Raw genomic sequence first — 144,179 nt, 5'->3', positions numbered from 1 at the left:
AACTTCTTCTACATACAACAGCTGGCAAAGAGTTTAGAATAAATAGAAAAGTAAGAAAATATTGATAAAAACCCACCTAGACAATTATAAAGTCCAGGAAATGTAAAATGTTATGCAGGAAATTAATGTTCACTTTGAGTCATGAAGTGACAACATATGTTTATTTTGTAAAGTTCTAGAGGTAAATGCCAAAAGAATTAGCTAATAAAATTAAAAATGATTGGAGATGGGAAATGAGGAGGAAGATGTGAGGATCCCGTGTGTGTGTGTGTGTGTGTGTGTGTGTGTGTATGCTGAAAGCCTTGTATGTAGAACTCTGGCTATTTGATTCATGTAGAATTTATGCATACATATATAACGTTGGGGGAAATAAAAACAGCAACAGTAGTTTGTTGTTATTGAAATACCAACTGTTTGGCTATTGAAATAACCCAAAAAGGAGATCCTGGTGGCTTGGACTAGGATAGTGATAGCGGAGATGGAAGAGAATGGATGGATTTGATAAGGAGAATGAGGAATATTAAATTGTCAAGTTTAGCTTTTATGTTTTTTCATGACCAACAGTGTGATAAACATCATCAGGAGAAAAAGAGCTAAAGAAGCATACATTTTTTCCTAAAACCCTAGCTGGAGGTGACATGAATCTTGAGTAATGACTCAGTATAAGGTTCTGAAACTCAAAGGAAAAATCTAGGCTGGAGATAAGCAGGAGTCTCGGGCACCGATGTAACTCATTATGTCTTTAACATCTGGAATGGTGCACGTGTAGTCAGTCACCAGAAAAAAACAGAAAATAAAGAACAGCCTTTCCATTAGCTATTCATGAACACATATGGTCTCTCTCCATTTTCTCCTCTCCCTCACATTTCACCTGGTCTTTCTAAATCTCTGGCCTCTTCTCCAGTTGTCTGTGGTCCTTGAAGTTAAAGAAAGAAAGAAAAGAAAGAAGGTGAATCCTGGCAACAATATCATAATGGCATGATCTTTCTGTCTTATCTATAAGAGAACATTTAGGTCTTTATGTTTCTTCAGCCCCATGCCATTATGGATCTAATAAGTTCTCTTGTCTCTTTTACTCAATTTTTCTATACTCTAGTCTCACCAAAATGTTTGCAGGAAGGGATGGTAGGGACTATCCTTCCATGTTAAAATGGAACTGAAGGCTGAAAGTTAACTGGAGATAAGAATTTACAGTGAGAACAAAAGAGGGCATAAAAACGAGTCCTGAGTAACTCCAACATTTAAACGTTGCATAGAGGAGAAGCAGAAAAATTGTGATACAATGGCCAAAGAAAGAAAAGGGAAAAGCCAGGAGGATTTAGTGTCATTTAAGCCAAGGTAAGAGAGTTTCAAGGAAGGAGAACCGACTATATGGGAAGTTCATGGATATTACTTTTAAAGTGAGTCACTAGGAAGGTCCATTAGAATTGACAAAGTTGTAGTTAACTGGTGATTTTTTTTAGCATAAATTCAGTGGAGTGATAGAAGCATTGGTGAAAGAGAAAAGTTGTTTAGAAGGAAACTGTAACTTCAATTCCTCTTTAGAGATTTTAAAGTCTTGAAAAATATTTAGTTGAAACTTAGTATATCCAGGGGTCATGGTGAAGATTTGGTTTAAAATAAGAAATGATAATACTTTCATCTGAATATTTTCCCTTTTGAAATTAAAGATATTTAGTTTTTACTGTGCCTTCATTTTAAATATACAAACATTCACATATGGAAATATGATGGCTAATAACCCAAAAGATTTGCTGATAAGAACAAACAAAAAGCTGCATTTAAAAAGTATTTAACAAAAAAGTTTGCTTCATTTGCATTTTGCTAGTGAAATGTCTGCCTTGCTGGATGCCACTGAATGTACCACAGTAAATACAAATTTAACCTAAAAGTAATAGAATAATGTATTTTAATATAGTAGAAAATATTACTATTAATTAATTCTTTATGCAAGACTCTTTGCCTTTAATTATCTAACTTTATGTAATAATCCAATAAATGGAAAATTATACGTATTTACAAATGGAATTAGAAGAAAAATAAGTGAAATTGTTTTTGCATCTGGAAAGACCATTGCATAACACTTTGATTTGTAAGCCAACAATGGCGGAACCCATCCCTATTAAGGTCTGGAAGCATTCAGGTCACGTTGCTTTCAGGATCATTTGAGATCCTTCTATTTGAATAGTCTTGGCTTGTGTTAAAAGTCTTTATTCTTGCTTTGTGTACATTAGAGGGATGCTTAGCAACCTTGTGGTTGTAATATTTCTGAAACTCTTGGGTCACTTTCAGTGAATATCAATTCAAACAACATTGGTCTTGAAAAGGTTGATTTACAGCTTTGCATTTAGAACAAGAACAACACATGTCCTCCTGGGTTCAGGGAAGTCAGCTTAATCTCTTCTGTCTCTGTTTTTCCTACCATATCTCCTCCTGCACTACCTATCTAGAAACCTGGAGCAAAGGTAAGCGGTCCTAGAGTTCTTGAATATTGTACCCTTCTCAATGGTGGGAAAGAGCTCTGCACCCTATTCTATTTGGAGCATCCCTGGAGACTTTTTAACTAGTCCTTTCAGCTGACTCAGAGAGGTCAAAGAGCCAATCTTTTATTCAGGGTCCTCACTTCCACCACTGCCAACTCAGGGTTTACTGTGACAGCATATGCGTATAACAATCAGAAAGACTTGGGAAAAAGAGAGAGATACTGCCAAAATTGTGTTTGACTCACTCAGAAACTGGAGTGTAAGTAATTTTCTACTCACAGCATGGTTGGGAAAAAAAAAAAAAAAACAAAAAAGTGCTAACAGTATTAGAACAGCTAAAACCATCGTCCAGAAAGCTCTAGATCTCTATTTAGACCCAGGCTAAGGGGAGGGATTGGGGTGGTAGAGTAGAAGAGCAGCAATAAGATAATGAAAGACCAGATTTGTCATGACTTTTGTGTGATCTTGGACAAATCACCTCTCTGTTATGAGATTCCCTAATCAATAAAATGAGAATTTTCTATTAAATGACTCCAAGAGATCCATTTAGCTCTTACATTCAGATATTCATTTCTACCCTCTGGACAAGCCTTAGAGTTGAACTCTGAATATCTACTTGGTGAGAATATTACTCATAATAATTTTAGTGACTCATTGATACAGGCCTAAAGAATAGATTTTCAAAAACAGCTTTCCATGGTATTTCAGTACACCATCATGCTCATGACTCAATATTTCTTTATTGAATATTTGCACAGATAGGCAGAAAGATAGAATAATTTGTTTTACCCTCTGGAATGTAATAGTTTCAGTTACTTGTCACATATCTCATGCTTTTAAAAGGTGAATGACATTTACTTCCCTTCCCCAAATGCCATTTACTTTTCTTTCAAATATCGTTGAATTTTAATAGTAGAAAGTAAAGAAAGATCCCTCCTTTTTTTTTTAATATTAAGGTTTTAGGATTAAACAACAAATAAATGATTAAGTAAAAAATGTTTTAAAAAGCTTTTTAAAGTACCTATATGAAACAAAAGAAAATTTTTTATGAAACACAAGATGGTTGGATTTCTTATTTGCAGTATGCTGCTGTGTAAGACAGAGTAACTTCTATGAGTCTTCTCAATGGGGCTATAGTAAAAATGTGTACAATGGGATTTTTTTAAAAGAAAAGTCTAAATGCATGTGATTAGTTCATGAAATTTACTCAGATATGTATGTGTACAGCCTACATGTTAGTAAAATATTCTTATTTTAGACATTTTAAAAGATGATAGGCTGATAATTTCCCACTTGCAGCAGCATGGATGAATCTTGGGCACATCATGCTGAAAGATAAGTTAGAGGAAAACAAGCACTGTATGACATTACATATATGTGGAATTGAAAAGAGTTAAAACTGTGAAAAGCACAGTAAGGCTGTGGCTACCAGGGGATGTGAGAGGGGCATAAGAGTGATGGTGTTTAAGGATACAAACCTAGAACAAGTAGTAAATAAGCCATAGAAAGCTAACACACAGTATAATAAATATAGACAAGAATATTGTCCTATAATTATATGTTATAAATATCACCACATCAGCAATCATATTACAATATATAAATGCATCAAATCAACATGTACATCTTAAATTCACCCAATGTTAAATGTCAGACCCGTTCAATGAAAAACAATTATGGGCTGTAGCTATTGAAATATGTTACAGTTTCTTCATTACATTTTCTGGTGAAAAGCTGTTGTCTTGAGAGCTCTCCTGCTGTGTTGTTAATAACAGTAGGATCTTAAATGGAACTATTACCTCTACTCTATAAATCACAGTTGTTTTTAATCAAAGAACACTAAAATGAGCTAGTTGCCACTGAGGGATTATTCAGGTTAAAAGGATCTACTTTAAGCAGTCAGATTTAGGTAGACACACACATTTTTTTTTTTTTTTAGGCAAAGATTTGATTCATAAATCATATAAGTGAAAAGTAGTTCCATTAGCAAAGATAAAAGAGAATGATTCTGCTTGTATAGAAAGAGAAGACAATCTTGAGTGAAATATAGGTCCCATCACTGGACTTGTACTAAGGGCATCTGTTTTATGAAGTTCAATTCTGTTGCCCAGAGCCCTGGGAACATGCAAAGGGAAAAGAGTTCTGGGGAGGGAGATATTATGGCCTAATTACCAATTCTACCTTTGAAGATTTCCAGTACTTTCAACTACTTGACTTTTTTTTTTTATCATAAAATATTTCACAAACTTTTGTGGCTAGTAATTGTGTGTAAACACATAAGGCCAAAAATCTATCATGACTTCAGAAACCTTAAAGAAGCCATCTTAAATCAAAACATTATTTACATATTGAAATATTATAAATATTTGTGAGATATATGTGTGAGACATAGTTTATCTAATCTCTAAGCAATTCGTGGTACATTTATGGATTTGTACATATTAGTGAGGCATAGGCCTCAGATTTCCAAAGCCTGTAGTTCTCACACTTTCTGCAGTGTAATAGACATAATGGATAAGATTCCTATTTGATATATGGCATGGAGTATTGGATATATGAAATTGTGCCAGAGTTGTTTTAGGTGAGTCATTCTAAGAGCAGTTACTGATTATGTCAATAATTAACACAGCTATTTAAAATTTCACCAATACTGTGGGTTATGTTTCTGCCTTATAACTATAACACCATCTCTTTCCTCTGGCTAAAGAAAGCCTTTAATAATGCAGCCAATGAAACTGATGCATTTTGTAGCCACTCTTGAATTTGCTATAATTTTTAAGTGTTAATCATAAATTTTGTAATTTTCTATTTTGAGTTGTGACTCAAAATCTATCTCACAACTGTAGCTGTGTCACACTTGACAACCACTAATAGCTAATAGCTTTTGCTTTTGAATCATACATTTGCATGCATGGGGCCTGGGTTGGGCTGAACCAAAAATTTCCTATGACTTCTGTGAATCTCATGAAATTCTGTTAAGCAAAATATAAATCTCTTCTCTATATGACCATGTAGATAAAATTACAGTATTCAGCCAAAGACTTAAAAGATATAGTTATGTCTGAGTGACCTAACTAACAAAATGCTGGCTTGAACTGCAAAGATACGCTCATCGATCAGCTCTTGCTTTAGAAAAAGACATATGCTTATGTAGCAGCAGGTCAATTCTCAACATGCTGCTATAATTACATGCTTTGGTGTGTGTGCTTAATGCAAGTGGCATGAAAGCCAGAACTGCCTAACAGAACTCAAGGCTACTGGGTTAAAGATCTACACTTTCCTAGGTTCTAAAGCCTCAATCATTTTTAGAAGATGATATCTTTCTACAAGATGTTCTCATGAACCAAATCACTATTTCCTCTCTTAAAATAGTCTTTATTTATTGAAAATCTACATTTATTTTCAAGACCTATTTCATTGGGTTATTTTTTGCCGGCGTAATTGTTGGGACTAGAGATGCTAAGTTGACACGCAACTGGGTAACACCATTTTCTTTATGGCACCAAGAATGAAGAGTCCCTAAAAGGAAGGGGGTAAATATAAACTCTGAGTTAGGTGAACTTTGTCATTGATAACACTGCTCCCTCCCCAGTTGCCAGTGTTTTCTGCTTAATGTCTTGTGCCAAAAATCTCATTACTCACAGAAACTCAATTGTTCTGAACCTTGGAGTCTTCTGTCTGTTGTTTCAGAAATGCTCTTTATAAAGAATCTGAGACTCATCCATTTTTTATTACTGAGGTGAATTTACTATTAAGTTCAGGAAGTTTAAGCTTCAGGTCCCTTCTGTTGCATAGCAACCCCAAATCTTGTACCTAATTTTTATTTATAATGGTGCATTATTTTTTTAAGAAGAGACTTTCAGGTCTCAGAAAACCTGAGTCAGCCCCCACTCACGCAGTTTATTCTGGAGACCCTTCCAAAGGCCAGGCATTTACACAGAGCCCGAAATCTTCAAACAGACCCAAAGTTGTCACCAGTGAATTTCAGGTATATGCCAATGAGGAGAAAAAAACCTTCCTAGAAGTAGAAATCAAGTATTTCTGCATTGATACAATGGTACCTCCATGAAGTGAATTTACATGGGTGTTCTCTGAATTGTCCTTTCTTTTTCCCTGTGGCATGGCAAGGTGTTCTTTTTTTGTGAAAAAATTTAAAATAATAATAACAATAAGAATAGTTACCTATTATTGAACACTTAGCAAATCCTTTGCAAAACTGTGGCTTCCACTGTTAAATTTAAGTAAACTTACCAAAGAAGTTTCCAGAATATTAGATATGAATCAGAAGGTAAAGATAATTCAGGCTTTGGAGGTAGCTTTTGGGTTCAGGAAATGTAAGAGCAATGTATTTGTTTGTTTAAGCTCCTGGAAAATATAGTCAATATTTTGAGCTAAATTAGAAAAAGTATCCTTTTAAATATGTAATAAAATCTTTTTTTATCACCTTGAATTACCTACCATATTTCAGGATACAACAAGACAAAAAAATCACAGACTCTTCCAACTCGAAGTCATCTTGGATTACAAATTTCAATCTTGCATCTATTTTGTAAAGATCCTCTCTGTTAACCGAGAGCATTTAGCTTCAGTTCTGTTGTTTATACACATCTCCAGTTTCCAGCCATATCTGTTTCTAGCAAGGGTCAGCAAACTTGTGGCTTGTTTTCCGGTAACACACAAGCTAAGAATAGATACTAGTTTTGTTTTAACTAATTGTTATTTTTTTTAAATTTTAAGCTTTTTATTGGTAATGGCAGTGAGTTTTGTATTTAATGATTTTTAATTTAGGATAACTGTCTTTCTAGGTTTTTTCCCCCTTTTTTTCAGAGTAACTAGATTAGAATTGAATAAAGATTTTTAAAACGTTACTCTTAAACATAGAAAGGATTTCATTAAAATAGAATTTACTACATATAATTTTAAGTTTTCAATGAATGTGATTATTTCTTTGATGTTGATGAATTATCTTTACACACTAAGCACTCATTTCCCACCTTCAACCTCACCTTCCTTCTAACATAATTTAAAATTTTTTTAAATTAAAAGTAGAGTTGACACTCAGTATTATATTAGTTTCAGGTGTACAACATAGTGATTTAACAATTATAAATATTTCAAAATGTTCACCAAGGTAAATGTAGTTACCATCTGTCACCATACAATGGCATTACAGTTTTATTAACTATAGTCTATACCTTTTCATCTCCATGAGTTACTTATTTTATAGCTGTAAGTTTGTATCTCTCACTTCCCTTCACCTATTTTGCCAACCCTGTTTGCACCCTTCTTACCCCTTCCATCTGACAGCAACCGGTTTCTTCTTTGTATTTATGACTCTGTTTCTGTTTTGTTGTTGTTATTTATTTATCTATTTATTATTTATTTTTGATTCCACATGTAAATGAAATTATATGTTGTTTTTTCTCTGACCTATCTCACTTGGCATGATACTTTCTACTTCATTCATGTCACAAAAGGCAAGATTTTATTCTTTTTTATGGCCAAGTAATATTCCCTTGTTTATATATACCACATAATCTTTATCCATTTATCTACTGATGGACACAATTTGCTTTTATATCTTGGCTATTGTAAATAATGCTGCAATAAAGATAGGAGAACATATGTCTCTCCAAATTAGTGTTTTCATTTTCTCTTTGTAAATACTTAGAAGTCGAATTGCTAGGTCATATTGTATTTCTATTTTTAATTTTTGAGGAATCTACATACTGTTTTCTATAATGAATATACCAATTTACATTCCCACCAACAATGCATAAGAATTCTCTTCTCCACATTCTTGCTAATACTTGTTATTTTTTATCTCTTTTGTTTTTGATACTAGCCATTCTGTTGTTGTGAAGTGGTTTTGATTTGCATTTCCCTTATGATTAGTGATGTGGAACATTTTTTCATGTGCCTGTTAGCCTTCTGTATATCTTCTTTAGAAAAATGTCCATTCAGGTCCTCTGTCCATTTTTAAATCAAATTATTTGTGTTTTTGGTGTTAAGTTGTATGAGTTACTTTTCTTGTTTAGATAGCTAGCCCTTTATTGAGTATGTCATTTGCAGATATCTTTTACCATTCAGTAGGTTTTCTTTTTATTTTGTTGATGGTTCCTTTCTTTATGCAGAAAGTTTTTTATTTTGATGTAGTCCCAATTGTTTATTTTTGCTTTTATTTTCCTTACCTGAGGAGACATATCTGGAAAAATGTTGCTATGGCTGATGATGTCCATGAGTTTATTGCTTATGTTTTCTTTTAAGAATTTCATGGCTTAAAGGCTTGCTTTTAGGTTTTTAACACATTGTCAGTTCATCTGTCTATTTATTTATTTGTATGGTGTAAGAATGTGGGGTAGTTTTGTTCCTTTGCAGGTAGGTGTCCAGTTTTCCTAGCACCATTTATTGAAGATACTGTCTCTTCCCCATTGTATATTCTTGCCTCCTTTGTTGTAGATTACTTGACTTGTAAGTGTGGCTTTATTTCTAAACTTTCTTTTCTGGTTCCAGTAATTAGGTCAGTTTTGGGGCCAGTTCCATATTGTTTTGATTGCTGTAGCTTTGTAGTATAGTTTGAAGTTATGGTATTGTGATACCTACGCTTTGTTATTCTTTCTCAAGATTGCTTTGGCTATATAGGGTCTAGGGTCTTTGGTGGTCACACAAATTCTGGGATTTTTTTGTTCTGGTTCTATGAAAAAATACTATCAGTATTTTGATAGACCTTGTGCTGAATCTGTAGATTGTGTTGAGTAGGATGAACAGTTTAACAATATTCATTCTTACAATCCATGAACATGATATATCTTTCTGTTTATTTATTTCATCTTTAATTTCTTTCATTATCATCTTATATTTTTAAGAGTACCAATTATCTTTTTAAATGATTGAGAAAAATCAAAGGAAGAATAATATTTAGTGACTCATGGCAATTAGACAAAATTCAGATTTATGTGTCTATAAGTAAAGTTTTATTGGGATACAGCCATGTTCATTATATTTATTTACTATGGCTACACAAGGCAGGGATGAGTAGTTGCAACAGATAACTTATGGATCACAAAGCCTAAAATATTTATATATTAAAAAAAAAAAAAGCCCTCGGGCATCTGGGTGGCTCAGTGGGTTAAAGCCTCTGCCTTCTCCTCGGGTCATGATCCTAGGGTTCTGGAATTGAGCCCCGCATCAGGCTCTCTGCTCAGCAGGGAGCCTGCTTCCCTCCCCCTCTTTCTGCCTGTCTCTCTGCCTGCTTGTGATCCCTGTCTGTCAAATAAATAAATAAAATCTTTAAAAAAAAAAAAAACCTGATTTTTTAGGAACCACAAAAAATAAACTTATTTTCTTTTAAATTCAGACTCTTTGCCCTGGCTCTCTCTTTCTTTAAAAATTGGGGATATCTTTCTTTTGCTTTCACATTTTTTAAAGTGAGGTAATTATAGATTCACATGAAATTATATGAAATATTATGAGATATCCTTTTTATATTTTTCCCAATGATAATGTTTTATAAAACTATAGCATAATATTACAGTCAAAATATTGGCAGTTGTAACATCTCTTGATTTTATTTAGATTTCCTCAATTTTATTTACTCATTATGCATGTTTAAGTTCTACACAATTTTTCTCATCCATGTATGTTGCAACGTAGGATACTGAAGAGATTTTTTTTTTTAAAGATTTTATTTATTTGAGAGAGAGAAATCACAAGCAGATGGAGAGGCAGGCAGAGAGAGAGAGAGAGAGAGAGGGAGGGAAGCAGGCTCCCCACTGAGCAGAGAGCCCGACACGGGACTCGATCCCAGGACCCTGAGATCATGAACTGAGCGGAAGGCATCGGCTTAACCCACTGAGCCACCCAGGTGCCCGGATACTGAAGAGATTCTTATCTTTTATTCTTAATCTTTCATACTTTTATTCATTTTTATGTGGCATAGTGTGAAACTTCTGTCCATCTTTGCTAATTTCTGAGTTTATCAATATCTCCTTTAAAGTATTTATGTTACATACAAAGAGTTGCAATTTTCAAAAGAATTTAGAAAATATTATGGATGAAGATGAAATTTAAAGCAAGATAGAAAATACATACATTTGACAAATGTCAGAAACTATTATGATATTCCTTAGGGAAAACCAATTGTGATGTGCCCAGCCACAGCTGAAAAGTAACACAGTAGTCAAAATGTAATAGCCAAATTTAAATACACATGGAATGCAGTCAAAGAATCTAAACAATCCAAAGCAACAATAAGGAGAGAAAAATTATGAAAGTATACAAAATTTAGAAAGAAAAGCAAATGGGGGAGGGAGGGAGAGAAGAAAGCACGGAAGGGAGGGAGGGAGGGAGGGAGGAAGAAAAGTAAAAAGGAAAGGGTCATGTATTATTAGATATGAAGGTTAGAGAACATGGTCCAACATATAAATGTTCTTAAGGAATAAGCCAGGGCAAATAAAACATAAGCAACCAAATACTATATGCAATGAAACTTCTCTATGATGAATAAAAGCACATATCTGGAGGGGCACCTGGGTGGCTCAGTCGTAAGCATCCAACTTTTGGTTTCCACTTAGGTCATGATCTTATGCATAGTGGGACAGAACCCTGTGTTGGGCCCCACATTCAGTGTGGGGGGGGGTCTGCATGAAGATTCTCTCCCTCCGCCTCTCCTTCCACTCTAGTGTGAGCATGTGCATGTGCTCTTTCTCTGTCTCTCTTTCAAATAAATAAATAAATAAATAAAATTAAAAAAATGTATCTAGAGATTAAAAGCACCAGTTATTAATATATTTCAAGTTATGTTAGTAATAACAGTAATGAAAATAGTAAGAAGAGACCTATACTTAGATATATACTAGTAATAACACTTTAAATCTCCATGTCATACGAAGAATTCCAAAAGTTTCTTGGCACCAAAAATAAAACATCTAACTAAAAAGGAACCTCAGAAATTTGAGGGAAATGTGGTTTTACTTGAAAATTATAAATTGATGTAGCCATTTACTTAACAAATGCAAGATAATTAATTTTCAGATAATCACAAATTCATAAACATACCATTCACATGTATTTTATTTATTTTTTTAAGATTTTATTTATTTATTTGACAGAGATCACAAGTAGGCAGAGAGGCAGGCAGAGAGAGAGGAAGTGAAGCAGGCTCCATGCTGAGCAGAGTGCTCAATGTGGGGCTGGATCCCAGGACCCTGGGATCATGACCTGAGCAGATGGCAGAGGCTCTAACCCACTGAGCCACCCAGGCACCCCTCACAATTTTTTTCTGACAGAAAAAAATTATGTATCTGCACTAACTGAGCAGTAATTCAAAATATAGAGAAAAACTACAATACTATAAAATTATGTGATGAAAGGGCTGTGTGAAGCAAATCCATGTTACTTTGTTGTCCTTGTTTAATTATTTTTGTTTCAGTGGACCAAACAGTTGGTATGTTTACTAGAGCTACATCTTAAATTAATAAAAAAATGATCATGCTCTACAGGATTTAAAAATATACCCTAGGGGCACCTGGGTGGCTCAGTGGGTTAAGCCGCTGCCTTCGGCTCAGGTCATGATCTCAGGGTCCTGGGATCGAGCCCCGCATCGGGCTCTCTGCTCAGCGGGGAGCCTGCTCTCTCCTCTCTCTCTGCCTGCCTCTCTGCCTGCTTGTGATCTCTCTCTGTCAAATAAATAAATAAAATCTTAAAAAATATATATATACCCTAAATATTTTCATCTCATTTCTTGAGCCTTTTTTTACTTGATAGATATTTTTTTCTAATTTATCATTTACTTCAACTCTATAACATTTATTCTTCAAAACTTTTTAAGTAGTTGTAAATGTACAAAAATTTGCAAAAATAGTAGAATTCCTTCATATTCCTCATCTCCCTTCCATTTATAATTACATCTCACATAACCATGGTACAATGATCAAATTCAGGAAATTGGTATCCCTATGATACTATTAACTGAAGTACAGACATTTAGTTTCAGTAGTTGTTCCACTGTCTTTTTGCCTGTTCTAAGACTGGATCCAGGCTTTCACATTGTATTTAATTGTTATTTAATTTATTCTTAGTTACAGTTAGAACAGTCCCTCAGGTTTTTGTTTTTTTTTTTTCCTTTTCTTTTCTTTCCTTTTTTTTTTTTTTTTTTAAATCATTCAGGATCTTGGCACTTTTGAAGAGTACTGGTTAGGTATTGTTTTTAATTTCAACAGGCAGTTCTCTGAGGTCAACTGGAATGAATACAGAAAAATGGGTTTCTTATTTTGGAAAAATATGAAAGTGAGACCCATCTAGTGGACAAAATATTATATCACACAAGAACCAAATGCTCCTTTATCTTTCTGTATAGATATAGGGATAGAAACATATATAGATACAGATACACATGTAGGTCTAGGAATATAGGCATATACATATGTAAAGTGTAAGCCAATTGAATATTTTCTTCTTGAATTATTTGCCAAAATAAAAATTGCAATAACTAGTTTTATAATCCAATATTAACTATCTTATGAAACCAAGAATACATATAGAAAACTCTAAAGATTGTTTTGAAAAAACTAATCTCAAACCCTAAGAAAATTTGGATCTAGTATTTACTTATCTATGTGTATTCCTAATGTTTTCCAGATAATGGACTTTCACAATTTTGGAAATTACACTGAGTAAGAGCCTAGTACTTACGTGTATTTTGGTAACGTTGCATCACTCTATGGCAAATATGATCACTGCCTGTTGGTCAGTGTCAAACAATGAAGGGAAACTACCAAGAATAAATCAAACTTTTTATTTCAGGTAATTAGACTTTTGAATGAATAGAACTTACTTGTAATTTATTTGGTAAAGGGATTTGAATTCGTCTCTTAAAGGTAGCAAACAGAGCAATTAATACTTTTCTTAAGTGTGGAAGCTCCATGAGAGCTATAATATGTTTCTTTCTTTCGGATTGAGAAGATTTTGGTAGACAAATGATGGGTTGAAGGAAGAGAATATTGTCTTAAGCCATGGAGTTCTGAAAATTTTCAGTAGACATACTACCTTAACCATAAGTTAAGGGAAGGAAATCATAAAGCCTAGACAAAGTAAGCAAATGGAATTGGGAGCCATTCAAGTAAAATCAGATAAGAGTAAAAAAGAATTTTATAACTGGATAAAATATCCCCTTTAGCTAAACACTGAAGTGCACCTTCTGGTTTCCTTTCCTTTTATACTTACCAAAAGTAGTTTTCTGTCATGAAAAACAGTTTTTCCCCTTTCAGTGAAATCTGTAAAATGCAAACTGTTATCTGTAGGCTCCTCTAGAATGCGCAGCTGAAAAAACAAGGATATTTAAACCCTCAAAAGGTTTGGGTCTATTTCAAGGTTTTGTTCTTGGCCTTATGGAGAAACCAAAAAGTTGCCCTTGGCTTCTACATTTGGGAATGACAATTTAAAACTTTCAAATATGTGTTTCATTGGTGCATATTATGTATAGAAATTGTCCATTTAAAAATATTTAATATTTACAGACTTTAATAAAAGACTAGAAATATATTTACACATATATATATTTAATAATAACATTTGGTTTCTTTTCTATGAAAGTGACACTTTTCCCCTAAACACTGTTTTTATGAAAGTTGATAATTTTTTGTTTAATATTCCCAATATAGTTAAAAATTAATGTTTTGATGTATTTAACATGAAGTTAATAAGATAATATTAAAAACCCCTTTTGCGTAAACACTCATATAGGAATAATAATAAAAGAAGATATTATCCTTTGTAACCATGTAAATCAAACCAGGCAGCTGGTGCTTGGCAGTTAGAAAAGACCTACATAGAAAAGAAATCAAATGTTATTATTCTTCCAAATTATGATGAGTAAGTGAACCCAAAGTGACCCCTGGCACAACTAGATAACAAGTTAGTCAAAGAAAGAATTGCTAGCAATTATGTTTTCTGGTTGCCTACAAGCAAACAACAAAATTTGTGGTGGTTGTAATCTGATGTATGTCTGCTTTCTTCCTGGTCTGGCCTCTTGAGCATCATGGGCAAAATAAAAATGTTCTGTTTTTTCCTTCAGGACCGGAGTATATATTCATTAACTATCTCCCTTGCCATGTTAGCTTCTGGATGTAACTTTTGTAATGTGTATGAGATTAACATGCAAAAATCAACTGTTGTGAATTTCCTATTACAGCTTTTATACTTAGTAAGTAACTGCTGATGAGCCATTCCTGGGAGCATATTTTGGTGGATTTGGGAGGAAACAGGCAAACCAAAATGAGAGAAGAGTTGATGTGATGTCCTGAGACTAACTTCTACTTCATGATTTGGCCTGAAACAGCCTTGATAGAAATAAGTGGATTTGGACCCTGTCACTTGTCATTGCTTCCTATTTTTTCTTTTTTTTTTAATTGTGTTATATTAGTCACCATATATTATGTCATTAGATTTTGATGTAGTATTCCAAGATGCTTCATATTTTAGTTGTGATGTGAGGTAGAACAGTATTTTAAAGGCATTAATTATAAAGGCAATAATTATTATTAATTATTTCCTTTTGTTGTTCCCATCTGCATTTATTCTCTCCCTTCCTGTGAATATCAATAGAAAGACTTCGCTGTCTTCATCATTTCCATGAGGGGAGTGTCAAAGTAGAAACACAGTAACCAGAACAGGCATATCAACCAAAACAATAACAATTTTAAAAAGAGAAAGTATTTAAGCTGCTCTCCAGCTTTGGTGTTTAGATGCTTAAGGCCTTGAGGGCCTGGAGAAGATTTGAGATATTGATAAAGATATTTGAAGGGAAAATTATTCCCTTTTCTATGATTTCTCCCATGGGAGAGAAGAGAGATAGGAAAGATGTTATAAGAACAAAGATTGGAAGGGATGTGGAAATGGTGAAAAAGATTGATCATGTACCTCTTGTCTATGGTTAGAGTCTTGAGAAGTTGCCCTCTAGCCCAGAAACCACAGAAGCTGTAGGGGCAATTTCTATGATCCTAAAATGTCATGGAAGCATGATATTAATAGAAAATAACAAACTTAATTGCAGGGGCCACAAGAGTAGGAATTTCAGTGCTGAGCTAAATGGTCTGATCACTAAGGATTATACACAGCAATGCATGAATGGGAGAATTAAAAATGTGACTCACCAACCCCCCAAGTGCTTGGAATTACTTGAGTCTTTCAAGACTTGCACTAGCCCTAGGGAAAGAGACAGGAGCCTAAATTGACTAAAAAAAAAAATTTCTCCTGCATTGATAAAATGAGTGCTGAAAATAAAATTAATTTGTGTTAATAAAAAGTAAGATATGTTTCTAGCACACTGATTTCTTGCATACTTACTAAGATTTATATCAACTATTAACACACATACATATGTAGCAAACATCTTGTAATAAGGGAAGACCTCATACTATTTGCAAAGGTGGCAACATTTAGCCAAGTTTGAAAGATGAATAAGAATGTGTCAGATATATAATGGATGAGGAGCATTTAGGTAAAGGGAGAGTAGATACAATCCTGTGAAAGGATGAGAGAGAATTGTATGTTTGAGTAAGACCAAGAGTAAGACCAAGTCACCTAGGAATTATTAGACAGAGAGCCATGAGGATGCAAAAGTACACAGCTGGAATATCAAAGTCCTTGCTAAGAAGTGTTGGTTTAGTCCTACAGTTGTAAAGATCTATTAAAATATTTTAAGCAGAGAGGCGGTATGAACAAATTTGATTTTTATCAAGATAACTGAGGTAAGAGTGTGTGGGATTCTTTGAAAGGTGTTGAGAATATAGGTAGAGAGACCAGTTGGGAAGTTGATGAGAAACTGTAGTTTAAACTATGGGAGTGGAAATAGAAGGCAGTTGAGATTTACTTGGCATGTGGATTGATGAGACTTGGCAGGTTAGGCATTTGTTATGAGGGAGAGGTTGATGATATCTCCCAGGTTCTGAATGGAATGTTAGTGTAATTAATCAAGCAAGATAAGGAATACAGGGAGGAGATATGTAAAGATGACCAGTTGACTATTGGAAAGAGAGTCTTGGATTTCTGGAAGATTTCTGGACTAAAAGCAGATTAGGAAAATTCCATAACCACAAAACATGGTTTGGGTAAATTTGTATAGGTTTTCCAATATTTGTAGTCTTTACTGTGCCTTCCCTACTTCTCTGTCACTTTTCTTCTTCAACCTTGGTTCAAGCAACAAAAATCTGATATTTTCTTTTCTTTTTTTTAAATATATAAACATTTTCCTATGTTTTATTTTTTAAAGATTTTTTGATCCAGTATCTATTTTTCTTTTCTTTATTATTATGTTCAATTAGCCATCATATAGTATATCATTAGTTTTTGATGTGTAGTGTTCAGTGATTCATTAGGTGCATGTAACACCCAGTGCTCATCACCACACATGCCCTCCTTAATACCCAAGTTATCCCATCTCCCCTTCCCCATTCCTTCTTTAACCCTCAGTTTTGTTCCCGGGGTCCAGAGTCTCTCATGGTTTGTCTCCCTCTCTGATTTCTTCCCATTTAGTTTTCTCAACTGAATGAGAAAATCTGATATTTTCAGTGCTGCTCAAATTTGACATCTCCTGTGTCTCCGATTTTATATTTGATTTCAGTTTGTCTTTTATTGTACTTTTTCTCTATTGATTTAATTTTCAAATCTTGAATATACTACTCTTGCCTCAGGATGATTTGAAAAACTTTGCCCTGTTTTGTCGCAGGAAATAGGTCATGAGCCATTCCAACAAAACAGGAAGATAGTAGACTGGGAGACAATGCATTTCCATACACTATAGACAGGAAATCACCTTGCTGATGGACCAAGTTGGAATTCATTCACCAACAGAACAGGTGACAGCTACATAGTACCAGTTTGCTGCCAGATACACCAATTGATCCAATTCTTATAATAGTTTATATGCATTTACAGTGATTTTTTCATTCTAGGCTCATATTTTAAGTGCTTTACATTTATTAGTTCATTTAATCCCTGCCTTAACACTATGAAGTAGTTACTATAATCATTCCCATTCCACAGACAAAAAAACTGAGACACAGAACAATTTAAATTAAATTAATCAATGTCACACAGTTATGTGGGTTCAAATCAGTATAACTCCAGAAACTGCTATTATTCAATATGCAATGCTCATAGTTTCCTATGATGCTATAGTTATAGTTAATATAATATATATATTATATATATATAATATATATTTTATATATATATATATAACAAATTAATATAGTTAATTTGTTATAGCAAATTAACTACAAACCTAATAGCTTAAAATAACACAATTTTGCTCTCTTCCAGTTCTGGAGTCCAGAAATTCAAAAAAAAAATATAGAAGTGGGTTAAAATCAAGGACTGTGCTCCTTCTGGAGGCTCTAGGGAAGAATCTATTTCTTACCTTTTCCAGCTCCTAGAGGCAACCTGAATTCCTTGACTTGTAGATCTTTCATCTTTGAAGTCAGCAGTATAGCATATTCAAATCTCTTTCTAACTCTACTATCATTGTCACATCTCCATTGATGCTGACCCTCCTGAATCCTCCTTATAAGACTTGTGATCAAACTGGGCTCACCCAATAATCCAGAATAATCTTCCTTCCTTGAGATTCTTATCAATCATGTCTGCACAAAGTTCCCTTTTGCCACAGGAAGTGACCTATTCACAGGTTTCAGGAGTTAGAGTGTGGATCTCTTTGGAGGAACACTATTCGCTCTATCACACTATTCTACCACACGATTCTTCATAGAAAGAGGATATCTTCTCCCTGTTAGACCTCAGTATTAGCCTTCTATGTTTCTAAATTTCCGTAATTATTTTAAATGAAATCAACAGTGCACAATACACACACACACACACACACACACACACGCACACACACGCACACTTGACCACTCCTGATTTTCCAATGTGGAAATCACCTGTGATTTTCCAATATGGAAAAGGAAGGTTGCATTAAACACATGAAATGACATGAATGAGATCTGGTACTATGATGGTTCAGATCTATACTCTTGCTTAGACACTCAAGGAGCACCAACTTCTTCAGCTGTGTATCTGCATACATTCCTTGCACATGTTTTGGATTATTTATTGATTTTTCACCACTCTGTTTTCCAAAGACTTTAAAATAATGAAACCCCATGGAATCTGGGTCAGGATTTTAATTTTCAGTTATTTTGGTGGAATGTATTCTCACCAAGCATGCAGAAAGATACCAAATATGTAATGTTTTGGAGTGGTCTATGCTTCATTCCAGAATTCCTACACTTGACTCAAGAGTAGGTTTAAAAAAAAAAAAAAAGAAAAGTCAGAAATTACTCCATGATCCTTTAAGGTGGCATCACATTATATCCTCTGGAGGGAGAATTGTTGACAAGAGATCAAGGTCAAGGATTCCTTGGCTGCTGTTTTATAATAGATTAGGCATTTAGCTGCCATTTGCTTTAAGAAATCTTTCATAGTTTTATTACATTCCCAGATGAACCACAATATAGAATTATATATTTAAATAACATGAATAAAACAAAGATGTTTCAGTAACATTGTTTTAAATTTTGTCTCTATTTTGGGAATATTTATAGAAGATTCACATGCTAAATCTTTTTATCTTTTTCACATAAAGTGGATGAATCTACCTTTGAGTCCTTGTTCTATTTGGAGACACTCTGGGGTTATGACTGGCTTTCAATGGTCTTTAGTCCTGAGCTTTCTATTTATCAGTCTGTAGGATTTTTATTCCTCCCAAATACATGTTACCTGTAGTCTACAGAAACAAGTAGAAACTGTCTCTTTCCTTACTTCTTATTCCTTGTATTGTTAGAATAATAATAGCAAGTTTTTGTAAGTGAGTTGTATCTTATGTCTATTAAACTGGCAAACTGATACAATTCCACATTATTTTTAACTTCTCTTCCTAAAATCTACTTATCTAGTTTGAAATATTTAGAAAATTATTCTTTTTGTGGATTGATGATTCTCATACATATTCATTTGCTAAAAACAAAAGGTCAGATGTGAAACTTTTGTATTGTTATAGTACGGCCAGTTTTCCACATTCATGAGAATAACAGGTAACACATATAAAATGAAAGACCAACTTCACAAACTTCCATTTGATATAAAACAGTTGGTAAATAAGCAAAACATCTTTCTTCTTTTCCCCAGACTGTTTAAATTTAAAGGTATATCTTAGATACAGCTTAAAAAATCATTTAAGTTATTTTCTTTTGAGTAGAAGAATGTACTGTATTGATGTTTGAAGTCTGGATTTACAGCATAAGGCAAATTGACTATTAAGATTGGCAGAAATGACTCTCAAATTCTTGCTCCTCTTCCAAGAGGTAACAAAACCTAATCCTAGAAATACAACATACTTGTTTTAGTTGAAAGCGTGGCCTAGAGTGTCCCGGCCTTTTATAAACTTCCTCATTCAGTTTGCCCAAACTCAAATGTGTGAACAGGAAGGGTTGTGAGCACTGCAAATTAGTGCACATGTGACCAGATGCTCATTAAATGTTTGTTGACTGAGTTACTAGCTGGAGTAAGAACTGGCATTGAAAATGTGGCCTGGGAAAGGACCAGGGGGAGGGTGGCTACGGGGGAAACACAGGGAACTATTGGAAAGTATGCTGCTTAGAGCAGAAGGAAACCTCAGATTTGTTCTGGATTTGTGGTCTAAGTTCAAAGATCAGGAGAGAATTGTGAGATATGATAGTCTCCCCCTTTTCCATCATTTTGCTTTCCATGATTTCAGTTACGCAAGGTCAGCCACAGTCTAGAAGCAGATGATCCTCCTTCTGACTTACTGTCAGAACGTCAGTAGTAGCCTAATGCTGTCACAACGCTTCTGTCATTCACCTTGTTTCATGTCATCATGCAGGCATTTTATCATCACACATCACTGCAAGAAAAAGGGTGAATATAGTATGATAAGGTATTCTGGGAGAGAGAGAGAAACCACATTTTTATAACTTTTATTAGTTACTCTTTAATTACTCTATTTCATTATTGGTTATTGTTGTTAATATTTGACTGTGCCTAATTTATAAATTAAATTTTATCATAGATATGTATTTATAGGAAAGAACATAGATATACAGTATAGTCCTATCTACTGTTTTAGGTATTCACTGGGAGTCTTGGAATGTGTCCCCCACAGATAAAGGGGGGAATACTGGGTGTTTTTGTTTTTATTTTTGTTTTTTTTACATGAGGTGTTTCTTTTTGCAAAATTGGACCACAGTTGGCACTAAAAGAATAACTGGACATGAGTATCAAGAGAACTGGATTTTAACAACTCAAAGTTATGATGTGGGCTGGAGTAAAATTCCTCACCAGTGTTTTGTCTTGCTCTTACTTTGTACCATTCTGCATGTAGGTCAGTTTTTCTGGAAGAACATCCCCAAATCCCTCGAGACCATGTCGATGCCAGGCCCTTTGAGGATAGGTAGCTGACACTGCAATTCTCTGCACATCATATTCTCCATAATTAAAAGGGTAAAGCTGATGTGTCTAAACTTGTTCACAAACTGTTTGTTAGGAAATTGAATAACTATAAATTAATCCTAATATCCTGTTTCATCAACTTACCAGATAATAATTTACTTCATAAATATTCATGAAGCAACTGTTATGCAACAGACAGTTCAGCAGGCAGTGGAAAATATCTATGGGCCAAAAACAAAGAGATTCTCTCATTTGTTATAAAAATCAAAATGTTGCATGAACATGTTTTGGTATGACTCTGAGAGAATTTTAGCAAACATGTGTGTAACATCCCTGCTTGATTGCTTCAGGCAGCCAGACTCCAGACACTGTCCCTATCCTGAAGAGCAACTTTATTACTTTTGGGCCAGGTAACCAAGAACAATAAAGTTTGTAATAATTTAGAAGTATGGACCTGTTAAAACAATTTATACACTTTTCCCTAAAGAAAATTCTGGACTAGAATGAACTGAGATCCTTTATTCTTCTTACCTGTAATTCTTCAGTATGTTGCTGTGGATTTTTGCTAATTAATTTACAAGGGGTAAATGTGTTTCTTCACAGAACTTGTAAAAATCCTTTATAGGTCTAATTTCAAAGTAACTGTTGCATCCCAGCTGAGCCTTAGCTCTATTTTAAAGGAAGATGAGAGTTTCTCTCTTTAGTAGTGAAACAAAGATACCTAGGTACTGCCACACTGGCAAATACTCTTGGAATAGCATAAAATGACAAAATAATAGTGTGCAAATGTGACTGTTAAGAGAAAATACCTATGTGACAATATGTATGTTGTCTGATTTCTTTCTCCTTTCCTTCAAGATCTGTGAGCATAGTTCTAGTAATCGCTTGGATTTAGGAGGGATTTTACCATAGCCATGGGTTTCTGGATCTGCCTTGCATCCCAAAGAGTTGCCTTTGCTCTGCTAGCCTCATTTAGCATGATCTAGGAGGGGTTTCAAGGTTCTGCTCCTTACTTGTTTGGCCCATCACAGAGCTCCATAGGGATAGCAAAATTCCTGAGCCAGGAAGCCTAGCCTACTGAAGAGCTCAGCTCCAGGAAGAGTGTGGTGTTCAGTAGTGTTTAGTCTTTATAGTCCACAAGTGAAATGGTCAACATCGTGAGGCAAAGAGCTATGTGGTTATATGCTGATGCATTTTCCATAGTGCGATCTTGTCAGACTCTTCCCTAGTCTCTAGAAAGATGGTTTTAAGAAGAGATAGAGAGATAGTGTATGTGTTCATGTGCTGAGTGTTTGGAGATGTATTTGGGGAGCATTTAATAAAGTGTTAGGAAAGTGAAAGAAGAAAAGAAATCTGGATAATATGTGTCTTAAAACATCTTACACAAAATAAATTCTAATTACCAGACTTTCTGTTTTCATTAAAGACAGTTCATTAAAGATAGTAGAATAGAGAAGACCCTTCCCCAAAGAAGACATACAAATGGCTAATGGACACATGAAAAAATGTTTAACATCATTAGCCATCAGGGAAATACAAATCATCAGTATTTACATCAGTTAGAATGGCAAAAATTAACAAGACAGGAAACAATTGCTGGTGAGGATAAGGAGAAAGGGGAACCCTCTTACACTGCTGGTGGGAATACATGCTGGTACAACCACTCTGGAAAACAATATGGCAGTTCCTCAAGACATTAAAAATAGAGCTACCCTACAAGCCAGCAATTGCATTACTAGGTATTTACCCCAAAGATACAGATGTAGTGAAAAGCAGGGGCACATGCAGCACCCCAGTGTTCATATCAGCAATGCTCACAGACGAGATCAGGCGCATTCAGGGTGGTATGGCCGTAGACATACCAGCAATGCTCACAATAGCCAAATTAGGGAGGGAGACAAGATGTCCTTTAATGGATGAGTGGATAAAGAAGATGTGGTTCATATATACAATGGAATATTACTCAGCCATCAGAAAGGATGAATACCTACCATTTGCATTGAGATGGACTTAACTGGAAGGGATTATGCTAAGTGAAATACGTCAAGCTGAGAAAGAAAATTATCATACAGTTTCACTCCTATGTGGAACGTAAGGAATAGTATGGAGAACCACAGTGGAAGGGAGGGAAAACTGAATGGGAAGAAAGCAGAGAGGGAGACAAACCATGAGAGACTCTGGACAGAAAACAAACTGAGGGTTATAGAAGGGAGGGAGACATGGGAATGGAGTAACCAGGTGATGGGTATTAAGGAGGGCACGTGTTGTGATGAGCACTGGGTGTTATATGCAACTAATGAATCATTGAACACTATATCAAAAACTAATGGTGTACTATATGTTGGCTAATTGAAAGAAAAAAAAAAGCCAAGGCTATTGGAAAAAAAAAAAAAAGCAGTAGAAAGAACATATCTTAAGTGAATTAAATCCTGAGAATAAAAATGATTATAATCTTTGTGGACTAACATCAGATATTGAAAAGAATAAAATGAATGACTATTCATTGAATAGTCAAATGAATGACTATGTAAGGATTTTCTTTATAGTGGGCCAGGATCTTAGGCCATAACATTTGGTTTATCAAAATTATGAAAATTGATAAAAATATTTTCTTAAGAGAACCAAACCACAAAATCTTGGGTGAGTATAAAGGTAAAAGTAGATAGCATTTCATGCAATAGTAATAATCTATAAGTGGTAGGTATCGCTTATAGAACTTACCCAGTATACTGTGTATTATGTAGAGTTCTGTATTCAGTCACTGATCCATCATATTCATGAAGTATTTATTCAGTCACAGACTTTGCAAACATTATACAAGCCTCCTCTTTGTAAGACATGGTGGGTACTGGAACTACAGAATGAGCAACACAAAATGGCTTTATGAAAATTGTATTTCTTGGGGTGCCTGGGTGGCTCAGTGGGTTAAAGCCACTGCCTTCAGCTCAGGTCATGATTCCAGGGTTCTGGGATCGAGTCCTGCATTGGGCTCTCTGCTTAGCGGGGAGCCTGCTCCCCCCTCTCTCTGCCTGCCTCCTTTGCCTACTTGTGATCTCTCTCTGTCGAATAAATAAATAAAATCTTTTTTTAAAAAAAAGAAAGAAAATTGTAGTTCTAGAATTAAATGTCACATCCCATTTACCTCTCCTTACAAATGTGTGAAGGAAATAATCATCAGTACCCACATTTATAAATATGGAATCAGAGGCTTCTAGGCGGTAAGTAATTCTTCAAGGATATCAGTTGGTAGGCTGATCACTAGGAGTTTGAATTCAGTTCGTCAAATCACAAATCTGTTCTTAATTGTCTCATGGTCTTTAAAATTGAGGTGTATCATTAAGGAATATGATTCAGATTTCAGTATGAAAATAGGACTGCTTTATTATTAGCATGAAGAAAAGTGGAGATCTGAAGTGTTTTGGATAAGTATTATAAATCAAAAACTAATAGTCACTTCCTTCTCGGCCAACAGAGTCTAGTTAGAAAAAACAAAAGCTTAAAAACCAATGGTGAGTGAAGATGTGACTTACTGATAAACAACTAAAGGATTTTCCCATAGAAAAAAAATTTTTTTCAAATAAAATTTGAAATAAATGTTAAATCAGTTTGTTATTTTAACTTTCTGAATAAAATTGAAAAATATCAGCCATCTTTTGATTGTTCAGTCTATTCAAATGACTGGTCTCTCTAATTAGAAACATGTGGATGCCTGAAGTTTTAAAATATTTATTTGTATTGTTTTGACATTGGTCTAACTTTCTGGTGATAGCTTTAATGTTAGAAAAATATATTTAAAATTTTTCTCTAATATTAAAAAACATTACCATGTAACTCATGAAATTGTGAAAATGTATTATAGCAGAAAGGGAGAAATTAGCCACATTTCATGGAAAGAGGAATGACTTGGAAAATGATATATACAAACACTGCATTTTTAGTAAAATTAAGTCCATGTGCAATACTGTTTTCCAAAATATAGAAACTAAACCATCTTTTCTGAATATAAATTAAATGCAGAAGAGGAAAATAGTTCCCATTTTATCCCATTTCTCTTTATGGTTTATATAAAACTAATTTTGAAGTCTTTTTATTTTATTGTAATTGCTTACTGACATGAAATAGAAGCCCATTTTAATGCTTCAAGTATTGTTGATAGTTTTAAAATAATCCTTATTTAGTACATATTAATGTAATAGATTTTTGGAAAACATAACTTTTATGACCTGAGATTAAATTTGTATTCAAAGTGTGTACCTTCTCTTAAATAAAATAGAATCATGAAATGTAAGGGTTGAACTTAGGAAGGGCTATGTTATACTGTGGTACAACTCTGAAATCTGAGAAAGAAGTTTTTCTCACTCATGTTATTTATCCAACACAGGCCAGCATAGTGCACAGTCTTATTTCAAGCCCTGCTTCCAGTTATTATAAGGAAGGGAGGGAGAAGAAAGAAGTAGGTGGTGCAGTGTCTCACATTGGCAAGGAGCATGTGTCATTTCCACTAAAGTCACCCAACCATGCTATACTTCATCTAACACAGGCCTGATGAGTGAAGGATGAGAATATTCATGAACATCCCTAATGACTCTAATGACTACTATAGAAGGAATCTTTGAGATCATCTAGGTTTTACCCATTTTACAGATGTAGAATCTTACTCCTAGCAAAAGAATGAAATGTGCTCAAAACCACAACCTAATTAATTAAAAGCAATGGTTATAATCAAAGGTTTCTTATATTCATTATAAAGATATTTATGAAATAGTTTCTGTGTGCAACTCTGAGCAAGAATATTGGAATTAAAAGAGAATAAGGATGAGTTACTGAAACAATTTTCACAGAAGAAACTTCAGAAGAACATCTTGGAGGAAAAGTGAAGATTCAGAACATAAACAGGAGATAAAAAGACCTTTTAGGTGGACGGAAGAGAAGCATGAAATAATATTGTGTTTTCATTGATCCACAGATAGGTTAGTATGGATAGATTGTAAGGCACAAATGAGGATCTGGTCTACTATAAAATAAGAAGGAACCTGACAAGAGAGAAGTACAGAGTTTGAATGTATTTAGTAATCTACTAGGAGGGAGGATGGTCTTCTGACTTCCAATCCAACATTTTTTCATTCTTCCCAGAGGAGAAGTCTGTCTCAGGAGCTGTGTTCTGGGGTCATCCGCATCTGTTTGAGACAAGAGAGGTGAGGCTAAATCACCATCTTCCACAATTATATTTGCTGATGTTTCATAGCCTGGAAGAATTAATAAGTGATTCAGGTCAACAAGGATAAACCCAATACCCAGTCCCCAAGTAGGATTTAACAACATAGGAATAAACATCCTTGAGATTATTCTACAGGCTTTGCAGGCTCTACTGCATTCCAGAGCCAGAGGAATCCATGCATGCACTTAATGTGTGCTTAGAAGGTTTCTGCTCCCAATGGCAGCCAGTGCTTGATGACAGAAGAATGGGTCTTGATTTTCCTCAGCTGGACTGACCCAGCTATATGAAAGAATTTGGAAGCACACTAAATGGAGACCCTCTTCATTTTACCTTGTATCCCACCCAATTTCCATGCCTGGAAAGATTATCATTGATTTACTTGACAAACAAGAGAAATTAGCACACAGAAAAATGTTAAAGTCAGAGAAGCAGGAATATTGGTTCAAAGGATAGCATGAGTGAAAAAGTCCTTGCTCATGTCTTTGCTTTTTTTCAGACCTCTAACTTTTTCTTAAGGTAGGCAATTTTATGCATTTGATGATAAGCTACCAATAGGCATGGTTGAAAACTTAAAAAAAGAAAGAAAGAAAGAAAAGAAACCTTTCTGCAGCAGCCAAAACACCCTGGACTACAACAAACTTTAACTCTGACCACATGCAGAGTATGTTGCTTAGAAACCCAAAGCAGAGAGTTTGCCCAGCAACTGTTGATTCTACCAGCTGCCCCTCTGAAGAAACTGACATTGGTGACTACAGCTTAAAGAAATATGGAAATGCAAGTCATCTGTAAAGGATAAGAACAGGAATATAAATAGGCCTAAACATTCTAGCTTTCGTTTGATGTCTGAAAAACTATGTAAAATCTAAAGCCTGATTTACTTTGTGGATGTCAGATCAAAATTCATACTGGTTATGAGGGTTGTGTCCCATGAGCTAGGGCTCCCTGCTTCTCTGGTCAGAAACTGTTCACTCATGATGTTAACCTATAGTAATCAGGTTGGTACTATGATTAGTATTATTGGTCTGAAATAATCTTACAATCCTGTATGTGCTAAACTTCTTTGTTATTTCCCATTAGGAATAACTATCACAGATATAATAATTCCAGATTTTGGATAGTGTCTAGTATCATCTCTCAGCCAGATTATTGCTCTGGTCATCTGTCTGTCTCACTGTGGTCTGCCCAATCTTCATATCGTAGGTCACACTGACAACAAAGAAAACTTTCTGAAAAGTAAATCTGATCTTGTCATTCTGTTGCTTGAAAAGCACTGCTGCTTCACCACTGAAAACAATAAAATCCAAACTCTTTAGTAGGGCGTACAAAAATGCAACTATTTTTTCCTAATAATCTATTCTATTTTTTCCTGTACTCTGAACATGCAGTGCCCTTTAAAACCTCTATGGCTTTATCCCATTTGTTCCATAGTCCTGGAACATTCATTCTCCTCCTCTTAATCTGATGAATATCTATTCACACTTAAAAAGCCAGTAAAGAAACATTCTTTTGAGGAAGTCCTCCCGATTTCCCCAGGCGAAGACAGTTACTATTATGACAAACCCAAACCCAAAGTCCTAGATCTGGCCAAAATGAAGAACTTAAAAACAATTTGTTGAGTTATGAATTAGAGTTATTTTCCATTTATCATTTGACTTTCTGATACAGCTAGTCTTCTGGTCATAATTTCAGCTTCATTACACCTGAGTTATAGTCCTAAAGCAGTGGTATTCAAAGAAACAATATGGTATCACTATATAAAAATTATATCTGTTCATTAATGCACATTTAGATTTTGGAGCTCCGAACCTTCCAAAGTGATATCCTACCCCTCAATTGATGAAAAGAGTAGATTTCAGAATACAGACTTTTCCTTCAAGGAGAATTCTGGTTTAATCCTGGCACAATATAGATAACTACAAACCTCTATAATTATATATGAAAGGTTAATCTAGTAAACATACATGGGAAATCCACTTTAGGTTAAAAAAATAGCAGACCAAATGATTATTAGTAATTTTTACTTTATTTGAAGTGATCATTCTAGGTCTTCAGATTTTTAAAAAAATTCATCCTCATTCCCCATTCAGTCTAATGAACACTTTCACAGAACCAACTAAATCTTCTTCACAGAATTGTATAAATGAAAGTATTAGTTATTTTCTTGATACGTGTTTTCTTTAGAATGCAAACTACATGAATCTGGATATGACATCTTGTTCACCCCTCTATCCTTAGTGTTTTGACCAAGGTTTGAAATAGAGCCGTTTCTTAGCGAATATTTATCAAAGGAATGAAATTAAGAAATGAATGTTTAATGTACACTTTAATTATTCCATTTTTTCAAGTACTCAACACAGAGTTTTTGCATAAGAGGACTTATGGGTATTTATTTTAATAAGAAAAGATTTAACAGTAACCTGTGCCAACCTCTCAAGCACTATTTTCCTGAAAAAGAGGTACACTTATTTTTTAAAATATATTTTTTAATTTTTTTATTATTATGTTCAATTAGCCAGCATATAGTACATCATATAGTTTTTGATGTAGTGTTCAACAATTCATTAGTTGCATGTAACACTTATTATTTGTTAAGAACAACACTTAGTAAGGAGTGTACTAACATGGAGATGTTATTGCAGTCAACCATAAGCAGCTACTTGTGGATCTATAATCAGTTTTGCAGACCATAAAGATTCCCAAAGTTTATTTTGTAGCAAAATATCTGCTACTTTAAGCACTGACAAATTTTTAAGATGTAGATATATGAAATTCTACCTAATGAGTATGTAGATAGGAACTTTCACAAGTCTCCTTGGTATGGAGGAGCATGAATATCTACCATGTCTCCACACACACACACACACACACACACACACACACACACTACTAGGAAAGGAAAGTTAGGTTTTTGTGTCCAAAGAAAATAATGCATTACATATAATGAAGTCTGAAGATAGAGAGAGAAAAAGAGAGAGACATTCTTTTGATTTGAATAAGTAATTATACCCCTGATTTGATGGAATTTCTTTTTTTTTTTGATGGAATATCTACTGAGGTATGAATGAATGGACAATATTTCCAACAGGTTGAAAAAATTAATGGCAGGGATAGTAAGAGTGGCATTCAGTGTGGAAGAAAGAGAATTAATATATTTCTTACTGGAGGGTACTGAAGTTCTACCATATTTTGCAAAACCCAAGGAAAATATTTTGAACAAAATGAGAAATATTTGTTCCAAAGCTCTCTTCTACATCAGGAGGGAATTTCATTCTGGAAGAATATACTTTTGATAATTTATGCAAATGAATCCACGTATTTTATTTTTCAGAGGCTGTGCTCAAGTACAAGTCCAGTCTAGTGGTTAAGAGTACTTATATGTGGGGAATGGGGAGAAGTGAGCAAAGTCAACAATATGTCCTGCTCTGTATTTTTCACTGATATTATCAAATTTAATAGCTTTCCTGTGGTGCATTTTGAAATCCAAAATAACAAGTACCTGCATTAGAGGCAGCTTATTAATAGGAAAATTGAGAGGAGAGATTAGAGTGTAGTCTAACAGACAAGTAAAAACTGGGACTTTTTTTCTTGTTTACAAAGGTATGTTATTCACATTTTGCTGCCATGAAATGACAATAATAATGATTGGTTAACATTTTGACTGCTTACTCTTTATCTGTGATCTTCATGCATTATCCACTTAGTATTTACAACAACCCTAAGAGGTTGGTGCTACTACTATTGTGATTCTTCAAGTGAATAAATTGAGGGAGAGAATGATTAAATACTTAGCTCTAGTCACACAGCTAGTAGGTAGATCCTAGGAGTTAAACTCAAGTCTGTCTGACTCAAGAGCCTGTACTGTTGTCTTTGTATTATTGTTACCACCTCAGAGAAGGGGGCAGTTTATCCCTGGGTGTGCTGAGGGTAACTTTGACAAGATCTCATGTGCGCAGTGTGAAGAGGGTGAGAAAGAATGAGGCAGCTCTGTTAAATGAACCAGGGAGAGAACATGTATGGGCTCAGTGTGGGACATAACCATTTTAAATCTGTGTCTAAGACCCACCGCTTAGTGAAAGTTGCTTTGTGATGAAGGAGCAGAAGTTACTTGGTATGAAACGTAAGAAGTCTCATTTTCCTTGAAAGAAGATTGTAAAAGGATGATTGAATGCACAACACCTTGAGGGCCAACATTCTTGATATATGATATACCTTAAATTTTCTTCCTTACCATCTTTGAAGCTGATATTTAAACTCTGCACAAGAATCACTTAATCCATCAATTTGCTCAGGCTGCCTTTTGGATGGAACTCAGAAACTATTTTAAGTCACCCAACCATTCAGTTTAAAGAGAGGGAAATTGGAACAAATACTTACAAAAGAGATACAAAAGTAATAAGATTCCAAAAAAACCTGGGCCCATTCACATAGTATTTACACAATTATACTGGAAAGTACTGAGTGGTGGTCTGTTAATATTGCAAGTTACTACCAAAAAAAAAAAAAAAAGCAAGTATAGTGCACATCTTTATAATGACTCAGAGAAGACTTGATCTTGGAGATGCTTTTGTTACCAGGAGAGGTATGCATTATATTGACCTTAGGGCATGAAAACTATATCTAGGTTTTTCTCTATGTCATAGAAAGTTCTTTAACAGTTAACTCATGGGCAGTAATAGACCCAACATAGTAAGTTACAGAGACAGTGATACTGTAGCACATTCATGCAAATTCATAAACCATGTAGTGGCTAAAGACCTGAAATTCCTTTGGGACTGTCAGAAATTCATTTGCTGTTTCACAAATCCAGTGCTGTGTCTTACATAGGGTTCTTTGGATTACCAAAGTTACCAAATACTCCGAGCACTCAATGGCAAAAGTCTCTCTGTTGTCTCTGAAGTTGCCTGGTATGTGTTCAGTGGTTTAGATAGTGTAAGAAGAGGTGGTATATTACAGTGGCTGTAAGTGTTGGCTTTGAGATCTTAAATACCTTGAAACAGATATAAAACTTGCCACTTAATAGTTGTGTAATTCTGAGCAAGTTCTTTATTCTGTACCTTAGTTTCTCCATGTGGTCAAAGTAGCTGTTCATAGGACCTACTCATTTGGTTGTTAAGATGACATAAAATCATCCATAGGTAGCAATAGATGCTCTGGTGATTAATGATCAGCACTGAGGGAGAGCCGCCATTATCATTTCAAGGAATATCTTTATTAGAGTTGCCAGACTAAGCAAATAAAAATAAGGGATTCCTCACCAAAATTGAGTTTCAGATAAACTACAGGTAAATTTTAAAATAATTCTGTCGTATACAATATTGGGAACATACATACACTAAAAAAATTATTCATGGTTGAAATTTTATCTGGCAACCTTAATCATAGTGCTGCTGGTAGTAGGCATTCAGTGGTTTTATATAAACAGTTTTGTTTGAATATGTAAATAAAACTCTGGACTATCATTTTTGGAAATGGCCAGATATCAATGTCAGTTTTGTTCCATCAACTAACCTTTAGTCTAATAGTATTCATATTTGAGAATAAGTAGAAATTATTCATTTATTCAACTAATAACATACTTACTAGGTCCCTGTGTTTATTGGTACAGGGATGAGATATGCAAACAAGAAAAAGATGCCAATACAGAGTGATGCAGATCTAAATTACAAATCAGTGTAAGACTACAAATCAGTAGGGTACAGATAATGACTGAGTGGAGGCTCCACATATCATGTGCTTTCAGTCTTTGAGAAACAGCCAGCAAATAATGTCCCAGATATTGTTCCTTGGATGGTATGGCTCTACAATGCTGAAGCCCAAACAGGTAGATGATGTAATAATCCCACAAATAAATGTACAGTTATAACTGTGGTAAGTACCTTGAGAAGGGGTAGGTAAATGGTACTATAATTAAAGCATATATTAGGAAGTTCGGACCTCTTGGAGAATTCAGGGAAAGCTTCTCTGAAAAATTAACAACAGAATTGAGATCCGAAGGACAGGAAGGAGTTAACTTGGCGGGGGGGGGGGCAGTAGGGGGAGAGAAAGAGAGAGAGAGAGAGAGAGAGAGAGAAAAGAGTAACATTATAGGCAGAGAGAATAGTAAGCACAAAGATCCCACAGTAGGAGGGAGCAGGATATTCAATGGAACAAAGAGAGAACCAGTGCCCTCAGAATGCTAGAGAGGGAAGGGAAGAGGTAAAAAAGTAGGGAGGGGCCAACCCATCTAGTCCTCAAGATTTCAGTATTTATCCTAGCTGCCAGCGAAACAGTTTAAGTGGGATAGAGAGAAAGGATAGATGATTTTTTTTTTTTAAGATTTTATTTGCTTATTTGACAGAGATCACAAGCAGGCAGAGAGAGGAGGAAGTAGGCTTCCCACTGAGCAGAGAGCCTGATATGGGGCTAGATCCCAAGACCCTGAGATCAGGACCTGAGCCAAAGGCAGAGGCTTTAACCCACTGAACCAGATGTGTTTTTGTTTTTTTTAAAGATTTTTTTTTTTTAATTTATTTGACAGAGACCACAGATAGACAGTGAGGCAGGCAGAGAGAGGAGGAAGCAAGCTTCCTGCTGAGCAGAGAACCCAATGCAGCGCTTGATTCCAGGACCCTGGGATCATGACCTGAGCCAAAAGCAGAGGTTTTCACTCACTGAGCCACCCAGGTGCCCCAATGATGTGTTTTTAAAGATCATTTTGGCTGCTTTGTGGAGCATGGCTTGGAGGACCTAATGGTAACTCTGAGTGGAATCAGTAGAACGTTTTCCCTACAGTAATGGAATTAAAGACATCTTGGAGAATTTTAAATGCTAAGAAAGAATAGGGCACAAAGGGGATAGAAATACCTGCTGCAAATCCTGAACCAAGGGGTATAGCTGTGTGATTGGAAGAGAGGTTCATTCAGTGATGATGTTTGTAATGGGGGAAGTGACAGAGGAAGGAATTCAAGAACCAACAAAAAGTACCTTGTAAATAAAGGTGAGATGGTCAGATTAACTCTGCAATTAATGAGTTGTTACTGAAGATTTTTAGTAGAAACAGAATATTAGGAGAGTCCTGTTTTTTTTTTTTTTTTTTTTCAGGGTTCATATAATACCATGAATATATCATCTAGGCTAGGAGATTACAGATTCAAAGCTGTGAGACCAGTTAAACATCTATAGCACATTAGTATGAAGATGTAAAGGTGTGATTTAAAGACAGTTTTGGAGAGACTGGCAGCAGAAAGACAACCCAGTGAAAATAATAATGAAGTAAAGAGGGAGGTTGGAAATGAAAGGCATATCAAGCTCAAGGGAATGAAGAAAGAAGTTCAAGGAAGTGGACTTCAAATACTATAGGAAGTTAAAGGTAGAAAGAAGCAGTTTCTAAGATTTGTGAGTTAGTTTCTCTCAAATTATACTGAAGTAACAAACTCAAAGCCTCTGTTGCATACAGTAGCAAATGTTCATCTCTGATTACAGGTAGGCGATGGGTTGACTGTGGTTCTCTACTGCATGTGTCTTCTCTCTAGGCCTGGGCCAAAGAGTAGCCCTATTCAGGACATGCAGTTTACATAGCAGAGGGAAAAGCGTGAAGAAGAATCATGCATTGATCCTTAAAGCTTTAACTCAGAAACTGATGAGCATGTTTGCTTGTATTTTGGAGAACCCTGATATCAAAAGGAGAAGAATATAATCATCTTATAGGGAAGGGCAATAAATAAATATTTATTCACAATGATTGTTAAGTATGGAAACAATCCAAATGAGTAACAACTAATGAATGGAAAAACATATTGTGGTATATATCTACAATAGAATAATACTCAGGAATAAAAGAAAATCAGTAAACTACTTACTAATGATACATGCAGCAACATGGATTAATATCAAAGACATTACACTAGGTGAAGGAAACCAGACTTAATGGTTACAGACCACATTATTTCACTTATACGACATTTGGAAAAAGACAAATCTTAGTAAGCAGAGACTGGGAGAGGGAATGTTAACTACAAGTAGAAACAAGGGAATTTTGGAAGGACAACAGGAATATTCTATATTTTAACTGTGATGGTGGTTACACAACTGTACATGTTTGTTAAATATATCTCTAAAAAGAAAATTTTGTTTTACATTAATTAGGCCTTAATATACATGAGTTACTAGGGAACCATAAATTATAACTTATAAATTATAACTTCATACTGAAATTGCTTAATACACACCTAAAAAACTAATCCAGACCTAAAAATATGTAACCAAATTAATAGAGACTAAGCAACTTAACTATTCATTTATACATAGTCTTTGGGAGGGCAGTAATTCATAAATTTAAATACAGCTTCTGATAGTTACAACTAAATATTAACTTTTACAAATAACAGACACAGTTTTTATTGTTATTTTGAGGAAATAACCCTCAATATATAATGCCTGTCTTGGAATTTATGGCTCATATGTTTTACAAGAGAAGTAGGCCTCAATAAAGAATTATAAAATGCTTTTGAGTCATTCCCATTCCCTAAGAAATACTGCATAGTCTAAATAAGGAACATACATTTTAATGGGGATAATATTTTAATTTGTTAGTTGCACAAAACTGTGTTCTGGCAGTTTATAAATTATGTAAACATGTGCAAATTCAACTGAAATGCATTATTCAAGAATGAATAAGTGTCCAGAAAGATGAGTGGAGAAAAGAGAATGAACTATTGTCTCTCTCTCTCTTCTCTCTTTCTCTCTTTGCTTCTCACTTCAGTATAGCATAGTAAATACAGAAAAAGAAGGAAAAGATTATTTTGTTATTTCCACTAAGGACCCAATAAATAGTAAAAAACAAACTATAATATCACGGGGGGAAATAATTCAAAGTTTTGTTTCTTTTCAGAATAGTTTTGCGGGACTAAAGTAATTCAGTTGAAGAACTGGTGAATTAAGATAAATAGCCAGATTAATTTTTGACTAAATATTTTAAAACAAAACCACATCACATTGTTTGCTTATGGGTATTTTCCTGGAGGGTGATGACAGGTTAAATGTATCAAGGACTATTATGTGTTAGACACTTATACTGTGAGGTACTAGACATTCTCATGCAGTCTGATGTACTAAGGATCTTTTTACATAAAGAGCTTATTGCTAATCACATTTCTTAATCTCTCCTTGTGAGCCCCAAGGTAGCAGAATATCATTTCTCTACTATCATTGAGAGCAATGATGCACACATCACTCCCATCTTCCCAGGTAACCCTATTTGATTGCTCTGTGAGGTTGACATCATCAGCTCGACACTCTCGATTGCTAAAGACAGTAGGCAGTCAGACGGGATGCATTTTATGCTCTAGCTTTCTTATCTTGTGTAAAATTTAGTGGGAAGAATCTTGTTCTGTTTGAGAACGGAACTAAACTGGATTTGATATTGCTACAGCATCATGACACATCTGTCTATTAAGCATTCCCGAGGCAGCTTTAATAAAAAATATTGCCAGCCGCTTCTTACCTAATAGTGTGTATATTACGAAGGCACTATAACCTTTTATTTCTCACTTCCTAAATCACAAACCCTTTGAGGACCAAAGGAGTTGGTAAGAAAGACATATAGAGTCATCAAAAATATACTTTTATCCAAGTATTCATCTATCTTCTCAGAAAAATCAATAGCAAGGAAAAAAAAAAGATCAACTTTCACAAAAAGTAAGTAATGAGGTATATTTAAGAGCCTCTAGTTCTGTTTGGTATGTTCCATTCTGTCCCCAAATTCAGACTCACATTTCTTCTCAGTAATAAGTGATTTATAATCATCAGCATACAGATATCCTGGGAATTTGTGGGTAGTCAACCTCATGGAGTAATCAAGGTTACCTAGGAAGACTGGAGTGATGTGTGCATCATTGCTCTCAATCACTCCAAGCTTAAGTTGACAGCAGGCAAGGGAGGAATTTCCATCATGTAATGATGACAGATGGCTGAAGATGGGGTTCTTGTCTAGCACAGCTCCTGAGTATTAGACTAGCCTTCTTGAAAGGTCTTTGTGTCCCTACCTCCTTGCCCCAGGAATTTCTGAAAGCAGATCCTCTTAGAGGACCAGCCTTCTAGGCATTTGACCTCTGGTTTCTGTACTCCTCTAAGGAGTCGTCCCAACTTCCCAGTATCTCCAAGAATTTTTACACACACTCTTTCACTCCCTCATAAATAAATACACAAATTGTTTTTCTGCTCCTTTTTCTCTCATAATAAGACTATCAGACTCTTGGAGAAGGACATAATCATCTGTTAGAACAGATACTAAATCCATTACATTAAAAACAATTATTTAGCTTGCCTTAAGAACAGAGCTTTGCCTTAAGAAACCCAAAGTTCATCCCTGGCTTAATTCCTAACCAGGAAAGGGAGATGCTCCGTCTTTTCCAGGGAAAAAGGACCCCGAAATGAGAGATTAAATGGATTCTCTCAATGTAATGCAATGTTCTCAATTTTCATATCAAAAACTACAAGTTGAAGATTTATATAGTGTTACAAACTAAAGAACAACAACTCAATTCACATTCCTTTAAAATTGTTTCATTCTGCTATTTTCCTTTATTCTTCCTCTTATCCCATCTTGTTGCATATTTCATGAAGCAGTTGAAAAAAAATCTTAAAATCCCTAGTCTAAGGGAAAAAAATTAAAGAAAAGCACTTACTGGTTTCTTCTTTCCTCCAAAAAGATGGAAGCCTGTACAGTTTTTGAACAACCACTATAAAATGTCCAAATGCTCGCCCTGGTACAAAGGCAGCAAGCTTAGAGCTGAAGGGATACTAGATCAGAAATATTGTACTATTTTTATGACTTGACTGAGGTTCTCAGTTTCTTTGTCTTCAGCTCCTTCATCTGAAGATGAAAATGAAATAGCGATACGTAATGTTACGGTTTTAATAATCTATGAACCCACCTCTTCCCCAGCTTTTTTTCCCCCTTAAGCATTATAACAGTCTGACAATATTTAAAAATCACTCCTATTTATTGACTTCAGACAACAAAAATGTTGTGCTAATGAGAGTCACACCTGTTCCCTTTACCCAGCCAACTATTCATGTGCTTACATTTGGACAGAATTCTCTAATGTCAGATAATCCCATGCTAGGTACTTCACAGTAATGATGAAATAAGCAGCAACACACACACACACACACACACACAGAAATTTACTTGCCTGCCTTTTATGCATAGGGTATAGTGTTTGCCATTGGCCTCCTGCCATCTTCTACCTATCAAGGCTACCTTCTTCTTATCTGTTCTTAAAAAGGTGTGGATGATATGTAAGATATTAGTATTATAGTGGTATATGTATTTTAAAAGAGAACAAAGATGGAACCTTAACCTTGAAATGTCAGCTATCACCTATGGATGAAGGAGAGTTCAGAAGCATCACTCTTTGCTACCTCTGAAGTCATTCAATGACAGTTCTGTTGGTAGAAATGTCAATGTGTTAAATATGACTCTTACACAAAATGAGAACAGAACAGTGTCCAAAGGCAGCGTGCACAAGTTGGGGCGAAATAGGTGCTGAAAGAATATATATCCTTTACAAATATAGAGGAAACATTGATCTGTTAAGATGTTAATTATGGAGTTATTTGCTAAAAAAAAAAAAAAAATGGAAATCAGGAAAATATACCAACTTCACAAAACTAGTTTTTCATTAGCTATTCAGGGAAGATAATTCAGTCTTTAAAGATTATGGTTATAAAAACCAAAGAGGAACATTTAAATATTTGCTCATATGTTTAAAAAGTAATTTTCAAACTTTGATGTATATCATCTAAAAAAATCCCTCATTCTAGAGAATGTACAGAAGGAATATTTGTTCCATTTTGTGTACCTGTATATCCCTGGCTTCTTAAGCTGTGTATGGCACATAGTAGGTGCTCAATAAATATTGTGTAAATTTACTGATGAATTACTTAAAACAAATATTGGAAGAAAAATACACAAATTAATGTGACAATGATTCTGTGTTGTGGTGTTGAATTATGAGTACATTTTCCCCAACTTTGTGAACTTTTCCCTCTCTTCTCCCATCTTGTGGTCCACATATATATCCTATTGATATGAAGAAATGCATATTTTCCATCACCTTCTACCCAGGACATGTCCGTTTATGTTTACAACTGGGCAAAAGAGGGAATCCTATAGAGAAGGAGATTAGAGATAAACAGATTGTATTTTTTGAAAAACAAAAATCAAGACATAGTGTGGTGTGTACTTTGTGTAGCTGCAGTCTTGTCTACATCCAGGGATAGCGACAGAGCACAAAAATGACTTTTCTGTGTTTCAGTCATGAGCTAGTTTTTCCATTGTACATTTATTCCACAGCTAATAAAACAGAGCAATTCTACTTGTTTTTTATGTTCTGCCAATGAACATACTGCTAAGAACAATAAGTATGAAATAAATTCTCAAATTTTTTTTCAAAGAGAATTAGTCTTTTACCATGAAGTTTGGCCAAGTCAGGCAAATGAAGCCTAGACAATAAAGTTTCAATTAGACATGCTGTAGTACAGACTTACATGTAGAGTTTCTGAGTAGACTGCAGTTACATAAATCAGCAGATACTGTAACAATATGCATTAACCCCTGATTTTAGTCTGGTTTTAGTAATTTGTGAGGTCTGGAATAGAACTGCCCTGGGTTCAAACTCAAAAATGGAACCTGGTACATAGTTTTATGCATATACTTGCAGACGCTTTTCTGTTCCAGACTTCTTTATCCATCCATTCATGTAATCCACTGCTTTAAGACATGCTTATTTAAGTTCCATCTCTTATCAGTTGAGTTGCTTATTGGCTGAGTTTATTATTATTATTGGAATATCTTAAATGAGTTGCTAAATATTTTTGGCATCAGCTTCCTCATATGTAAAGTACAGATACTATTCATAACTATCATATGGTAGTTGCTGGGATTAAGTTAACACATGCAATATTTGAAAAGTCCTGGCATATGACAAGACTTCAGTAAGTCATAGCTCCTTTTACTGAGTCCCATGCGCTGTGTTAGAAATTGAAGGTATGGTAATGAAAAATTATATTTAGTTCTAGTTCATGGCAGCTTATAATCCAGTGTGTATCATTACAAGACAATTCTATATGGACCTCTAATATTTCTGCATGTTTTGTGAGCTAAAGCAGTGACAGTCTTTTGTTCTAATTATATTTTCAAAGATGTTTATGTACAGAACAACCTTGGAAGACAGAGATATGTCCCCATCCAGAGCAGAGAGAAACATTGTTGTCCATTATAAAAGAATTAATGCCTCTCTCTGGGACAAAGTGTGGGCAGGCTTGCTAGCAGCCAATTCTGAAAGACTGACATTTTCTAAATTTGGGATTCCTTTTCTGTAATGTAACCCACTGCATGCGCATATGTCACCTGGACCTCATCATTCCTCCTTGTAGGAATTGAAACTCAGGCAAATGCTGATATTTTGGCTGCAGCTATTGCTGTGAATAATAAACTGTCCTTTGTTTCTGATCCAGGAGTCTTTTGCCTTCTGCTGGCATCCAAGCTAACTTGTTAACTTGCAAGTTGGATAAAATCTCAAATTCTTCACATTTCCTGACAGTCATTAGATGAATTATCAGAAATGTAAAGTGTATCTGTCTAAACACAAAAATGCTCATATACATATACAAACATATTCTTCTCATGTATGTAGAAAAAAACGAGGATAGCTAGATATTGTAACAACAGGAACATTATACCATAGGATGTGATGATAGCTAGATTCTATTAATTTATTAAATTGACATTAAAAACCTTCGAATGGGGAAGCAAACATGAGAATCACCTAATCAAAACTACTAGCCAATACTGAAAGGTCATGCTGAGCTTGCCTACCAATTTTTCTCCAGTGCATGGTAGAAGAAATGGGGCAGTGTATGCACTCACAGACTATAAAGCTTAATAAATGTATAAATAATTTATGAATACATTTGTTAATATAGGTATACTCTTTACTGCTTGTAAAGAAGTATTTCAATACCGTATTTCCATATACATATACTACCGTATTTCCAAAATATGGTAGTACTTCTGCATTGGAAATTCAGAAGTTCTTTGGAAGTTCTTCCTTTCTTTGGAAGTTCTTCCTTACTGTATTAATCAAGCTAGGTAGGCGAGAGTAGGCTGTGATAACATAAAAACTACAAGATACCAGTGAATGACATTAGTTAATAAAAAGTTTATTTCTTTCTCATGTTATCATTCAGTATGAGTCAGGAAGCTTGTCTTCCTGGTGGCTTTCTCTTCTAAGTAATATCTCAGGAATTGGGGCTTTTCTATACCGTTACTCTATGTAGGAGTAAAATGAAAATGGCAGAATTGCCTCTGGTGTACTTTAACTAAAATTTGATTTTTTTAAACTTAATTCATTGATTCTAAGTTTTCCCTTAGAGCAAAACACAACAATAAGAGTTTACTCTATTCCATATGATATGATAGACATTCAAATGTTTATTTCCCTTTAGTCTTTATTTTTCCTAGGCCAAGTGGTCATAATTCCTATAATTACGACACCATGAAATCATTCTCAGATACCTTACCACGCTGATTGTTTTCTCATGGTCATCCCTTACATTGTCAGTAACATTTAAGGGGAACTACTAAGAACTGAATATAGTACCTTAGATGTTGTCAGACAAACATAGATGGAGTGAACTAATTTCATGTGATTTAAATTCTAGACATCTGACCTTACATATACTCTCATGAGAATTATAGAACACCAGGAAGAACAATAATTTTAAGCATTAACTGATGCTCGAGGCCCTGGGTGGCTTAGCCGGTTAAGCATCTGCCTTCAGCTCTGGTCATGATCCCGGGGTCCTGAGATCGAGTTCCGCATTGAGCTCCCTGCTCCACGGGGAGCCTGCTTCTTCCTCTGCCTGCCGCTCCCCCTGCTTGTGCTCTCTCTCTCTCTCTCTCTGTCAAATAAATAAATAGATACAATCTTAAAAAAGAAAAAGTATTAACTGATGCTCACCATACCTCATTCCATTTTAACCTGTGACCTCTCCTCCATTTAGGCCACTGGACTTTACACAGGCATTGCCTCAAGGGGGAGTGGCAACTATGGAAACTAGAGAACAAATTCCTGGCTTTTAAGCTTAAAAAAAAAAGCCACACAAGAATACCTGAAGATCAAGTTTTTCCTGCCTTTGAGGAGATAATAATTCTCTGGGCTGAAAGAAATAGGGAAAAGTTAAAGAGGAATCTAGAGTTAGACACTGGGGAAGGCATAGGAGAGCAGGTTCCTGTGCCCAGTCCTCTCCCCTTCCACCCTCATCTTTGCAGTTGGTCCTAAAAAGGGAGGAGGAACAATAAAAGTCAGTCATAAATGAAATTTGGAAGGATACAATACCTGAGTCTCTGCCCTTTGTCTGACATGCTGAGGGACAGCAGCCTCCCAAGAATATCACTGTGGCATGGGAAGTGAGGAGAGGCATCTTTGTGGAAGGAAGATCAAGACTAAGAACTGAAGCAACCATGGGCTCCCCTCCACGACAGAGCCCCCTTACCCCGAATAACCTAATACTATTTCAGGAGAAGGGGAAATTCTGAAATGTCCACTTTAACCTGAAATCACAAGTGTACCCAGAAAAAGTTGAGAAAACCTGTCAGTGACTGAATTTGCTGTATTTGACTGAGGTTATCTTTTCTGCCTTTATGAGGACTGAATGCTGTAACGGGGAATAGTGGAGTCTTAGAAAAACACTACCATCAACAAAACAAAGAGGCAACCCGTGGAATGGGAGAAGATATTTGCAAATGACAGTACAGACAAAAAGGTTGATATTCAGGATCTATAAAGAACTTCTCAAACTCAACACACACAAAACAGATAATCATATCAAATAATGGGCAGAAGATATGAACAGACATTTCTCCAATGAAGACATACAAATGGCTATCAGACACATGAAAAAATGTTCATCATCACTAGCCATCAGGGACATTCAAATTAAAACCGCATTGAGATACCACCTTACACCAGTTAGAATGGCCAAAATTAGCAAGACAGGAAACAATGTGTGTTGGAGAGGATGTGGAGAAAGGGGAACCCTCTTACACTGTTGGTGGGAATGCAAGTTGGTGCAGCCACTTTGGAGAACAGTGTGGAGATTCCTTAAGAAATTAAAAATAGAGCTTCCCTATGACCCTGCAATTGCACTACTGGGTATTTACCCCAAAGATACAGATGTACTGAAAAGAAGGGCCATCTATACCCCGATGTTTATAGCAGCAATGGCCACGGTCGCCAAACTGTGGAAAGAACCAAGATGCCCCTCAACGGACGAATGGATAAGGATGTGGTCCATATACACTATGGAGTATTATGCCTACATCAGAAAGGATGAATACCCAACTTTTGTAGCAACATGGACAGGACTGGAAGAGATTATGCTGAGTGAAATAAGTCAAGCAGAGAGAGTCAATTATCATATGGTTTCACATATTTGTGGAGCATAACAAATAACATGGAGGACATGGGGAGATGGAGAGGAGAAGGGAGTTGAAGGAAATTGGAAGGGGAGGTGAACCATGAGAGACTATGGACTCTGAAAAGCAATCTGAGGGTTTTGAAGGGTGGGAGGTTGGGGGAGCCAGGTGGTGGGTATTAAGGAGGGCACGTATTGCATGGAGCACTGGGTGTGGTGGAAAAACAATGAATTCTGTTATGCTGAAAAGAAATTTTAAAAAATTAAAAAAAAAAACCAACTTTTTAGCATTTCCAAGGACAGAACCTAAAAATATTCTGACAACTGCGGATGGTTTGCTTGTGAATGGGAAAGGTACTGGGTTTGGATTTAGAAGATCTAAATCACCTCTATGTGTTTGGCCCCTTTATATAAAGCTTTTCTCTTAGCAACAGTTTCATCATGAAAAACATATATTCTGATTTTCTCATAACAGAATGGGGATATTAAGTGAGCTAAACACCTACAAAATGGTTTTGTAATATTTAAATTTTCAAAAATACATCACCATTTGTCTATTTCTACCAGCTGGTTGTAGGTCTTAAAATTATGCTAAGTTAAATGTAAGTGGTTTGACATTACATGTTGATATTGAGCATAGAGAGATACTGTAGTTCAGTGCTTCTCAAATTTTAATGTGCATGGTAATCACCTGGCAGATCTTATAAAAAATGCAGATTCAGGTTCAGGCCCAGGTTTGGGCTGGGGCCTGAGATTTTCTACTTCTAACAAGCTTGTAGACATTATTCTGCTGGACTATAGAACACACTTCGAGGAACAGTGCTGTAGTTAACGACCAGTTTTTGCACATTTCCTGAGCTCAAAGCAACATTCAATAGTACACCTCACACTGCCTCAGAATAGCTCCCAGATTTCTTTATCTCTCCCATCTGTTCATATCAAGTTCCTCATATTCTCAGCATATCTGAAATTGATGATGTCATGACCTGATTATCAAATACTCTGAAATTTCTTTTAGGGTTTTTTTTTTTTAATATTTGTTATTATCCGTAAAGAACATGATGTGCTTCCAGGGAATGTCTAAACAAATAGTTCAGTCCTTGAGAATTTATGATATTTAATCTCACAAAGTTGGCAGTAGACATACCATTATTTCAGTTATTCACTTTTAAGAAATGAACAAAATTTATGTTTGAATATTGTAAGAAATAAAATGAAACAAGTGTTAAGGCAATAGAGATACTATTTTATTTTGTTTGGTTTTACTGTCTCTATCTTTTTGAGATTCCAGGAAGGTGTTATGTGTGGGGACAGGTTGTTTTCACCCATCTTTCTATCCCTCTGGTGAACACCACTACCGTCTAGAGTACAGAACATCATTGTAAACATTAGGAATGATGTCATTTGTTCAACTACGAAGAAAAAGTTGTAGACAAGAGACTGTGGCTTCCTAGGATAGAATTGGTAAAGTCAACCAGAACTGCCAAAATTCCATTTCTTTTCAACATCCCTTTTGAGATATGGTATGCGTACTTGTGAAGAGCTGGACTGTAGAACCAGATTACCTGGGTGAAGAATGTTGAGCAAGTCACTTAACCACCTGATGCCTTGATTTCCTAATCTGTATAATGGAGATAATTATTGTATTTACCTCATGAAGTTTTTATGAGAATTAAATGAGTTGATATATGTGAAGTGCCAGGCACATAGCAGGTACTATATAAAGGTTAACTATTATTGTTATTATTATTATCATCACTATTATTACTGTTACTTTATTTCCTTACCCTGATCAAATTTCTGTTATGGTTAGATAACTTTAGGGAATCTATCTCTACTTACTACCAGGGTAGGCTTTTTTTTGTAATCTTTTTGGACACATATGAAGGATAAATGACTATAATAAATTGTCATTGGAGATGACGTGAATCTCCTGAAATCTCAATGGATTTTGTATTTTTCAGTTGTACTACAGTTATCTGTATTAAAGAAACTGCTCACATTGATATCCTTAGAAAATGAAAAAAAAGTGTTTTTAAAAGTGTTGAAAATATTCATCACATCCAACATTTTGTCATTATTCTATAGGCAATACAAAAAGAGACATGCATTTAAAGACATTATTGTCAAAGAAGGGACTGAAAACTAGGGTAAACAGTAATTAAAGGTATATTTTCTGGGTAGAGTTCACATAAAATATTCTTAGTGTCTGTGTTCTTCCTGTTTGGTGTTGAAAGAGACAAAAACATTGTAGATTAACAATTTCACAACATTCATAGATCACAGAGTGAGTTGTTCAATTCAAATCAGCTACAGCAGGCTTGTGCTGTACTTACTTTTGGTTCTGTGTGAGTCACCAAAGAAACATCTAACTCTGCCATTTCCTCCATGGAATTTATTATTTTATCTTTTCATAAGGGAGGCAATTATGGTAATTGAAATGATCAGGGCGAAATAAGGAATAACAATAATAATAATTGCATAAAATCAAGCCACAAAATATAAGGTGCAGGCAGAACAAATTATAGTGTCAATTTTAAAATGTTAAGATATGCTTCCTAGAATAGGTGCTACTTATAATGGGCATTGGAAGTAAGTGGAATTTTGAATATACCCCAGGGATCTAAAGCCACTGGGATAATAATGTTGAGATATCTTCTCCAGTCGTTTATTTATATAATAAGAATGAAATAGGCAGTTGAGAGCCAAATAAATCACTTTCAGGATTTGAAGTACCATGCGTACCTCATTTTGGGATCAAACACCATGCAGGAAAATTTGGCAAAACCAAACAAATAACAAATGGTGGAGTAATTTTGTTTGTTTGTTTCACAAAAGTTATGGGCCTTCAAAATGATCCAAAAAGGTTTCCTTAATGCAAAACCTCTTTTGTGTTTATTAAATATAAATTACTTATAAAACTTGTGATTTGCTCTCAAAGTGCCAGGTTGACACCTGTTGTACAAAGTGACAATACAGCCCTTAGTGCCAGTTTGTGCCTGGTGATCATGGAAAGTTGTATGGCATAGCTTTTCCTCTCTGCTTTCTCTCTTCTGATTGACAGCAACATGGGACTTTGGCTTCATGAATCCTAAAATATTTAAATCAAATTATAAAACCAATGTATTAAAAATGAGAAATTCAAACCACATTGTTCTGGCTGCTGTGACTTATTAGTCCAATTGGTCTTTGTCTGTAGGCTAGTTAGTCCAATGGGTTAGAACAGAGTGTTAATGATGCCAAGATCAAGGGTTTAATCCTCCCTCGCTTGCTTGCTTTGTTCCATTCCATGGATAGAACCATACCCACACCCAGGCCAGGCGCCATGTGATTGTATTCTACTTGTCAGAGGCTGACAGAGACAATGTAGTTAAATTAACCCGGATCTACCATGACTACCAGGAAAACCAACAAAGAAATAGACAAGAAACTCAAGGTACACAATGAACTAATGGTCTGTCATTATCTTCCATGAGGACAAATGATTCTATTTTATGATGAAGTATGTACTCTTTGCTGATTTTTTTAATACAGGCTAAGAAGTGTCTTGGTATCTCTTCATCTATTCTGTTTCCTGACTTAGAGTCCTCTATTATTAAATCTCTGTAAAATACACTAGATCAGGAGTACCATTTAATACTACAATTCAAGCCAAAATTAATTAAAAACAAAACAAAACAAAATTTAAAAACTTAGCAAAGAGAACATGTTGACTGTTTACAGAATACATTCTAGGTGGTAGGTAGAGGTACTAAGAGAGGGTCATGACCTCCTCCCATGTCGGATCTTGGGAAGCAGGTAATGCCATTTGCTGTGTGTCTCTGCCGGATCAACCAGAGATATTTAAAATACCACTTTTTGTTAAGCAAACTATAAAGATTAGAAATAGTCTCATTATTAATTGCAAATAGGTGGAACTTTATCCTCAGAATCTTTAGGTGAGGTCTTCAACCTGTAACTGCATGCTCTAACCTAAAGACCTTATTAGACGAGTAACTATGTCAGAGAAGGGACCACTTTACTAGATGTTGAAAACCATCAGGAAAAAAAAGTGCCACCTTGACTCAGATACAAATAATATCTGTAAGGAGCACTAAGAAATTCTTACATGGATGTTGTTAAAATACTCAACAGAGAGAACATGCTATTACAAGCTCAGCAGGCAAATCTTACCAGGCTGAAAGTGAATAAAATAGTGCAAAACATAAAAGGTATGTGCCGTGCATAACTCTCATGTGTCTTCCACTCTAGATTGTCCTTGAATTTACAGGATTGAATTGTTGGCTTGTGTGTGTTTAGATCAGAACTCTTAAAAAGACCACCACATTATGTTTTGTTTTAAAGTTTTTAATTGTTCTGTGATCGGTCTTGTTCTTGATTTTTGTCTGTTCTACTACTTGCCAAAGTGGGTTTGTGACAGGGAAAGTCATTAATATTTTGAAGTTCAGCATGGGTCAGGTTGTACCTTAGGAGCTTTATTTTTTTATGATTTTATTTATTTGAGAGAGAGAAAGCAAGAGAGCGAGCACACACAAGCAGGAGGAGCAGCACCGGGAGAGGAAGAAGCAGGCTCTCTGCCCAGGGATAGGGAGCCAGACACGGGACTTGATCCTAGGACCATGGGATCATGGCCTGAGCCAAAGGCAGATGCTTAAACTGACTGAGCCACACAGGTGCCCCCCTTATGAACCTTATATACATTATTTACTCATCCTCAGAGAAGTCCTATGAATGTGGCTATCTTTGCTTGACATGAGAAAACTGAAGTTCAGTGTTTTTTCAAAAGGCAACATTTACAGTCTTTTCAGTCTTCATGTAGATATCTGAGGGCCCAATTGTGATCCTGAATTTTCTAGTCATTTCACAGCATGGCCAGCCTCTTCCCTCCTGATAAGGAGGTCCTCTGCCTGTGACTTCTCTAATCACCCTCTCCTACACAACTTGTTGTCTTGTCCACCTGCCTTCTCTGGTCACTCTTCTTTGCTCCATCGAAAGTCCTTGTTTCCTGAAACCATGCCATGTTTCTGGTAATATCAAAAGCTATTCAATTTTTAATACATTGTGAAGGAAATGAAGAAAAACTGAGCAGAAAAGTACTTTTGAGATAAAAGTTTTCAGTTCTACCCAAAGAGAAAATTTGGAAGTTGCTCCTATAAGCCCTTATAATTAATTCTTCCATTGAACTTGGGAATTTTCTGGAGCTCCTTATACGCTTCTTTCCAAACCAGTTCTTAAAGCTGGAAACCCACCATCAGCAGAAATTTTAATTAAACTGACCCATTAGACAAATAATTGATCTAGAGAGTCTACTCTGAGGCTTGTTAATTCTTTGGTGAATCTATCTTCTTACCTCCTTCATACACGTATGTGAAATTTGATTAGACTTAGTGTCCATTCATTATTAGGTAGTACGGGTTTTTTTGTTGTTTTGTTTTTGTTTGTTTGTTTGTTTTTGGAGCATTCTGGAATCAAACACTGCAGTCAAATCCTGGCTCAGCAACTCACAAACTAGGTGATATTTAAAATATTTAAATATTTTAAATATTTAAATATTTAATTTTTCTTCTTTTCAGCTCTTCCATATCTAAAATGATGATAATAACTACTGCATAGGATCAATGTGAGAAATTTTAAATGAGTGAGTTAAAAACAATTTTAACATAAATGCCAGACCAACTGCAGAGCCTCATAAGTGTGAGTTCCTTCTGTCACTGTTTTCTCCATGGAAGTACAGAAGTCCTAAATACCTGATCTATATAAACCCCTTCCATTATCCTTCATCCTCTTATAAAAACCCATGCTTTAAATCATCTAACTAGTCTATAACCTACATCTCAAGTGATGAAAATTGTCTTTAAAGCTAAGCCTAGGGCACCTGGGTGGCTCAGTGGGTTAAGCCTCTGCCTTTGGCTCAGGTCATGATCTCAGGGTCCTGGGATGGAGTCCATCATCTGGCTCTCTGCTCAGTAGGGAGTCTGCCTCCCCCCCTCTCTCTGCCTGATGCTCTGCCTGCTTGTGATCTCTCTCTCTGTGTCAAATAAATAAATAAAATCTTAAAAAAAAAAAAAAAGGCTAAGCCCATCGCAACTGTGACTATGTTGAACCCCAAAGGAAATTATCCCTTAATAAAGCATGACATCATTACCTCATCCAATAAATATTTAATGAATATCTATTAGGTACTATGATATAATAGTGAATTAAACATTTGTGTTTTATGCCTGTATGAATCACAATGGAGAGACAAGGGAAAAACGTTGAGGAAAAAAAACCCGTATTTCAAAAGGAAGGTCATAAGCAAGCAGGTATTGGAGAGAATGGTGGGGATGGGATGGGGTGTACATTAACTTGGGAGATATCTTTGACAAAGAAAGCTTAAGCTAAGATCTAGATGGCAACTAGACCAAGTGTGGAGGGAGAGAATTTTCCAAGTAAATAGTGCACGCAAAGACAAAGGGAGAGAGTTCATTGTACTGAAGCGAATGAATGGATGGCATGTGTTACAATGAAGTCTCAAAGTGGACAGGAGGGAGTGGGTAGGAGGTTATGGAGGTAAGTTGGCAGAGGAAGAGAGACAGGAGAAATGAGAGGAGAAATGAGAGAGAGAAACAGAAAGAGAGAGGAAGAGAGATGGAGAGAGAATTTATAATAAAGAAGCACTATATCCATGATTCAACTAAGTGGACATGGATCTAGCCCAGAGTAAGAGCAGATGGGGCACAGGAATCTATTATGCCTTGAGTTGATCTAAATTCTCATATACCGCTCTCACATTATATGTATATCTTATGAATTTGAATATGATTTTAGCCTTTAAAATTAGCATAATTCTGTCTTTTTAAAAAAAATTTATTATTTATTTATTTATTTATTTGACAGAGAGAGATCAAGATCACAAGTAGGCAGAGAGGCAAGCAGAGAAAGAGGGGGAAGCAGGCTCCCCACTGAGCAGGGAGCCCGATGCAGGGCTCAATCGCAGGACTCTGAGATCATGACCTGAGCTGAAGGCAGAGGCTCAACCCACTGAGCCACCCAGGTGCCCTAAAAATTAGCATAATTCTTAAGAGACATTACTCCTTAAACATGGGCCATACTTCATCTGGTGTTCAACCCAAGGAAAGCATTTTCAATGCTGACGCTCAAATGATCTGTGTTGAACTTACTGAGACTCAGTACATGTGTATCCATTTTATTGTGGGATATTGAAGAAATTTTCAGTTAGAATTTGGGCTGCATATGGTTTCATTTGCTTTATTTATTGCCTTTAGAACTCCATATAAGATATGTCTCCACTCCATAAGTCTTGGGTTTTGAGGAATGCCCTGAGTTGGAGGCTAATTTTTGTGAGTTATTTGCTTATATAGGTGATTTGAAGATGGATGTGATCTCTTAAGATGAGAGGATAGAGTAAGATAAGAAAAAGGCCTAGGACAAAGCAACCAAGAAACTCAATATTTAGAGTATAAGTGGAGGAAAACTTGACAGAGGATATTGAGAAAGAATAACCAAAATGTAAGTAGACAGATTAAGACAGGGGGATGTCATGGAAGGATGTCAAGAGAGGAGAGAATTGTAAGGAGCGATTAATCCTTGATGTCAAAATTTATGAAGCATCAATTAGGATGCAGTTTAGAAAGGAACTTTGAGCTTGTTAACATGATCATTACTGGACTTTTAATAAATTTTGGTGGGATTATGAGACAGAAATCTTATTGCAAATAGACTCAATAAGGGAATGGAAAGGGAGAACATGGAGCAAGTGAATTTGAGGGATTTGAGATTGCTGGAGAGAATAGGAAGCAAGAATTATAAGAGGACATGGGTAAGCATGTTAGAGAAACATGTAAAGCTGCTGAGCATTGAGGAAGGCCCATTTAAAGCAGGTGATCCTAAAGGACAACTGAATAAAGTGGCTTATTGCTTTACATGTGAGTTTTGACCTTCTGTTTTTACAACCATTCCATTGGTATTACTGGAACCACACCTAGATCTATGCAACCAGAGCCCCTCTCTGTGCTGTGAGTTTTAGAGGACTTCCCACTGGCCCTCATCTCAATTGTGCCTCTCCTCATAGGAATCTGTAGGGTAAAGGGGGCGTGTTCACCAAAAGCCCTGTCTTCTAGTACCTCCTTCCCCATTAAATTACTGTATTAGTTTCCCACTGCTGCTGTAACCGATTGCCACAAACTCAGTGACTTAAAACTATTCAAATTTATTATCCTACAACTCTGGAGGTCAGAAGTCCAAAATGATGTTAACGGGGCTGTGTTCCTTCTGGCAGTCTTAGGGCCCCTGTCTTGCCTTTTGCAGCTTCTAGAGGCTGCCTGTGTTCCTTGGCTCATTGGTCCCTTTCATTTTCATTATCAATGGCCCATAGGATCTTTCTCACTGAATATCAATGTGAGACTGACTCTTCTGCCCTCTGACTCCTTAAAAAGACGCTTGTGATTATATTGGGCCCATTCACATAATCCAGGATAATTTAAAATCTGTCTTAAAGTCTACTCATTAGTAGCCTTCATTCCATCAGCAATCTTAGCTCCCTTTTGCCATGTAAAATAAGCATGTTCATAAATTCTAGGGATTAAAGTATAACCTCTTTGGGAGCTGGAGAAGCATTATTCTGCCTAGAACCACCCTGTTTCCTAGTAAAGACCTGGGAAACCCCTGTGCAGATGACCCAAGCCTACTTCCTATGAGCCATAATTTCTAGAATGGGCTACATTATTAGGGGGTTGCTATCTATCTCCTATCCTAACCTATCAGGTTAGGCCAGAGGGCGAGTAAAGTCAGCTGTTTGGGGAACTGAGAGGAGGGTTTGGATGCACAGGTTGAGAAAGCCAGGTGTGTGTATTGCAGATTCCGTATGTTTTCTTACACTGATACCCCAAGTTAAAGACCAAGCTGGCTGTCATCATTCGAAAAAATAAAAGCTGCTTTCCTTTTTGCCTTATCTTAGCCCCAAGGGGTATTGGGAAAACCCACTTCACGTTACCCCTCTAAATAAAGCTGGTTTGGGGAGTTCACATCACCAAATTCCAGCTGAAAATGAAACAATCTGGGAAATATGGTGAGTGGGGCCAAAAATACAGTGAGTGTAAACCCCTGACTCAGAAGAACTGGGAACATTTAAGGTAATTTTGGTATTCTTTTGGAACTGCAATGGCTGGAACAGAAAGGAGTGAGAGGTTAAACACCAATGGTTAATGTAAGATCTAGTTCCACATCAGAACTGAACCCAAAAGGAAGTGGGACAATTTGAAAGAAGGGAGAGAAAAGATAAAAGGGTAAAATTTCAGGAACTTTAACTCAAAATATCAAAAACTTTAACTCCAAATTATCAAGTTCCATCTCATTATTATTTTATTCCAAGTAATTTTGACACCTGTACATACTAGACATGACAATGAGTACACCAGTGATCAGATCACATTCTCTGATCTGAGTGACTCACTACTGTTAAATGCAATTGGCCTACATTTTTTCTTCCCCACCCCTTTCTGAAACTCCAAGATGACCAAAGAATGATCTAATCTAAAGCCTCTTCTCTCACGTATATATATATATATAGAGAGAGGCATAAATAAATGTGGCATGTATGCACATAAAATACATATGTGCTTATTTACATAGACAGCATGGGGAGATAGGGAGAGAACTGAATTGGTTTTGGTTTTAGTGTGCCTTCTGTAGGAGACATGGATCAGACCACGTGTTTGTGTATCATTGAAAGATGTTGTAGACTAGATGATCTTTTTAATTCTTTTCCACTCTAAAACCCTAAACATTTACCAGGGAAGTCAGGTACTTTCCTGACAGGAATTATCCTACATTCTGTTAATGAGCAAATAAAGCCTCCAGGCCTTAACAAGTTTTCTTCCCTCTCTGTCCAGTTCATGCTTCTTCTAGATTCTAATTCTGGGCAGAATTTTTCATTAGTCTCTCATTTTTCCCCTATCACTACAATTTAGAAATGAAGGAGGTACTTCATTATAGAAAGATTTTGCCAAATACCTCCAGACTTTTGGGTCTGTGACTTATTAGTATCCAAGTACTACATCTTCATCATATAATAAATATTTGCAACATACTAAAGGCCATATGGGGAACAAGGAAGATACAGAAATTGTGGGTATGGCATTTTGGATTTAGTTTTGTTTTATTTTCTGAGTTAACAGATATATACTGAACATCTTCTTAATGTTAAATATATAAGATATAAATGTTCTCTGCAAGTCTAGTAGAGGAAATATATCGAACACATGATTATATTAAAAACAATAAGCTACAGATAATTAAGTTATTTGAAGATACAGTTGGAACTCTTAAGTGTTTAAAACAGAAGGCTTTCCGTAGAGGAAAGGGTGCTCTTGCAAACTAGCTTTGTGGCCTAATTTAGTCACTTTCCACTCCAGGTCTCATATTAGGAGGATCTTCATATTAGGAGTTTCTCTATTAGGAGGATCTTCTCATTCTAACATACAGTAGAAATCCTGATTGATACAGGATCTGAAACCATGTTCCATGTTCTAACCTTCACTGATATGCTTGGATCCTCCATGAATTTGTAAGCTCCTTGAAGAATTTTTTCTCCTTTTAAAATCTTTTGAAACATAATCCCCTAAGAACAAAAAGGAGTTTGCAAGTGAAGAAAGTTGAGTGTGTTGGTACAGAAGTTCGGGTCATGCATAAAAAGGGAAGGTCATAGGAGATACCATGTTCTTTCCTGGAAAGGGAGGTCTTAATTCACGTGGCTGAATGGATAGTTTATAGAAGATGATGACAAAGGGACCAGAATTTGAATGTTAAAGAGTTGAGGTTGTGGGGGGCTATTATAAATGTTTTTTTAAAGTTAAACAAAACATTATTACTCTGTTGGATTTGCAGTGGCTGGGACAGAAAACAGTAAGAAGATAAATTGTGGGGGTGCCTGGGTGGCTCAGTGGGTTAAAGCCTCTGCCTTAGGCTCAGGTCATGATCCCAGAGTCTTAGGATCAAGCCCCACATCGCTCAGCAGGGAGCCTGCTTCCCTTCCTCTCTCTCTGTCTGCCTCTCTTCCTACTTGTGATCTCAGTCAAATAAATAAAATCTTTAAAAAAAAAAAGAAGAAGATAAATTGTGTGAAGAATGGATCAGAAGACAAGACTATTAGGGCCTGGAAATCAGGTAGAAGCTGCCTTCAGGAGTCTGGGTGAAAGATGCTGCATGAACTAAGGGTTATAGCAGGAGAGATAAATGATGAGGGGAGAGAGTCAGTACAAGTGTAAAGTTGGAATCAAGTGGACTCAGATTGGGACTGTGGGAAAATATCAGTGCTATCATGACTGAGGTTCCTATGGAACATCTGTGTGGAACCATCTAAATAGAAGTCAAATAGTTGAACCTGGAACACAGGAAAGGATGACCAGAGGATGTCATTTTTTGAAAAGGCAGGGACAGCATTTCAAATAAGTTCGTATACGTCTTATTGATAGGAATGCTTCTTCATTACAAAAAGCACAAAATCCGAACTGTGAATGCCCTTCATAAATGTATTTTTAATATTCAGTAGATGAAAGAATGAATGAGTGAATAGGAGCTGTTACGAGTAGCAGAGTTCCTGTCAAATACTATAGTTACGTATTTGAGTGTGTAAATGTGTGTATGTGTGAATATATATGTATTTATGTATGTGTGAATGTATAGTTATGTATACACACATACACATTCATATCAAGTTAGCAATATATTAATGCTGTACATCTCTGATATAGTATATGAGTCTGTTAGGGCTGCCATAAAAACCCCACAAGACTGGGTGCCCTGAACAACAGATATTTACTTTCTGACGTCTTTGGAGGCTAAAATTCCAATATGGGGCTCCTGGGTGGCTCAGTTGGTCTGCCTTAGTCTCTGGTCATGATCCTGGGGTCCTGGGATTGAGCCCCACATGGGGCTCCCTGCTCAGTGGGAAGCCTGCCTCACACTTGTGTGTGCTCTCTCTCTCTCTCTCCTGTATACTATCTCTCTCTGTCAAGGGAATGAATAAAATCTTAAAAAAAAAATCCAATTATCAAGCTGCCCTCAAGATTAGTTTCTAGTGAGAAGACTCTTCCTGGCTTGTAGACTGCACCTTCTACTGACTGTCCCAAAGCCTTTCCTCTGTGCCAGGGCAGACAGGGATCACTAGTGTGACTTCTTCTTCTGTAAGGATACCAGTCCTAGATTAGGACCCCACTCTTAGGACCTCACTTAATCTGAACTCCCTCCTGATACGCTTTGTCTCCAAATACAGTCACATTGGGGGTCAGACTACAACATATGTATCTGGGGCGGGAGGGAGGGAAACACAATTCAGTCCATGACAACATCAGTACATAGGACATTCAGCTAGTCTTTTTCTCAAAGGATAGTCTTTGTGAAAACAAAGAAACTGTTCTGTGTCATAAAAGGATACTTAAATAGAAGGGGAGAGATACACTTGTTAAAGTTCAAAGATTTTGCCTATTTATAAGATAATTACAATTCTTTTGTACTTCACCTGATTTTATCAAAATAGTTATATTCCCACAAAGAGAATTTTTGCTTTTGTTTTTGTTTTTAATTTTGGAGAGGATTATAAGCCACTTGCAAGTAGATAAACCTTTAATAGCTGAATGAGTTTAATCAGTTGTTATTGTCTATTACTCTATGGAAACCAGGCAGGAAGAGCCAGAAAAGGTTGACGTCCCACAAAAATTGCATACCATGAAGGTGTAAACTTAAAGCGAGATCACTTGTAGAAAACTGTGTTGCATTCTTGGCGTGTGCGCGTTCGTAATAAAGTTAACTTTCACTTACGGTTATATTTAACGCAGGGGCTAATCCCAGTTTAATTTGCGCCTGTTCTGTTTAACCTCTTTGTACACTTGGCCTTGGTTTAGCGCTGGCCTATGCGTTGGTGTTCCCCACTAAAAGCTCCTTGGGGTTGCGAAGCCCTTGCCCTGACAGCCAGGTGACACAGGGTGGAAAGCCTGAGCTCTGAGGGCGCGGAGCCTCTCGCATACCGTTCCCCTCCCATCATCATCCCACCGCCGGGAGGCGGAGAGGGCTTCAAACTTCGCTCCAATCCGCAGCCGGCCCTCCCCGGGGTCCCCCGCTGGGCGACCCGCCCGCCGCGGACCGAGTTGGAGGAACTTTGCACAGCTCCGCGCCAGAGCCTGGAGCGGCGAAGTGCTCCCCCTCCTCTCCAGCGCCCCCCTCCCTCTGCCCCCGCCTCCCGGTCCTCGCCCAGGCGCGAGCTCTGGTGATAGGACGAGCCCCGGGCGTGCATTGTGTATATGCAAACCAGAGCCCCGGCTCCCCAGGGCTGCCCAACCCGGCCGGGGCTGCGGCGGCGGCTGGCGCTGCAGTGGGCGCTGCTGTCCTCTCCGGAGCCGGGCACTGTCATGCCCCCGCCGCGCGGCGGGCCCCTGCGTCCCGGAGCCGCTATATAAGCGCAGGGAAGGGGACAATCGGAGGGGCTGAAGATGAAGGTGCCCGCGCATGGGCCCCCACTGATTGCCAACCCCTCCCGAGCCCGCGCCCCGCGCGGAGCCCGCGGCCGCCGAGGACCCGCCTTCGCCGCAGTAGCAGCTGGAGCAGCGACAGAGGAGGCAGCTGCGGCGGTGGCGGTGGCGGCGGCGCCCGTCGCCCGAGCGCGCAGAGCGGCGGCGGCAGCTCGGGGGCCGCCGCTGCCCCGGCTGCCATGAGTTGTGCGGAGGTGATGTATCACCCCCAGCCGTATGGAGCGCCCCAGTATCTGCCCAACCCTGTGGCAGCTGCAACCTGCCCCACAGCCTACTACCACCCGGCGCCCCAACCTGGCCAGCAGGTGAGTCACCGACCGGGCAGCCCGCCGGGGGCGGGGGCGGGGGCGAGGGGCACCGAGAGTATCTGTCTGGGACTCGGGCGACGTCCCGCCGGGACGGGTGGCGCGGAGGATGCTCTGGGACCTGGGGGAGCGCCGTTGAGCTGAACGGAGGAAAGGCTTCGGGAAGGGACCAGCAGCCTGGTGGACGGGTGGGGATTCGATGTGAGGCACTACCTGGCTTCATTGAGCTGGTGTCACTGGAGCTCAGAGCTGCTCCGCATAGCCACCTTAGCTCTTTGGGCTCAGTTCTTTGAAACCCACCAAGGGCATCTGTCTTAGGAGTATGTGAGTAAACTTACTTTAAATCAAATATTTTCTTTTCTTTGGAAAGGTGAAATGTTTTCAGGGTTTTCTTGATTAAGAGGATAAAATTGTGTCACCGACATAGGGGAGGCTACCTGGGCAGTGAGCTCATGGAATGACCTTTCTGGAACTTTAATGGAACAGAAGTCTAGTGTAATGTCTGTCAAATGTTACTAGAACTTCTCTGTAGAGTCTGTCTTCTTATGACTGTGACTGGGAGGGCAGGAATTGATCCCAAACTTCCTCATTCATTTTTTTTAATTCCATCAAAGCGCAGAGATGTTATAGTTCAGCCTAGTAGAAGTGTGTCCCCACTCAAGAGGTAACCTTGGATCACTGGATGTTGGGTCTTCACCATGCTGAGAGTGACGGAGAATGCTGTGGATTAAAAGGGTTCTGGAAGCAGGGAGATGATATAGTTCTTTTAGAAGAGAGAGTAGGGTGTGGGGAATTTGGCACTAGGTACCCCTAGACATTCCTCTGTGGACACCAACAGAATGTGTTTCAAACCTCAGTTAGTGCTATAGAGAACACATATGTGAGTATGTGGCACCAGCTTGTACTGAAGTAGGGTCTTCAGACTCTGGGAATTCGGGAATTCGGGTTGATTTGGGTGAAATTTTTAAAAATACAATTTATGCACTCCGAGGTGGAGACACTTACCAGGGAACCAGATGTGCTTTGGAAATTACCATTCACAGAATTTATTGATTGGGTTTTAAAACATTTCTTAGGAACCATATGTTTTATTATGGTCTTAAGGGTTTGGCTCTTTATTAAAACTTACATAATTAATTTTGATTTCTGTATTCCTTTTACTTGTTTCTTTGCTAGATTTGTAAGGCTACTCTTTGGAAAGAAATCATAACTTCAGTTTAGAATTTAAGGACTGTAAAATTCAGCTGATTCTGGAGCAGGGAACATGCCCCAGAGTTATTTGCTAAACAATATAAGCTTAACTGGACCAAGTAGGGCAAAAGAGGAAGGAACCCCATTTTATTGCTACCATTATTTTTTTTTTAAATATTCAGCAGCCTTAGCATTTGAAAGCAAGATTACTTTTAGGAAAGAGAATAGGAAAACATTTTATAATTTGTGGTCGAAGATAGATTTAAACATTTTGGTTATGCTGTTTGCTTTTATTTTAAACATAAAAGATGTTTGCTTTTAAACATAAAAGATGTTAAGTAATAGAGAAAACCATTTAGGTACAAATTAGGCAAGTGAGGCAAAGAGATGCTGGGTATCATTTTTATGTGTTTTATAAACAGTCAGTCCCAGATGAACCATCCTATTTCCTCCCTTCCCTTCCTTCATCTCAGAGGCTCTCAGTTGTCAACTGGAATGTAGACAAGCAACAGACTCAAAATTACTAAGCATACAGAAAAGTATTTTTCCCCTTAAAAGATAACTTGAACTATGTAAGTTATGAATAGGGTTTTGTTCTATAGAATTGTGAAAATAATTCCATTAATATATGAATCTGTGGTGGAGGTTAGGGATTATAATACTCTTGAACTAGAAAATAAAATTCATATCGGAAAAATTATAAGTTACTATTCATAAAATTCAGTTTTCAGTGAGAAAAACTCCAGTACGCCAACTTTTGTAACAGTGCTACAACTCGATCCCCAAATATCAGTCTTTTGCTGAGACCATCAACTGACTGAAGAATGAACTTTCTTTTTCACCTGAATCGTCCACATTGATAAGTTGCGCATATTAGTAAATGTCAACTTTACTACCCTTTAGGTTCTATAGGTATCCTTCAAATAGGTAATTGGCTGAGGTGACTTTAAGAACTTAGCTGAGAGGTGTGCTTGGAAATTTTCTTGTTACTTTTACAAAAATGGCTTGTTACAGGATACTTTTTCTGTTGTTGTTAAGTAAGGAAATGGACTATAACTGGCTAGTGAAATAAAAAGACTTGATAGTGTAACTACTGTTCTTTTACTGTCAGGAGTTTATTTTGATGACCTATATTTTCTATTGGAAAAAAGAGTAAATCAGGAAATTCTTATCAGGCTGACAACATTTTTAGACTATGCAGTGCGTGGGTGAAGTGGGACTAATATTGACTTGGCCCTAATGCAGTCATCCGAGAATACATATTTTGGTTGTTTTTGCATTCCATAAGGTTTTATCATTATTATCCTTGAAGATTGTTTTCTCCATCCATGGGAAGTGACCCCTAATAGCATCTTGCCTGGGAGACAAAAATAAAGGCTACCACTCCTACAGCATTTGAAAACTTGATTTGCTGAGCAGAAAAAAGAAAAGCAGAAAAAGTGATAAGAGTTATAAAGAAAGTTTCATGGTCACTAATAGAATGTTAGAAAAGAAAGCATTTCAGGTTTGTGTTCCTTCTGTAATCCGTTGTAGTGGTGTATCTTTGAGCTGATTTTTTCCCCTCGAATCCAATAGCTCAGAAGTCCTTGTAAGTTAGTATAGCATAATGGTTTATTTTTTTTCAAATATTTTATTTATTCATTTGACACAGAGAGAGAGTGTGTAGGAAGAGTGGAGAAGGCAGTGGGAGAAGCAGACTCCCTGCTGAGCAGAGAGCCTGACGCAGGGCTCGATCCCAGGACCTGGAGATCATGACCTGAGCTGAAGGCAGGCGCTTAACCATCTGAGCCACCCAGGCACCCTATAATGGTCTATTATGATGGATTTTATCCACAGGTGTGTTTTTCCTCTTCATGTATGATCATATAGCTGATAATTATTTTTGAAATAATAGAATATCATTCCCCAGGCGTGTGTATACTCTGCTTTACCCTTAAAAGCACAAATATGCACTTGAAATTTTAAGTTCAGATTTTTTTTTCATCAAGTATATTATGCATTGTAGGTAGTAATAGGTTGGTGTCTTAAAAACCTAGTGAACTGCATATATCTCAGGCGGCACTGTAATGCGTTACTCAGGCATACAGTAGACTACGTGAATCAAAATAATTTGTAAATATGTCTGCAGAGTAAGTTTTATAGTCCCTGACATTAATTCCTAGAAGTTGTATGACTATGAGTAAATCTTACAGTGTGTTTTATCCAGACAGGGTTTGCTAAGAGATGCTAAGCTTTGTGGTCCTCATGCCCACCATCTCTTTAACATCTCCTCAAGAGAACTCTTGACTCAGTCTCTCAGCCCGTGCTCCGGAGGCATGATGACACTGCAGAACGTGTCCAGAAAGGAATGTGCTTGCATTCTAACAGTGACAGTAGGAACTAAGAGAAACAAATTCCCAAATATGTGTCAGGAAAAATTGAGGGAAATGATATGAAATCATAGATTCCCTTCATACCTGGGGGACTTCTCATCTTAAATGTAGACAGCCTGTTATTGTCTAAATCTGCCCCCCCATTTACTCATAATGTCAACATTAGAAAGATACGTAAAGCTTTCAGAATCCTGTAGTTTGTTCATGAGGTGGTGAAAGCAGAAAAAAAGATCGCCAGTTTTCTAATTGTGCATAGGGGTTTTTAACAATTATGCTCCGGGCTTCATATAAGTTACAGCATATTTACTCTGTCCACAGCTGTGTGAATCTGCTTGCATGCTTTCACTTAAAAGAATTAAATGCTCCTAGGAGACAGAACTCCAGTTATAAATTTGTAAGGAGTGCCCCGCTCCCCAAACTATTTCTCTGGATTTGGATACCTTGGTTAGGTCATAAAACACACACACACACACACACACACACGTAGTCAGAAGAAGACACCCTGAAAAAACACACTACACCCTTCCTTTTGCAAATGGGAAAAATGGATGCTCACATGGCTGAACCACCTAGCCAAAGATTTCAGAGTTAATTGGTGACAAAATTAAGACCACCAGATGCCGTGCTCCCCAATCTAGCATCTTTCTACCATGCCATACAGTCTTCCAAGCTTTTTTATTTTTTAATTTTTTGCAATTGCACAATAGGCTTATTTTTGTCTTTAGTGCTCCAAATCACCTTTTTGATAAAGAAGATTAATATGCAGTAGATTCTTTGGCCTTGGAGCTTGAAATTCTTTCCAAGTCCTTGGTAGTGTACTTTTTTAGTTTAGGCATTCCAAAGTCCTTTTGAAAGCATTTATATTATGCTAATGACTTTTGCTATCCATTCTGCATCCTTTGTTGATGAGGCAGAATATCCACTTAGCAAATGAACATTTATTTATTTTAAAATAATCTTGAGGAAGTGGTATTAACAGTCAGCTTTAAGTGCTTCATATGTTACTGTTATTTCAACCTAAGTTTAGATTCATTAAACAGAAAGAATACAATTATATCCTAAATAGTCTCAATATACAGCCAACTTATTTAAGGTGGAGGATCCAATTTTCTTGCAACTGTAAGCAAGGACTTAAGTGGACTTATAAGAATTCATGCAGGACTTCATTGAGAAAGAACAACCCCCATAATTCCACACTACACAAATTAACTTGACTGCAGAAACTTAGAAGCTTAAAGTACCCAGAGTTTTATGCTCCCAATAACATTACAGCCAGAAAATTCAAAGCTGGAAAAAAAAATTAAACTTTAAAATGACTAAACTAACTGTTGTCTCTGGCAGTCAACCAGAAGAGAGATTACAATAACGATAGAAAGGGAAGGCTTGGAATCCGTACAATCATGCATAGTGGAGATATGTTTAGCAGAAAACCAAATGCCTGGACAAGGTGACAACTCTTTGGAAAGGAAAGGGTATTTTGGGCAAATACAAGGAAGGCCTAATTCACCTTGCACTTTATAAAGTCTCCCATCTCATGAAATTGGGCATGGCAGGGACATGCGCCACGGCAAAGGAAATGAGGGTGTTCAGAGTGAAGAAGCTTGCCATCGGGCACAGAGACTTTTGGGGCTGTTGCAGCAAAGATGCTGAGCTGATCCCTTTGGATAGTGTATGTATTTCTGTCTTGTATCCTTCTGTGCAAAGGGAATGTTCAATGAGACTAAAAATATTATGCTCAGGATACTTAGGGCAGATCCTAAAGCAAACTTGTGTATTAGACTTTCTGTCTATCATTCTAAAAGTTGGGTGCTGAAGTTGGATCCCATTCCCATAGGCCCTACTTCCAGCTAGCATTAAAACACACACACACACACACACACACACACACACCATAAAGAATCCCAAACTAATTAATCCAGTAATAGATAACAATTTAAGGTATTATCTCCAGAAAAATATTTTCATTCTTCATTCAGGAAACAAAAGCTTTCTGATACTTGAATTTCAGGTTCTGGCAGACACAGTGAAGGAAATAATTGTGGGCAAAACTCTGCCCCAAATCTTTCAAAAAGCACCTCTTTAAGCAGCTGGTTTTCTGCTTTAACTATTCATTTAGGAAGACCCAACACTGCCCTGAACCAATAGACCCAAACATCTGCTGCTAAAAACAAGTAGTCATATATGCCATATTTGTAGATATCTCAGTGGATACCAGTTTTATGCCAATAATTTAGAAGTGTGGTCTGAACTGGGGTAACCAAACTATATTTCATTTGTCTTGTGTTTTAGTAGAGAGGAGACAAAGAAAAGAAAGGAAGAATGACCTGAAGTAAACAGGTGTCCTTTTGTCTTAGAACTCTAATGTGGTAGTATGCCAAAACACTTGTCCTTGGCGGATGGAGCGAGGGGCGGGGCAGTTGTGGGATGTATCCTTTCTTCTTACTGTGAAGATAGATGAAGGAGATACCAAAGCTAATTCTTGGGAATTGGGCTAGATGACCCATGTCTAGGAATGAATTAGTCTTCAATGGTCTGTACGGTATTTTTGGCTGGTGTCCTGCAAAATCAGAAGAGGCAGCCAACGTAAGAAACAAAATTAAGTGTGAATTTGTCTAGGGCTCTAGCATGTTGCTTATTAGGATAGAGAGTTGGACGAGACCTCTGAGATAATCGAGTCTCAAAACTCCTCATTTTCAGAGGAGGAAGCTGAAGGCCAGACGGTTTGGTGACTGACCCAGACTCGTGGACTCATTTTGGTCAAATCCTCCTTTCTATTCCCGCTCTCTTTCTATTGCGGTTCCTTCCCATCTGGACTTCTTTGGAAACAAGGAAACAATAATTGACCTAATGTTACCTTCTTACTTTTCTTGTTTAAAAATTTAAAAATATTAGCTACTTGGAGAAATTGGACAATTAACCTTATGGATAAACTGTGAGGTTCTCTTTATTTACCACTGCCCTTACAATGCTCTTCTGACTAACTATGAGCAGCTTGGGTTTAATGATAGGCTATGACTTTCATTTTTGTGATGAATCCATGTCTTTGCACAATTACTGATAGAGAAGAGGAATTAATTGGTGATTCAATGAATAACAGATGAATTTTTAAAGATGAAGTCATACCCTATGTCTAGTAATAGGATTATAAAGACATATCAGAAAATCACATATTGGAAACTTGTTTCATTCAAAGTAGTCAGTTTGAGAGAGAACACATACCCTTGTGATGTGATCATAGCTTAAAATATTTTGGGAATGCAAATTTTGAAATTCTGTCTAAGTATGTGGCATATTTTTTTGGAACATCCTCGAAACTGGAAACTTTTCATCCTTGGAAGGGATGAGTTTGATTTTTGATAATGACCAGAATCATTGAGACTCAAGTGTGCTCAAAAATAGCTGGTCGAGTTAATAGTATTTTTGGTTTGTTACTCCCAACTCTTAAGAAAAATGAAAACAAAACAAAATAAGCAAACAAACACAGAATCTCGAGTTATGACTGTGTCTCACAAAATTGGCTCTGCTCACATTTCCAAAATAGGATTTCCAGAAAAATGGTGGGCAATAACATTATGTATCTGAGTTGCCAAGGGTACAATACCTTTTTTGGATAGAGACTTCAGTTTTATGTGGATGTATATCTATTTTGAAGAGCACTGCATGATTTAATAGCTGTAACTCTGTTATATGTTTACATCTCTATTTTTTTTTTTTAATGTTATAAGTAACTTCGACTCTCCTTAGTTACGGGATGCATCTGATACCCTGCTGATTGTGGGCTTCTGTTTATTTATTTGACTAACCTAAATATATAGACACTCATTTCCTTTAGTCTATTTTCTTGGCTCATGTTTTGTAGTCAGACAGAAATAGGTTCTAATCCTGTCTCTGCCATTTATTAGTTCGATGATCCCAGCCAAGCAAATCAGTTTTTGCATTTGTAAATTGGAAACAATTATTTGGACAAAATATTTGTGTGCTTGTGTTTGAGAGAGGGAAGCAAAATATGGTATGTGAAAGGCCTGTGGCATAGCTCTTCATCCCGACCCACCCTCCCTGAACCTGATTCCTCCTCCTCTTCCAAACAGGCTAAGGATCAAAATTTCAAGTCTCTCTGATATATTTTTAACAATCTGTTACCGAGTAAATTCAGAAAAATATAATCAAGGAGCAGTCAGTTGCTTTTATGGACTTTACAATTTGAAGCATAGGGAATTTGAAACATTTATTTCAGCCTAGCGGTCCTTTCTTAGAGGCATCGACCATGTTTTTTGAACATAAAAGAATCATTGCATTTAGAGAAGAGAGCCAGTAGAAATTGGGAAAAGAAAGAAAAAGAAAAAAGAACGAAAAAAAAAATAAAGGACAAAGCTGTTTCCAAATATCCAATGATTCATTAAAATACTTTTGTTTTTTTAGGAAAAGAAGTTTCCACATATGCACAGTAATCATTTGGCATTTTGTAAGCTTAAGCCTTGGGGAGTTAGTGGTATTTGGCTCCTGACATGGAAGTCTCTCTTGTCAGACAAAATCCTTTCCCCTGCACATTCCTGTGAGAGTTTGTTCCTGTCGTGCCTTGTGGCAGGCTGTGAGGGGGCTCGGTATGGTCTGCATTGCCCAGGCCTTCTCCTTCCTACACTGCTTTAACCTCTTCTCCTGAGTTAGTTTTCACTTTGTGGCTGCTAACTCAGTCATTGTTTCACCTAAGGCAGGGTCATTTTGCCTGGGGGAAAATTGTCATTACTCTGAAATGGGGATGAGCTAGTTCATGTGCCCTAAATAAACCAATTTGTAGGTGTTGAAGTCCCTTTTGATGACGTCTTTGTTTTGGTTAACAATTCTTAAGAGTCTTGTAAGAAAAGCATGAACATTTCTGAGACTTGGGTATTTTTAGGAAGTATTGTGCATCTTGAGGAAAAAAAAAACAACATTAACTAGATTGCCTTTTGACCTCAATTCAGGAAATCTAGATTCTGATGATTTGAGATTTATCCTCAACATTTTGAATGTTATATATTATTCTCAAGAAAGAATGTAACACCAGGCAAGTTTCATGCTAAGAAGCAAATACCAAGTGAATACAGAATATGGCAAAAGTGCACATGGATAATTCACTTAGTTCAAAATAGGCAAGGAATTGATTTACTGTCACCAAAGCACAGATATCGGAAAGTAGCTAAGGCTTAAGGGTCTATGGAGGAGAATATTAAGACAGTATGATTGTCAGCATATGAGTCAGTTACTGTTTAAATTCTGTTCCTGTTTTCTTTGCACTCACACTTAATATTTTTTAAATGTATACAAATTGTTCAACATCATTAGTCATTAGGGAAATGCAAATCAAAACCACAGTGAAATACCACTTCATACCCACTAGGGTGACTATAGCTGTAATAATAATTTTTTCAAAATCCAGAAAATAACAAGTGTTATTTTTCTACCAAGGGATGTGGACAGATTGGACCCAAAGTACATTGCTGGTGGCAATCTAAAGCGGTTCAGCTGCTGTGGAAACAGTTTGGTGGGTCCCTAATAAGTTAAGTGTAGTGTCACCCTATGACCCAACTATCATACATACTTACCCAAGAGAATTGAAAAGAGGTGTGCAACCAAATACGTGTATACTCATAAGAGCACTATCTGCAGTAGGCAGTAGGTAGATATGACTCAAATATCCATTCGTGGATACATGGATAAACAAATTATGCTATATGCATGTAATGGAATACTGCTCAGCTATTAAAAAGAATGAAGTACTGGTTCAGTGTGAATGAACCTTGGAGACATTATGCTGAGAGAAAGAACCTAGAAGCAAAAAAGTCATATATGTATGATTCAGTTTATATGAAATAGCCAAGATAGATTAATTCCTAGAGACAGAATGCGGATCGGTGGTTATCGTGGACTGGTGGGGAGGAGTCAGAAAATAGGGAGTTAATATAACATAGGTACAGAATTCCCCTTTGGTTGATGAAATGTTTTGGAGTAGAGAGAGCTGGTGGTTATACAGCATTCTCGATTTGCTAAATGCCACAGAATCATGGACTTTCAAAAAGGTCAATTTTATGTGAATTACACCTCAAAGAAAAAAAAATTAAAAAAATTGGGATATCTATCAGGAGAGAAAAACTGAAAAAAGAAATACAGTACCAAGGGTAGAGAGAGGGATATGGAACAACAGGAACTCTCATAAACGGGCTGTCCGTGTGTAGGTTGGTGAAAATTACCTGAGAAAACCAGCAATATCTGTCAGGGCTGAGCCACATCCGTACTTTCCCTTTGGCCCAGCAATCTTCCTTTCAGTATATACGCCAAAGAAATACAGACATATGTTCATTAAAAGACATACTCAGATGTTCATAGGGGTACTATTTGTAATAGCCCAAATCTGGAAACTAGCCAAATGCCTGTGAGTGGTAGAGCAGATAAATGGATTACTACGCGGCAATGAGGATGCGCAGTAGATGACTACATGCGACAATATGCAGGAATCTCATGAACACAATATAGAGTGAAAGAAGCCAGACACAAAGGGTACATGCTATATGAGTCCATTTATATCAAGTACAAAAGACAGTTTTGGCAAATCACATTGATAGAAATCTGGATAGTGGTGGCGGTTCAGGAGGTAGTGTCTTGAAGGAAGCAGTGCCTTCTGGGGGTACTGATGACGTTCTAGTTCTTGATCTGTTGCTCGTTTCATTGATGCACTCAGTTTACAAAATGTATGAACTATACATTTATGATATGTAGCCTTTTCTGTTTATATTGTTCTTCAATAAAAACATTAAAAAGTATGCAGATTCATTGCATTCTAGGAAGGTTTCAGGCCATTTGGGTACTTTAGAATTCTTATTTTAACCAGTGGTATTGATGGTGAAGCTAATCGTGTGTTCACGTGTGTGTGTGTGCTTATGCATGAGTGTGTGTGTGTGTGTGTTAAATGTAAGTATTTAAGTTGGTTCACTATGATTTGTGAAAATCGACTCACCTTTATCAGAAAAAAGTACTAGAGAATGATAGGTAATGCCTTATATCCGCCCTATTGGTAGGTGTATCATAGGTTGTATTTTATTTGATAGTCTCCAAGCAAATGTATTTACTTAATAGAAGACCTGTCTCAAAGAGCTGGGAGAGGAAAAAAAAAAACATATCTTATATCCATTCAAAAAATTGTATTTAAATAGAGTCAATACATATATTTTAACAAAATCACCGGTGTTTGCCTATCAAAAGAAATAAGGTATCATTATATATTTATGTAAATGTGTATGTATATATACAGACATATATTACATGTATATAGACAGAATGCGGGTATAGTACAGTAAGGGATATAGGGAATAAATGCAACCATAAACAGAAGAATAACTTTTAGAAAATAGACTCATAAAAGATATTTTGATACAATGGCAGTTCACTTTTTGTTCACTTTTTCCCCATTTCATATTGAATTTTTCATATGTAAATTTAGATTAATTTATTTGAATACAACCATTCAACACTTGGCCAAAAAAGTGTAACATGAAATTTTACAACATTTAGAAAATTGTGTAATCTTAAATAAATTGAAAATCTATAGATTAAATTCAACAGTCATTAATTAATAAATTAAGATATTTTATTACTGCTATTACTGGTCATAATACTATGCTAACTTTATATCAGGATTTGTAGTTGTAAATCTTTTCCATATTTATAAAACTTTAATTTTATTTTATCTAAGAATTATTTGCTAATTGGGATAAAATAAAACATTGCCTTTCTTTGCATAATTAGCACAGCCCAGGCTCCTTCCTTTAAAGAATAAATGTTAAAATTGAACAAATGAAACAATTAGATTCAAAACCTGACTCTCACAAACCAATGCTGAACTAGACATTAACAGGAAAAAAAGATCAGTTTCAGGGATAGTAGTGAACACCAGTGGACACTGAAGTCACTCCCTCTAGATCAGTTTAAGCTCCTTTCCTATATAAAAACAGTGCTTCTTTTTCATATACCAGAGTACTTGGCAGAGAGTGTGTGTATATGCTTAACGGCATAACTTCAGATAAATACACAGGCACACAGAGAAATTGTAGTGTGATTCGACTAATAAATTGTAATATTTGTTTATTTTTAAATGGAATTTAAAGTCAGCAGTAATTTTAGAGGCCATTTGGTTCAACCCCCTTATTTTATACATAATCTTTGTTACCGTGGTGTTTTTGCTCTTGAAGTTAAACATAAACATGTTCAAACCTGTGCGACACAGATTGTAGGAAATATAACCGCACCGTCGTTACAACCGGCTATTCATCAACAAGGCATGTTCCCTCACAGGAATGAATTATCTATTCATCAACAAACGATAACCACATTGACACAGATTTTAAATATAAAGTAATGCATGTATTTAAAAATAACAGCTCCTACATAATAACCAACAGCTCATAATATGCCTGAATATTTCAGGGCCCACCTCCCTCAAGAACAACATATTCATTGCTAGGGGGAAAGGGCTCAATTTATTGAATGATGCATTTATAATTTGGGGCTATAGATTTTTGAAGCTAGTAATTCCATTAGAAACACGAATCTGGGTTACATGTTTTGATAACATTTGCAGAACTATGTGCTTACGGAGTATTCTAGAATGATTTACTTTTTTCGACTCATATTCATTTTCCAGCATGCATTTTTTTTCTGGAATAAAAATAGTATAACAAAGAAACAGGTTTTGCAGGTATACAAATGATAGAGAACTCATTTCATCATTAGGATAGTAAGTTTTATAACCTTTAGCATTATCTTATGTATATAATTCACGTTGAAGTTGTTACTTATAAAAATCATATGTACTCAATGAAAAACATTTGGAAATACTGTAAAGTAGGAATAAGAACTAGAGACCTTACTAGCCAGAAAATGATAACAATAACCATTTTGGTGACTTTTTCTTCCCTGCACTAGATCCCCCTCCCCTGTCCTTATAAACACATATAAGTATACCTGCATATTTTTATTATGCATTCTGGCTCCACCACTTTCATCCTCTGTGACCTTTAGCAAGTGACTTCACTTCTCTGTGCTTTTGTTTCTTCGCCTTTAACATATAGATGGTAGTAATAACCATGATGTAGAATTATAAAAATTAACTGAGGTAATAAGTTCAAAGTTTTTTAAGAGTGCTTGGAGTAATATACACTGATTATTATTACAGCTGTGATCATGTGTTTTAAGAATATTTTAAAATTATCAAAATTTTGGCATTTTTATTTGAAAGCCACCCTAGACATTGGTAATACCTTGTATTATTTTCAGTAAGCCATAATATCATCTTTTTTCCCCTCCATGATAATGGTGGCAAGTGGAACATCTGCAAAATATGTTCCATGCAAAATGGATCTTCACACAGACTTAGCTTTGTCATTTTAGTTTGATTTTTGAGAAATGAGTTTGGCACATCTGCCAAATCCTTTTATAAGACGCTACATTCCTGTTTTTATTTTAGTTTATTTCATTTATGGAAAGCTCTTTTCTTCCCCACCCCTCCCCCCCGGGCACCCCTGCCTGTCCCCCATTCCTCTCTGTCCCAAACTATAATGTTGATGTATGTATATTCAAATTTTAAAATAGAAAATTGATGAAAAACTGGAAAAAAAAACTTTTTTAAAGCCGTTCTACTTTGGTATTTTAGATTATGAAAAAGAGAAACCAAACAAACCTGTTACACTCTGAAAATATATTGTCTGATAATGATAATTTACTCTTTTTTTTTCAAAATTTGAAATAACAGACTTATTTTTTCAGGGTGGGAAGGAGAAGATTGGTTTGGGGAGGGAAAAGATGGAGTAAAGCACACTAAGAAGAATCAGTTTGCAAACATATGTTAATATTTAGATTTTTTTTTAAGTGAAAAGTTAAGTAGTTAATGCTTTTTTACAAACTGTCTTTGATACCGTGTTTTGTTTATTCCATCCCAGAAGAAGTTAGCGGTATACAGCAAGATGCAGGACTCTCTGGAAGTCACCCTTCCCAGCAAACAAGAGGAGGAGGAGGAGGAGGAGGAGGAGGAGGAGGAGGAGGAGAAAGACCAGCCTGCCGAGATGGAGTACCTTAACTCTCGCTGTGTCCTTTTCACTTATTTCCAGGGAGACATTGGGTCAGTAGTGGATGAACACTTCTCAAGAGCTTTGGGCCAAGCCAGCACCCTCCATCCAGAATCTGCCATTTCAAAAAGCAAGATGGGGCTAACCCCCCTATGGCGAGGTAAGAATTCAAAAGCAGATGCTCTCCAGGGCTCTGTCTCTGTTTCGCAACTGCCTGTACCAGGTTCCAGCTGGAGATTTGCCCCTGGAGGACGGATATCCACTTGCTTTTTAATTTTTAAGGACAGCAAGGAATTTCTTTCAGACAAACAGCTGGATCAGTTTTGTCACATGTGGAATGCAGGGTTGGAAAGGATGCAGTCACACCCCTTAAATTCCTCATGGAAAGTAGTGATGCAACCGGCCTGAGTTTATAGTGGCAGGACTGAGCTGTGAAGCGCCATTCCTTAAAGCCCCAATGGCCCAGTTTGGATCTCCAAATGATGGGCGTGCCTGGATCAGTTTTTAAAAATTAGCTCTTGTTCATTCCACTAGGTGATACGTGGTGACATAGCAGAAATCTGAGTCTAACCCAGGAGTCCAAACTTTGAAAGCCTTCTGTGTTCTCTTGATAGTTTTTTCTGTCTTGCTTTGTTGTGGGATGAACTCTTGGAGTTTACAATCCAGACATTATTGACTGTGTCTCTGTGGTTTAGACTATTGTTTCTACCTCGGTAAAAGTAAAGCAGTGGCCTATTTGATAGCATGTGGTAAATACTTTTAATATGTGTTTAAGGTGAAAAGTAGGAAAGCTTCAGTAAATTAACTGGCTTTAATAAATTAGTCTGATATGTCAATAATGAATCATATTAGGATAATGTATCCTAGCAGAGAATTAAATACAATGCCTACTTTTTTTTTTTTTTGGCGTAGTGGCATATGCAACCTACTAATCATTTAATTTGTAATATAGGAACAAGAGGCCCAAATTGTAGTTAGAAGTGAGTGATTTTCTGTAACACTATAACCAGGTTAGTTTCAAGTGAGGTGTTGTGCATATGCAAAAGCTCAACAGTCCAGTGTTTTTCCATTATCTGTGCCACTGCATAGAGACCTTTGGACTGATGTCCAATGTACAAGTAGCAAGGATGTATAATAGTAATGTTGCTGTAACTGTTGTTATAATTTTCTTGGGATTATTGGAAATTTGGCCTTCAGGTTTACCTCCTGTCTCATTCATTGACATGAGCAGCAAATATTAAGGTCCTACTGTGTTCTAGATAGTGGGAATATATCCTCAAACTTGAGAGTCAGAGCCTCTACATTCATGAAACTTTTTGGTGGAAGAGACAGGTAGTAAGTAAATAATGAAATGCCTGGGTGTTGTTTTACATAGGGTGATAATAGATACTCTCTCTGAGTCTGTCACATGTGGGCACAGATGGGAAGTTCAGTGAAAAGCAAGAGTGCTGCCCTGAGCGCGATGAAAAGCAGAGCACTAGCTAGAGACTGGGACTTTTATGACTATCAGTTTAGTGTATCTGGGTAGTGTAAACATGGCAGCCTCTTCGATTTTCATCCCTCCCTCGGAGTCTTAAGACTACATATATTGCATCTAGTTTTCTCACGTCATTTTCCCTAATTCCCTAATTCTCAAGATAATGCATTTCTGCCTGGAAAATCAAGGATACAAATGAATTGGATGATTGTGACTAAATTAGATGAATCAAGTTCATACCATTTATCCCAGATGAGAAAACAAAAAAGTTCTCAACGTAGAATTGATGAGCGTTAACTGTGAAATCTTTGCTTAGAGTTTCGTTATTTATAAAATCAGGGGGTTGAATTAAGTGACTGTTAACATCTCTTCTCCGTAGAGTTCTGTGATTTCAAGCGTATTATTAGAAAGTATTACTTACTTTCCATTATTGATAGAACTTTGCCATAACTATTTGTAGCTGCGAAATAGTCAGATTTTGATAAATACACATTACTTAGATGTGATTGAAAGGAGATTTACCAAAATGTAATTAAAGATTTCGAAAATAATATCCTTAAGAGAGGTCTAATAAATTGAGATTCCCATGTCTGCTGAAGAGAGTTACTGGTAATTTTGTATTAATTGCCGATGTAACACAGGTTTGGATAATGCAGTCTTTGGATTCTGTTCATTTTGGGGTTGCAATATAGACCTCTTACTATGTCTGACTACAACATGATTTTGGATTGAATACTTAAATCTCTCCGAGCTCAACTTCAACTATAGTATGTGTTTATTGATATATATGTTTCCCAGGGTTATTGTAAAGATTCTTTGATAATGTGTATGAATGATTTGTGGCCCAGGGCTTTATGCAAGGTGCTAAATGATGAGAGAGACGCCTTTTCTCTCTGCCTTAAGTAAGTTTCCACTCATTTGGCACATAGAAAACCAACCTTGGGTTTTTTGATCCAGAAACACTTTTCTGGAAGTTTCTCCTTCTAGCAAAAAACAGTGTCTTGCACAAAGTAGCTACTCAATGCTATTGACAATGTTGAAGGCCATGGTGGTGATGCTTTATGCAGGAGCTGCTAACCAGCTGTATTAAATTAAAGGGTCTAATTTATAGCATGAAGTTTTTACTTTGCTGCACAAGTGCTACAGTGCTACAAAGGAATTCAAAACTGAGTTATGTCTGATTGCAGAATGTATTGCCACAGTAAATCTTTAGACAAAGAGTGTCAGCAATAATGGAATAATGGTCATACACTAAGTGTGTGTCTTGACGGAGTTAAGAAAGTCCTCTTTTAGGTGTTTGTAGCTTTTAGGCAAATAATTGATAGGAAGTATTTGTACTTTACTTGGCACAATGTCACATCAATTACCTCTTATCCTAGTATATATTCTTATAGGGATTGAATAGGGCTTCTCAGTTGTGAAAATGTAACAAATCGGATTGCCCTTTTATCTCCATCTAAATAGAAAATATTGGCTCCAAATATGTCTATGTATTGATCTCAGTGCCCAAGTGTTATTACAAAAAGTGTGTGTGTGTGTGTGTGTGTGTGTGTGTGTGTGTAGGGAAGTGGAGCAGTTGAGTTAACAAAATAAAAGTATCACTCAGGGGAAAACCTTGCTGAGTGGTGAACTTGGTATTTTGTTGCTGTTACAAAATAAATAGTTATTCCTTGGTTTAATTATATAGTGTCTGCTTAGAGCAACTCATTCTCATTGCGAAGACCTCTCACAATGAGCACTAACCTGAAACAGTAAAAGAGGAGAAAGGGAAGGAGGGCGCATCTCTGAGCTGCATGAGACTGGGAAAGATGGCTGAGCGGCATCTCCAGGAAGCCCTGGAGGTCATTGCTGCCGGCAAGTTTAGGACACACGCATGGAAGGTAAACGAGGCCTGACTTAACGTCATCATCCTGCCTCCTTGGAACTGCTATTTTAGTCACAGTGTCTATTGTGAGCAACTCGAGAGCAAAGTAACTGGAGGACAAACTTTGAACATAATGGTAATGCCTAATCCCTGAGTGACAGAAAACACTGGAAAATGTAGCCTTTCACCTCTGACCCAACAATTCGTTCTCATGGGAACCAGAATAAGAGGGTGGGAATTAAATGAAAGTATGGACCCTTTGGATTAAGAGTTGAGTCATATTTCTTTCACTTAAGTTACTAAAAAGGTAAATGTTATCTTTTAATATTAATATTTTATATCATTATTCTGAAGATATGTTTCCTGGGGATTTTAAAGGTGACTTAAGATAGAGGTTTTACAGCATTCTATTGTACCATTTTCCTTTTAACATAGCTTTCATTTTTTTTTTTTCAAAATTAAGTAGTAAAGTGTTTAATTTATGAAATTAAATGTTAAATTTTCTCTGGTTTAAATTGTTTACCTTTATGGAGTTTTCTCTTTTTTTTTCAGAAATATTTAGAGCTAATATAAAAAGTATCCCATCTATTATGAAATTGAAAGAATAACTTGATGTTCCATGTTAAACTCTCCTGTGTCTTTTAAAGTATATTTCTGTAGAATTCACACAGTGAGGTTACTGGGTATGCCTTGGGTGGGTTGTATTAGGTAGCATAACATTTCTGTCATTTTTGTTTTTTAGAAATAGGGGTGTGTGTGTGTGTGTGTGTGTATGTATGTATGTAATGTTTTTTAATTCCCAAATGCAAATTGAACCGAAGTGTATTTAGACTTTTTGTATGTGTCATAATGTCAGTGCTGGCTGACATCATCCAAATATCGAGTCCAAAGTCACCACCAGGTGTTAACATCTGACAGTTCTGAATTGCCTCCACTAACCTGAAAAGTAATATTGCATGGTAATAGCTTGTGCACAAAATTTTCATATGCTTTTTCATCAAACAAATGTGGCTGTGATTAAGTACTCGTAAGCAAAGAGTCATGTAATGAAAAAAATTTACATACATATGAAATAAGTACACTGATTCCCAGGCATGAACCAAAGTATATCATCTGTTTCTTTGTATTAAGACATTTTTAACATCCAAGATACCAAATAGTGGTTTTGAAGTGTAGACGTCCATAAACATATTTTTCTCTTCAATATTGTTTCATTTACTTGAAAAATGCAACACTATCTTTGAAAAGGGCTGCAAAGATCTCTGTAGACTTTATATTAATCTCAGGAGATGTACAGACTGGGAAAATATTAAGTTGCTTCTAATTTTATTCTTCCCTGGGGCATTTTAAAGCTTTGTTCAGCCTTTACGGAGCACGTTTTTAAAAACAGATTTCCACTTCCATTGACAGTGTGTTCACTAATTACAATACAATTATTCATAAATAGGATAATATTTTCGGTAAGGAATTTGTTCATTATTCACATTGGTGCATGCATATCCAAATGCCTAAGCATCTAAAAAATAAAATTGGGTCTAAGTATATATAAATGAAAGGAAGTAAAAGGAAAAGTATCCAGGAAAATGACATAGACTCTGTAGTTTTGACATTTTAATGGGGGATTTTAATAGGGGGAACTCGGTGTCTCTGGCTCGCACCTGTGGGTTGGGCTTAACCGTTTTCATAATGGGATTCTGGCCCCATCAGGAGATGAAAGTTAAGAGCAGAATGAAGGGTTTGCTATGCAAGGATTGAATCTGTGACAACAAAGTGGCACAGATTCAGGTTGGCAGAGCTGCACTATATAATCTAAGGAGCCTCTATTAACTTTTGCATGGGCTTTAATTTTAACATTGATAGCTCTCATTGTGGGTGTGACAGAATAGTCTACACATGGCCACCATTTAAGGCAAATCTGAATTTTCTTCTCAAGGCTTACACAACTTTTTTTGCAGGTCATTAGCAGCCACTTTTCATAGGTCAAAGGGAGACAATTCTGAAATAAAACAGACTGGCCCCAATGCCAGTAAGTTTGACTTTAAGTGTTACTTTCTGCTAGATGTGATGGTGACAAAGCGAAGTCATTCAATTAACAGTTTGCCTGGACTGTTGGAAGACTTGAAGAACAATGTGCACTTCCATCCTTTGCCTCTTGGAGAATATCATTATCATTATTTTGTTTAATTTCCCCAAAGGACTTGAGAACCTTGGAGATTTTGTAGGGGTGGGTGGGAGGTGGGGTGGGGTGAGGAGGGAGAGACTTGAATATGAGACACCAAATGTCTGTCTGTCCAAAGAATGAATGGGGTGAATGATGGTAGCCCTGGTGTAGGGCTGACAGAGAGGGGGAGGGTCTGCAAGGCTAGTGCAACAGCCACTTGGGAAGCTGGAGAAAGGAAACATTTGAACACCATGGTGATATCCTAATCAGTTAGTCAAATTATATATACAGTGGCTGATTCAGGTTATGGAAGCTTTCCTCTGTGGCCAGAAAACTATGACCTGAAAATTTATGAAGTGAGAACATGGCTATGTCAGACTTCTGAATACTTCTGTTTCAGAGTAGTACTTGGGATTTTCTTCACTCAAAGAAAAGATCTAGCTAGGTTCTCTTCTGTGGAACTTTGTATGAAAATAGCATCTTATTATCCACGCATGACTCATGGGCTAAGCAACCTTATCTTCATCTATAGATAGACATCATAGGCCACTTCACAGAATGATAGAAACATAGAGCCAGAAAATATTTGGAATTTTAATTGAGATACCTCATATGGAAGAAACTGAGCCATGGAGAGATCAACAGATCCATTTGAGGTCATGAAATCAGATAAGGTAATTGGTAGGTGCTAGCTCTCTGGCTGAGCTCTCTAGACTCCTAGTCCTGAGCTTGTTCTTTTATAACCCCACCGTAGACAGCTGGCCGTAGCTGGAGTTGTGGATCTTTCCAGTCATAGATCTGACTGTATTACTCCCTGGGTTAAAACCCTTCAAAACCTCAGGACAGTGCCCACATTCATTACATGGCTGGCAAAGCCCATCTTAGTCTTCCTTGGACCCAGTCTGACTTTTTAGTCTAATTTTTTGCCACCTTCTGCCCACACAATTCTTTTTTTTCCCTCATATGCTATTTTGTATGTGCGTGTGTGTGGGGTGTGTGTGTGTGTGTGTGTGTGTGTGTGTGTGATGTTTGGCCTTTTACACATACTTTATTTGCCTAAATTACTCTTCCCAACCTCTTCACAAGGCTAGTCCTACCCACTTTTGTAATTTATTTTTTCTTAGGCTGCCTCTGTTCCCACTCTCTGTTCTCCCCGTTATGGGAACCCCTACCAGGTCACAATGACATGTTTACTTATCTGTCCCCTGCTAGATTGTGATCTTTTTGGCCATCCCTGACCTCCCTATGCTTGACACATAGTAGGTCATCTACAAATACGATGATTGAGTGGAGAAATTTAACTGAATAATTGTGGGGGTGGTTTCTCTCTTTATCTCTAAATGTTTTGTTTGTTTGTTTGTTTGTTTGTTTGTTTATTACCCCTCTGCCTAACCCCTTCTCCTACTTGTTCACCCTACTTGAATCTCCCCCACTCATGGTCATCACTGAATGCTAGATTTTCATGTCCTGGTTGCAATTGTGCCCTCTTATGGCACAATTGTGAAGTGTGCCAGCCACTGAGGCAGGCCACCTGCCTTCAGAGCCCCGTCTCTTACTTGCCAGCTGTGCAGTCTTGGTCTTCTTCCCTGCCTCAGTTTCCATCTCTCTAGACTGGGAGTAATAACAATAACTACCTTATTGGCATGACGATCCAATAGCATCATCCATGAAAAAGCCCCAGGACTAGGATCGGGCATTTGGTCACTGTTACTAAAAATGAACAACTATTATTCTCAATCCGAGACTCCCAGACCTCTACAGAAAAAATAAGCTTGGGCTGCGCTCTTCTTGATGGGGAATGAGTGTTGGTGAGCGTACGTAATTCAGTGTGATCATATTTCCGTTTATCACTTGCAGCATTAAAATGTGGTTTGAATGAAAATTGCATTTGCATTTATAAGAAGTTTGATAAATATCAGCATTTCCAATCTACTTGACTCACATACGAGGGCATAAGTTTCTTTACCTGTGATGTTTGTACCTGTGACCTCTGCCCAGACCCAACTGCAGCAAGCCACCCAGCAGGAAATGAAGCTTTTCAATCTCAGACTTGGCAAACCACAGCCCAGACTGTGACTGAATAAGCTAAGTGAACAAGGGGTGGGGGGGGCACTCACTCAGCACCTTGCACCGTGTGCATTGACTTGGTATGGGATCTCAGAGACTTGCCTAATATCGGTTTACCTCTGTGTGGGGAGAAAAGAGTGAATACTAATGAGCCGGTTTGTAAAATATGGGACAAGTAGAGGCAAGTCTATCCTGGAACTGAATCTTATGTAAATAATTTTTCTGTCTTCTCAGACAGCTCAGCTCTCTCAAGCCAGCGGAGTAGTTTCCCGACTTCCTTTTGGACCAGCTCTTACCAGCCCCCATCTGCACCCTGCTTGGGGGGTGTTCATCCTGACTTCCATGTCACTGCACCCCCTGGCACCTTTACCACAGCTGACCCCAGCCCCTGGCCAGGACACGGGCTGCATCAGACTGGCCCGGCCCCGCCCCCTCCCGTGTCCGAGCCCTGGCACTATCCTTTGGCATCTCAGGTGAGCCCGTCCTACAGCCACATGCATGACGTATACATGCGACACCACCACCCCAGTGCCCACATGCACCACCGCCATCCTCCCCACCACCACCCTTCTGCTGGCTCTGCCCTGGATCCGTCCTACGGGCCCCTGCTGATGCCCTCAGTGCGCGCGGCCAGGATTCCGGCTCCCCAGTGTGACATCACAAAGACAGATCCGACTACAGTCACCACTGCTACCTCAGCGTGGGCCGGAGCCTTTCATGGAACCGTGGACTTAGTGCCAAGTGTGGGGTTTGAAACAGGTGAGCTGGGGAATGTCCTCCTTTCCATAAAATGAAGCCACAGTAAAGACCTAAATATAGAAATGGGGAGGATGTTTTTAAATATTTTGAAATATTTGTTGTCTTCTACATATAAAACTGAGCGTTGACAATGTCAACTTCTGCACTCCTTGCGGAAGCAAGGTGACTAGCTTGAGGGAGGTGGCAGAAATTTTTTCTCATTTCTTAAACTAGTAACCTGTGTCTTTGAAGTGGAATCTCTACTACCTTACGTTTACAAAGAATTGAACACATTTTTAAAATCTCCGCTGTCTCTGTGCTCTGTACCATGTATAATGCCGAATAGAATTCAATAGCAGTGTGCTTCGGTAATTTTACCTTCTCTCCTCTTTGTCAGGTTTTACTTAGGATTTATAAAACTGCTTCCTGGGATATAAGCCATGGAATAAAATTGTGGTCTTTTGCAAAGAATTAGGGAGCATATTTTAAAGAATTGGAATTCCCTTGTCTTCCCTCCCTTCCTTTACTTTCTCCTCCTCCCTCTCTTTCTCTCGCTCTGTTTTAAAGACTTAAAAGACTTCCAGGTGCAGTGACCTGGAAGTCACTAAAGTTTGTATTCAACAAATTTCGATAAAATTGGTAGAGCAAATGTTTCTTCACAGCGCCTTCAGCTCCTCTCTGGAATTCACTAGTTCTGAAAGTCATGGTGTTAAATGTTTGATCTTGGTTTTTAGATCAGACTACTCATCTTAATAGTATTAATGGTTTTGAGTTCACAAAAATCAGAGGCATCAGAGGCTAAAACACAAGTCATTGATTACATCCCCGGAGTTTACATTCCGAAGTCACCCACCTCCACCTCCAATCCCAGGTTCTTTTCCTGGAATACTTTGTGATATATTAAGACTTTTTTTTTTTTTAAGATTTTATTTATTTGACAGACTGAGATCACAAGTAGGCAGAGAGGCAGGAGGAAGCAGGCTCCCTGCTGAGCAGAGAGCCCGGATGTGGGGCTCCATCCCAGGACCCTGGGATCATGATGTGAGCCGAAGGCAGAGACTTTAATCCACTGAGCCACCCAGGCGCCCCATATTAGGACTTTCTTTCCAGAAGTTTAAAGAAGCTCATTCTTTTCTTAGTTTTTCTAGTTTTCTTAGTTTTATTCTTAGTGTGCAAGGTTTTTCACCTGGTTGCTGGTTCACAGCAGAGGACTCCCTGGAGTAATCATTGCTTAGCATTAAGTTGCTGTGCCCTGACGTACATGAACATTCTTGTTTTGGTAAACTGGTTCTCTGCTGAGCTTTCCAGTGTTGCTTGTTGTTTAAACTGACGTGTTTCAGCTTCTTATTAAGTCCCCGAGTTTAAGCTGCTTCTCTAAACAATCAGGGCACTTGATTCTCTCTGTGTAGAAGAAGAGAACGAGATGGGGCTGATCACACACTTCCTTTCATTGCCACATACTACGCAGAATGAAGGCATTTCTTAAAGTGGTTTAATGCCTGGGATGGGATCAGATTCGAGTCCCAGTTTGGTAACTGCCATCATGGCAGCCAGTCTCTGGAGGCTTTTCCCTATCTCACTTCTGGGGTATCTATGTGGCCAGAGCTAACAGCGCTCTTAGTGGGCATAGGAAATATTTTCTCCTTTCGTAGTCAGTCCAGGCCACTATAACAGAATACTGTACACTGGGGGGCTTAAACAACAAACATTTCATTTTCACAGTGCTGGAAGCTGGAAAGTCCGAGATTAAGGTGCCAGCACATTCAGTGTCGGTTAAGGGTTCATTTCCTGCTTCTCGGCACTGTGTCCTCAGCTGGTAGAAGAGACCAGGGAATTCTCCGGACTCTTTTGTAAGGGCACTAATCCCATTAAAGAAGGCTCTGCTTTCCTGACCTAATCACTTCCCTAATCATGTGCCCCCTCCTTAATACCATCGCTTTGGGGGTTAACATTTAACATATGAACGCTGGGAGGGTCACAGACACTTGGTGTATAGACTGTGCATTGCGTAATGTAAAGGGGAAAAGGGATGTGATTAGGTGCCTTTGCTCTCTGTTTCTACTTCTCCGTCATCTGCTACCTACTTCTGCACTCCTTCTTATTTTGGGTGTGAGCTTTATTCACCTACTCATAGTTCAGAATTTTGACTTGAAATAGTCTTTTCAGGATGAAAAATTATGCTGCCTTTTGGAAGTGGAGAAGGGAGGATTTGGGTTCTTTTTGAAAAATCTCCAGTGGACCCATTTGGGTCTAATATAAGTAGTTCTTAATACTTACTGAGCTGTGAATTAACATTTATTGAGTACCTTCATGTAAGGTATTGCCAGAGGTACTTTATTTATATTATTGCTTTTAATTCTTAAACTAAATCTGAGCTAGATATATCTAGATTCATTAGCAATAAGGAAACAAGTCTCAGTTTTCCTATTTGAAAACTGCTTCTTAAATCTAAATGCCCAAGCTGGATTTGAACTAAAACCTACCCCAAATCTAAAAAGTTTCTAGGGTACCATCTCCCCATAAATATAGGTACATTTGACTATTAAGCCTATTACATGTTAATAATAAGGAATGCAGGTTTGTCTATTGGAAGTACATAGTGTTATCTTTGCTAGTGTGGTTTAGGATGATGATAGATTCACCCCTGTCCCATAGCTTTGATCCAACTGAGAAAACAAAGATGAAGAAATAAAGCAGATAAAGATCACGTTATTGGCATAATCATTGATCAGGCTGAATTGGAGGTCCTTGATTCGTTTTACTCCCACAATTGGACTTCTAGGGTCTTCCCCTAAGATTAGATTCTGGGAGATTCAATCCTAGAAAATATCTAGACTTCAGAAAAGATTCCCTTAGCCCTCTTCCTTGTCATGTAGTTTAAAGCCTCATTGCTGTGAAAAGAGGTTGATGGTTGCCCAGATTTGCCTTGAAAAGCATGGTCTGTGGCATGAACGTGGTGTGCCCTCCCTGCAAAGGACAGAAGCAGGAGGAGGGTGTGCCTTTCAGGTGCTGGCCTGAAAGAGAGGCTGGGGGAGGGGCTGAGCCATATGTACTCATTTTCTTCTCCTAAGGCCAGACGTACTATCAAATATCGCATCTCTCTTTTTCTGGGAAGAGTTATAGCGGAGTGCTTTAGGTCAGTTTCCCCAGGAAAACAAACTCGAAGATGCAGATTTGATTATAGACAATTTATGGGGTAGAGTTCTCAGGAAAACATCTTTGTGCAATGGGAGAATTGGGCAAGAGAAGTCTCACTACGATTACATTCAGCTGAGACTCAGTGGATTCTATAAGAAGTTCTGGAGTTGGGGGGCACCTGGGTGGCTCAGTGGGTTAAGCCGCTGCCTTCGGCTCGGGTCCTGATCTCAGGGTCCTGAGATTGAGCCCCGCATCGGGCTCTCTGCCCAGCAGGGAGCCTGCTTCTCTCTCTCTCTCTCTGCCTGCCTCTCCATCTACTTGTGATTTCTCTCCGTCAAATAAATAAATAAAATCTTTAAAAAAAAAAAAAAAAAAAGAAGTTCTGGAGTTGGGATTGTACTTCTTAATTGTCCTACTTTAAGTCAAGGTGGATGGGCTTTTATACATCTGCATTGACCAGTTACTGGATATGTTTCTCTGGAAAGGGCACGTGACATAAGGCAAAGTGACTTTATTCTACTTAAGGTAATTCCCAAGTCTCAGCATGGATTAGGGAGGTGTCTGACGCTCACGGCAGTATCCACGGCAGGGGAACAACTCAAGAATGGTAGCTACCTTTCCACTTTTCCAACTATGTAAAAAGAACAGAAGTTTCTGTGTCATATTCCCAAGCCAGGAAGATAGGATAGTTGAAAAGAATTTGAGGTGGGTTCCTCCATTCAGGTTATGCAGAGTTGACTAGACCAGGCTTAACTCAGGACTCAGCAGCAACACTGTGTGGCTCCTGAGCAGTCAAGGGAAGAGCTTGTATTCAGGTGATACACATTTGAAACTCCTCAATGTGCAGCTACCAAGGCCACCAAAATATAGGCCATTTTCACATCCTGTTAGGAGGCAAATAAATTAATCCGACTATGTTGAGAGCAATTTGGTAAAGGCTGTGACGTTTTCATCTGTAGGGGAAAGGTTTAATAAGTTTAGGTACATTTTTATTCTGCGGCCATTTAAAGAAATTAAGGAAATCTGGAAGACTCAAATGATACAATGCTTAGTGACAAAGGAAGTTTTGGAGTATCATGTATGGTATAATCCAAGAGTCAGCAGAAGTTTTCTATAAAGAGCCTGGTAGAAATAGTCAGTGCTTTGCAGGGTCACACGATCTCTGTTTGTCACCACTACTCAACTCTGTGTTTACAGTGTAGTGTGTATAGCCGCAGGCAGAACTTAGAGAAATGAAGATGTCTGTGTCCCATTAAAACTTCAGTGATGGACACCGATATTTTAATTTTATTTGTCATGAAATGCTTTTCATGCGCTGTGAAATGCTACTCTTTTTGTATTTCCTTCTTTCTCAGTCATGTAAAAACATAAATCCCATTCTTCCACTCTTAGCTCATGGGCTGTGTATAAACAGAAGTGAGCCTGATTTGGCCTGTGGGCTGAAGTTTGCTGGCCTCTGGTATAGTTCCATATGTATCACTCTTATCTGTCTACACCCACACATATGCATGTGTGTGCCTGTACTCCCTCAATAAAAATTATCTGGAAGCATATATCACAACTTTTAATGGTCATTGCTCCTGGCAATTAGTGTGTGGCCTGAGCTTTGAAGCCAGACTGCCTGGTTTTAGAAGCCCCACTCTGTCACTTAGTAGCTGCAGGACTTTGTGCAAATTACTTAACCCCTTTGGTGCCTCAAATTCCTTATCTTTAAAAGATGCTTCATAGGGTTGTATTGAGGATTAAATGAATTGAAGAAGTAAAACATTTACAAATGTGCTCTGAGGATAATAGGTACTCTTTAAATTTTAGCTCTCAAGGGAAGGTGATCAAGTCCCTACTTTTTGTAGCTTTAAAAAATATGTTCTTGATGGGGCTCCTGGCTGACTTAGTCAAGTTAAGCCTCTGACTTTTGATTTTGGTTTGGTTCATAATCTCAGTCATGGGATTGAGCCCCCCATTGGGCTCTGCTCTGGGCATGGAGTCTGCTTTGGGATTCTCTCCCTCTCTCTCTGCCCCTGCCCACCATGCTCTTTCTCTCTCTCAAATAAATAAATTTTTAAATATATGTTATTGAACTACATTTTACATATCAGATGCTTTACCATTTTAAAGTGAACCATTAGTTGCTTTTAGTACGTTCATGTTGTGCAACCGTCCCTACTATCTAATTCCAGAACATTTCCGTCACTTCAACAAGAAATCCCTATATCTTAGGGATATAAAACATATCCCCATACATATTCCTTCTTCCTTCTGTGCCCTGGCAACCACTAATCTACTTTCTGCCTCCATGGATTTTTCTACTTTGAACATTTCTTATGAATGTAGTCACATGGTATGTGGCCTTTTATATCTTACTCCTTTCACTTAGCCTGTGTTTTCTAGATTCATCCATGTAGCATGTATCAGAACTTCGTTCCTTTTTAGGAGTAGGTACTATTCTATTGTATAGACACAACACATTTTGCTTACCATTTTTTCATTGATTCGTTCCTGCTTTTTCACTAATATGAATGACGCTGTTAGGAATACCCATGTACTGATTTTCTGTGAAGCGATGCTCTCAGTTCTTCTGGGTATGTACGTAGGGGTGAAATTTTGGGGTCCAGAGAGAACTTTACTTTTTATTTTGCATACTTTTATATTTCTTGATTTTATCTTATTGATTATGATACAACATATTATTAGGTATGTACATAAAAATAAGATCTATCTTTATCATGCTCAGAAATTTTACAGTGACATTAAGTAAATTCTGTTGCATATTCACCATTCAGTGACCATAATCATACAATTTATTTCACTGAAATGCTGTCATTCTTCTTTCCTGTTATTGCCGATAATTTACTTAACATAAAATATACAATGTAATTCATCCCAACCAGTTTGAATTAATTTTTGTAAGCAAAGATTTGTTCATGAGGACTTTTTACTGAAATACAAAGTTTAATTTATTTTTAAGTTCCACTTCATCCACTATATTTAAAGTTACCAAAAGGAAAAAGGGTTGTGCTTTGTACTATGACTTCTTCTCTATAAACATAAGCTGCTCATGGCTTGAGATTGTTTTTATCTGCACAGCCACAGATTTATTTTTTCTTAGGACTCCTCATGTTTTTTTAGCTACAGTTTTGTTACAAATATATCATTTTTTACCTTGAGGAATGCCACAATAACTCAATATAAAATATACATAAATGGTTTCTTTTTGCTGAAATACATTTAAATAGCCTAATGTTAATATATGTTGATGTATCTTCTGGCTTCTTAAAGAATTTGTCATATAAGCATTAACCATACATTTGCATAAGTAGTAGATTTTTTTAAGGAGATCATTAAATGATTCTGCCCCAAACTATGATTATAGCCAGATACTAAACAATATCTGGTTTATCTCTCACTAATGAGCATATCTTCAATTATCGAGTGAAATCAAGATTATGTATTACAGCATGGGACATTGACCCTTGTTAGACAGAAAAACAGTAGCTACTAGATCTTAAAATAACTTGCTGGATACAGGCTATGAAATTTTCCATAGGTACAAGAAGCTATGTGTCTAGTATTCCTTCAGATGTAAAGGCATAAACATATTATTTCTGAAGAAACTTTCACAATAATGGCCTTGATTAACCTATGAATAGAGTTACTCTTTAAAAGGCCTGGAAAACATTCTTTGAGAACTTAAATTTTGATAATGGGTAGGGAGCACTGGGCACCAATGGGGAAGTTAGGAGTAACCAAATGTCCTTTTTATCTAGTTTTGTCCTCTCCATGGATACTTGGTGTCTGATAAAGAAACAACCTTACATGTTTTTTGGAAAGTTTTTTTTATAAGTCCTGTATAGTACATTTCACAAAATGCATTTAATTTTAATCTTCTTATCTGAAGATTTTACAAAAGGGACCTCATTCACAAAAGGCAGAATTGTATTTTGAAGCAATGTAAACTATTATTGCTCAAAATTGTTTTATACTGTTCCCTTTGAAATAGGCTGATCAAATGACTTCGGCTGTTAAGACCATGGTGGTCAGTCTTGTTCAATACTATGTGGATGCTTTACGTTGTGATCCATGAGGAAGAACATCCGTCTTTGTTTCATCAAATACAGGAAATAGAAGTCAGGATGGAAAGTAGCTAGTGAACTAGAGCAGCAAATAGGCAGTTTCCCTCCCTGAAAGAGAGGTGGACATCAAGTTACCACTTGCTTTTCCTTTCAACCTGTAACTTTGCCATCTCTCTAGATCACATCTCAAGACCTGCACTTTCTTGTAGGTGGTCTGGTGCTGACAAGCCTGGGCAACAAAGATTGTGATTGCATGAAATTTCTCAAAAGTAACCGTGCTAAACTATTTTAACATCCCCTTGTAAAATGTTACTCATTTTTGAATTTCATTGGGGCTATCAAAGGGATTCAAATCATAGAGCGTTATACCCACTGATCTCTTGGAAATCATTTCTCTTTCTAAACATATACATTTGCAAAAACAGACAAACAAACAAACAAACAAAAAACCCTATAGGAAACCAATAGTTATCAACCCAGTACACTTGGATATTTGTTTGCTATCGTAATGCTCCAGTTGCAGGCTTTACAATGAGTGAGAAAAATGTTAAGTTTGGACAGAAATTGTCAGAAAGCCACAGTAGTAGTTGACAGGACAGTATGATCTATATAAAATATTAAAGCACTAAGGTAGTTTTTATTCTAGAGAAGAGAGGACACCAAAGTAATATATATGGTTGGTACTCAACTAAAAGCAGTTTCCTTCCTTTCCTCTTCACGTCTTCTCATGGAGCATATATATTAGTTGTCTAAATTCTGGAGGCTATAGGGTTAGGGATTTACTGAAACCTTTCCTGAAATTTTTAGTAATTTTTTAAGTGATGAGGAAATTAGGAAATTGGCCGTAATCATGTTTTAACATAGGATAGACACAGAAGCTTACTTCTTAGAATTTGATTTCAGCAGGTAGACATATTAAATGGAATATTATATAGAAGCCTGCCCTGAGACTATGAGATTTTTCAGTGGCAATTATGCTAGTCAGTAAAAATTTATAGATTTCTGGATACTTACCTTGAGGACATCATCTAACCTAGGATAGTGAAGATGTCACAAAGCAATAGTTGCAGCTGAAAAAGAATGTATATGTTGGCATGTTTTTTGAACTATACTTTCTCTGGACTTTTTTAAAGTTTATTATGATTTGATAACAATACTCAAGTAATTAACAACTAATTGTTTTTCTTTTTCTTTGACTTATGTCATAATCCTTTTTTCCACTGAGAGAAAAAAAAAATCGAAGGTATGTTAAAATATTTACACACTCCTAAATGGTGTTAGTTGTATAGGGCACATGTCCAGAATGACAGTTTCGTGACCAGAAGGGGAATGGAAACCATCTCTGAGATGCATGCAAAATGCCAGGAGCTCCCAGCCAGAGAGTGAGATCTGCATGAAAAGTAACTGGATGGTGAATCAGAGGGAGAAACGCATTCCAGAGCACTGCTGTCAGTTTCAAGTATCCATGGCTGGACTCTGTAGAGCCTTAATGAATTTCCCCTGCTCTCCCAATTCCATGTAGATGCTGCCCATGCTGTCTTCTGGGCCTTCCTCCTCTGAATGGTGCCATAATGTCTCAGTGCCCATGGCATGGGGATTTTGTCTCATAGAGCCTCCTCCTACTTTATAGAGTAAGTGCAGGAACCTTCTGAGAAGATTCCAGATATTCTGAGATTATTTGCATAATAATACAAATAATGGTGTGTGTGTGTGTGTGTGTGTGTGTGTGTGTGTAAAAAAGAAAGAGGCAAGGAGAGATGAGATTGATCTAATGGATGATTTACTATCCCCTCCTCCCAGTCATTTAGGGGGTCATAAAAAAGGTGGTCAGTACAGAGAACTTTTTTTTTTAAGATTTTATTTATTTATTTGACAGAGATCACAAGCAGGCAGAGGCAGGCAGAGAGAGAGGAAGCAGGCTCCCCGCTGAGCAGAGAGCCCAATGCGGGACTCGATCCCAGAACCCTGAGATTATGACCTGAGCCGAAGGCAGAGGCTTCAACCCGCTGAGCCACCCAGGCACCCCCGTACAGAGAACTTTAATCTTTGCAGACATGTAGAAATGTGTGTCTAGAGATGTGTGTGGGAAAAGCAGAGGACCAAAAAAATAAATTCCAAGACCCACATCACCACTTAACTGCATGATGTTGAGCAAGTCTTATAACCTGTATGTTCCTCCCCTTCCTTTGCTGCAGAACAGAGATGATACTTCTTACTCTGTCGCAGCTGGGAGATTCCAATGAACGATTGCACATGGTTGTGTTTCCTAGATGGTGCACATGAGGGAGAACTAAAGCTCTCATTATTCTTACTAAATATATTGTATTTCAAACAGAAAAAGAAATCCACACTGGAGATGTGAGACATCATGAATAACTGAGATGCCTGTCACTCCCTGTCTACCTTAATTTGCTTCTGTTCCTGAAGAATAGCTGTGATATGCAGCACCTGGATGGCACACTCCACTGAGCGTCTGGCTCTTGGTGTTGGCTCAGGTCTGATCTTGGGATCATGTGATTGAGCCTTGCATCTGGCTGCACGCTCAGCATAGGATCTGCTTGGGTTTCTGTCTCTTCCTCTGCCCCTTTCCCCTGATCGACTGATCGATCTATCTTTCTTTCTTTCTCTCCCTCTCTCTAAAATAAATTAATAAATAAATAAATAAAATCTTAAAAAAAAATAATTTTTATGTTTACTAGAGCTAAATTTCCTAATACTGCTGTTTGCTGGTATTGGCCATCCAGTGAAAACTGGGTACTTTTGTAATTGGTTGGGCAGACAATGGGAGAGGTATAATAAAAATCAAGAAGAAAAGAATTTGAAGGAATATCAGGATGTGTATCTTTAAGACATTTTTAAACAAGTTTTTTGTTTTTTTTGTTTTCCTGTCTATAGCACTCTGCCTTATGGACTGAGAAGATACTAGAAAACTGATCCTATCCCCTTGGAATTAAGTACTGTTGAGATATTTATCCTCATCACTCATATAGATCAAAAGGAAATTTTATGAGCAGAATGAGGCAGTTAGAGTATAGATAGACTCACCAAACTCCATTAATATGCTAATCTTTGAAAGTTGTGAACTAAAAACTGATTCATTTTTCCATTGCAGTATTAATTTTGTGAACAAGTTTCTATTTATTGCTCTGTAAATGGGGTAGCATCTTTTGATCTCTGAAATATTTTCCCAAGAACTGCAAGCAAAACTAGGAAATCCCATCAGCTTTTGACTGTTTTCTTAATGGAGACCTCGCCAACTAGTTATGGTTGGCAGTTGGGTATTTTTTCAAACTACACCGTGTCTTCCTGAGAGAACCATATGTGCTCTTCTGAGAGGAGAGGTGTAGAGGTTGAAAAACAAAACAAAACAAAACCCTCCCAGGGTATTCTAGTATGACTCTTAATGGAGAACCGCTCAAAGAATTAAAAGTCCTATTTCAGGGTCAGGGTATTTTGTGTTCACAAATTATCTCTTCAGTAACACTTTGCTCATATCATATCACATATAGGCGTACCTCTAAAAGAAACAGCTCAAATGAAGAAATCTGTTTCAGAACTTGTTCCCAGACAGTTTCACATCAGTTTTCAAATAGGCTGCAAAGATTCCATACAAAAATTCTATACAGCTTGCAGAATTTACAGATTCTTTTTATTCCATTCCAGGCTGTCTAATTCTTATTGTTCTATTTATCAACAATATAAGGTTTCACAAACAGTTGTCTGTGGCCAACATGTTGTGAATTCCTTGGCAAAAAGACGACCAAAAAAAGTCTTATGAGAGACTGTTAGGGGCAAAACATACCATTCTTTGTTTGGATACAGCTTGATATACTATGTATTTACTTTCATAATTTTTGTCAACTCTAAGCATGTGTTACAAGGCTTATTTTCATGGTTGCTTTGCCTGAACTGTATCAGGTGATGCTTGGCATCTTCAGAATCTTTGAAGCCCCATTTCTGTTTGCTTGGATGGGACAATCCCTTCTGGAAAATGTCAGAACGAGCTTGTGTTTATATCACATCTAAGTAAGATGAGAAATTACTGATGTCAGTGTAGATGATTGATACGCATACCTCATTCTTACCGAATATTTTCCAATATGTTTTGCTTTAATGGAGAGATTGATTACTTAAATCAAATGGGTAGAAAAAGACATTTATATTTCTGCAGTTCTGAAGTAGTTTTTAAAAAATTTGGAGTCTTTTTAAATAACTCATCCTCCTAGGTATGGTGTTTCCTGTGTTGGTGTTGTGTCCCTAATTATGTTTTTATGAGTAAGGAATGAATCCACATTAGCTCTTCCTCTGGTTGGATTATCTATTTTCTGGATCATAAAGCTGTCACTGCATAACCTAGAAACCTCTTTAAAGATGCATGTTTGGCTGCATTTGTTATCCAACAGATGTCTGGATAGTTAAAATCTCTTGAGAGTATTAGAACTTGTGGTTTCAGTTACAAAAAGTGATTCAAGCATTTTTTGGTCTTGCTCCTCTCTAGTTCTGGGAGAAAGTCTGTAGAAGAAATTACAGAGGGTATTTCATTTCACTCTTCCCCACTCCGTCTTTCCTTTATTCTTTGTCTCTGTCTTCAAAGTTTTTTTTGTTTTGTTTTGTTGTGTATATCTGCTTTTGGAATTGGTGAGCAGTGTCTATATTCCCTCCTGGTCCCCGGTGTTTCTCACCTAAGAGCTTAATTGATTTTCAAGTTTTGAGTGCAGTAAATTGCCACAATGATCCAAAACTACCCAACTCTGTAATTGATATTTTGTATTTGTCCATGAGATCGATTTTAAAATGACTGGTTCAGATTTGTAATTCCATATCCTGAGGGTTTGAGTACTTGCCAGTGTCCCTGCTAGCTGGCCATTTTAACATGCACGAGTCTCAGGAAGTGGATATGGCCAAAGGCAATGGCTGGCGATTGTGTGAGTAGGAGAGTTTGTGGCTTCGGAGGGAGGAAGGTGGTGAGAGGGCAGGCAGCAGGCAGGCTACGGGGTGGGGTGGGGGGCTGTCTGGGAAAACAGGAGCAGCGGAAACACCTGGGCACTGACCCGCTTACCACCTGCAATGGTTGCCTCAGGTGTGCAGGTGCTGTCCTTCTGACAAAAACGTAGTAAATTATGGTCTATGAGGTTCAGCGGGTTTTCCATTTCTACTCGTCTCCTGAATCCAAACTTAAATATATTTTAGCAAGTATTTAGACAGTTTTCACCTCATTGTTTCTGACAGTACGACTACATGGAAATTTTTCAGTCACTTCTAAATGTGCCTGGAGAAAACATCTTTATATACAGAGAGACATCCCTCTGCTAATAAATTATTTCACTGCCATAGTTAAGTATCTCTTACCATTGTTTTAGTGTGCAAGGGTTGTAATGATAAGAAGGTAATTGTAATTCAAGTGTCATAATAAATTTATTCTTCAGTCTGGTTCAAGAGTAAATTTTGTTTGTGATGACTTTCAAAAGAATTATTGTCCAACATTGAAGTGCTAACTCTGAAGATGCTTAATGCTCATCAAACTGGCTAAAATATTTGTAAAATATGAAAAAAAAACCCTTATTTATCTACTATACAAAAAGCACTTAGAAATAAATGAGAAAATTGCTTTCTTAAATGCATAGGAAATTGTCCAAAGATAAGACACGGAGGAAGAAATGTCATAGTTACAGAATATTTACCTTCACTAAGGTGAAAAGAAATGCAAATTGAAATAGATACTTTTAATTTGTGAAAAATAAGATGAATATTGGTACAAACTTGCTGAAACATTTAGCACCCAAAATGAAATATGGAAATATGCAAATTTAAGTGAACATATATGCTGAGGTTCAGCAATTATGCAAACATATCTTCAGGAATTTGTCTTATCTGTCAAAATGTTCACATTAGTAACAAGTATGTTTGTACACGTGTGTGTATCCAAATGATATATATCTATAGAGAATGGGATAATTTACACTACAGGGTAGAATAAATATTCTACATCCCTCCAGAAGGGTTCATGTACATGTACTGATGTGGAGTAAAACATTTTCCAAGATAATATTGCAGGTGAAATAAGCATGCTATAGCATAGTATAAATAGTGGTGCGAGCATGTGTGTCCATCTAAAGTATATTTCGTGAGTTCTATGGTGATGGGGCTTTTAGGTAGAACTTATACTTTCTAAATCCCCTGTAACTGGATATTAAGCAAGAAATCTGTGGTGCTTTGGAATTTGAAAAAAAGATGTTTTTAAAAAGAATGAAGGGAGATGTCCACAGTGGTTAAACGTTTTTTAAGTATTTACCTGAAATGAAATCATGGTTTCTGAATTGGATAGCTCTCACTCTTATTTTTTCCCCCACTTTGTGTTTCCTCTACTTTGTGTTTCTCCTACTTAGTGTTAAGGTGCTATCCCCACATAGATTTTATTTAGAAGTTCTTAACTAGCATTTAAACTGATTGCCCTGGGGCTCAGACAAACAAATGCAGTTGTATGATCATTACCAATGAAAATTTTATAAAGTAGGAGAAGATAATACAACTGTCTCTTGCATCACTTTGTGATCATTTGTCAGTGTTTCAGTGTTAGATGTCGAATTATTGGTAAAGGTTAGATATTTTGATACAGTAGCCAACACAGTGTTGTGTATACTTAAGTATGACTTACCTTTATTAAAGCAGGGAAGAAACAGGAGATTTTTTTTTTTAATGTAGGACTAAGCTATCAGCTTTTTTTATTCTAATGGCAAGCATTTTGATCCTAAAAAGTTTCTAGACTCTTAGTATTATGAAATGAAAAATCTGTATTTATGCATCTAAGTATTTCTTGGCTTTCAGGTCATAAAATATTCTACCCACACTTCAAGGTTTTATGTTCTTATGTTTTCTTCTTTTTTATCAGCAGCATGTTCCCCGGTGTACGGTTACCACATTACCTCTTTTATCTACAGCAATAAAATTAATTGGAAGCATGTTCAACTTACTGAAGAGCTATAGGCAGTGGTGGTGTCAAGTGATTATGCTGACTTAGAAGCAGGGCATGCTTTCCTAATGGGTATAACTCTGACAATCAAACTTTCTCTAAAGCTCAGATGTGCTGGGGTATAGTTTTTCAGAAACCTGAATTATTATTTATTTCTACCCAATAGCAGAAATCTTAACCTCATTAATGATGAGTATACTCAGTCCAACATAGTGATATCTCCATTGCTCTCAGTTTAGTACAATGTCCAGTTTAGAGTTGGAACCTCTTCTCAGATTCCATCCTCACCCTCTCCTTGGGTTTGCCTCTTTATTCCTAGAATCATTGTATCATAAAAACTGTTAACTAAGAGGTTGCTGGTTCATGATTTTGTCTTTTCCTGCCTATCCTGGCCTTTGTTTCCATACCTACCCCCTCTCCCTCACTCTGTTTCTCAGTGCATTCTCTGTACAGCGCCCTTCCAGGTAATGACCCATTTAAGTCAGGTTCAACTTCTAGCCATTGTGATCCCTCCAACATTCTCAGTTGGGGTGGCTGGTGCCATTTCTTCTGCTGTGGGGTACCCACATCACAGACATCAGACACACCAGCAGGGTCACCAACATTTTCTCTGAGCTTTCTCTTGTATCTTTTTGGGGGGTCCCATGAAAATGTTAGGATCTTCTCACAAGACATCTAACAGTGGAGGGAAATGAGAGCGGGAAGTGTCCAGATCTTTCATCCTTAGACACACCCCGTTGCTATCTTTACTTCCTTATTTCCAGAGCCTTTTGTAAGAGGTGAACTTCTGGGGCACCTGGGTGGCCCAGTTGGTTGAGCATCTAACTCTTGATTTAGGCTCATGTCCTGATCTCAGGGTTGTGGAATGGATCCCTACCCTCACTGAGTTTCTTTCTCTCTCTGTCCCTCCCTGCTTTGAATTGAGGAACTGGTCTGTGGCCTTGTGTTTCCATTCAAGCTTTTCTCCTAACTGAATCCCAGACACTCAAACTCTGAAGCGAAGAATCTGATGTTTTTGTTCTCTGGTCTCATTTCTGAAAACACCTCATGAACCAGATGGCCATCCTGTGCCTTCAGTGTTCACACTGGGGAAGGGTTTTTTTTGTGGCTGTGGGGAGGGTTATATATCAAAACATATCAGTCAACGTGGAATATCCTATTACACAACTGAAGTAGTCTTCATATGAAGTATAATAAACTGTGTAATCAATGACTGCACCTTAAAAAGCTAAAAAACATTACAGATGTATAGTTTAAAAAGGTTACTGAAAGAGCTCTATTTTTAACTCCGACATTGGTTCTGTTGTCAGGTGATTTCTAAACAGTGTGAAAAGGAATATTAAAAACGTATTTTTTCTTCAGATTTAATGAAAGGATTTTTGACTTGGGGAATTGTGGGTAGTAGAGGTTAGTGACATAGCCTCTGGCAAATATAGTCCATATGGGGGCAGCCATATACATTGTGGTTGAGACCTTTGACTGCGACATCAGACCACCTTGTTTTCAATCCTAGCTCTGCCACTTAATAGTTGCATAATTTCTCTTAGTCTTAATTTTCTCATTTGTAAAATAAATATTATTGTAGCATGGTTGGGAGCATTACATGAAATATTTCATGAGAAGCACTTCATACAGTGCCTGTCATATTCAGCCGAAAGAAAATGTTCACTGACATTTTTATGATGTTTATTTTCTTTTCTACTAAAAATCTCACAGACTAAACAATAAAATTAAAACTGAGTTATTGATATCAAGAAGATAAACATGGGTGATTTCAGACAGCCTGTGGGGAGATTTCAGTATATGTTACGAACCAATTTCCTATCGGTTTGAGTTAGGAAAGTGAGAGGCAGAACAAGCCCGAATAGGAGAACATAGCAGAGTAGATTTTGTGTTTTGGAAGGAAAGACTGGGGAAACCCCAAATGTATGTAGACCACATACAGTCAATGATTTTTGTCGTCTTCAACCCTTGCTGAGAAAACTAAACATGCCAGCTGACTCTTAAATATCCTGATCTATCCTCATCAGTTGTCTAATAAGAAAAATCCTAGCTGCTTCTCTCCTGCAATTTATTAGTAGTAGGGTGTTTTGTTTGTGGTTGTTCATTTGCTTGTGTTTTACCTATGCCTAACTTTTAAAATTTATGCATATTTTTGAAATACCTGGTAATTAAAGCAAAGGTTTGATAGACTGTGCCATCACCAAGAAGCAGCTAAACCACAAGGACCACATTAGCTATTTAATACATTTGAAAAAAAAAATACATTTGAGGCCTTAGACGAATTGATTTTTTTTTTTTTTTAAGGTTTGCATTAGAGTAATTCAAAGACTTGGAAACAAAAACAATGAGATGAAGTTATAAGGAGAGAATGCCCTCTGTTAATTCTGGTTGGAAAATGTGATAAGCTATGATAAGTAATGCAATAGTTGTCTGCAGAAAAAGGCTAACATGATTTTGAAGGAGTCATATGTCTTTGCAAAGCAAACTAGGGATTGCCTTTATCTAAGAGGAAAAAAAAAAGACACTCAAACCACTTGATGATTCCAACACTATTCATGACTTGCCGTGCTGACATTCTATAGATTGATGGGGTCTTCAAGTGTTGGAAATACTGAGTCATACAGAAGATGAGACGTTTCAATAATGAAAAAAATATTTATGCAGTCAGCAAATTGTCAGTTAAGGTGGTTTAGATTATAAGAGTCACCAAACAGAGACTGTGTCAGGTTACAAATTATTCTAACCACAAAATCATTTGAAAACGAGTAGAGCAAATTTAGAGTGAATGGGTATACCCCAAATCCTTTTATTTCTTCCTTCCCTTCTTCCTCCTGTTTCTCCTCCTCCTCCTCTTTTTTTGAAAGGAAAACTGTTGACTCTGTATCTAAACATAATACTGGTCTCAAGAGAAAACAAAAATTAAGATGAAACTACTCTTTTTTTCAGAAAGTGTTGCTTTTCCCCCCAGTATGCAAGTGCTGTAGGTTATAGATGGTGACTTGTGGTTCTATGAGGTGCTTTGTCTTTTTCTCTTTGTTCTTTCTCCCTTTATGTAGTCTTTTTGTAGATTGTCTTAATGTTTCCCATCAATGACTGACTAATTGTGTCTGTTTTGTAATGATACCCCTTGTTTTATAAAATTCTTCGACAAGTTGGAGGGACAAGAAATGAAATCATTGCAGCTGTTTTAGTAACAATTTTAATTTAAAACCCTACTGGCTCATTTAACCATTCCATTTCTGACATCCAGCCCAGACTTACAACCGTTTTAGATCAAGGATAAAGAAAACACCCTGCGATCTGAGCACCCGCACAGCAGCAGACATGCTGCTTTTCTACCCACTCCTTAATGTTTTGGTATTTGGTTTTAATCATTGCTTTGTCTGTCCTCTTCTAAATGATTATGCCAAAAATAAAGGAACCTGAGGTAAGTGACTTCAAGTAGGTATAAGCTGAAGGTGCTATGCTAATTGTCCACCTCAGAAATCAGTCAACTGACTGTATTGGAGCCAAATCAGAATCACAATTTCCATTTTCTGTTTGATAAACTTCTTAATCACTTTAGCTTTGAGTTGGAATTCATACATGTTCACTTATTTTCCTTTGGTTACTACTTTTAAAACCTTCTCTGTAAATTTTATTTTCTTGCTATGAAGTATAGATTTTTATAAGCCATCTTAAATATTTCCTGGAGGACGATGTGAAAAAATAAGTACATTTATAAAAATAATATTTTGTGCTATTAGCTATGAACCAACTGTATCTATTTTACTGAACACTATTAGATCCAGTTTTTAACCATGTCTCATTGCTCACCATATTGGATGGTGACTACATTTCCATGGACTACATTTCCAAAATAGCCCCAGAATTGACTTTTACTTGTTTTCTCCAAATATCAGCTCCTTTTGGAATTAGAAATAAAAAGTTTTGTTTATATTATTTTATTGTACTTATTATCACTCATACTCTAAGAAAATAAAAAACTACAGTAAGGAATTTATACTATACCAAAAGAAATAAAGAAGAAGAACTTCTACTATCCAAATAGCACTGCGCTGGTCTAGAGTCTTTGTCCACTGCTGTATTATTTGGCTTTGTGAAAATTGTGAACTCAAGCGTGGAATTTTTTTGAGATCAGGTCATCCTTAGTCTGTACCCCACACTGGCCTAGATTGTCTTTTTGGCTTCTATATCCAATGCCTTGTAGATGATGCCCACTTTTGAGTACTTCCTATATTAAAGCTTTTCGTTTTTCTCACTCTCACCTTTCCCAGGTCTACAGCATCAAGACAAGAGCAAGGAATCACCATGGTACTGAAACACAGTATTAGCAAGTCAGGTTGGAGTGTGACTCCGTGGGCCCACTGGGAAAGATGCTGCCAGGATTTCCCATTCTGCAGTGGGACACGATAGACATGCAAGAAGAGGAAGTATCAGCCAGCTGACTTTGGTTGGGAGCCTTTTCTTGAGAAAGCAGAGTGGGTTCTAGACATTGAAGAAAAGCATTTTTGTTTGTTTTTTTTTCCCCTCATCTGAGCCTTTGCCAACTGTGCAACTCTTTTTTAAGTCTTGCTTTTATGGATACATGGTTTAATTTTTATTTCCTTTGTATTTTTTTTTTTCCTTTTTGAACCAACCACCTTGTCAGGAAAAGATGAACCACAAATGAAAATGCTCATTCTTTCAGGAATACAATTTTGTAGCTCTATGTGTATCTATTTTTGTAGAAATACGGGAAGTTTGATTTAGCATTGATGGGCTATTTTTGAGGGATGTATTTTTTTTAATATTGTAAAAATTGTTAAGTTCTGTTTAAAGAACTTGCTCTCAGAGAAGCACTGGCAAAAATGTTGAAAAGGCTTGTCTTTAAGATGTCTGTAATATGCTCTGTGCTTTCTAGGTTACCTCAAGTGTTTGACAGTTTCTCCTTTTTTACAAAAGTAGCACCATAGCCAAGCCAATATAGTATTGTTTTATACTAAATCTCAGTGAAGATTTAATGCCATGCTAGCTCACTTAGCTTTGAGTTATATGCATAGCTTGAAAAGGAAGTGTTTTAATGACCACACTTAAGAAAGGATATTTCATTACTTTGATTTGTCCCAAAGAGTACTTGGAAGTTGACTAAGTTTTGCAGAAACTTTAAATCAGAGGGAGAGTTTGCTTAGAGTATATAGTTGTCTTTTTAACCCATCCAACTTTGATAAATGGAACCAGTTTATATCCAACTACTGGGGGAAAAAAATGCATTTACACCTTGCTACCTTTGATTGCCAGTGGCTTGGTTTCCTTGTTTCTATTTATGCAATCATGGCAATTTTTAAGGTCATATTTAAGTGGACTTTTTTTTCCCTAGAGATGTTCAAGGGACAATATTTGGGAAGGTACTAGATGCATCACAAAGCCTTTAATTCAATGACTATTTCTGATCATTTTACTCGTCATTGTAAATTAAAAAATAATATATTATATATGTAATACTTTAAACATCTTTTTTTCAAGACTTTCTTGTTTGTTTAAATCTGGCCTTAGCTGATTGAACTCTTTTAAGAAAACTTTTTAGAGCAAAATGAAATTTAAATTGGAATTTATGCCACAGTTACTTAAATTGGGGTTACAAATTGACTATTCTTTGAAATTTATCCTTGAAAACTCAGGATTCAACTTGGGATGGCCCTCAGGATCTAAATAAGGTGAAGTTGGAATTACCATTAAGGCCTTGTTAGGAAAATATTAGGATTATAAAAATAGCAGTTATGAAGAATTTTTGATGCAAAGTCCATTCTCATCTAGCTGCTTCCAGAGATGGGTCACATTAAAAAGTGTTATATAGAAGTTTTAGTTTGGTAAAAGTTTCTCAAATGTGCCCCATCCTGGTCTTCACCCATATGAAATACAGTGTTTAATGAAATACCACTTTCCACTTTAAATAGTGTATATCTTGTGCACATAGATTTTAGCTATAAGAGCAGCACAACCTCTGCTCAGCTAGGCAGGGCTCTTATAGATATTTAAAGTAGTTCCCTTATCTCTGTTTTTTGCATTGATTTTCTTTCTGGTGCTTCTGGTGAGTTATAAATCTGTACACTCTCTGATATTGTTATCATAAGTTGCTTCTTCTTAACCAAACTCTCCTTAACACAATGTGCTTATTTTTACCGAATGTGAGGTCAAAACTTAAGGAATTTTCGACTTATAAATCATATTACAAATGATAAGAACTTGGATTTCTAGGGAGTGGTTTGGTTAAATTATCTATATTTTGATCTATAGTTTGATTTGTTACAGTTATATGTGCTTTGCCCAATATGTGGAGCATGAAGTTAAATGAATCTGTAAAATTCGTTTCCTCTTGTGTCCTCCGGAGTTTTCAAAGTCAAGTATTCATGCAGTTCCGAGGGGATGACTCCCTGGGAATTATTTATTTTCCTCCCCTTCTCTTGGAACCTATTAATTTCCTTTGCAGTTTCTCTTAGAATAGCATTGTACTCCAGCTCATTCAGTTCATTCAATTGGATTTTCCCAATTAAGGGAGAAGAAAAGTGTTAACTCTCTGCTCCTTTCCTTACTCGCCATTGTACTGAATTCAAGGAGTGAGAGACAAGTGTATAGCTACACCCTGAATTTGGACTGTGTTCTGTGCCACTCCTGATAACTACAGTATGAAAGGTTCCTTGGCTCTGGGGTCCAAGAAAAGTTGGAGATCTGAATTCTGCTGTATCCAGGAAAGATTTGTAAGTGAGGCCTCCTGTTAAGAAAAGGCATTGTTGACATACTGCAAGGATTAGATCCTTAAACAGGCAAGGAATGGATCAAAGTCCAAGTAAAAAGAGAGTGCATGTCTCTATCATTGTCTGGCATCCCCTTGGTGTTCTGTTTTGTTTTGTTTTTTTGACTGGTACCCCCTTGTTACGATCATATTACCTACACCACCTTAAGTAAAAGAGGATGAGTTGTAATTTAACGTGATATTCTGAATTTAAGTTTAAAATGCTATCACTCTCTGGGTGTGCTCTTCGCACATCACAATGATGCTGTTGAACTTAGAGGCTTCTAACCTGCTTCACTGAGGGCTACCAACTTTCTTCCCCATTCATTTGGAACCACTCCACCTTTGACTACTTTAAAAATTAGACTTCTTTCAAGGTTTTTAAAGGCCTTTGAGCTAGACCCTATTAAATCATCTCATTTATTTGACATCGAGTCAAAACTTCGACCGCTATAAACCAACATGAGTTAAGGAACAACATAAAAGTGTTAAGTTAGATCTCAACAGGCTATTTTGTCCCTCACTGTTTATTTGAAAAGAGCATCTAAATATTTTACAAACCAGTGTTTCTTCTTAAGAAGGTTAACCATCCCCTCTGAACTTTCATCTGCATTTTTTTTCTTTCTCTGTCCTCTTTAAATTATTTACATTATTATTTTAAGCAAAAATGGCCAGGGTTGCTCTACATTTTGCAAATGAGAACCAGTGGGTTGCAAATAATTTAAGGAATTCTTTTAACTTTATAAAAAAACTTAAAAAAAGACAAATTTTAGTCACTGGTATAAAACATGCCCTTGCGGAGCTCATTATTCATTTTGGAAATCATATTCCTATGCTAAGACCTGTAGAACAGCCAGGATCTATCCAGTTTTTGCATTGGCTATCTGGTTTAATGTTACATTTGTCATTTGAAGTTGCAATCAGAAACAGTATTTCAAGAAACTAAATTCTATTTCTTAACGAGTGTCCCTTTGTTACATAATATTGCCAAATTAAGTCAATGGGGCAATGGCATTAGTGGTGGAAAAGGAAAATTTATATATTGGAGTGTTGACTGAGGAATGAATAGAGAAGCAAAATGAATTCATGGAAAAGAGCATTGACTTGTGCGTTAGGTCATTGTCTGAATTCTGGCTTGGACAATTAGGTATGTGTGATTTGGGTTTTATTTATCTTATGAGCAAAGTGAGATAACAGTACCTAAGTGGCAGGCTGTGGAGTCTGAAAATCATATCTTTCTATCTATCTATCTGTGTATCTATCTATCTGTCTATCATCAGTCATCTCTGTCTCATAGTAAATGTTCATTCAGTAAGCACCACAGTGTACCACAAATGTCTGTCAATTAAGTAAGTCATAAAATTGAGCTCCCAGATGTCCCTTCTTTATACTTCCCATATCCACTTCTGCAGCAATCAGATAGATATATGACTGCTTTTTCATCACAAATTGTTGCAAGAGAATCTTGTCCACTACTATTTGTTGAAGATAAAATGTAAATTTCTTAATTATTTCTGTTACTTTAGTGTGTCACTTATGAAGGAAAATAAATTAACCTTTTAGTGGTGTGTAGATCCAACTGTGAGTTTTCTTACATTTCCAAAATCCTATTCATCCAGGATCCTATGTATTATTTTCTCTCATATTAAGGCAACATCTTTACTAAATCACCAAAATTTATATTTTTTTCAGTTCTATTTTGGCTTCTTTAGCACCTGGAATAAAAACCTCTTTTGAAGTTATTCTTTTTTTTTTTTTTTTAACTTGCCTTGGAGGAAAAATTGCAAAATATGATGGAAAAAAATCGTTTGCATGAAAAGGGGAGGGAAAAAAATCCCTTTACAATCTCAGCAGATTTACTCTGCTTGAGAAAAAAGAAACAATTTTATTGGAAGCAGATGTTGACACTGTGTCAGTTATTGAAGATGGAAAGAGTTCACTTGAACCATTGCAGTTACAAAGGAGTATTGATGGCAGTTAGAATCCCTGTGATTGATCACCTTCACAACAGACATAAGGACAGCAGAAAAGCAGAAACTGTATGAGACCAAGACTGAAATCCGCCTGCTGATTTTCATATATAGGATCTTCAGAACCCAGTTTCGCTTCGTTTTGTGTTTTCTTTCCTCCAGGATAAAAGACATGTCTTTCAGAAAATTTAAAGCTTCTTTGAGAAATTGAAATTTATTCTCTGAAAACATGGCCTAAGAGCTCTTTAAATCTCTTATTAAAGTATTAAAACTCTTATTAAAGTCATTTTCAAAAAATCGGGTTATAGTTTTAGTTAAAAAACGTGTGTGGAAGACAAATAGATAAGCTGCACAAAAGTGGATGATTGAAGATTGGGGTATGGGTGGACCCTCTAGGAAGACCTCAGTCTCAAGAGCTTCAAAATGTTAATTACCTTGGTAACTTGGTCATGGACATTGGGCACAGAACAGACTTTCGGAATTTTTCAGCGGGCTTTTTTCTTTTAGTGCACTCTGGGAATTTCACCCTATACACTTTTCCAAAACATAGAAATAGCCATTATTATTAAAATATCCTGATTTTCTTATTTCCTTTATTGTCCATTATCCTTTATTGTTTGTTTGAAAAATATTTGTATAGTTTCAAATAATTGATCAAACAAGTATTCACTTGAAATTGCAAATTAATTAGATTCAATAAATTTATCTGAATCTCCTTCTAAAGTTCCAGGAAATACTAATTGGATTAAGTGTAATTTACCAGTTCCATTATATAAGTAAATTATGATACCTTCTAGAAAGGGCAGGTTACTGTCAATTAGCTTCTTTTTTTAACAATTTCTGGACTACTAAATTTTGACGTAAGAATAGCTCTTTTAGAATATAAGATTCTTTAGGAGATTTTTGTTTAGTGTATGCATAAGATGTGAACTTTTCTAATGATATCTCTTTATACTAATAGAGATGTACATTTTTTTATGCTGTGGCTAGGGCAGAAATTAATAATGATTATTTACACACATGATTTAATTCCTTAGGTTATTTACAATCTTGGATATTATATATGATTTAAAAAGACTATTCCATACATTTTTCTGGATATACAGTATAGGGAAAAGTTTCCATGTGAATTCTTTGTATCATTTTAAAATGCTTATGTTGAAAGGGAAAACAGATTAATTTTTATCATATAAATCTAGGAAGGTGAAATAACTTTTATAAGAAATAATGTGGAAGACTTTATATTTGTCACTTGATTAAGTAAACTGAAAACTATTAATAGAAATATTATCCTGCACCATTGAAGTACAATAAAATTCCAGACTTGATAGTTTGATGAGCAATTTTATTCTATCTTAATTTTACATTTCTAGAAAGACAAATTAAGTAATCTTGCCCATGTTGTCAGTCTTAATTTACAAAGTTCATAAAACTTTTGGCGTCACAAACTAATTAAAAAATATTAATTTTTTTTTCTGTTCTTTTTCTGGGGTTCGGGAAAGAGACATTTTTGTATTTCTGTTCATTCTTCAAATGCTGGTCGCATAATATGTCAGTGATAAAAGATGGTGGAGGACTTTGTAAGTAAAAGCAATGTTATCTTCAATATGTTCAATAAATAATTTAATGTGAATTTAATGTTTGTATTTTAAGTTAGCATTTTGGTTTGGTCTGCATTTCTTGACAATTAACTAAAGCTCTGTTTTCTTCTTATACGATTAAACAATTTATAAATATCTTTGGAAATTAAAACATTTTAGTTTTTTTGTTTTTTTGTTTTATGAGGTTAATTTCTAAGGCCAGGGAATCTAATTGTTACAGTGAGGAGTGGGTTAGAAGCGAAGTGTTTATAATGGAAGGGCAAGTGAAATGGGCTTTGTTAGTTATATAACAGCAGGAAGCTTGTGAATGAATTTAGTACAGTGCTTCAAAATTATCATTGACTATGAGAAATGCATTTTGTTGCTTTGTTTTTACACTTCTTGGTTACAGAACTTGATATAAGTATTATGAAAAAATCCAAAAAACAAACAAAAAAAGAAACTTTCCTAACAATTCATTGGCACTAAACAACTGCACCTGGAAAGGAAAATTCTAAGAATTTTTGAAGGAAGCTGGAGTTTTCCTGCATTGGACTCTACTTTCTTCTTAAATGGATCTTTCATTTAGAAGTGCAAAAGTCTAGAAATAAGTGTTTGAATCAGTAGGCTCTCCAACATATTAGGTGAGATAATTTCGCATTCTTAACTGTTAGCCATATTTAAACGAGATTAGTGTTATGCGTTTTCTGTGGCCACTGTAAAAAATCACCACAAACTTAATGGCTTCAAACAACACATTTCTTATCTTAACCAGCCTGTAGGTCCGACATTCGGCACTGCCCTCAGGCTGAAATCAAAGTGTCAGCTGCATTCCTTCTGGAAGCTCTAAGGGAGAGTCTCTTTCCTTGTTCCAAGCTTTTAGAGTCCTTGACTAATGGCCCCCTTCCTCCATCTTCTAAGCCATCAGCTACTGGTCAAGTCCTTCTCACATGGCATCACTCTGACCCTCTCTTTTGTGCCTCTCTCACATGTGTAAAGACCTTTGTAATTATACTGAATCTGCCTGCATAGCCTCGTCATCTCAAGGTTCTTAATTTAATTACATCTGCAAAGTTCTTAAATGTAAGGTGACATTCACAGGTCCTAAGGATTAGGATGTGAGATTTTTTTGAAAGGGGCATTATTCTACCACCACAATTAGTAGTAGATTTCGATATATTTTTTCATCAGCTCTGTAACCTGAGAGTACTTAGTGTATCACTGAAACTAGCAAGGCTTATTCCATGTTTACAATGGTCATTTGTGGAGGATTCATCTTCCTTCACTTAAATAATGGCATATGAAGGGAATTTCTGTTGTTACTTCAAACATTTCACGCGGTTATTATAGTGCCTTGGAATCTAAAGGGCTATGCGGTATTTATGTCAGACCAAGCATTCGGGGGGTGGAGAGCAGGACATCTGGTGCAGATTCTTCCTAGCTGAAGTGTGTTTTCTCTGGGGATAATCAACTACCATTTAATTGTTTTGCTTCCTTTTGGGGGGGGGGGCGTGTGATCATCCTGTGATGCCCTAAGTCTCCAACCTTCTCATTTGACCTGCTTATACACATATGACAGAAATATCTATATATGACCACACTGACACAGTAAAGCTTTTACATTTTTGTTCAGATTGAATCATTCCATCTGTTACCAGTTAAGCAGTGGAACAACTGTGATGGAAAGCAAACATGTTTTGATGCATTTAATGTGTAAAGTAGGTACCTGTACTCTGCAATGTTGTTGATCAGTAAATGAGCTAGACGGTCTTCGAAACAACACTCAAGTACAACCGTCTTACTTTCCACACCAAGTTTGGCTGTGGCTGAATGAAGGACACCAGCATGGATCTTTGCTTTGCACTTGTAAAACACACTGTTTGCAGAGAGCCAAATATAGCAACAGAGGATTTATTATCTTGCCAAAAAATACAAAATCTGTTCCCCTTTAAACACGACACTCTATCCTTTTCTTGTGGATCTTGCTAAAAGGAAAATAAAACTTTTTAAACAACCCCATTCCTTCTGCTGGAAGTTTCTTAATTTTTTTCAAATGGGTTATGTGTGGTTTTGTGTTTTTATATTTCCTAAAGAAAATGGCTATATGAGAAATACAGCCACTATTAAGCATTTTTCCTACAAAACAAAAAACGAGAAACACACCAAAAAAGCACCAAGCAAAAAAAACCCTAAAAACAAAATATTTCTAAATCAAAGATTAGAATCAATAGTAGTTAAGAATATCACACTTTGGTGGCTTCAAGACAGAGTATCACTGGGTGATGTTCTGTGTTTCATTTTGTATTAAACCAAAAAATAATTAAAAAAAGAAGTTGTCTTCAACCAACCAGTGTTTTCTCTGCCTTAGAACTTGGGTGTTCTCTGAATGTTGTCCGATGCGTAGATGGATTAGTCTAGATTATAAAGTTGGTAACGACAGATAACTCTTCCGCTTGGTCTATGATGTATACACAGAATTTTTAAAACAGTTTTGTAAACATCACCAAGAAAATAAGCTTTCGAGTGACAGCTTTACCAGACATCTTCATGTGGGATTTTAAAACAAACACAAGGCTGTTTGGAAATACTTGGTATATGTAAATATGCAGAATATGCTGAACAGTGCGAACAGCTGTAGGGTGTACTCCCTCATCCTTGAGCAGAATATTTTGGTGGCAGTGGTGGTTGTTTTTTCCATCTTTGTTTCTCATCTCCCTCACCAACCCCCCTTCCATCTCCACCCACTCACCCGTCCACATACAAAAGCACATAACTTAACACACACACACCCCCTTCCACACTGTTTCCAAGAGAATCACTTCAGCAGATTCCCCCTGGAAAAGGTGGGTGGCGCCTTGAAGGACTGTTTGAGTTACACGATGTCATAAAGACTGCGCTTTCCCGAACTTGCTTGCACTTGATCTGACACCAGCCTCGCACAGAGCCCAGACACTCTGCAGGCCAGATTCCATTAAGGCTTGTCATTGCAAGGCGAGGGAATGTCTGGTTGACTGTGGCCTTCCTGCCCTGATGTTCCCAAAGAACAGAGAGTAATCACTTTAAATGTGTGCTATCAGGTTCTGTAACATCAAGGCGCTCATTCATTTATTTAAAAAAAAAAAAAATCCTTTCTGCCTACAGCTTAAAAAAAGGGCTTAAAAAAGGGAGGGAGGACCCAAGAGAAATTAAAAATGAGTCTCTTCTTAACACATTTGGACTGGTTTGGAGACGAGAAAGTGAAAAATGTGAAGTGAGAAACCCTAGGACCTAGGATCAGATCCAGTCATAATTTGTTGATATCATCTAGTCAGTTTCCTTATCAGTAGCATAACGATCAAATAAAATAAATGTAAATTGCTTTGAGAAAATTAATAGTACTGTATAGATACAAAGAGAAGGAACTGATATTTATTAAAACTCCTCTATATCATGAGCATTGCATGAATTTAAAGAATTCTTGCAAATAGCAACATGTAGACAGCATTATTTGGGAGGCAGTGAGCATTATAAAAACCATACCGATTTCATTTTTTTTTAAATTTTATTTATTTATTTGACAGAGATCGCAAGTAGGCAGAGAGACAGGCAGAGAGAGAGGAGGAAGCAGGCTCCCTGCGAAGTAGAGGGCCCGATGCGGGGCTCGATCCCAGGACCCTGGGATCGTGACCTGAGCTGAAGGCAGAGGCTTTAACCCATTGAGCCACCCAGGCGCCCCTGCAGATTTCATTTTTAATGATGCTACTTAGAAGCTGGAAGTCCTTGGACAATTTCCTCAGCCTCTTTAAGTCTCAGTGTGTCCACCTGTCAAATGAAGATATTAAAAGTAACTACTCCAAACAATTGTTACAGCAATTAAATAACATATATAAATCATTTATCACTAAGGAAATAGTATGTTTTTCTTCTTATTAACCTTATTTTTAGTAATTTAGGGAATTTAGGAAATCAGTTAAGTCCTTGCCCAGGGAACTTGACTACAAGTGACAGAGCCAGATTCAAACCCAGATTTAACCAAGGAAAGAGTCTTAGACCACCACACTACCCTTTAAAGTGAAGGTATTTGCAGTGAGACTATTTTAAAAATTTCTTAGCCAACTGGAATAATTCCCATTTTATTCTTCCTCCAAATCCTATGAAAATGGAGCAGTAGAAATCTCTCGGCTCCTGGAACCTCAGAAATTAATGTTTCTCAGCTCCTGGAACCTCAGAACTTACTGTGTGTGTATGTGTATGTAACCTGTTTTTTTTTTTCTCCCATCTACTTTTTCTACAGATCACCTATATAGGCTAATAACATTCATACAAACAAAATGAAGTAATGATTCTAATCTCTTGGGGCTATGGTCTTGAAGTCATATGGATTTTAAATTCTTTAGCCTGAATGCTTAACAGTGGGTATAGTGTCCATGTTGACTACTTGAGATAAGCCAACTACCTTCCTATTAGGCAGTTCCCATTCATAAAAACATGTCTTTAAAAAGCCAACTTTTTCAAGGAAATATTCTCAGATGCAACCCCTGCTTACTGCTCTCTGCTGTATGTTTGGGCCTGTGAAGCTTCTGACCTTGTCTGTTTCCTGGCCCCATGATAATGCCCTTAGACTTATCAGTAGAATTCAACTGCTTTGATGCTGAACTTTTTATTGTGCTTCCCCAAGAAGTTTGTAACTGTTTTGACTTCTTCAGTTCCTCATAATAGGGTCTTTCCTGCCCCAGCCCTGCTGACTCTAGCTCCTGGAGTGAGCCAGGATCCAGCGGTCCTGAAGGCAGAAATGATTAACTTTGGCAAGCTAATCACCCAAGGGCTGATCTAGGATCTGAATCCCATAAAAGTTGCGCAGAGGGGAGCTTTTTAAGAAGAAACAAAAATCATACTAAGTTATGAGAGTGAGTATTTAGAGTATGTATGAGAAATCCCAACAAATTTTGTAAAGGTGATGAACATAAACACAAAATTCAGAAAAATCATGCAAATTTGTATTCACTACCTGCTCAAGCCATATGTATAATATAACATACTACTCTTCCAACAACTGGCACTTTTATCTTTGTTTTATCTTTAGTACATTTCAAACATGTTTCTTTCCTTTCTCCTATTTGGTGGTAGGACAGGTAGGTTCTGTTCATAGAGTAATACGTTCTCAGCCCCTCTTGACACAACATCGTGAGGGGTTGCAGTATTCCTAGACACCATTTGTTCCCTAGGACATGAATACTTAATTATATATGGAGGTATGAATATATCCCGCTGAATGTAAATCCAAACTATATGTATCTGGTAGATAGCTTGATTCTTACCAACCCGCAAAGGAAAGTGTGGTGGAGGGGATATCTGAGTGAAGGAGAGAGTATTTTTATATGCTTGTCATTAAAATAGCTTACCTTTTAAAATTTGCAAAAACTTCTGTCAAGATGAATGTTAGTTAGGATTCATCTCAGAGCTTTGGAAGGTGGTCCGTGCAATAAGGCGCCCAGAAGCTTTATTCTCATTGGCTTAGGACAAATCATGCCTCTTAAATGTGTCTCCCATGGTTTTGTTTTGTTGTTGTTGTTGTTGTTGTTTAAAAAGGTCCTACTTATAAGAGCATTGATATGTGGCTTCACAGTTTTACTTTTCTGGTTCCTGTATGTTACAGTACATTAAACTACAAATCCAAAGATGATAAGAGTTCCATACCAAATAACCAAGATTTAAAAAGGCTTCCTTTTTTTTTTTTTTTAAAGATTTTTTTATTTATTTATCTGTGAGAGAGAGAGGGAGAGCGAGCGAGCACAGGCAGACAGAGAGGCAGGCAGAGGCAGAGGGAGAAGCAGGCTCTCTGCCGAGCAAGGAGCCCGATGCGGGACTCGATCCCAGGACGCTGGGATCATGACCCGAGCTGAAGGCAGCTGCTCAACCAACTGAGCCACCCAGGCTTCCTTCCATTTGAGAGAGGGAGACAGAAGAAAAAGCTGAAATTTTTTGGAAGGAATTTAATATAGACAAGGAGAAAATAGTTTATGAGATGACTGAACTGAAGAATTTATGTGCAAATAACCTGAAGCTAAGAACAGTAAGGAATGAGTTACCTCCTGCAAAAAACAGTCTTGTTTTTCTTTTTTTTTTTTTAATTTTTAATTTTTTATTAACATATAATGTATTATTAGCCCCAGGGGTACAGGTCTGTGAGTTGCCAGGTTTACACACTTCACAGCACAATCTTGTTTTTCTTAAGGATTAAAAAAAGACTATATGGGGCACCTGGGTGGTTCAGTGTGTTAAACCTCTGCCTTTGGCCCAGGTCATGATCTGGGGTCCTGGGATCTAGTCCCACGCCGGACTCTCTGCTCAGCGGGGAGCCTGCTTCCCACCCCCCCACCCCCGCCTGCTGCTCTGCCTGCTTGTGATCTCTCTCCCTCTGTCAAATAAATAAAAAATCTTAAAAAAAAAAAAAAGGCTATATGACGTTTGCAGCTATTCATGATCATGAACCAGAATTATATAACATGTTCAAAAAAATGCAGTCTTATTGTATAATGAAACAAAGAATGCTTTCTTAGATTATCTGAAAAGAAATGGATTTCTGACCTAGATCTGTCATTAACAACACATGTGCTTCTAGAAAAATTACTAAATGTCCTTGGTGTGTGTTCTCATCTATAAAATAATGACATTAAAATGACAGAATCTTTAAGGCTTCTTCTAATTCTAAAAGGGCTGTGATTCTACATATATTTTTGTAAAATAAAACACATTAACCTATTTAGACATCAGAATTAAAATTTTCCTGGAACTAAAATACTTTGGAAAGAATAACCTAATTGGAAAAGATTATTTAACAACTTGTTCAGATGTCAATGTAAGTCTGAGCTATAAAAAAAAAATCCAATCATGACAATGTTGTACAGAGTGTAACAAAGAAAAATTCTGAAGAATCTCTTTGTAACAAATGCCATTGGTATTTATACAATCTGAAATTTAAAAAAAAAAAAAAGGCAAGGGGGAGACAATTCCCTTAGAAATTAGGCATTCTGGAATTTGTATTTCTAACACAGTTTATCCCTCAAGGAGCCAATATTCAAACCTGTGGATAATTTAGACTTTTTTGCTCATCCCATGTGTCTCACGTGCTGGTTTGAATTAGTCAGTTGTGGAAAATAGAAATGTACAAATCAAAAAAAATTCGCTTACAGCATTCTTATTACTAATTATGTCCAACACAAGAGACAAAGTCACAGGCATATACCATTAAAGACATGTTATCTAGCCTTACCCCCTACTCACTTAGCTCTGATTGGTTTAAAAAACAAACTTGTGATGTGTCCAGCTTAGTTTTAACAAACCACGTTGGCTTCTATGATTTCAACTGGAAAACTAATCACTGAGTACATTTCAGTATCAATAAATGTTTGTTGACAAAATCTCCTTGTGTCCGAATTTCGTGTAATTACCTACAGCCATTCACTCTCCATCAGGAAGAACAATTTCCCAACATAATGTGAAATCATTCACCATCTCCCCATGATGCCATGCCTCATGTCAGGTGAAATGAGTTAAATGGACACAGTCTCTGTGCCCTAAGAATATTTTCAACCTCCTTGGTCTGGAAGTACCATTTGTTTGGATCTCAATCACATTGTGTTCTATCAATAATTTAATGATTTGCCAAATTAATCCTATTTTATTTCCTTCATTTCTGTACATAAATGTCTGTTTATCCTCAATTTTTTTGCCCTAGTAAATATCCTAATGCATCGTTGGTCAGTTTTCACCCTCTAATAGCTTTATCATCGGTAGACTGCCCACATGGAGCCTGAGGCACTTCTCACTGGGCAGTGGCTTTTGTTCTGTGTGGACAGTGAGTCTGTTCTGAGGTGGAAAGAAAAATAGTTTCTCCGCCGGAGCAAAAGACTCAGTTCTAGAAAGGGCAACCACATTTGTTTTTTTGCATGTCTTTTTGCGCTCGGATCTCTTCCCAAATCTTCTGATGTTCCAATCAGTATCACAGGGGTATTGACCTCCGGCACTGGCTGGAGATTAAAGCACAGAGCGAGGAGGTGGGGATAAGCCAAGATATTTTACTGCCTCCTGCCGTATGTGCAGTTTGGGCAGCATCTCTGGCAGCAGCTACGTCTCCAGCAATGACTATGGTTCCTCTGTGGCTTCAGCTCCTGCCAGGTTCCCTGGCCCCAGGTTCCTTTAATACTGCTGCTCCTTTTTGCCTCTACATGTGGGAGTGACTTCCTGATATTGTTGTTCTGTGGTTTGCTTCTCCATCTCCTTAGCATTTCTGTTACCTTGTAACCATGTTCCTAAGTTGAATTTGCTATTTTAAGTACTCAGAGTGGTTTTTATTTACTAGTTGGAATGTGACAGGAATACTTTTGCCTATAAGGAATGGTCCCAGGAAACATTTTCAAGAAAAGTTTGTGGCATAGAGTTTACATGTGAGAGCATGAGTGTAGGAATAACCCCCAGGCAGGCAAAAAGAGGGATTTTAGTAATCCACTGGCATCACAACCACCTGAAGTATCAAGAGTCTAAGAAATTAAGTCTCCTAAACTTGGCTGCTGTAGCAGTGACAATGGTTGCAAGTATTATAGAGGTTAGAAAAGTATTTGAGACTATACTGGAGGGCTGCCAAAGGAACGAAAGGAAAGGAAAAAAAAAAGGGAGGGAAGAAGGAAGGAAGAAAAAAAAAAAAGACAACTCAAAGTTTTGAGCTGTTATATCAAAACACAAGTAGAGGGGCGCCTGGGTGACTCAGTGAGTTAAAAACTCTGCCTTCTGCTCAGGTCATGATCTCAGGGTCCTGGGATCGAGCCCCACATCGGGCTCTCTGCTCAGCAGGGAGCCTGCTTCCCCTCTTTCTCTGCCTGCCTCTCTGCCTACGTGCGATCTCTCTCTGTGTGTCAAATAAATAAAAATCTTTAAAGAAAACACACACAAGTAGAAAACCGGAAAACTTCACGACTACTTTAAATGAATGTTTTTATTCAATATAGACACAAAGGGAGGCATGGTTGATGATCAGGACTAAAATCTGATGGTACAGTTTGGATAATTATGAAGCAAAATGGTCAGACAACTTTGACAAGAACGTTCCATTAACCATAGAGGATTTAGTGAGGAAGGAATAATTCCTTTAGATGTCAGCCGAAACATTTAGGTGTTCTCAGATGAAGCTGGAAATTTTGGTCTCCCATGATTAAATAAATTCCATAACTGTATTCTTAAATTCATTTGTTACTTGAAACAACTCCCTCCTTCTTTCTGAGGATACGAGCCTTCTTGCATGCTATACCTGTATCACACCTCATTGCCTCTAGATAATATTCCAATAAGACCCGGGGGAGAATCACTAGTTATCTTGGGAGAAGAGAGTCTACACATCACAAGGATTGAAAGAATTTGCCCATGTTTACCATTTGGAAACTGAGAAGCATGCACATGAGTGGATCCTGGGCATGTTAAACCAAGAAGATGGAACAAAAAAGTTTGGTTGGCTTGATCTGTTGGATCCCGGATTGAATATACTAATTTGACTGGTGGGAAATGGCTCTAATAATTTGCTTGGTTGACTAAGTCATGGATGCCACAAGGGGCTAGGTTTAATGACGTCAAGATGCCAGAACTTCTCTGCAAGTATTTAAAGGAAGGAATCCAACAGAATTACAAATTTGATAATGTTAGAATAAAATTATTACATGCAACTTAATTTCTCTCCTTCCGACAATGTTGCCTAAAAGTTACAGAAAACACTTTTATCCCTGGGGCATTGAGAAATGTGTTATGAGAGAAATAGCAGAATCCTTGAAAATTTGGTGCTGGCTGTCATCTGTAGATTGGGGATGATGGTGGGAGTTGCCACCCTTGACGTAGTCTCCATGATTTTAGTGGGAATTGTAGGATCCCAGAGCTGCGGGGGCCAGGTGGCAGTACTTAACCTCCAGAGATAAGGACAGCTCAATTACCATAACTGGCTGTAGGGATGGACTGCCATTCAGAGTATTTTAACCGCTAGGGATCTGGGGCATGGCTAATAAATTACAGAGTCCCAGCAACAAAATAAATAATCATAAAATACAACTTGATCTATATTACGGGAAATTTGTGGAGCAGAAATCTCATGTGAGTCACTGCCTCAAGTCATGACCTCTTACCCAATTCTTCCACCCCAGCTAGTCTATAAACCTGATCCCCTGGTTGAAGGAAACACCAGGACCCTCTTGAGAATGGCCTTGCAACACTGTCATGTGAACTGATTTTACATGTCTCTCTAAGCATCCCCTGATATGGTATATAGCTATTTTATCTGCCACTCTGCACTAGAGAAAGGAAAAAAAATCCCAGATACTGACCCTGAGTTCACCCTAATCTTTGTGTTCCTGAAAGGTCACTATGGTTCATTGAAACTTACGGAAATTGGCTGGTGAATGGTTTTGGCTCCAGTCTGTCTCAAAGTGGGCCTATAGAATCCATGGGTCCATCCTTTGGTTTTTGTCCCAGGTCCTGATCACATAGTTGGGTTAAGTAGATGAAGAAAATGACAGAATCCCTTCAGTGGTCATTATGACAAGAAGGGCCGCATGTTAGTCCCTGGAATTGTCCATCCGTACCTAAAGAGTAAACCAGAAGCAAAACTCTAACTCTGGAGGAACTATGTCTATCAGCTTCCTCTACACAGAATTAAATGATGGAGGAATAGCAATTTCCAGGATTTCCACATTTAACTCATCCACAAAAAGCAGGCGGGGCCTTGGAGCACTGCTATAGACTGTCATAAACTCAATCAGGTGATGACTCCAATTATAACTACTCTCCCAGGTGTGTATCCTGAGTACAAGAAAGCAAAGAGTCTTTGGAACTCAGGACATAATTATTGATCTGGCTGGCAAAGAGCCTATATTCCTTTTCCTCTCCATAATAATCTGCAAGGATTAAGAGAATTTCACCCATCAGCAACTTCAGAATACTGAATCTATAAATATGTGATATAAGGTATAGAGACTGCTCTATCTTAGGGCTTTTTAATTTTCCTGGCTTCTGTGTATGATAAAGTCCTCAAGTGCTTGACCAGGATGTTCCTCAGCACGTTCCTCTAGTCCATGACAGTGATGCCGATTGAGTCTGGTAAGGAAGAAGCAGCAAGAATAACTTAAAAATCCAGGAAGTTCTCTGTGCAAAGGGAGCAGGAAATAAATGAAAATCCCATCTTCTGCCTTGTCAGCCACATTTCTAAAAGCATAGGGGAAAATTCTAAGCTGAACGGCAGGTTGCTGTAATTTGCACAGTACATCTCTCAGAAGAAAAAATGATTTTGGGGGAGCAAAACTTGTTTTCATAAATACAGATATACAAGTGGACTTACCGTAGTTGTACACTTTGCTTCTTCCTCCAGCACTAGCATCCGTACAATGACAGAGCGCCTCACTGCCTGGGTGGCTCGGTGGGTTGGGCCGCAGCCTTCGGCTCCGGTCATGGTCCCGGGGTTCTGGGATCGAGTCCCACGTCGGGCTCTCCGCTCAGCGGGGAGCCTGCTTCCCTCTCTCTCTCTGCCTGCCTCTCTGCCTACCTGTGATCTTTCTCTGTTAAATAAATAAAAATCTTAAAAAAAAAAAAAAAAAGAAAGATATCCCACAGCTCACAGCTTCTAACTGAGAAACCCATTTCACAGCCAGAGAAGAGGGTGATCCGCATCCATCAAGTGCATTTAATTCAGGCACCGACTGTTCTGGTAGGATAGTGGAACAGCTAACGCTTCCATCTGGGGGTCATCTGGGCAACGTGCTCCAAGGTTGGTTTTGCTGCCTTACAAAGTTTGCTGAACCTGCTTTGAAACTGGAACTAATGCGCCGTGTGACCTTTTCCACTATCCCAAGACCCTAGTGTGGGGACTGAGGGAAGCAGGAGTAAATTCTCTCACCGGTACATTTATAAACCTGATAAGAGACAAATCTAGACGGACCCCAGGCTCCTTTTCTCTTCCTTTTCGGTACCTTAACAGAGAGCTGGTTCATTCGGGGTAAGAGCCCACAGAGAAACAAGAAAGGCTTTAATTTATGTCTGCATCCTGGGCACGCAAGCCCTTCTCGGGGCACTCTGTATGCAGCCCTGAGTCATTTTAATGATTCCTCTGTAACATCGTACGTGGGCCCAGAGATAACTTGATATATTTCTCCTTTCTTAGCCTAGCTAGGTTTTTTCCTATCTCTTCTTAGGCTCACCTATGAATGTGCCATGCAGTGTGGCCTTGGGACTCATGGGCTGTCTTGGCATGATCTCGCTTGCTCTTCCAGCCTTTTATCCTGGCAGGTTTCCTTTGGGAGAACAGTAATCAGGGTGCATCCAGGCCATCTCGACCCAAGATGTGGAGTTCAGGGGACTATATATGCTTCTCACACACATATATGCACACACACACAAACAAATGCTTCTCTAATAAACTCTCTATATACACTATAGGCACATGTGCTCCTCATAGTGTATATTTGTGCCTCCTTTGCAACAAACAATCTACTTGGCAAGTTTTTGCTTTACCATCCTGCAGATTTGAGAGCTGCTTTGCTATGATCTCTAATGAAGGACTAGTTTTACCAGAGGATACAACAGTTGTTTTATTAAACTGGGAATGGAGATGAACACCTGGCTAAATTGGGCTCCTCATGGTTCTGAACCAAGGGGTATGGAGGATGGTTATAAAACCAAGGGGGGAAATAGATTGCTAGTAATTTGTGGTAAGAAGAAATATGTGTGGAATTCAGGGGATTCTTAGGGTAGATCTTATTACTTCCATATTTCAAAATAAGATCGGGAAGATAACGTAAAACCTATAAAGGCAAGTCCCAGAAACTCAGATCCTTCAGAAATGTAGGTTTGATTACCCTTGTAGGTGATAAACCTGACCATCTGGGAGAGGCTGAGGGCACGGAGTAGCATAGTTATACGGGTTAGATAAAATAGCCCTCAAGCACCGAAGACACAGTACCTTTAGCACTTGTTATGCGGGGAGTTTGTGGAGTTACAACTACTCCTGCTCTTTTTTTGGTCCCTGAGGTCAGTTCCCAGGAGAGAAAAATGATTCAGACATAACATTCACAGGAACTCAGGATCTGTAAAATAGGAAAAACTATTTAATTTTCTGCTTCCTTATCTGTCAGACTTGAGAGGGTCAAGGTGGTCACTTTGGCTCAGTCCTTGAAGCAGCTGTGGTTTTTTGTACACCATGTAAGAGGTCTTAAGATCCTAGTGCTTTTATTACTACCATCCTGCATGAATTGGCCCTGCATGGAAAGCTCATTTCTTCTCCTGATTTTCAGGATACCAAATAATTAACTATGTAGATCTGACTCCATTTCATGATTTTGATTCAGCACATGTCATTTTTCCTTATTACAACTTGAATTTTTTTTTTTTTTAAATTAGGATTTGTCCTTCTCATTTAGGCAAAATCTTTCTTGTCTCTCTGGACCAGATTCCCTGACCAACGCTTGTCCCATAAGCAGGACTTCAGCATAAATGAAATTCTCATTTTATTCCCTCGAATAATTTCACACCACGTTTAAAGCAAATAGACATCTTGAATCCAGGTAAGATAGAGTTCTTCAGTATATAAGTACGCAGTTTAAAGTAGACATTCTTATTTTCGCATATGTCTTATCTTACTGTCTCATTGTTATTTTTTAAGGACAGAGACATTAATTGCATTTTAAGATGTCTGTGCATTAAACACTTTGCCTTCATGACTTACTGGCTATGCATGCTTAATACATCTCTCCTAGTTAATAAAGGATTTATGGCCCACATTTTGGAGACACTAAGATGTTATGCACATGAAAACTATTATTTTTTCTGCAGGAAGCATCTTCAAATTGTCCCCAGTTAATGAAGACACCCTGTCTAGAGCTAACCACCTACATTGCTTACAGAAATCATCCTAGCTTTGGATTTCTGAATTTAAAATATGACTTCTTGCTAGTTTTCTTCCTTACAGTCACAGATATTTTATACATGGAAACTCTTTATAGGCCTTTTTTTTTTTTTTAAGATTTTATTAATTTATTTGAGAGAGAGAGAGAACAAGCAGAAAGAGGGGCAGAGGAAGAGGGCCAAGCAAACTCCCCACCTCATGGAGAGCCTTATGTGGGCTGGGCTTGATCGCAAGATCTTGAGATCATGACCCGGGTCAAAGTCAGATGTTTAATCAACTGAGCCACCAAGGTGCCCCACAGATCTCTGAAAATGATTTTTGTACTGTTATCTCAAAGGATTTTTTTTTTCACATGTCTTCATTTAACTTAGCTTTGCATGCACAATCAGAGTTTGAATTGTATTTGTGTGGGAAATTTTATAAAAGAAACATTTCACCTTTTTAAATTGAACATTTCTTGACTGCAAATGACCTTTCCAGTGTCATTATTAACACAGGTAATTTTTTTTTAAAACAACAAACTCTGACCAGCTGCATTATCACAAAGCAAGGTTACATTACTTGAAATGCTTTAAAAAAATTAATCTAGAATGACTTGTTGGAAATATAGATAAGCTTTACAATTTCTAGAAAGTATAAGGGATTCATGTAATTCTGGATTTTTTTCCTCTTAGGTCTAATGTACTTTAAACTTTTAAAGAAATCTACTTTTTGGAGTTTAAAATGGTTTATACATTTGATGAGTGCATACAAGGCGCCCATGGTTGGAGAGTTATGAAACATTATAAAGATTTTGCCAATGATCCAGAATTCTAATATGCCCCAGTCATAGTTCTTAATATCACTAGTATTAGAGTTATAGAAATTATCCTACTGGTACTAGAATATCTCTTCTAAGTTTCATCAGGGATGACTGATACTATTGTTTCAAATTCTAGAACCATTTCAGTATCTCAACATGCTAATAATTAAAGGATACTGTTCTTCAGCTTCTGACACAATCTCTGCAATGATAGTCGAGTGACACCAGAAATGGTATTTCAACTTTTGAAACTATATTTATGAATTTGTACAGATAAAGGAGTTTATCTTAAATATTAAAACATGCTTGTAATTAAAAATGCCAAACCCATTTAATGTATGTTAGTTCCCTAAAATTACTTGAACCTTCTGTAAAGAGTTTCAGAATAAGTTTTATTTGAAGTAAAGAGTATACAGATTCCTTGAACATCAAACTTTATACAAACATATAAATTAACAAAATGTTAAAAAGTAAAAACTCTTTTCAATCTGAGTCATCTCATTGTTTCGTCTTCTCAGCACATATTATGTAGATAATTCATTATATTTTACTTAATGTAATGTTTGTTTGGAGTCTCCAGTTATTTGGGAATGTCTCTGATTATTCTTATTGAAGGGTAAGCATGGTACATCACTGTTTTAAACAGGATAGGAACGGTAGGCTGAAAGTATAATTATAGGACCTCAAAGGCTTAATGTAAAAAAATTTACTCTACACTCAGTATAGAAATTGACAGGGACCTCTATCCACTCTAGAACCCAGAATAAGGAAGGTTTTGCATATTGAAGTTCCAACACTTGGAAACTTTAGTCTTTTCTGTTTCTGTTTTTTATTTTTATTTTATTTTATTTTTTTTGTAGTGGATTCATTTTGGAAGTTAAACATGTTCTTCCTTCTGTTCATATTTAGTTGACTCAAACTATTCTCATGGTCCTATCCAGCTAAACGAACATGGGAAAAGCTGGGCAGGAAATACTTGGTGAACATTTTCTCCACTGTGGCCACCAATGGTAACAAATATGTATTGAGTACCTATAAATATGTAAATCACTGAGCAAAATCCTGAGCACAGAACAATATATCAATCCCCAAATATCCTCTGGAAACCTATAAGCCAACCATGGAAGTATTTCTTCAATAATATAGTCATCCAACTGAAATGATACAACTTCTCCAAAGGATTCCAAAAATCAAGTATTCATTCACATTTGGAAGAAAAAGAATAACCAGTAAAAATAGTGAACTATTGTATTTTTCCTATGGATAGGAACATAGTTATATATTACTATTATATGCATTTATATGTACAATTATTATAATATGCAATTTAAAAATTAATTACAGTTTAAAAATAATGACAGAGAACTTAAATGCCTTACTCAAGAGATACAGCCAATAAATATGGATACAAGGTATAATTCATCTGAGTCTAGACCACAAATTACCCTGCCTTAAGGGCACAACTTAGCAGTTCTCTACCTGCAAAAGAATATTCCAACTGCCGAAATCCAAGGCAAGTCAGGTGGTCACGCACAATGATAGATTTCTCTGGATGTCTGTGTTACTTTTGTTTTTCTGTTTAACCACTGAGATGAATCTTCCTTTGAGCAGCTCATTTTTGTGATACTTTATTAAATTTTTACATTGATGGTGCGTAATTGTTCAGGATTCACAGGGAAACAGAAGCAATAGGGTGTGTGTGTGTGTGTGTGTATGAATTTTATTTTCTTTTTTATCCACTTATTTTCTTGTTCATTCATTCATTTGTTCATTCATTGGGCAAATTCCAAATTGGCAGGGTAGGTTTATAGGTAGGAACCCTACCTGAGGGAGAGGTTGATGTTACAGTTACAATTCTAATTGTATGTTACAGTTAGAATCGGAAGACAGACTGTGGTCAGAATTCCCTCTTCCTTTGGGGATGTCAGTTTTTGTTTTCTGTTTTTTTTTTTTCTCTTCAGATGTATTTGAGTCAGAATAGGAAAGTCATGCTGAGATTACAGTTACCAAACTTCAGGTGCTTAATGCAAGAGACATTTGTTTCAACTGGTTGCTAAGATCCACTAACATTAGGGAGGATAATTTGTTTTACTCAGTCTACTGATTTGAATGTTAATCTCATCTGAAAAATACCTTCACAGCAAAATATAGACTTGTGTTTGACCAGATATCTGGGTTCTCTAGCCTAACAAAGTTGACATATAAAATTCACCATCATAGTTCAGAAAGCTACTGGTAAAATCCTTAGAAAATTATTTAAAGAAATATTTTTTCTTACATATTAATATAATCCTTATTTTTATCATCAGGCTTATAGAATGAATGCATGACACCCAAATGTCTTTCCAGACTTATTTTACATTTAAATATGCTTAAAAAGCACACAATTGGGATATGTGGGTGACACAGTCAGTTGAGCAACTGACTTCTGGTTTTGGCTCAGGTCATGATCTCAGGGTCCTGAGATTGAGCTCCGTGTTGAACTCGGCTCAGCACAGTCTTCTTGACATTCTCTCTCCCTCTCCCCCTTCTGCTTGTGCTCTCTCTTTAGCTCTCTCCCTCTAAAAGAAATAAATACATCTTTTAAAAAAAATAAAATACACAAAAACACACAATTAAACCCAAGTCTATAGGATTTTTACTGAAAATGAGTAGGCCTTACAGTCTTAATTATATTTTCACATACTTTGGCCTTGATTCCGCAAGATTATTTCCCTAGAGAATAATATGCTTCTTTACATAAGGGATTGTGTCTCTTATTGGTAAGCTCCATAGTACTATACACAAAGCAAGTGATTTAAAATATTGCTTTGATATGTTGTAAGTGAAATCTCTCCTATTTCGGAGATTTTTATTTAGAGAGGAATGAAATCATTACAAAAACTTGACTTTTTCAAGAAGAATGACTTATGTGTGACTTAGGCATCAAAAGTACATCTTTGGAAAAATTCAGTGTGAGAAGTATTGAATCAAGCCTCAGGAGGACTGGCATCTCCTTCTGGCTCAGTGACCCAAGTAAAGGACTGACTCCAGGCAGGTCAACCTTTCTTGTACCTAAGACCCCCACCTGGCAAAAGAAAGACTTGGACCAGAAAGCATTAAGGCTCTAAAGATTCTAAGGTTCTATAATTCTTTGAAATACTGTAGGATTTTATTCACATCTTTATTTCTCCTAAATTATCTTGGTTACATTATTCATACTAAGATAATCCCCTTAAAGTATGATGAACATTGAAATAACACCTTGAAATTGTTTTTTGCAATTCTCAGAAGAAAAATTTTGTAGAAAGAATTATATAATTAATAAAGGAAATCCAGATGGCCCATGATAAACAGAAACATTCTGGTGTTGTATCATCCTGTTGTAGTTGAAAGATATTTTGAAAAAGAAAAATAAAAGCAATGAATAATTTTGAAAGAATTAACTTCCTTCAGCATGATGGCTGACATTTCTGATTATTTTCTATGTCATTATGATTGACAGTTTGAATACATCTAAAAGAAATATTAGTAATCCAGCCCCAAATAGTGTAAAAAATCTCCATGTCCAGAATGAGTGTCAAACTCCCAACATAATCCGCAATTACAAGACTCCTGCAAATCACAGTCCCGTCGTTTTTTTTAAATGGGAAATATACAAGCATAGTAATCGCTTCTTTGTAAAATACTTTTTTTTTTTTTTTAAGGGGTCAAATTTAAAACATCTGCAGACAGATGGAAGGGAAACTGGAGTCAGGGCTGTTACCAAAATCTCCTGCAGCTGTCAGGGTGTATTTGAGGCCATCATAAGGGTTCATTAGCAACAGGCGATACTACATCCTGGGAGAAAGAAACAGGACCTGGTGGGAGAGGGATGTCCTTCTCCTGGCTAATTGTTTTGGCTAACGTGAGTGAGGGATGATTAGATTCATCCTTGCAGAATACTGTTCCCCTGGGCCTGGACTGAAGCTTCTACTCGAAATTTTTGGTATACTTTCTGGTCATCAGACCACATGGTAACTTCCAGTCATTCTAGGGAGAACCAACTCAAGCCTCAGGCACTGATTCCTCACACCTCCCACACCCACATTCTTCCTGTTATGATCATCACCCAATTTCTCTTGCTTATTTTAACCTTCGAAGAGAAGGAGAAAAAGAACAAGGAGTTCAGCACACCACAGGACTTGACCGTATTGTGAAATACAAAAAAACTAGCCTGTACAGTAGAAGCAGGGGCCTTCTGGAGATATTGGACCCATTTCATACTGGATACACCATCTGGGCCCTTCTTAGTTTTCATATTCTTCAGGTGATAACCATTTTAACCATTTTTTTTTTAATTTTCTATTTCTTTGTCTCATGAAAACAAATTCAAGATGCTCTTGCTTGGTGTCATAACTTGACAAAATCAAAAACACTAGGTTGCCATCAAAAAGGAAGGGAAAGAGGAAAAGACATGCAAAAGAAATATTTGCTCACAGCAAAAAGAATATTCACCTAACAGCTGTAAGCCCTATTGTAATATAAGCCCATATTTTGTTTTAATTGATGTTTGGGGGTTCTTTCCCTCTTCTCTTATGAACTCTGTAGTTTTTACTAAATAGAAAGATGATTTCATATTGAAATTCTCCACAGTGGCCAAACAGTTCTACTATTGTTTCTCAGGCATGTCACATGACTTTCATAATGTGTGCTCACTACATCCGTTCTGTCAAGAGTACTCTGATATACTTATTTCCCTTGTCTCAATATTACTCATCTTTTAAGACCCTTCCCAGCCATTTTATACTTTGTATGTCACACGTATTACCTGCTACATTTATTAGCCACATAGTAAATCCTGTTTACTATGGGACCATTATCTTTCTGTGCTTGTACAATTTCCCCAAACAGACTCTAAACCCTTAGTGGCCAAGGTCTGTGATACATTTCTTTGTGTTTACCGTATCCTTAAAACATCTTACACAGAGTAGGAATTCATGGGATGATGATAATGGTAATAACCTGAGGTCCCATTTGGAATAGAAAGTGTTTAAACAAATACTTGTGGAGATAATTGCATCATGTAATATTTTTAAGATGTCATAACAAAAATATGTTCAAAGATAAATATTCTGTGGGCTGAAGTTTCACCATTTATCATGACTCAGTAGTATTCAAATTCGCCTTTCATTTAAGGACAAGCCCCTTTCCAATAAGAGGGTGGAGTGCAATGCAGTTCTCATAGTGAGAGGGACAAAGTAGTTTAACCCTTATAACCTTGAGAATTAAACAAGGAATGTTACTGGAAATGCGGGCAGAAAGAAAACAGAAGTCCAAACATGAAATGAAGAGCCTGCAAGTAGAAAATATGTGGTTGGCCTCAAATCAACTCTTGGGCCATCGAGTCCAGATCCATTTCTGTACTAAGGAAGCTATAGCAGAAGGAGATAAGTAGGCTCTTTTCCACCGGGTCAGTTGTGTTGGGAGTAAGTTGTCAATGTTGTTGGCTATCCAAGAACATCATGGATATACTTCAAGCATCAGTCGACCTCATGACTACTAAAACAAAAAGCAGACTAACTATTGATGGAAATGCCGATTGGTTTGCCCTTCCTTTATTCCTGGAAGCAAGATAGACAAGAAACCGCAGGTAACAATACTTACATTCTTTCCATGCCTAGTTATCTTGGCACTTTTTTGATAGCTTTGCATATATTGACCCTCTTAATTCTCACAGTAACCTTAAGAAGTATGTGCTGTGGGGCGCCTGGGTGGCTCAGTGGGTTAAAGCCTCTGCCTTCGGCTCAGGTCATGATCCCAGTGGCCTGGGATCGAGCCCCGCATCGGGCTCTCTGCTCAGCAGGTAGCCTGCTTCCTCCTCTCTGCCTGCCTCTCTGCCTACTTGTAATCTCTGTCTGTCAAATAAATAAATAAAATATTTAAAAAATAATAATAAAAAAATAAATAAATAAATAAAAAAGAAGTATGTGCTGTTACTATCTTGACTGTTCCAAAGGAAAAACGGAGGCATAGGTGTCAAGCAACACGTTCAAGCTTACATATAGCTAGTGAGTGGAAGAAATGGAATTCAAACACATATAGTCTTGCTTGCAAGCGGAAGGTCCACACTAAACCATGTCATTAGGTATTTCAGCTTGTTGTGTGGCAAGTTTTGGGCAAGGATGGGTCACATTCTAAGTTCATAGTTGGTAAAATGGAGTTCTTGCTTGGCAATATGTGAAGTCCTTGGCCATCAGCATGCTGAATACCGGTAATCATGCTTATTCAGGAACAATCCAGAGGGTCATAGTGTCCTCCATATCCCTAGCTTTAGCTATGCTTCGATGTTGTCACGAGGTCTTGTTCTGTCATGGTTCCCTCTTCAAAGCTGGAGTTGCTACATGTTGTCAGTAAAGATGACCTGGAGTTTGTCTTCAGTTTGTGTCACCTGGTTGGCTCTTATAGAGTAGATAGAACACTGAGTACAGGTCGAGTTATATCCCCAGTTGAACAAATTCCATACCTACAATGTTAATAAACACCACACTAATGTTTATTTGATGGTAAAAATACTCATGATATTCATGCAACACGCTTCAGTATTTGTTGAATGTTTAACACAGAACATGAATTATTACATAATTCAAACCAATTTATCTGGACTAAAATTTATATCCTTAAATACTCTTCAGCACTTCAAAACACTACAAGTCTTAGTATTAACCACTGTAGCTCCTGTCTAAGTCAGTGCTTGACATTTATTTCCTCATTTAGCGCTTAGATCAAAGGGGTCTCTATTCCTTCATGCACTGCCTTACGCTTATTTTTCCTACCATCCTTTTGTGAAGAGGTCAGTTTAACTTTCATCTCAAATATAATTACTTTCTTTCAAATATTAAAGATTTCTGTCTACTCCTACTAGGATGCCTCTCTGCAACTTTTTCCCTTTTGCTTCTTCTCCTCCCCCTCCTCCTCCCTCTCCTCTTCCCCTTCCCCCTCCTCCTCCCCTTCCCCCTCCTCCTCCTCCTCCTCCTCCTCCTCCTCCTTCTTCTTCTTCTTCCCATCACTGCTGTTCATCTGCCTTTCCAGTTGCCCCTATTTCTTTTATGATGATTTTTTTTTAGGTTTTCCTATTTCATCCATCCATTGTGAAACTAAATTTCAGGTTTATAGAGCTTCCAGTTCAAGCTGTTACACAGGCCACATGTATTTATTTCACTTCCTGAGAATTCAGTGAAATGAAAATACAGAAGTAGAGATAACAAAGAGGGTATGGTAGAGAAATGGTGGCTCCCAAAGATGTCTCTGTCTTCATTGCCAGAAGTTGTGCATAGATTACATGGCTAAGGAGCATCTACAGATGTGATTAACTTAAGGATCTTAAGACGGGTCAAGTACCCTGAATTATCCAATTGAACCCAATGTAATCACAAGGGTCTCTATAAGAGAAAGGTAGGGAGGGAAGAGTCAGAGAATGTGATGAGGGAAGCATAAATCTGGATGAATCAAGGAAGGGCCATGAGCCATGGCTGACAGGCAGGAAGGCTGGCAGACTCGAGAAGCTGGTAAAAACAAGGCAGTGATGCTTTTTTAGAACATCCAGAACTAAGCAGCTGGGCTGACACCTTGATTTCAGGACCCCTGATCTCCAGAACTGTAAGATAATGACTACTGTTTTAAGCTATCAAGGTTGTGGCGATTTGTTACAGTAGGAGTAAGAAATTAATAATGAGAGGATGAAATAATCAGGGGAAAATAGAATGGGTTTTCCGAAAAGAAAAACAAAACAAAACAAAACAAAACAAATCAGTGTTTCTGAGATTGAATGAATCTCCCTAAGTACAAAACAACATTCAGTGATGGGGTGGGGAGGGGAACGCAGCTAGATACATCACGAAACTTAGAACAAGAGAAGATTTTTAAACTCTGTTGCAGAAGGATTCAAAACGAAACTGAAAGCTAAACTAAATGGCTACCTACAAAGGATCAATTTTAAGAGGGGCATCATAGCTCTCATAAGCATCATTGGACACTAGGTGATAGAATATGCCTTCAAATGTTTAGGATAAATGATTTCAAAAATTGATATCTATCCTCAGGCAAAATATTAAGGTGAGAAGCAAAGGCATTCTGGCAAAGTAAAAATTCAGTTTTCTTCCTTAAATTTGTAACATGTACTCTGGCAATATGAAGCATGGATCTGAAAAAAAAGAAAAACAGGAAATCCAAGAACACATGTACAAGATTCAGAGAGCTAAAGAATATAAATTTCTGAATAATTGCCAAGTGGCAATGTAGAAACTAAGCATTTCAACTTAAAAAAAGGAGTCAGTGAGTTTTGAGAACTTGTTCAAGAAGAAAATGAACACCTTGGGGCTAACGATACAAGGAGGAAACTGGATGGTTTGGAGATATGGTAAATGCCTACTAACTCATAACATCTTATTAAAAAGTACATTGTGCCTTCACAATTCTACCAGTCTTCACTATTTCTTTGCTATTTGACATTTTCTCCCTGATGCATTTGAAGAACTCATAAAAAATTCTGGTTTGGTCACAACAGGAAGCATCAATTAATTGAAAAAAAATTTTTTATATATTAAAAAAGAAAAAAAAGGTGGACATGGATTGAATCCGGGCTCTAATTTTTAGTGACTATTGAATCTGATACTGTTCTTACTGGGTTTAGTTTTTATCCTCTCTAAGCTGGACAAAGACTTCCAATTTATATATAGGTGAAAGAATTTAAATGAGGTAACTTGTAAAAGCCTCCATAATCATATAAGCATTTATTGTGCTTTTTGCCTTCTTATTTACCCTTGGAAGCATAAATTTGAGCTCTTTTACTATCCACTCTCCTTAATAAGATCTTGAGGCCTCACAGTTTATAAGCTTCTACTCCCTCCATTTAGGGTTAAAATTCTCTTCGAAGTCTCTTCAGAAGTTGCTCTTTTGGGGCACCTGGCTGGCTCAGTCAGTGGAATGGGCAACTCTTGACCATGACAGTTGTGAGTTCAAACCCTGTGTTAGGTGTGGAGATAACTTAAAAATAAAATCTTAGGGAAAGAGTGTTTTGTTTGTTTGTTTAAGGAGCCCTCCTATAGCCAAAGTCTAAATTTCAAAAGGAAGCATGGATGAGAGGATTTTTTGCTTTCAAGTAAGAGTATTTCTTTCCCTTATGGCAGTTAAGTAAATACTTGTTTAGGGAATGGGGAAGAGAATTTTAAATTCTTTCACAGGCTTAGTCTTTTTTACACCTACTCCTACTACTTATTGCCCAGGGAGTTTAAAAGAACATGCCTGATAGCATAGTTGCAAAATCTGAAGCAGTCCAAATGATCCAACCATTTTTATAAACTTTTGGTTTTCAGTTCAGACTTCTGGAAATTTCAACATTATTTGCAGTTCTTGGAAATATTTTTTCAGAACAAAACAAAGGAACTGAATTCCTACCAACCAATGATTCTTCAGCCTGCTCTTGTTTAGCTGTTGGGAGGCTTTGTAGTCTTGCATTATCTGACCCCTGAGCAATACACATTTTTTTTTTTTTTGTACTTACTCCATCTTAAGTGCCCAATATAGATTTTTGCAACATGTTTCCTCCATAGGAGGTGTATCTAATGTGATGCCTCAAGTCCTCACAATATCAAAGAGATTTTTGTGATCATAGTTCTATCAGATTTTATTAGTGTATGTATTTCAAATAGACATTTATTTCCAAACAAACCCTGGGATATATATATATTTTTTATACTCTCAGCACTTTGATCTGGTGCTCTGTCTGTGAGAGCTTATGAATAGGCAATGAGGTCAGCATCAACTCTACTGCAATTTTCTGGTGGTCCTGCCCCAAAGTTTCTTCTTCTTTACATTGCTAGATGACCAGGAATATGCAACAAGGGAGAAGAAGTGTCCTCTCTTGCTTCCTTTGCTAGTTCCCAGCCCAAGAGCCCTCTTGAATGCAATAATAATCAAATTATTTTTTAATTTTGAAGAGCCTGAAGAAGGCTTTGCTGCTGGGATTTTTTTTTTTTTTCTTTCATCCTAAAGCATGCATGCACATATATACAGATTCTTCTCTCCTGAGGCAGATAGCACGCTGGAAGAGAGAGTGGATGGACTTTGTTTCCGGTTCGGAGAATGAATAAAGGAAATCAGGGGTGAGGGACCAGAGACCCACAAGCTGAAACAACTGCGGGAAGCAGGGCTGGGGTAGGACAACATGAACTGCAACTGACAGATTTCTGGAGGCTTTGTGTGGTGGGAAAGTCCGAGGAGAGCTAAAACTCTAGGAGTATTTGGTGGGAGATGGGCCCTCAAGAGATTGTGAGATTTACCTCCAGGAGCTTGACCAGATTCCCACAGTAACTATTTAGAAAAATCCCCTCGGGCTTCCTACAGTGGGAGAGGGGGGAAAGGAAGCTTTCGAAATAAACCAGAACACTGTTTTTCTTAACAAGTCCTCGGGGCGAATGCATTAACCAGGTCCTAAACGTTGGGGTATTGTCAAAGCCTAACTGACCTGGGAAAGGGGAATACCCAGCTCCAGCCCCTCTAGTCTTTCATGTGGGAGAAGGGCAGTACTTAACTCAGCCCAGTCTAGTTGCCCTGTTCCACCTGGCTGGGGAGGAAAGCCGGAGAAACTCTTACACGAAGTTCACAGCCCAGAGGCATTCCCTCACTACAAGATTAAGATCCACTCCTAGGAATGTAGAGTTCCCCTTCCCCTACACTTCACCACCACATTACTGAAGGCTTGCTTGCAGCACTTCCTTTTTCTTGTACCTCCTGTCTAGCTCTCAAGAAAAATCACAATCCTACCAAAGGCAGAAAACCCAATGTGAAGAGGGAGAGTAAGCATCAAGACCAGACATAGCAGGACGTTGAAATGGTTAGACCAGAAATGTAAAACAACTGTGATTAATATGCTAAGAGCTCTAATGGGTAAGGTAGACAGCAGCAAGACTAGATGGGCAGTGTAAGCAAAGAAATGGAAATCCTAAAAAAGAACCAAAAAGAAATGCTAGAGAACAAAAACACTGGAATAGGAATGAAAAAAAGCCTTTGATGAACTTAGCAGCAGGCTGGAAAGAGCTGAGGAAAGACTCTCTGACCTAAAGGATTTATCAATAGTATTCTCAAAAACAGATAAGAGAGCAAAAACTGAGAAAAACACACAGAATGTCGGAGGACCATGGGAAAATAAATAACTGAAAAAGATGTACATGTCCTGGGAGTATCAGAAAGAGGAAAAAGAGTAAAGAACAGAAGAAATATTTGAAACAATAATGACTGAGAATTCCCAAAATTAATGTCAGATGTCCAACACCAAACCACAGATTTAGGAAGCTCAGAAAGCACAAAGCAAGATAAATGCAAAAAAAAAAAAAGAAAAGAAAAAAAAAAAAGACAATTACACCTTGGCATATCATTTCCTAATAGGACTTTTTCTTTATCTTTGATTTTCTAAAATGGGTGGGGGAGTGGGGAACAAAGTAGGGAAGGGAGATTTGCAGATTGAGGGGTGGGAAACACCTTTAATTGTAGAGAAACAGGAATTGCATCACATTTCTTCCCAGAAACCAGGGAAACAAGAAGAGAAGTGTTGAGAGGGGGTGGAAAACAAACCAAAGTATAATTCTGTACCCTATGAAAATACCCTTCAAAAGTGACTAAGAAATATTGACTTTCTCAATGGACCAAAAATTGAGGAAATTTGTTGCTAATAGACTTTCTTCACAAGAAATGTAAAACCAAAATTGAGAAAAGGAAAATCCTCAGGTCAGAAACTCAGACCTATGTAGAGAAGAACATTGAGGAGGGAATAAATCAAGGTAAAAGCTTTCATTTTTCTTATTTTTTTTTGTTCTACAGATAGCAGGGTTTTTTTTTTCCCTCAAATTAACAGCAACAATTTTCAGTTACATATGTTTATGTGTGTGTCATACACATACTACGCATGTTTATATGTAAGTGAAATGATACAAGGAATGAGAAGAAGGAATTAGGGTTATTTTATGTTAAGGTACACTCCTCATAAAGTGATAGTGTTATTTTAAAAAAGACTTGAATTACTTGTAAATGTACATTATAAATTTTAGGGCAGCCACTAAAAAAATGTTTAAAAATATGGATATGCTAAGAAAATGGAATAATATAAAATGTTCAATTAAAACTACAAAAGGCAGAAAGAGTAAAAGACAAAGTAAGAACGAAGAACAATGACAACAAATAGAAAGTAGGTCCAACTAACCTCCTACTTCACTTGCTAGGAAATTGGATTTTTCAAAACAAAAGACTGAAGGTGTCAGGATGGCACAGTGACCACTCATAGGTCACTCAAATGTGCCAGACTCAAAGTGGTCAAAACAGAAGAAGGACATGTCCTTCATATACCTTCTTCATGGTGGCTCTTAATTTTGTCTTATTTTGGCTTGGCCTCCTCTGACCTCCCTCTATTTATTGCATATGCCTTAGCACCTCTCTCTCTCTCTCTCTTTTTTCCCTGTCAATCTTGTCTACATCATAGTTGGGCTTTCTACATTCTTCTGAAATCAAAGTTTGAGATTCTGAACTTTGGCTGTGACTCGCCTTCCAGAGCACAGCTTCCACCACCCCACCCCGCCCCAGTTAATTAAGCTTACCCTCACTTTTAGCTGGCTAAGGCATACATTTTTTGTCCATGCATCTTCCTGGCTTCGACACAACTTATCTGGCTAGAGCAAGGATGCTCATAGACCTGGTGTCTTCCAGTTGGTGTCCCTGCAATAGAACTATGGAAGGACCAAGAATGTCAGCCATATTTCTCTCTTACCATATTCTTCCATCTTCTTTACTGGAGTGGGCTACTTATGTTAGCAAAATTTATAGACATAGTAGTTCCACTCGATCTCAACTGAAGGAGTGAGTCACAGTCCTTGAGTTTGGTACTCTTTCAATTATCTAATAGACTTTCCTTATCCTCAGGTCAAACCCAGGGAGGAAATACTGAGACACAAGTCAATTTCCCTCTCTCTCTTTCCCTCCAGTCTCTGACAACCTTCAGGATCAGAGCAAAGTGTTATTTCACTTACCATGGTCCTTACTAACTTCAAGGAAAACATGGTTGCTTTCTATAATTATTGAAAAATACCTAGATCAGCCTTATATATTTTAATGAAAACTCAAGAAATCAAGCCAATCCTATTTTTCTCTGCAGTGACAAAATTTATGATCACAGTCTTATGAAATATTACCAATAGAGTAACTATTATCATCCTCTTTCTCTTAACATTTCTTTGGAAGCACACTCCTGTTCTCCTCCCCCAGTGATGCCTACAGCCTTAGATCTCAGGTCAATCAGGATGATAGTTATATATGCAGAAAAGCTCAATAAAGAATCATATATCAATACTTTTCAAATCATTACCTGCATTGCCATTCTCATTTATCTTCTCTTCTGAATTCAGAGGCTAATTTCAACTACCCTTTTATTTGTTTATTTATTTAAAAGATTTATTTATTTATTTGACAGGCAGAGATCACAAGTAGGCAGAGAGAGAGAGAGGAGGAAGCAGGCCAGATCCCAGGACCCAGGGATCATGACCTGAGCCAAAGGCAGAGGCTTTAACCCTCAACTACCCTTTTTAAAAACTTCTACTGGGAAATCCAATAATTGATGGAAAATCTTTATGTAAACGTTAATTATTTATGTCCTCCTCTACCCCTCAAACTCCCTTGTAAATCTCATTTAATGATATCATTTCTTACTTGATGCCCCATTACAGAAACCACAGTTACTCTTGACTTTATCATTTTCTCCATCTTACCCTCCTCTCTAGTTAAGACATATCTCAGGCATTGGCTCCCGTGTAATCTTTGCAGACTTTTTAGGAAATTGATTGATCTCTCTAAATATAAGCTTCCTTTTTTATTCTTTTTGTACAAACAAGATATGATTATATGGTTCACAGATTTGGGGAGAATAGAGATAATGAATAGATGTAAATTTCTCGGTAAACAGTTGTAATTACTCTTGTTTCTCCCCTCTTAAGCCTCCACAAGCTTCTCCTTTCCTATTGGGTCCTTCTGTATTATGTTCCAGCTTTTAATAAAATATTCAAGTTTCTTCATCTCCTGCCACCATCTTTAACACCTGGAGCACTCCATACCAGAGCCACTCTGAATTTATTTTTTTACTCAGATCATGCCTTGCAATTTCATAAATAGGTGTGCTCTCCATTGTTTGTCTCAGTGTTTCAAATGTATTTCTGCTGTGTTTACTTTGCAGCTCTGCCATTTACTCACCCAGTGACCTTGAGAAGATGTCCTTATCTCTCTGGGCCTCTGTTTCCTAAATTCAGGGTTAGAGATAAAAATGAAACTGAATTAATGGGATCTTTCTGATGATTAAACAAAATAATACACATTGATATTATAAATTGTCTGGCCTATTGTAAGGACCTAGTGAATGTTAGCCACTGATTAAAGATTGTACTATTATTATTATTATTTTAAAGATTTTATTTGTTTGTTTGTTTGACACAGAGAGATCACAAGCAGGCAGAGAGAGAGGAGGAAGCAGGCTCCCCATTGAGCAGAGAGCTTGATGTGGGACTCGATCCCAGGACCCTGAGATCATGACCTGAGCCAAAGGCAGAGGCTTAACCCACTGAGCCACCCAGGTGCCCCTAAAGATAGTACTATTAATCACCATTTATTATTACTGTCATCATCATCATCATCATTAACAGCAGCAGCAGCAACTTCCCAGAGAGCTCTGACCTAATTTTCAAGAGCTGGTTAAAATGTACTCTCCTCTGTAGAGACTGCTCCAAGGAAATCTATTCATTCCATTCATTGTCCCATTGTCATGTGCGATCTTGTGTTCATCTCCTCCAAGCTTCTCAGCATCTTGAAAGCAACGACTGTGATAATCATCTTTATATTTTCAGTACCTGGTCAATGACTGCCAGTAGGTACTCAATAAACAGTTGCTGAAGGAAGAAAAACAAAAACAAAATTTACTGTGCTTTAGTGTGTGACACAGTCTTCTAAGATCTCTTATGTATTAAGTCAGTCAAGTTTCCAACAGCCCTGTTAACTGGCCACTCCTATGGTCACCCCCACTGCACAAGTGAGAAACTGGTAGATGGAGAAGTTGGGTAACTTGGTCACAGCCAGGATTGGAACCTGGGGTGTTTGCCTCCTGATTTTAGGTTTAACCTTAATGCTGCATTGTTTTTCCTGAGCCAAAAGGATGACAAAGCAACCAAGGATGGGATTAGATCCACTCTGTGGGACTGTCTGTTTAACATTCTATAATCCTAGGACTGCTTTTACAGTCTTTGCGTCTAATATATGCAGAAATAATATATTTAAAAATATATTATTTCTTTGGAAATTTTAGAAAAGGTTTTAACTGTTCATATTTATTCACTGGGCATATCTAGTCTGATAAAATGATTATGTTTCATATCAATTAACCACAGCATGCCTACTCACACTCTTACCTACTTATATTTTATTCAACTTCATTTTCTTGAGATAAGTGGTTCAGTTTTAAATAGAATCAATTAGGAGTTACCTTGAATCTAGAATTTTATAATTCCTAAAATTTAAGCTCTAACCATCTTCATCTCCAACAAAAGTTTTACCTCAGGTTTGACTATAATAGGTTTACATATTTAAAAACACATTACATTCAGGTAGGTGTTCCTGGGAAAAGTTGATGTTTAGCAAGGGGCAGACCTTTCTCTGAAGGTTTAACCAGCTGCCTTGCTCTGAGAAGGGACCTAAGGACACTCCATGTTTGACACAAGTATTGTAGAAGTAGTGAGAGTAGACAGATTTTATGGAAAAGTAGGGTGAATGAGATAGGGCGGAAAGAGATGCCAATAAAGAGTGAGTTCCACTGTGGTCCACTAAGGCTCAGTCCTGCCGGGGACCCTTAGAATTGTTTCTTGAAAGATAGGAAGCTGGGGTCTTTATCATAACTCTTGTCTGTTGTTGAGGGTTGTTTCTCAGGGGCGCTAATTATCTTACACATTGTAACCTTCCTGTGTGCACCGAACCAGCTTCTGGAAACTTCCACAGAAGCAGACAAGAGAAGCAGGCCCTTGAGTTGGGATGCTGCCAGAGTGATGGAGTTCCACAAGTGCAGCTGAATTGCAGGTCAGTTCAGGGAAATTTTTTTCTTCTTTAAGATTTTATTTATTTATTTTTCAGAGAAAGAGATTGAGAGAGAGAGAGAGAGTGAGCAAGCAGAGGGAGCAGAAGGCAGAGGGAAAAAACAGGCTCCCCACTGATCCCAGAGCCCTGGGATCATGACCTGAGCCGAAGGCAGATGCTTAACTGACTGAACCACTCAGGTGCCCCGGTCCAGGGAACCTTAACACAGAGCCTCCCATTGTCTGCTGCAGCACCCCTAGTCACTGCTCAGAAAAGTTACTGTCTCACACTAAGTTCACACTTTTAAATAAATCATAAAAATTAGGGCTGGGCTAGAACTATTGAAATAAAGACTATGAAACAGGTTCCTGCTACAGTGGGGAGTCCCAAGTCTGTTACTAATATTCATGATCTCCCTCAACTACCATCCATTCTAGAGTCCCTTCACACTTAGCCAGCCCTCCAGTTGGCATATAAGCTGCTTACCTGATAAAGAAACCTAAACCTTCATGCCTTAGGTGTCTGAGTCTTTGGTTATAGGGTCCCTGATCTGGCATTATTGCTACAAATTCTTTTCTGTTATTATTGAGCATAAAGACATCAACAGAGGGACGCCTGGGTGGCTCAGTTGGTTAAGCGGCTGCCTTCGGTTCAGGTCATGATCCAGCGTCCTGGGATCAAGTCCCACATCGGGCTCCTTGCTTGGCAGGGAACCTGCAACTCCCTCTGCCTCTGCCTGCCACTCTGCTGTGCTCGTGCTCTCTCTCTCCCTCTCTCTCTCTGACAAATAAATAAGTAAAATCTTAAAAAAAAAAAAAAGAAATCAATAGATACTATAGTGACCCTCTACAGGTTCCAATAAATTCCTCTATGCATTTATTATGTAGCAGAGACATTAAGAAATTCACGGCAGAATCAAGGACACTATCAATTTGCTAATTCTTTACTTACTTGCTGGTCTAGAGACATAAGGAACCAAAAATGACTAGGCAAAAGTTAAAGCTTAAGCTTTGGTGGAACCTGCACTACATCACCTAAAAGAAATATTTTCCAACTAGGGTTGAAGACCTTGAACTCTGCAGAGTCTAACGTTGCAGGAGTGAGCAGCACAAGCTCCCCAGTGGGTTACTTGAGGGCAAAGGTGATAGATGTCAGTCCTCTCAATGTTTGTTTTCTGCATCTGTGTATTTTATTTTATTTTATTAAGATTTTATTTATTTGTTTGACATACAGAGATCACAAGTAGGCGGAGAGGTAGGCAGAGAGAGAGGGGGATGCTGAACAGAGAGCCAATGCGGGGCCTGATCCCGGGACCCTGAGATCATGACCTGAGCTGAAGGAAAAGGCTTAACCCTCTGAGCCACCTAGACACCCCTGCATCTGTGTATTTTAGTACTGGGGTCAGTCTTTTTCTTGGTTAGCCATCTCCTAATTTTAAGTGACTTCCACAAGTTCTATAGAACCATATAAAATTGTCCTTGCAATAATGTACAGGGATTAGGGTCACTTTAATTTCAGTACTAAGTAAGACTCTGTTTTCAACACCTCTTGAAAGATCTTGGATGTTCTTCTTTTTACACAATTATTCTGGCACAAGGCCAGAGGTCCTTTAAGGAGAGTTTAGCATAACATCAATTGTATATGCTTTGGGTGGGATAACACAATCTTTCCTCAAGAGAACGGGCTCTCCATTTTGGTCACAGGATCCTGTATCTGAGACTAGCTCAGAGTTGGAAACTGAGCAAAGAATGGTGATTGTTGTTGTTGTAGTTGCTGTATAGGCTAAGAGAAGCCTTGAAATTTCTCTGCGTATCAAGCAACACCCTTGCGGGCTGCTTATTTATTTCACTGCCAGACATACCATAGTCTCATAGCCATCAGAACAGAACACTGTAGGTTAAAGACGTCTTTTGTGCCCTATTAGTATCGCTGTGTTTTATCGTAATTATATTTACTTTGCTTCTGATGAGTAGGTCTTTTGCTTTTGTTGGTCAGGAGCTATCCTCTTCACTGACACTAGGAGCCTCTCTGTCATGAAATCATCATCTCCTGTGATTTTGGTTCTACAGATGACAGTCACACTAAGCTTCTCAAAGATGCCAGTGTTCTCCACACTATCACACACACCTTCCTGGGTACATCAAGTATTACCAGATCCCAGGTTCCTATATATTCAGTATCTTGGCCATATTTTAGCATAGAAGACCCACTATGGCCAAACATATTCTTCCCTGCAGTTTTTCTGCCTTTACTATTAAATCCTATGATGGAATATCAGCAGTGTCTCTTCCCAGTTGTAGGAAATGAAGATCTTTACATAAACAATGAATCTTGGAACACCACATCAAAAACTAATGATGTACTCTATGGTGACTAATATAACACAATTTAAAAAAAGAAAGAAAGAAAGAAAGAAAGAAAGAAAGACAGGGAGGGGCATGGGAAAGTCTTCTGTCTTTCCCAACATTCTCTGAGTTTCTAGGTAGCTGACTTTAGGCTGACATTTTATTTCTCCAAAGTCTCTGATGCAAATAAAAAGTTAGCTATTTCCATGATTTTTAAAACCATCCTTACATTGTCCCCAGTTTAAATATTAGAGCTACTCCATAAGTCAAAGTTGTCTTTCTCTTCTTCCCCAATCCCATTCCAAAGAAGGTGAGACCAGTAATGAATGTGATGCCAAAAGCAGAGCTTCAGACAAGGACTTATTAAAACGTATTTTATTTGAAAGCTGATTCCTTGAGCGAGAAATGAAGGGATAAGGAAAATGACATAGGAAAAGGAAAAAACAAAAAACAAAAAACAACTTACTCCCACTGAGAACAAATTGTGACTAAATCCCACTGAAAGTAGCTAGGACTCATCCCACTGTGAGCCTCAGTCTCCTTACGGGCCGTTGAATGTACCTCTAAATGAAGAACCAGAGCTTGGTCTTTCACCACCAACTCCCGAGCTCCACTGATCAATGGATTTGTCCATGGACATGAATGCATTCCTGGGCTGCTTTTTGCTGGTATCTGAGCCACTGTACCAGAGGAGCAGTGAATGTGGCTGGTGTTGCATCCGGGGTGTACTACGTGTGATGTGCTCTGTCTATGACAAATGCAGGGCCAAGGGCATGTGGCAAAGGGCACAAAGAGAAACGTTTCCATTATATACATGATCTCATTGATACTCACAATGCCCATTTTACAGATGAGAAAATTTATGTCTATGTTTTGAAATGATTGACCTAAGCTCACGTAAGAAGTAAATGGCAGAATGTAGTGAAAGTTGACTAGAAATGAAGACTCCCCAGTCCCCTCCTAGGCTTACTGAATCAGAATGTGCATTTTAACGTGGTTTCCAAGTGTTATACCTGTATACTTAGGTTTGCTAAGTACCAGCTCAGTGTTTTTCTTTCTTAAATGCCAATAGTCATAAATCAAACAAGAAGGTTTTATGTATAATAGCAAGTGCTCCAAAAGGTATATTATTCTTTTCAGTCAAACCAACGTTATATTGCTCCTTTCAGTCAAACAAAGGGATTGATTCTTTTCAAACCTTAATTAGAGTATTTTTCTATGATGGTCTCATTGTAGGTTTTTTTTAAAGAAGTTTTGTGGATTGGGGTTGAGAAAGGTAGAGATATAAACAGTGTGTTACTGTCATAGATAAGCAGTGCCAATCAAAACAAAGAGACAATGGTACACATGCATGGAACTTACAGAAAGCATGAGAGTATATTAGTTTTTTGTTGCTGCTGTAACAAACAAAATCTTCGCTTAAAACAACACATTATTATCATACAGTGATTCCAACTTGGCCAATTTCTCTCCTCTGGGGTTTGACATTTTCAGAAGGCCAAAATAAAGACTTTGGCCAACTTGGTTTTTATCATGAGTTCCTGGGGAGAATCTACAGATCATCTTCAAGTTTCGTAACTTGAAAATATTTTTTATTAATTACTTCTATTAACATATATTATTTGCCACAGGGGTACAGGTCTGTGAAATGTCAGGCTTACACCCTTCAGAGCACTCACTATATCACTTACATTCCCCAATGTCCATAACCCAGCCACCCTCTCCATACCCCCATCAGCAACCCCGGTTTGTTTTGTGAGATTAAGAGTCTCTTATGGTTTGTCTCCCTCCTGATCCCATCTTGTTTCATTTTTTCCTTCCCTACCCCAAACTCCCGACTGCATCTCAAATTAACTTGAAAATATTTTAAGTCAGAAATATGTCAATACACCCAACCTACTGAAATTGCAACTTAGCCTAGCCTATGTTAAACGTGTTCGGAACACTTGCACTAGCCTGCAGTTGGGCAAAATTATCTAACACAGAGCCTATTTTAAAATACAGTGTTGAATATCTCATGTAATTAATTGAATACTCTCTGAGAGCGAAAAACACAGTGACTGGAAGTACATCATTATTTACTCCTGTGAGCGCATGGCTGGATGGGAGCTGCTGCTCATGGCCACTGCCCAGCAACAGGAGAGAGTATCATACTGCATATTGCTTGCCTAGAAACAGATCAAAATTTAAAATTTGAAGTACAGTTTCTACCTTATGTGAATCCCTTTTGAAGTATGGTAAAGTAAGAAAATTGTTAAATTAGATCATCATAAATTTGGGACCATTTGTGTTTTCAAACTCATGCAGGGCTTTGGAAAAATCCAGTTCCTTGTATTTATGGAATTGAGGTTCCTGTATCTTTGCTGGCTGTGTTATTTGGGCTGCTAGTGGCCTTGCCAGGTCCTTCTATCTCAGAGCCAGTAGGGCTTATCAAATATGCTTATGTTTGGAATATCTCTAAATTTCCCTTCTGCCACATATCCCTTACTTTGCATTCTGTCATCTTCTTCTGCTTCTAGCCAGGAAGTGTTCTCTGCTTTTAAAGACTGCCATGATTAGAATGAATATACTTGGATAATCTAGGTTATCATTCATATTTTAAAATCTGTGATCTTAATTACATCAGCAAAGTCTCTTTTGCCATGTAACATAACATATTCATGAGTTCCCAGGATTAGGGGTTGGACTTCTTGGGAGAAACATTCTGCCTACCAGTGACTTAGTAGCAGAGGTAGTTTGGAAATAGGATTTAGAGGGCTATGAATGAGGAGATACATTCATTCTTTCAACAAATATTTGAGTAAATACTGCTTTCTACCATTCTGGTTTAGAACATTTGATTTTGGGCAATAGGATATTCTTGAAGATTACTGAGCAGAAAAGTAGTAGAATAAAAAAAATTCTTTTTTAGAAATATATCCTTTGAATAGACTATGGGGACATACCTGAAGCAGAAGACAGATGAATGATTTTCCCCTTTTTATAATTTTATTTTAAGGGTAGAGTGATAGGCCCATTTTGGAAGCTGGTAATGGAAAATAAAAAGAGGATGCCTTTGAGGAAAGGTGCAAAGTAATCACTGACAAGACTTCATGCTTTGTATAAAAGGGATGAAGGAGATGAGGACCATGAACGATGACGGGTAATTTGAGGAATAGCAAAATGTCCATTAAGGTAATCCTGGTTCAAGAAGAACAAAGCAACAGCCTCAAGTCATTGAAATGCTATGCTCTGTCGGGGACCGCCTCCGGTCGGGAAAGTCCCCGCCATTACAAGATGGCGCTTGGCTCACTGCCAGCAAAATATGCTGCAAGTAAACAAGGAACTTTCTGGTGAAGCTTGCCTAAAGGAGGACATAGTCATTGGCTGTTTTAAATTTAATCAGCATAGTAACAGGTAAATCAGCTGTTTTCTCATTGGCTCTCCCCATTGTTTGGCCCCTTATTGGTCACCTTGTTCACTGATTGGTCATGTAAACATATATAAGTGTGTAGACTAGTGGAAATAAAGAGAGAGAAGATACATCTGAACCGGGGCTTCTTGTCGTCCTTGAAGGTCGAGGGCGACAATGCTCGAACAGAAGTGCCAGGTGAGCCAGCAGCAAACAATGAGAATAAAAGCACCAGTTTTCACATTCCCGCTTCATTGTTCTTTCCTCTATTATTGCAGTCAAGATGGACATTGCCTGTCCTAGGGTGTGTTCTACCATATTGACTCACCCACCAGTGACACTCAACCCAACTATTCAAATTTCATTCTTGCCTATCTACAGGAACAAAATGTCATCTCAGAAAGTGTCTTTGCAACAAATACATAGGCAGAGATTGAAACAAAGCACAGGCCAAAAGTATTAAAAATGACTCAAATTGAGAATACATTTGAACCAATTGAAGATCACAAGTTGTGGTTAAGTTAATCCTAACACTAGAGGAGGGTTGACATTTTTCTTACACATATTCAGATGTTGTCTCCTCTACTACGTGAACCAGAAACATTATGAAGAAATAATGGAATAGACACAGAGTGTGACACATATGGTGGGCATTTGCTAGAACATCTCTGGTTAGGAGACTATTAAAAAAAAAATGAAACTCAGAACTTTTAAGAAATTATTCATTTAAATCTATAGGTTGGCAAATGTTTTATTTTATTGCTTCAGTTCTCCTACTTAAAAATAGTGTTTATTTTTAGATTAACTTAACAGATATAAACACAACAATGTTGAAGGTCATACTATAATCTGAAATGATCTTGAATGTTTTTGGTTTGGCTTCATGAAAAATGCATTGTGCCAAACACTTTTTCTCCTTAATTTTTAAGCCCTTGTGTATTTTTAAAGAAAATGCAATCCACATGTTTCTTATGCATTTGTACTTAACTCATCAAATTCCTCTTGTATAAGAGCGACTTGGAGACCAAAAAGACTTTGGAATTTATTTATTTTCCTTTGAAGCTCTTTTTATTAGGAAAGGAATAACATATTTTAGGAGGTAATTCTTTTTAGATGCCCAGGTGTTCAGTTTTCCAAGTATATAAATAGCATAATCTAGAATATCTACATCTGTCCTCCGATCTTATTTCCCCTTGTCTAGTAATGTAATGGTAATCTTCATCATTTTCATTACAATCAGTTGTGATGATATTGTTGTACTATTTACCATTATTGTTGTCATAAATTTAATAGGATCATTAGTGTTAATGGGTTGTAAAAATATATTTTTATGACCTCTTTATTTACAAAGTATCTTAACCTATTACTAGAAGAGTCAAGTAGGAAAAAGACTTTCAGGCTTTGTAGTATACTCACCTATTTCGTTTTCTCATAGACTGTTAGGAAGAGAGAATTTACCAATTGCTTTATGTTCTCCAAAAAGCTTTCAGTTTATCCATCTTATTTCCACTTTCATGGTTTTAAGTGTGCTATTCTTCTCCCTTAGCTATATCATAGCCTTCTCTATTAAAATTCTTGTACACTAGTTTGACTTTGAAATCTGAATTAAATCTCGCTTCCCTTAAACTGTTTAACCGTGAAGCTGAGTCTGTCCTGCTTATTCCTTTTATGGCTTCTTTACCTGTGGATACTACATTATCTTAATTTGCTTCTTCTTTGAATTATAGCCTATTACAGGACTTGAGGTATTCCTAAGAAATCATGTAGATGTGTGTGCTGAAACCAAAGAGAGCCCCAAGGTCTTTTAAAGGAAGGTCTATGTCTTTTTTTTTTTTTTTTTTTTTTTTGGTCACATCTTCTCATTGTACTTAGTTCTGCTACAATTTATGATCCCAGAAATATGGCTGGTTGGTTGTTAATTTGCATTATTATTATGTGGCATGTGCTACTTGTTTGCTTTATGAAAATAAAATAACAAAATACTAGATAAAAGTGGATTTTGACTCAGTTTCTTTTTGAAATTAGATTTATATGTGTGTAATTTACTGTAATGTGAGGTTTGGCTCTTAAGATATTTTATTAACGAAGTTCTTGAAAACATTTTCCACACAAAAGGAACAAGTGGTGAACAAGACCTTAATGGAAACTGCCAGTTATAAAATACTATTCATTTGCAAAACAGATAGTGATAGACCACAAACAGCAGGGCATTTCTAAGGCTTTGTGCTAGCTGCTGCAGTGAAGAGAGGAAAAAATGACCTCTTGTCTCACACAACTGTCCGTTTTGAGAGTCACAGATGTACACAGTATCAACTCTGTCAAAAGCAACAGGACCAAGGTGGAAAAGTAGAAGCAAGCAACTCAGGCTAGTTTTGGAAGAAACACTTTTGGAGAAATCTCAAAGTTAAGCAGATTGTATAAACTAAGTAATTAACAGGCAAAATAAAAGCCTTTAATAGACACAGAGCACTTACTTGTGCTGGTTACTATTCTAAGCATGTCACAAACATTAACTCACTGAATCTTCCTAACTATCTAAGCACCCTTGTAATCCTAATTTTACATACAAAGAAGTTAAGCAAATTACCCAAAGTCAGGGGTGCCCAAGGTCAGTGGGTATAGCCAGAACTTAAATATAGGCAGTGTCTCTCCAGAGCCCCTGTTCTTAGTCCTATGGGAGACTTGCAATATGAAATTTACATACTCATAAAAGAGCGACACACAGAGCAAGTGGTTTGGCATTGCCTGAGGGCAACTTGAAGCCAAAGTAGTAAATGAGAACAATGTCACATTAAAACACCAGGATTTTATCTTAAATGAATCACTGCAAACATGGGAATGACATGGTTTTATTTCAACAATAGAAAGAACACTCTCCAGCCTCAGAGTATGGGATAGAAAATAGCTGGATTGGACATAGAGCAAGTAGAAGGTATTTACAATAACACGAGTGAGAGAAAAAGTGGAAATAGGTTGGAGGAAACCTGAGGCTCATGAGGGTTATTTTAAGGTAGACATTTGAGGACTGGTAAGCTCTTGGTGTTGGATAAAAGAAAGCCATGTCTGGAGTGATTCCTCTGTTTCTGATGAAGACACAGGGTTTATAGTGATGTTGATTGAGATAGGGAAGGAAAAAAAAAGAACTGAACATTAGAAAATACTCATAATACAACATAGAGAAGAAAAAGTAGAGCTCAGAATTTGTCTACTAAAATTACCTACTAAATTGTCTACTAAAAAATTGTAATTTGTCTACTAAAAAAATTGTCTACTAAATGTCTACTAAAAAATATGTTTATAATATACACACAAAAGCTCTGGTGAGAAGGGGAATAATTATTCATTATAAATGATAAACGTTTTTGGTAGATTTAAAAATTTTTCTCCTGCATTTTCTAAATTTTTTTGCAACCAACATGAATTATAGTTCCATTAAACTAAAAGTAAATGTTACTGGAAATATTCTATTTACTTCTTAAATTTTAACCCCTCCCCAATGAGTGGGGCTCAAACTCACACCTCAAGATCAAGAATCATATGATCCATTGACTAAGACAGGGAGGCATCCCTGTTGCCAGAAGGAAATATTTTAAACAGTGATATTATTTAATGTTAATTGGTACAATCTTCCTGGAAAGTAAAATGAAATACTTACCAAAAGTAGCTCTATCAAACTTGGCTCAGGAATCACCTTCTTAAGCTATTTTAAAATAAGACGTAATTCTCATGTTTATTTATATTTATTGTAATGCCATTTATGATACCAAAAACTTGGCATCAATAGTAAGAGTTGTTGAAATGAAGTACAGTACAAATGTGTGAATGGATATTACACACTTATTAGAACAGTTACAACAATATTGACTCACCAGGGAAAATACTTAGGATATATGAAAATAGCAGGGTGTGAGTTTTTTGTTGCTAGTCACATAAGATATTTCTAAGTAGAAGGGGACACTGGTTTTCTTTAGTGTTTTTCAGAATCTGTACAATGTGCCTACAAATTTGCTTACAATAATATAAGAGTGTTTAGTTTGTAGCCTGAATACAATTACTGATCATTTAATCATTTCAAATGGGCTAATATTTGGATTTTAAGTACACAACCAAAAAGAAGCAGCAAAGTCACCTGGTTTATAAAGCTGACTATGTCAGGGGATGCAGTTGGTCAAAATCATGATTGCATAGGAGAATAAGTATGGAAACCAATGATTATATTAAAAAGCATGGATTTCGGGAGTATTTGAACATAATAAGAGGGATCATAGTTTGAATTCAAACACAAAAATACGAAATTTCAGGTATTGAGAAGATAAAAGGATATTTGTGGGGGCATTATCATTTCGGGATTTGTGAAAAACAATGTTCAGGACACACACAAATATGGCTGCCTCTTCTGCTTGTGTTTTAGGCAGGTGCTGTTTGTGTTATTATACTTGCTTACTTGGATAAATTGAATAGTATTGAGAAATGGTAGAAATAGGATTTGATTTGTATAGAAAAAGTGAATCTTGAAGTGGCCATGTTTCTCCTATGTCCCATGAAAAAGAATAGGATCTGTAGAAAATTCTTTATTTTATTGAACTTTTCCTAGTTTTTGAGGGAAATATAAACATTTTAATTTCACGAAGATAAAAATCATAGGGTATTAAAATAATTGAAATAATTGTATCCATAGGTAAATATCCTTAAATGAA

At 37.2% G+C, this 144,179-nt stretch overlaps 1 protein-coding gene and 1 pseudogene across 6 annotated transcripts; both read left to right on the top strand.

Annotated features, from left to right (window-relative positions):
- The first annotated feature begins 55,919 nt into the window (after positions 1–55,919).
- VGLL3 (vestigial like family member 3) lies at positions 55,920–102,983 on the top strand. 6 transcript variants are annotated; one of them, XM_044251160.1, is made up of 4 exons: positions 55,920–56,458; positions 69,993–70,275; positions 77,919–78,443; positions 96,881–102,983. In XM_044251160.1, exons 1-4 carry the CDS (start codon positions 56,333–56,335, stop codon positions 96,922–96,924), a joined length of 978 nt encoding a protein of 325 aa, XP_044107095.1. In that variant the 5' UTR covers positions 55,920–56,332; the 3' UTR covers positions 96,925–102,983. The 6 variants fall into 6 exon arrangements, with proteins under 6 accessions (XP_044107095.1, XP_044107094.1, XP_044107099.1 ...); XM_044251159.1 differs by having other exon boundaries at positions 55,922–56,458; positions 69,990–70,275; XM_044251164.1 differs by having other exon boundaries at positions 55,926–56,458; positions 70,158–70,275.
- Positions 100,043–111,144, top strand: LOC122910027 (annotated as a pseudogene).
- The last annotated feature ends 33,035 nt before the right edge of the window (positions 111,145–144,179 follow it).

The sequence above is a fragment of the Neovison vison genome, chromosome 6 (genome assembly GCF_020171115.1).
Source record: "Neovison vison isolate M4711 chromosome 6, ASM_NN_V1, whole genome shotgun sequence".
Taxonomy (NCBI): Eukaryota; Metazoa; Chordata; class Mammalia; order Carnivora; family Mustelidae; genus Neogale; species Neogale vison.
The sequence above is the reverse complement of the archived record's forward strand: the minus strand, read 5'-3'. Positions and strand labels throughout refer to the sequence as shown.

What these genes read in the sequence shown, in the direction of transcription:
- VGLL3 (XM_044251159.1), top strand. Translation starts at nt 56,333, where the DNA reads ATGAGTTGTGCGGAGGTGATGTATCACCCCCAGCCGTATGGAGCGCCC. An exon ending in CGCCCCAACCTGGCCAGCAG is followed by an intron (nt 56,459 to 69,989) that starts GTGAGTCACCGA and finishes ATTCCATCCCAG; the next exon opens with AAGAAGTTAGCGGTATACAG. An exon ending in AAGTGTGGGGTTTGAAACAG is followed by an intron (nt 78,444 to 96,880) that starts GTGAGCTGGGGA and finishes CACCTTTCCCAG; the next exon opens with GTCTACAGCATCAAGACAAG.